This window comes from Oryx dammah, unplaced genomic scaffold (assembly GCF_014754425.2).
Source record: "Oryx dammah isolate SB20612 unplaced genomic scaffold, SCBI_Odam_1.1 HiC_scaffold_13, whole genome shotgun sequence".
Lineage (NCBI taxonomy): Eukaryota > Metazoa > Chordata > Mammalia > Artiodactyla > Bovidae > Oryx > Oryx dammah.
The window spans coordinates 19,442,182-19,580,888 of NW_024070197.1; the positions used below are offsets into that span (position 1 = coordinate 19,442,182).

General features: G+C 48.2%; 4 protein-coding genes and 1 long non-coding RNA gene across 12 annotated transcripts; 2 read left to right on the forward strand and 3 right to left on the reverse strand.

Moving 5' to 3' along the window:
- Positions 1-406: 406 nt before the first annotated feature.
- On the reverse strand, positions 407-20,711 carry HPN (hepsin). Of its 3 annotated transcripts, XM_040253014.1 has the most exons (13): positions 20,583-20,709; positions 19,949-20,018; positions 13,195-13,296; positions 13,071-13,112; positions 6,530-6,659; positions 6,338-6,460; positions 6,160-6,200; positions 5,607-5,772; positions 5,315-5,505; positions 1,607-1,702; positions 1,278-1,420; positions 931-1,095; positions 407-739 (listed from the first exon to the last, which is right to left on the reverse strand). In XM_040253014.1, exons 2-13 carry the CDS (start codon positions 19,962-19,964, stop codon positions 701-703), a joined length of 1,254 nt encoding a protein of 417 aa, XP_040108948.1. In that variant the 5' UTR covers positions 19,965-20,018; positions 20,583-20,709; the 3' UTR covers positions 407-700. The 3 variants fall into 3 exon arrangements, with proteins under 3 accessions (XP_040108948.1, XP_040108947.1, XP_040108949.1); XM_040253013.1 differs by having other exon boundaries at positions 407-1,095; positions 20,583-20,711; XM_040253015.1 differs by having other exon boundaries at positions 6,338-6,654.
- Positions 20,712-22,086: 1,375 nt separating this feature from the next.
- On the reverse strand, positions 22,087-32,282 carry SCN1B (sodium voltage-gated channel beta subunit 1). Of its 2 annotated transcripts, none has more exons than XM_040253064.1 (6): positions 31,916-32,282; positions 29,868-30,034; positions 28,945-29,185; positions 23,356-23,497; positions 22,829-22,900; positions 22,087-22,735 (listed from the first exon to the last, which is right to left on the reverse strand). In XM_040253064.1, the coding sequence occupies exons 1-5, from the start codon at positions 31,953-31,955 to the stop codon at positions 22,834-22,836; spliced, it is 657 nt and encodes a 218-aa protein (XP_040108998.1). In that variant the 5' UTR covers positions 31,956-32,282; the 3' UTR covers positions 22,087-22,735; positions 22,829-22,833. The 2 variants fall into 2 exon arrangements, with proteins under 2 accessions (XP_040108998.1, XP_040108997.1); XM_040253063.1 differs by lacking the exon at positions 31,916-32,282 and adding an exon at positions 31,030-31,573.
- A 3,374-nt stretch (positions 32,283-35,656) lies between these two features.
- On the reverse strand, positions 35,657-60,707 carry GRAMD1A (GRAM domain containing 1A). 5 transcript variants are annotated; one of them, XM_040252910.1, is made up of 21 exons: positions 60,542-60,707; positions 59,424-59,756; positions 50,251-50,461; positions 50,145-50,165; positions 49,581-49,665; positions 49,333-49,436; positions 49,156-49,251; positions 48,382-48,462; positions 44,952-45,064; positions 44,626-44,776; positions 43,903-44,101; positions 42,599-42,742; positions 40,968-41,086; positions 40,734-40,876; positions 40,054-40,157; positions 39,795-39,968; positions 39,607-39,694; positions 38,649-38,660; positions 38,220-38,327; positions 38,015-38,135; positions 35,657-36,107 (listed from the first exon to the last, which is right to left on the reverse strand). In XM_040252910.1, the coding sequence occupies exons 2-21, from the start codon at positions 59,705-59,707 to the stop codon at positions 36,015-36,017; spliced, it is 2,451 nt and encodes an 816-aa protein (XP_040108844.1). In that variant the 5' UTR covers positions 59,708-59,756; positions 60,542-60,707; the 3' UTR covers positions 35,657-36,014. The 5 variants fall into 5 exon arrangements, with proteins under 5 accessions (XP_040108844.1, XP_040108845.1, XP_040108846.1 ...); XM_040252911.1 differs by lacking the exon at positions 38,649-38,660 and having other exon boundaries at positions 59,424-59,736; positions 60,542-60,692; XM_040252912.1 differs by lacking the exons at positions 59,424-59,756; positions 60,542-60,707 and adding an exon at positions 55,615-55,901.
- Positions 60,708-97,766: 37,059 nt separating this feature from the next.
- On the forward strand, positions 97,767-114,100 carry ZNF792 (zinc finger protein 792). The gene is made up of 4 exons (XM_040252963.1): positions 97,767-98,110; positions 107,048-107,174; positions 107,899-108,021; positions 112,153-114,100. Exons 1-4 carry the CDS (start codon positions 98,078-98,080, stop codon positions 113,523-113,525), a joined length of 1,656 nt encoding a protein of 551 aa, XP_040108897.1. The 5' UTR covers positions 97,767-98,077; the 3' UTR covers positions 113,526-114,100.
- A 9,120-nt stretch (positions 114,101-123,220) lies between these two features.
- Positions 123,221-134,563, forward strand: LOC120872619. The gene is made up of 3 exons (XR_005723289.1): positions 123,221-123,930; positions 126,696-126,880; positions 130,613-134,563. It is a non-coding gene; the product is annotated as an uncharacterized LOC120872619 (long non-coding RNA).
- The last annotated feature ends 4,144 nt before the right edge of the window (positions 134,564-138,707 follow it).

Genomic DNA, 138,707 nt, shown 5'->3' on the forward strand with positions numbered 1-138,707 from the left:
GCTTGTTTGCTACAGCTGATGGGAAAGAAGCATTCTTTCTGTACTGAGGCTGTTAAGTGGTCCACAGCACATAAGCTTAAGAGTTTCGGTGGGTTGGGGGAGAACATCTCTCTCTCTAGTTGTAGAGGAGACTACTTGAAAATGAAGCTGACACAGAGAAAAGCAGATGTGAGAGAGGAAGCGAGGCACAGTCCTGAAAAATGTTTGAGCAGCTGGATCGAGAAGAGAAGCCAGAGACTCCAGTGCATTTTCAGTTAAGTGAACCAATTAAGATCTTTTCTGTTAAGCCAGTGGGAACTGGAGGATTACGCTCCCTGCCTTGATCTATGCCAGGCCCTAGTCGCTCTCTTCCGTGCGCCCAGAATGTCCTCATTTGCTGCTTACAGCTGCAAACTCAGAGACCACATTAATCAAAACCATCTTTATTATTTAAAGAGCATCCTGTCATCAGGAGCACAAGATGGGGGGAGTCCCAGATGGCAGAACAATATTTACATAGGGGGCAGGAGGGTGGTCCCAGGGCTGAGTGGGCCCGCCACTGTGGAGGACCTTGGAGGGAAGACTATCCTTGGACCTGTGGGCTGGGCCCAAGAAGAAAAATGTTCCATCCCTGGCCCAGGGTGAACCCCATCACGTGGGGCTGGGGCCCCTTAGATCAGCTCGGGCCCTGGAGGCGTGCACAGCGAGGAGAAGCCACAGGTCAGAGCTGGGTTACCATGCCGCTGGCTTCGGAGTGAGTCTGGGGAAAGACAACTAGGGGCTTCCCCCAACGTCCCACAAGTGCCCAACCCTCCCCAGGAGCCCCGTGAAAGCCATCCGTTCCCTAGGGTGACCCCAGCCCTACAGGTTTCCAGAAAAGCCTGCCTCCCTTTCCAGCTCATAGTCCCAAACCCTCCCCCCCTCTGGCTCCCATCTGGGCTCAAATTTCACCTTTATGGCCTGGAAGATCCACTCCCGGAAGTCACTGACTTTGGTGTAGACGCCTGGCTTCTGGGCCAGGGCACAGCCGGTGCCCCAGCTCACAATGCCACACAGCCGCCAACGTGGCGTCCGAGAGATGCTATCCTCACACACGAAGGGGCCACCACTGTCGCCCTGGTGGGGGTTGGAAGGCCTGGCTGGAGGCCAAGACGGCTGGCCGGGAGGCCCTCCTTGGAAGGCCAGGGGCTGTGGTCATAGAGCCCTCTGGCCCTGAGATAGGGAGCCCGACCGCCCAAGGCCCTATGTCTCCATCCCTGGGGAGGCCGGGGCCCCGGCTGCCTCACAGCATCTCTCACCTGGCAGGCATCAATGCCACCCTCAGGGTAGCCGGCACAGAACATCTTGGGCTTGATCTGGTTCCCGTAGAAGTCAGGGCCGTTGCAGACATCATTGCTGATTATGGGGACTCGGGCCTCCTGGAGCACCCCAGCCTGTTGGCCTGGGGGTGTGCGGGCAAGGCTGGCCGAAGCTGGGGGGCATGCACACCTCCTCCCCTCCCCTCCCACCTGGGCTGCTCAGTGTCCCTACACCCCCGGGTCCAAGAGGCACTGGCATCACCCAACTGCCCTTCCCCAGCCCAGCTCAGTCTTCCTAAGGCAGCTTCCCAGCAGAGGACAAGACTCACCGTAGTACTGTGTGTTGCCCCAGCCAGTCACCGTGCAGATCTTGCCATCCACCAGGGCCTGCCCGGCAGCCGGGAGACACACGGGCTGGATGTACTCTGTCCAAGAGACCACACCAGTCTGGGCCCCTGCCAGTCTGCCCCGCCCAGGACAAACCTCGCTCCAGCTGCCCCAGCCCACCCTTCCCTCTGTTCTTTCACAAACACCAGAACAGAAGTTGCCTCTTATAAACAACAAGGTCCCACTGTATAGTGCTGGGAACTATATTCAATACCCTGTGATAAAACATAATGGACAAGAATATGAAAAAGATATATATGTATGTGTGTGTGTAACTGAGTCACTTTACTGTATAGAGGAAATTAACACAACATTGTAAATCACTATACTCCAATATGGGGCTTCCCCAGTGGCTCAGCGGTAAAGAATCCACCTGTAATGCAGGAGACATGGGTTTGACCCCTAAGTTGGGGAGATCCCCTGGAGGAGGGCATGGCAACCCATTCCAGTATTCTTGTCTGGACAGAAAAGCCTGGCAGCTACAGTCCATGGGGTCGCAAAGAGTTGAACACGACTGAAGTGACTTAGCATAGCATAGCATCCTTCAGTACATTTTTAAAAATAAAAGAAGTTGCCTTCTGTTGAGAACTCACTATGTACTCGCATCTTTCTGGGTGAATTCCCTTAATATCCCATCAGTTCAGAGAGGTAGGGGCTATTATTACCCCCACTTAAAGAGGGGGAAATAAAACCATGTCACTTGTCCAAAGCCTTAGATTGAGTCAATGACAGAACCAAAATTTGAACCCAGGTTGGCCCAATTTCTAAGCCTGTGTTCTTAACCATGGCCCATGGGGCTGCCCCCTACCTAGAGAGTGACTTTGAAAATTTTTAATTTATTTTTTCAATTTTTTGGCCACCGTGGCATGTGGGATCTTCGTTTCCAGAACAGGGATCGAATCTGTGCCCCCCTGCATTGAAAGGGCCTCTCATTTAGCTACTGGACCACCAGGGAAGTCCCTTCTGTAAGAAATTTTACAAGGCACTATCTTGAGATATTGGACTTCCACCTGTCAAAAAATCATCATAATAAACACACCAGTCTATCCTGTCCACAGTAAGAATGGCATCCCTGAGACATGACATCCTTGTGCAGTGCACAGCCCATGCAACTGGTCTTGGTAGCCCTGTTAGCAAGCCTTGCTGGTGACTGCACCTGCCTGAGCTCAGAGCTCTCAGGTGAAAAATGGGAAGAATAATCATTCCCCCCCCTTCCCCGAGACATGTATCGTGAGAAATTGGTGAAGTGTTGAATAGCATGCCTGGCTAACGGGAAATGCTCATGTAACTAGCAATAGTCATAAACAACAACAGCAATGATTATTAGTGTTAACTGAATGCAGGCATTGCTCTAAGCTCTTTGACTCAGATTAACCCTTTACAGCATTTCAATAACCTTCAGGAGTCATTTAACAGATGAGGGAAACTGAGGTTTGGAGAGGTGAAGCCACATACCCAAGACCGCAGAGCTGCTGAGTATCTGACCCCAAAGCCCACACCACTCCCCTCAGTCCCATGTCCAAATACAGGCCGCTCACATGTATTGTTCCCTTAAATGGAGAACTAGTATCATGGACCATTCAAAAGAAAATAACCATTACAAATAAGAATAAGGCAGACTTCCCTGGTGACCAGTGGCTAAGACTCTGAGCTCCCAACACAGGGGACCCGGGGTTCAATCCCTGGTCAAGGAACTAGATCTCACAAGCTGCAACTAAAGATTCCCCATGCCACCACTAAGACCCAGTGCAGCCAAATAAATACACAATTTTTTAATTATAAAAAACAAAGACAATAATGAAAACTACAAAATAGTACTGACTTTCCTGGCAGCTCAGCCAGGGGCTTATAGGCACAGATTCCAGAGCCACACAAGTTGGGCTCCAACCGTTGCCATTTTCCAGTAGTGGGAACGTGGGGTATTATGTATCTTCTCTATGTTGGGGATTTTCCTCTTGTAAAAAAAAACAACAAAACACAGGATCATAAGAGAACCCACCCTCCCCAGGCTGCTGCAACAATGAAATCAGGGCATGCTGGGGACAAGCTGAGGCCGGTGGCTGCCCACAGGAGGCACGTGCAAGCGCTGGAGTTCATCCTATCATCACCATTATTGTATTCTTTCATTATTATTTTTTAAGATGTTTTAAAATCTTATTTATTTATTTAAGGCTGTGCTGACTCTTTGTTGCTGTGAGGGCTTTTCACTGTTTGTTGCGAACTGTAGTGGGGCTGGTTCTGGTGCATGGGCTTCTCATTGCAGTGACTTCTCTTGTTGCGGAATAGAGGCCTACAGCGATCAGGCTTCAGTAGTTGTGGTACCTGGGCTTAGTTGCTCTGAATCAGGGACTGAACCTACGTCTCCTTCATTGGCAGGCAGATACTTAACCAACGAACCATCAGGGAAGCCCAAGATTTTTTAATTTTTTTAATATGGACCATTTTTAAACTCTTTATTGAATTTGCTACAAAATTGCTTCTGTTTTATGTGTGTGTGTTTTGCGGCAGAGAGAGCATGTGGGTCTTAGCTCCCAACCAGGGATCAAACCTACACCTGCTGCATTGGAAGGTACAGTCCTAACCACTGGACTGCCAGGGAAGTCCCTCTTTATCATTATCATCATCATACTGGTGCCTGCTGAAGGTTCATCATCAGTGCTATGATAACTTTCTTATCGTCAACATTATTATTATTACTATTACTACCACTCGGTGGCCTTCTGATAGCTGAAGCCCACAGCCTGCTCTAAATTCAAAAGGCATGTGTAGACGAGGTATGAAAGACACACTGACACCCAGGTGAGTCTTTCTCATTGACAGCAAGGAAATGCTCTGGAGAACTACAAAGGGAATAAATAACTCCTGACTTTCTGATTCATTCATACACTTTTTTTTTTCATTTCTTTCTTTTATTTTGGTAATAGCTTTTTTGGAGATATAATTCCCGTACCACACAATTCACCCACTTAAAGTACACAAGTCAATGGGTTTTAGACAGGTTTTAGATTCAGGGACTAGCCTGCCTGGCAGTAGCAAGGTACCACCACCACCACAATCGATTTCAGAACATTTTCATCACCACCTTTACCTCTGACCTCCCAACATTTCTGTGCCACCCCCACGCCCGGGGAACCACTAATGTACTTTCTATCTCTGCAGGTTTACCTATTCTGGACATTTCGTAGAAATGGAATCATATAGAACGTGGCTGTTTGGGCCTGACTTCTTTCTGAGCACAATGCTGTCCAGGGTCATCCATTGTGTACCATGGATCACTTCATTCCTTTCTAACCTAATATGATTCCATTGTATGGATCAAGCACGCTCTTTGTTTATCCACATGTCAGATGGTAGACATCTGGTGGTTTCCATCTTTTGGCTACTGTAAATAACGCTGCTATGAACACCCGTGCTCTAGTCTTTGTGTAGCTATGTATCTTCTTTTCTTTTGGGGACGTACCTAGGAGTGGAGTTGGGGGGCCAAATGGTAATACTCACACATGGTTTTCCAAAGTGGCTGCATTAATTGCCCCTACCTAATGAATGCACAGTGAGTGCCCCTGGAGATCACTACCCTCATCACCATGAATTCCATGCCCCAGCCCCTCCTCTGTCCTCCTGGGCCCTGGAGTCCCCAGGCCCAGACGTACCTGTGAGGGGCAGGGTGCCGGAGAGGTGGACCAGGGCGATGTCGTTGCTATTCTCCTCGCTGTTGGGGTCTCGAAAGGGGAGATAGCCCCCATGGTAGATGACAGCCTGCACCCCCAGTTGCACGCCATGGGGTGAAGTCTGGGCCACAGCACCAGCAAACACTCGCCATCGTGACAGGACCCGGTTCCGCCTACCGGGGAAAGGAGGGGAGGGTGGCCACCTGTCTGGGCACAGCCTCCCCCAGCTCACCGCTGCCCAGCCTCTCCCGTCAGTGCCCTGGGGGACACGCACTCAGGGAAGCAGTGGGCAGCTGTCAGCACCCAGTCCCTGGAGAGCACGGACCCCCCGCAGAGATGCGCTCCATCATAGCGAAGACTGACTTGCCACGGCCACCTGCCCAGGCTGGTGTCCTGGCCGCCCACAATGCGGTCGACGGGCAGTTTCCGGTGGCCACAGTCTGTGGGGAGAGGGGCAGTCAGGGGCCGGCGGGAGGCCTGGACGCCGTGCCCTGGGGTCTGAGAGGTCATGCCCCTCTCTGGGGAGTGAGTGGTCACCATCTTAACCTCAGGGGTCTGAGGAACATCGCTCTGATCAAGGGGGAAGGGGTCTGTCTGAGGAGACACAGGAGACACAGCCCCATCTGTGGGGGTCTAGGGGGACATGGCCTTACTTTGGGGTCTGAGGGGACATGGACCCCCCACCCTGAAGGAGCCTGAGAGGACACAGCTCCATCCTTGGAGGATCTAAGAGGATAAGGCCTATCTGGGGGTATCTGATGGGCCATGGCCCTGCCATGCTAGGGGCAGGGAGTCTCAGAAGAGGGCTCTGAGTTTTGGGGTCTCACCTTGGCAGCTGGTAGCCAGGAAACGGCCTCTGGGACAGTCGCTGTGGGAGGGACCGGGATGACACAGAGACGAAAAAAGAGGCCAATTAGGACGGAGGGAAGGCACCCGGGGGAGCGTGGGTACCCAGGGGTGGTGGGGCCCGCGGCGTGCGCCCCACCTGCCCGCCGCCCTCCTCACCACACGGAGAGGACCTCGAGCAGCCTCCGGGCATGCGGCAGCCTCCCCTCGTCCACGCAGAAGAAGCCCGACGTGCCATTGGCGCCCGCCGTCCGCACGTCCAGCTCCGAGAAGTCCAACGCCCTGGGCAGGGCAGCGGTCAGAGCTGCGCCCCCCGCCCTCCCAGCCCCCCACGAGGCGCACCCCGGGTACCTGAGGAAGCCCATCTCCTCGCAGCTGAGCCCCGCCACCCTGGCGTTGGAGCGCGAGGAGCAAAGCAGGCGCCACGTGCCCTCCGTCTGGTCGAACACCGTGAGCCGAGCATCCGCCGGGCCGACCTGCACTGCAGGGCAACAGGAGGACCGCCTGGGTCGCCTTCCCGCCCGAGCCCTCCCGGCCTCTTCTCTGACTGTGTCAGTCTAGTCCTGAGTCCTGGCAGGCCCGATCGGAGCACTCTGGGCTCCGCACATCTGTGACTGCCTCTGGAAGGGCTCAGGACTCAAGCTGGACCAAAGATTGGGGGTCCTAAGACTCTGGCTGCATCGCCATGGGGAAAACGGGCAAGGTGGGGGAGGGGGCGATCCTCTTGCCACCGGGATTCCTAAACTGGTTGCCCAAGAGCTGGAAGCTAGATTTGTCAAGGTCCATCTTTGCCTGCTGGAGGGGGGATGGGGGGCAGCAGTGATAAACCAATGTAAAGGAAAGCCATGAGATTCTGATAACATTTTTATAGCTCCTTAATGGAATCACGCTTAAAGAACCTCCAGAATCGTTACTTGAGTTAATAATTTCCCTGTTTATTTAGCCAGTTTCTTGGTTTTCCCTTTTCTCTTTTACAGCTTGAAGATCGTTGACCAATATATCACATTGCCAAAATATCTAAATAGATTTCCTATAATCTTAAAAAAGAGTTATCTTTTTTCTGCAGGACTTGCCAGAGCCTTGAGTACATACTAAGTTGCAGGATAATTATTCAAGCAGAGGATGCAGTATTCATTCATTCATTCATTCAACAAGTGTTAACTAGACACATACTCCATGCCCGGTCCTATGTGGGGTGATGCTGGGGGACATAAAAATGACCAAGACATCTCTGGGCTGTACCCTCACCAAGCACAAAGTCCATCCATAGGGGAGACGGACAGCAATAATAAAAAAAAAAATCACCCAATCAAACACAGCTTCACCAACTGTGACAAGAGGCAGATACACAGCAAGGCTGCAGAGTGCTTATGGGGGATTCTTCCTGCCTGCTTAATGCACTGAAAAGTGATGCTCCCCTCAGCCCCTTCCAGCCTGCTCCTCACACATGGCCAGAGGACCCTTGCCACACCTAAGCCAGGTCACAGCCCTTAGGTGTGCTTTAGCAAACACTCAGTCTGTGCCAGGCTCTATTTCGAGCAATGAACAAATCAGACAAAACCCCCAGCTGTGGGGAGCTCAAAGGCCAATGGGTCAGTTGGATAACAAACAGGATAGAGAAGTAAAATAGATGCTGAGTCACAAAAAAAGGGGCTTTGGAGACAAGTCGAACTTGACAGAGAGGCAGGGGAGTGCTGACATGGGGAGAGACAGGAGGCTGTACTTTCCTCTAGGTGGGCAGGGAAGGCTGCACTGAGAAGGTGGTATGCAAGCAGAGATCTGAAGGAGGTGAGAAGACAGGTGAGGGAACAGAGAACTTGGCCAAGAGAATTGCAAGTGCAAAGATCCCAAGGTGGGGGCGGGGTTGTTGTAGGAACAACAAGGGGTCTGGGCAGAGTGAGCGAGGGGAGGGGGAGCCGGAGACAAGACTAGACTGACTTTGACTTTTACCAGGAGGGAGAAGGCAATGGCAACCTACTCCAGTACTCTTGCCTGGCAAATCCCATGGATGGAGGAGCCTGGTGGGCTGCAGTCCATGGGGTCGCTAGGAGTCGGACACGACTGAGTGACTTCACTTTCACTTTCATGCATTGGAGAAGGAAATGGCAACCCACTCCAGTGTTCTTGCCTGGAGAATCCCAGGGATGGGGGAGCCTGGTGGGCTGCCGTCTATGGGGTCACACAGAGTCCGACACGACTGAAGTAACTTAGCAGCAGCAGCAGCAGGAGTGACGGCTGAGCCAGGAGGTCCTTGATCTGACTCAGGGGTTCACAGGCACCCTCTGGCTGTGTGTAGGGAGCAGACTGTAGGGGGCAGGATGGGACCAGGGAGACCAAGAAGGAGGCTGTGTGATGGTTCAGGAGGGAGAGGATGGAGGCGGGGCCAGGGTGGGGGCAGTGGAGGATTCTGCATAAAATTTGTGGGTGGAGCCCACAGGGTCAGCTACGATTGGATGTGGGTGGAAGGAAAAGAGGGATCAAAGGCAATTCCAAGGTGTTTGGTCTGAGCCACTAGAAGGATGAGCTGCCATTGACTGAGATGGGCAAGGTGGGAAGGAGTAGGTTTGGGGAAAGATCAGTTGTGAACCCCTTTTCTCTGGAGCCTCCTGAATGGCTGGTGTTCTGAGAGCACATTCTGGGACAGTGAGTCTGGTCCAAACTCAACTTTGCATCCTTGGAGGAAGAACTTGATGAGGCCACACCCAAGCTGAGCAGTCTTCCCACAGCCCCACAGATCTGGACAAGGGGAGGCAGAACTTCCGGGGAGAACCCTGTCCTGCTGAGGACAGAGAAAGGCAAAGAGAAGATTTGCATTCAGGCCTGAGTGACTCCAAACCCCAAGCTTTTAATGTTGCCTGTGACTGCAGTCATGAAACTAAAATATACTTGCTCCTTGGAAGAAAAGCTATAAGAAACCTAGACAGCATATTAAAAAGCAGAGACATCATTTTGCCAACAAAGGTCCATATAGTCAAAGCTATGGTTTTTCCAGTAGTCATGTATGGATGTGAGAGTTGGACCATAAAGAAGGCCAAGTACCAAAGAACTGATGCTTTCAAACTGTGGTGCCAGAGAAGACTCTTGAGTGTCCCTTGGAGGTTAAAGAGATCAAACCAATCAATCCTAAAGGAAATCAACCCTGAAAAAATCAACCCTGAATATTCATTGGAAGGAAGGACTGATGCTAAAGCTCCAATACTTTGGCTGCCTGATGCAAAGAGCTGACTCATTGGAAAAGACCCTGATGCTAGGAAAGATTGAGGGCTGGAGGAGAAGGGGACGACAGAGGATGAGATAGTTGGATGGCATCACTGACTCAATGGACATGAGTTTGAGCAAAATCCAGGAGTTGGTGAAGGACAGGGAAGCCTGGCATGCTGCAGTCCATGGGATCACAAAGAGTGAGACACGACTGAGCAGCTGAACAGCCCGTCAAGCAACTTTCCTCCTAAGGGTTAAACAAAAAAGGCACAGTAATAACACTGGTGAAGGAGTGGGTGGGACAAACTGAGAGAGTAGCCCTGAAACATATACATTACTATATACAAAATCAATAGCTAGTGGGAAGTGACTGTGTAACAAGGAGCTCAACCTGGTGCTCTGTGATGACCTAGAGGTGTGGGATGGGGTAGGGAGTGGGAGGGAGATTCAAGAGGGAGAGGATATATAGCTGATTCATGTTCTTATACAGCAGAAACCAAGATAACATTGTAAAGCAATTATCCTCCAATTTAAAAATGAATTTTAAAAATAGTAACACTGACTACATTTCCTGGGGATGAGCTGACCCCATGCTATGTGTCATATCTGGGGGGTTCTATCCCACAATCATCCTGGGAGGGAGAGACCATCTCTATGCCCATCTTACAGATGAGAAAACTGAGCCTTAGAGAGGACATACTTGCCCCTGAGAATATAGCTAAGAACTGGCAAAGTCAGGATTTGAATCCAGACCTGCCTACCTGCATACTCCCTGCTCCTTCTGTGGCTCTCATACAGACCCTTATCAGCCCCTTTTCCCCAAATATACTCATGCAGGCCTGTACTGGAGAAGGCAATGGCACCCCACTCCAGTACTCTTGCCTGGAAAATCCCATGGGCAGAGAAGCCTAGTTAGGCTGCAGTCTATGGGGTCGCTAAGAGTCAGACACAACTGAGGGACTTCACTTTCCCTTTTCACTTTCATGCATTGGAGAAGGAAATGGTAACCCACTCCAGTGTTCTTGCCTGGAGAATCCCAGGGACGGGGGAGCCTGGTGGGTGCCGTCTATTGGGTCACACAGAGTCGGACACGACTGAAGTGACTTAGCAGCAGCAGCAGGCCTGTACTAGGAGCTTCCTGGTTAACTGGCCTTAATCATGGCTTCCTATTCTGGGATGGGGCCCAGAATATCTGGTACCTCCACTGGGTACCACCCCTTGAGTTCTCAGACCAAGATTTGGGGTTCGAAACACCAGCTGGGGATGGGAGTGAATTCTTATTTTTAAATGACTTCTCAATGCTCCAGAGATTGTGATTTCCAGACAGTGTGAGGTTTTAGGAAAGAAATTATCATTTTATGGATGTATTTGGAGGGAGGAGCGGAAGGAGGAGGAGGAGGGAGAGAGGAAGGAATATCAAATGCCCTCTCCAAGTATTTTTAAAGCTATATTCTGTGCCACTGTTTCTCACTTTTAAACTCTTTATTCTTGTTTGTGTTATTTTAAGCCATGCAGAAAGTACGTTCTGGGTCACCTGGTTTGGTTTGCTTATCAAATTGTCTGATATATTTAGAGGTGTGAAAAATCCCAGAAAAGTGAGGTGGGGATATCATTTCTGGGTTGTTTCTGTTTGTTCATTTTGTAATTTCCCAGCGTTTTTGAAAAACCCAAGTGTAATGGGAGGGCACAGTGCTGGCGATGGCCAGAGTCAGGTCTGAATTATGGCCTCATTACTTTCCAGCTAAAGCCCAGGACAAGTTAGTTCACCTCTGAGATTTGTCCTCATGCTTATTCATTAAACAAAGGTTTCCTAAGCACCTTCTATGCCCCAGACACTGTCTAGAGCGGTAAACAAAATGCCCCTGCCCTTCTGAAATTCACCAGGAGTAAATCATGAGTCATGTGAGGAGGGTCATAGAGGGGGTGGTGGGGGGCAGAGGGTATGGAGCCTGGGAGCAGAAAAGTCTAGCTTGGGAAAGTTAAAGCCTAAAGCCTGAGACACAGAAGTCCATGTTAACCAAGTTGGCTGAAAGTCAAGCATTGCACGGATCATCACCTCCACTAATTCTCACCAATTTCCGGATAAGGATGCTGAGAATCAGCGAGGGCAGGCCAGGTGGGAGCCTCAGCTCAGCCATGATGGTACAGGACCCAGAAACCTGCCTCTGGGTGTGAGCATAAAGAGGAGGTGAGCAAAGACTGTGGTGCTAGGAGGGTCCTTTGAGAGTGAGAGAGCAGCCTGTGGGCTGGGGCCTGAGGAGTGCTGGGAGCAAGCGTGAGGTGAGGGTGGGGTCCGAGGGGCCTTGGAGCCCACCAAGGTTGGGATTTTAGCCCAGCAGCAGTAGCGAGTAATAGAGGCGCATCTGGTAGGTGCGTGACCCCTCTGCCCTGCCATTTATTCAGTGTGCAAGTCAGTACAAGTCACGGGGCCTCAGTTTCCCGCATGTGCAAAATGGGAGTGATGATAAATGGCCCCAACTTCACCGGGGTCTTGTGCAAAGGCTGCAGCCAGGGCCTGGCATACATTAGCCATCAAGATGGCAACTCACTGGGCTGTTTCTTGAGAAACAATAGAGTATAGTAGGTCTACACAAGCTCTGGATCCCGGCTGTCTGAGTTCCGATCCCTGGGGCAAGTCACTTGGTCTCTCCACACCTCATTTCCCCATATTAAAATGGGCCGTGGGAAGGATTTAGTGAATTAATACTTGCAAAGCCCTGAGGCCTATGCCTGGCACAGGTAAATCCTCTGCAAGTGTCAACTGTGGTGGTTGACCTTGATGGCCTTCCTGTCCAGATGTTCATTTCTGCTCTGAATGTGAGCGGAGTCCTCTATGGAACTAGATGGGCCTCGCGGGAGTGAAAAATTCATCCCATCACCCAACTTCCCCTTTCTTCCTGCTGCCCTGGGCCACTGAATGGCAGCCTGGGGTTAACATTTAGAAAGATCCATTCACTCATTCATTCCACAATTAGTTTCTATATCTATTCGTTTTTCCACCTATGGAAAAACTCAAACGAACTTCTTGGCCACCCTGGTATTCCCGTGACCATTCCTGCCTCCACATCTCTTCCAATCAAGCCTAAGTGCTATTCCTGGCGCCATCACGTGCCCACGGTGTGTCCTCTCCAGTCCTCACTTTCTACATCTGTAAAATGGGAATAACAACAGTAGCTACCACCAAGAAGCGACAGAAAAAGGTTGGCTGAATTCATACAGCACTTCTACCTCTCAAACATGTATTGACCATGTTTCACAATAAGAAACTCATGTTTACTTTATGATGTAGCCCCGAACTTCCGTTTCCTGGGGTGAACTATGGCATTACTCCAAGCCTCAGTTTCCCCATCTGTAAAATGGAGGGAATAACAGTCCCACCTTCATAAAACCCAAAGGAAAGATTAACAGAACTTTTTCTTACGGAAAGAGATGCACTCTGATTTTTTTAATCAAATCTGTTTCATACTTTTTAAAATGTGGTTTTCAACTCACTGATTTCATGATGCACTTAATGGATAACATGTTTAGAGTCTGAAGAACATTGGATTAGACCAGCCACGCGGGTACATAAGCACCACCAGCATTCCTGCAGGCATTCGGGCATTCATTTAAAAAATCCTTTCACTGAGTTCCCACCAGGTGCGAGTTTCCTCCAGGGCTCCCTCAGAGGGTCTCAGCCCGCTCTACTCACCTGGATACAGCGGCTCCTGATCACTCCTGAGGAGAACAGTCACTGTGGAGAAGGCAGAAGTGAGGGCAGGCAGGCTGGGGGCGGGCAGGGGAGGGTAGAGGTGCAGGGGTCTGCCCACTCTCACCGATGGCCCAGGATGCTGCCCCGATGCCTGTCAGGAGCAGGACGGTCCCCACAGTGAGAGCGGCCAGCTTGGGTCCGGAGCAGCATGGCACAGTCCGGCCACCTGCAACAGACACCATGCTGGGGCCACTGCCAGGCCTGTCCTCATCGTGGCAAGAGGCCCGCTCTGCCCTGCCCCCCGGGGTTAACTTAGCACGTCTGAGCCTGCCCTGCCCTGGGTCCAGTTTCTTGGGGCGTGCAGTTGGCAGGCCTGTCCCTCCCCTGCGGGGAGGGTGCCCAGCCCCCCAGGGCTTCCAGCTGGGAAGGGGTGTGGCTGGGACAGTTGCCACCCTCCCTGCCCACACTCCTGGCACTGAAGGGACGTCTCCTTCCCAATGACGCTGCGCTCTGTATCTCCTTCTTGGACATCTCACTTCTGCTAACTTTCCCAGAGTTGCCTGGAGCCTCTTGGGGGCTGTGACCCCAGACCTTTGCCCTCTTGGCAGCTCTCTTCCCTCCTGTTTGGCATTTCCTCACTGCCTCATTTCTCTCTGCTGTTCCAGATCCTCTGTCCCTGGGAACCCCCCAAAACCAGACCTCTCCTGAAGGACCCAGCTCCAACATCAAATTGACCCCAGAGGCTGAGAACCTACATTTGGAAATTTGTCAGCCTCACTTAAAAATATTGGCCTTGGGAATTCCCTGGTGGTCCAGTGGTTAGGACTCCATGCTTTCACTGCTGAGGGCGCAGGGTTGATCCCTGGTCGGGGAACTAACATCCCGCAAACCGCGAGGCCCAGCCAAATTAAAAAATACATATATAGGCCTTTCCCACTGCTATATATGGGACCTTGGGCAGGTACTATCACCTTTTTAAGCCTCAACTTCCTCATCTATTTAATGGGCATCCACCTAGCACTCACCTCTAAAAATATTATTTGAAGGTTCTTTCAAATAATTAGGAGCCGTACTCTTGTCAGATGCCTTCTGTGCCAAGCACTGCTCTGAATGTGTTATTCCGTCCTTGTCTCAGTTATGATTCCTATTTTTCAGACAGGGGAAACCGAGGCTCACAGAAGTGGAGCCACCTGCCCAAGGTGACTCAGCCAGGAAGAGGTAGTACTGGTGTGGCACTGGGATCCAGGAGTATAACCACTAAGCCTTGCCACCCTCTCTGTGCTATAGTAGCTGGCGTAGAGCAGGTTCTCAATAAATGCCTTTTTTCTTTTTCATTTTTATTGGTCAATAAATGTTTTTAAATCATTATAGCTGTGTGGTCTTGGACAACTCCCTTCACCTCTCTGGGCCTCAGTTTTTTCATCAGTAAAATGGGGGTTTATTCACTCCTGGTCCTATGGAGCATCCACTGTGTACCTGGCACCATTCTAGGCTCTGGGGACACATCTCTAAACAAGACAGCTGAGATGCTCTCACAGAGCTCACATTCTCATGTGTGTAAAGCGAGGAGAAACCAAAACAAGCAAACAAGTATATGAACTTGATCATGTTCAGAACATGGCCAAGTTTATAAAGAAAATGGGGGAGGGTGGTGGGAGGGGGGTTCAGGGTTGGGAACTCACATACACCTGTGGTGGATTCATGTCAATGTATGGCAAAACCAATACAGTATTGTAAAGTAAAAAAAATAAAATTTAAATTAAAAAAATCAATTAAAAAATTTAAAAAAGAAAAAAAGAAAATGATACAGGTTGGGGGCAGCAGGTTCTTCTGTGGGGTATTCAAGAAGGGGCTTTTGAGCTGAGACCTGAGGGCTGAGGCCAGCCAAGCAAAGAGCTCTCATGAAAGGGCACAGTGGGCAGAGAAGAGCACAGGCCAGGGCCTTGAGGCCAGAACAAGCATGGTGGGTGAGAGGGCAAGAGAGGCCACTGATGTGGCCAGAATGGCATGAACTTGGGGAAGGCATTGGGGCCAAGGCTGGGGCCAGCTGGGGAGGCCTGGCAGTCTGAGGAGAAGAGGAATTTTATTCCCAGTGCAACAGGGACCCTGGGGCTGAAAAGCCAATCCTTTGGCTAGGGATGGGGGAACCAAAGAGAAAAGTCAGCTGAAAGCCTTTGCTGGGCCTGGCGTGCACCCGACTGCCCCTGGCATCTGCAGGACCTTCCAGTTCTGCCATTTGGGTCATGGCAGTATGGCTGATAGGCACAGGGCCAGGCCAGCACCCAGAAAGGAGTGGGGAGCGGTCCAGGACCTTCCTGCAATGGCTATTGTCTGAGTGTCTTAAAAATTTGAGAACCCAGTCATTCTTGTCCAGGCACGCCTCCCTCCAGAGGCCCCGGCGTGCCAGCCCAGCCCAGCTGCGGCTGGCTGACCCTTCCCTGTCTCCCTGAGGGGGCCTCTCAGGCCCCGTCTCCACCTTGCTGCTGCCGCAGCTTAGTCACTTCAGTTGTGTCTGACTCTGTGTGATCCTGTGAACTGTAGCCCTCCAGGCTCCTCTGTCCATGGGATTCTCCAGGCAAGAACACTGGAGTGGTTTGACATTCCTTTCTCCAGGGGATCTTCCCAACCCAGGGATTGAACCCAGGTCTCCTGCACTGCAGGCAGATTCTTAACCACTAAGCCACCAGGGAGGACCCCGTCCTCACCTTGGTCCCCAACCATATTCCTGGTTTCAGTGGGAGATCTTGACTCCCGAAGCCATCAGGCTGGTCCCGGGTCCTTTGTTTTCAGACATGCCTGCAGAGCTTTGGGCCACTCAGAGCCCAGGCTAGAGGCCCTGGCATGACTGCCGGGGCAGGAAGCACAGCTACCTTGTGTCGCTTAAGGTGAGAGGAGAAACTTGTTCCAGGCCCTGTGATTCAGGAGACTTCAGACAACCCCCAAACAGTGCCTCTGGTGGGACAGGAAGCATCCTCACCCAGGTTCTTCAGAGAGGCATCCTGGCTGCATATCTTTGCCAAGGCAGGAAGTGTCCTCACTGCACAAGAGGCAGCATGCTGGTGTGATTCCTCGGGGCAATAGAGCCTGGTAAGCCGGGACCCCCGAGCGTCCCCCTGAGGCTCCGCTCCCTGTTCCTTCAGGGGCGCTAGGCTGCCCTCGTCTCCTCACAAGGCAGTTCCACTGCCTCCACCATTTGGCTGCAAAACCCTCCCAAGTGATGTCCTTGGTTCAGTGATGTCTCTGAAACTCGACTCAAACAGCTCCATGTCTATCCTCATGTACCCAACTCCAACTTCCCGAACAAAATTCTCTCCCCGTCTGATTTCTGGGACACCACCCTTGTCTGATTTGCTTACTACTCCTCAATCTCCTGACCCTCCACATGCTCTCTGAAATCTGGGGTTCACAGGGCGGCCCCGGCCTTCTTCCCCTCATGCCTCCCCGCTCCACCCCCACAGACTGTGTTTTCTGTCCCCAGCTCTGGACTCTGCTTAGTCCTAGGTCGGGGGTCCTGCAGCCTCTTAGATGCCTCCCCCTGGAATCACCACACTCCATCACACCTCCCAGACTCCATACTGGCCTCCACGTCTCCTTAAGTCCCCAGGTCCCATCTCAGAGGTCCTCATCCGCAGGTCTGTCCCTGTGTGCAGGACACCTCCCTCTTCCCACGGCTCAGGCCTCCTGAGTGTCTCCTGCCCACTTTCTCCTTCCCTGCCCCCACCCCCTCCAACCCCTGGGCTCAGTCTCTCCTTCTGGTCCAGCCTCCACATGGAAACCTGGGGGGTCTTCCCAAACAGCAAGGCCAACCTGTCCCTAGAACCCTCCATGGCTCCCCAGTGCCTCTCAGGACAGAGTCTAAGACCCTCAGCCCAAGGTGCCAGGCCCTCTAGGATGTAAGCACAGCTATCAGAGATTTGGGGGTTGAACATGTTTTCCCCAATTCCCAGATAGCCATAAGGGTCCTTACCAGACAATTGATAGAGCTTCCAAAAAGCAACCAAAATGACAGGACTTATACAAGGTTAAAAAAAAAAAAAAAAAGAAGAAAGAAAGAAACAGCTCCATCTTGTGGAGAGAGCCGGCACTGCCCAGGCAGGGGCCGGCTTCATACGAGACTCCTAACAAAACTTGGTCCAGCCTGCGTGTCTCATCACCCGCCCAGCTCCATTTCCAACTTTACCTCCAGAAATCCCGAATCAGCTACATGCCACCATACACCTGGCAGACTGTCACCCCCAGCTGTTTGCCTTGCTCTTCTGTCTGCCTGGCACACCTACTTACTCCTGCCTCATTCTGAGTGTCAATTCAGATATCACCTCCTCTGATTCGGAGTACCCAGGGAGCACCAAGAACCTCACCTCGGGCGCACTTCACCAGCAGAATGGTAACACAAATGTTAGCATAACTGCAGCTCTCAGAAGACACACCGACCCTAGGCCTGTCCTAACCCCATCCTGGCAGTATGTGTGTCAGTGACAAGTTCTTCAGTCGTGGCCCTATGGACTTCAGTCCGCCAGGCTTCTCTGCCCATAGGATTCTCCAGGCAAGAATACTGGAGAGGGTTGCCATGCCCTTCTCCAGGGGATCTTCCCCACCCAGGGATCAAATCCGCGTCTCTAAGTCTCCTGCATTGGCAGGTGTTACCACTAGCGCCACCTAGGGAGCCCAACCCCATCTTGCAGTTTCCTGAAATCCTTCAGTTCAGTTCAGTCGCTCAGTCGTGTCCGACTCTTTGCGACCCCATGAATCGCAGCACGCCAGGCCTCCCTGTCTATCACCAACTCCCGGAGTTCACTCAGACTCATGTCCATCGAGTCAGTGACGCCATCCAGCCATCTCATCCTCTGTCATTATCACCACCTCGATGTACAGATGAGGAAAGGAAGCCCAGAGAGGTTCAGCCACCCACACCAGGTAACCCAGCAAGTAAGTCCAGGTTTGCCATGACGGTAGGACACCCCTCCAAGACTAGGACACACTCCACTTTGTTTCTCTGGTTCATTCATCCATAGGCCCCAGGCCTGGTGAGTCCCTTCAGTGGGCTCCAGGAAGGAAGGTTTCCAAAGGTGCAAGGCTCTGCCACCCACCTGCTCAACAAGGGTTCAGTGCTGTCTCCCAGGCCACTGGGAGCCTGGTGGCTCAGATGGTAAAGAATCTACCCGCAATGCGGGAAACCCAGGTTCAATCCCTGCATTGGGAAGATCCTCTGAAGAAGGGAATGGCTATCCACTCCAGTATTCTTCCCTGGAAAATTCCATGGACAGAGGAGCCTGGTGGGCTACAGTCCCTGGGATTGCAAAGAGTCAGACACAGCTAGCACTTCACAGCTGGATGGTTTGGGCTCTGATTTTCTAGCTATGCTGAGACGCAAGGAGGCCAGCGATCCATACCCATCATTTCAGCCAGCACACTCAGTGCTCCCTGCCTATCATGCATTTAAATCCTCACACCATCCTATAGGGTGGACATTAGTACTGCTTTTTTTTTTTTTAACAGAGGAAGAAATGAGGCCCAGAGAGGGTGAGCCGCTTGCCCAGGGCCTCACAGCTACAGAGTGATACTGCCTGGGACAGAGACCAACTAGCCTGGTTCCAGGAAGAAGAGAGAGAGTCAGCCCCAGCTGGGGAGGGCAGAAAGAAAGAGTCGCCCCTAACTGGTCTCCTCCAGCTGGCACTCAAGTGTGGAGGAGGTTAAGAGGGAGTCAGGGTGTCTGGAGCCCCTGCCAGGGGATTCCATAACCCCTCGAGTGTCCGTCAAACCGGAGGTGTGGTTTCTCCCCACCATCCCTAGGGTGGTTTCTCTGTTGTTTCTCCTCTCTTCATCCATCCAGACCGGGTCCAAAGTCCTCCCTCTGCTCTGCCCACAGAGTGAGGAGGTGGGAGGAACGTCTGGTATCGGTGGGGGTCTTGGGCCCCAGGTCTCTAAATCGGCCGACCTCTGCCATGACAGCTCTGGGGCACCCCACAGCTGGGGTACCCCACGTGTTTTATGCACTAAGCCCCACGCTGGTGCCTTGTGCGTGTTCTATGCTCCCAACAACCTCACGTAGGTTGGTAGGTAGTTGGCATTAGAACCCATGCTTGACCCAGGGGGAAATGAAGCCCAGAGGAAGGACGACACTTCGCCAGATTGCATAGTAAAAATCAGTGGCAGAGGAAGGTTCGAAGGCAGCCTGGTGGGGCTTCCCTGTTGGCTCAGTGGTAAAGAGTCTGCCTGTCAACTCAGGAGACTTGGATTCCATGTGAGGATCCCACATACCGTACAGCAACCAAGCCCGTGTACCAGAACTATGGAGCCTGTGCCCTAGAGCCCGGGAAGCGCAATTAATGAGCCCATGTGTCCCAACTACTGAAGCCTGAGCCCCCGAGAGCCCATGCTCTGCAACAAGAGAAGCCGCCGCAACGAGAAGCCCTCGCACCACAACTAGAGAAAAGCCTGCATGCAGCAACGAAGACCCAGCACAGTCAAAAATAAATAAATGAATAAATAAATAAAATTATATATATATTTTAAAGGCAGGCCTGTGCATTCCATTCCAGAGTCTATGTCCTGAACGGTGATAGCTAGTTTCCCAGCCTTGACCCCAAGTAAAGGACAGGTCCAGAGGTAGCTGAGAAATCACTGGAGGGGTGAGGGGAAACTGAGGCAGGGAGCCAGGAAGGTCATGGGGTGGCCGGGAGGCAAGTGGTGTTGCAGCCCCACAGAGAATTTGGTTAATAGTTAATTAGGTGGAGGAGGCTTCAGAAGGGGGTTGGGGTGGGCCCACGAGGGGGTGCCAGAGAGAGGGGGCTCCAAGGGAGCAGAGGGTTGGGAAGACAGCACAGAGGGAGGGGAGGGGCACCAGGCAGAGCTCAGGTCTCAGGGACAGGGGGACTCACCCTCCTTCTCCGCCATGTCACAGCCTCTAGTTAATAATTCCCCGGCTGACCTCCGGGGCCGGGGCGGGACCTGTGGAGAGATGAACGAGGGGGAGGCAGGGCCTGGGGGAGCCCAGCCCGGCCCGTGCCCCCAGTCCCAGGCGCCCATCCAGGGAGGCTGAGGGACTGGGCCCTGGCCAGAGCACGCCGTGATCACGGACACAGACTGGGCTGGGTTCAAGGATGGGGTCAGTGTGTGACCAACAGCTAGGGGGATGATGGGATTTATAGCGCCGGGGGACCCTGGGCCTGGGCCGGGGTGGAGAAGGGACTGGGGGGTCTGAATTCCCGGGTCTGAGGAAGGCGAGCTGGTGGCCTCAACTCTCAGGTCCTGGGGAAAGAGAGGTTTGGGGACCAGGACTGCTTCTTATGAGGGAGGGGCAGCACAGCGGCTGGACTCCTGGGTTGGAGGGAGGAGGAGACCGGGACCCGATCTTGGGAGTCTGATGAAGCGGGGGCTAGAACTCTGAGGTCCTTGGAGAGAAGTCCGACTGGCCCCTCTCGGAGCACCTCTAATGGGAAGTGGGCATTAGGGTGAGTAGGGGTGAGGGGACCCATGTCCTGGGGATGGGAACCTGAGGACCCTGGTCCTTACCCTGGGGTCCGGCAGGTGGGGGCGGAGCTGAGAGATGGTGCCGGTTTAGGGTCAGTCTCCAGGCCTGGGCAGGAGCATGGTGGCCCCGCAGCTGCAGTGGGCCCCGGAGGCAGAGGCAGCGGCAGCCAGCGCGAGGGGCCTGCTAGGCCTAGCTGCCTCACCTGAGGAGGAGGGGGCGGGGGAAGGGGCGGGGAGGGGCCGGGCCAAGGGATTGGCAGCGCTGGAGGCCACCTGGCTGGTGGGACAGGGTTTGCAAGGGGCTGGACCGGGGCGCCCAGCAACCTGCCTCCAGCCTGGACAGGCCCCAGGTGTGCCGGTGCAAGGGTATGTGGAGTTGGGACAGATCTGGCCTGAGGGCCCAGAGTCTGGGGAGACAGGCCAGGCTGGGGAATCTTCCAGGAAGGGCCCCCAGGAGGGAAGTATAAAGTGGAGAGGCACAGATGGAGGGTTGTCCCAGCTGTCCCAAGGCAGCCCTGCCCCTGTGTCTTCTCTGCCCCTGCGTCTCCTCTGCCCCCTGCCCAGACCCCTGCCCACAGCTGCCCCTGACATTTCCTGCACCCGTTGTCCAGCTCCTGAATAAGGCATTCCCAGCTCCAGACTGGGCCTCAGCCCAGCCTTGGCCCCGGACTCCTCCTGCACCTCAACTCCTGCCCCAGCTTCTGCCCCTTCCAGTGTCCCTGGTCCCGATTCCAGCCCCCACCTTTATTCACCCTCCCCCCAGCCCCCTCCCCCCAGCTGCTTTCCTACAAGTCACGGGGGCTGGTTTGCTTTGGCAGCCTCTCTGCCGCCTGCAGCGATGACCTCTGGAGCTGGGAAGTCCTAGACAAGGGGGATGGGGACTTGGCCCGGAAAAGGCAGCACAGAGTGCTGAGGCCCAGGCCAAGCGGCCGGAAGTGTCCACAGGCAGATACACACTGTCCTGCCAGCAGCCCAGGAATCATCAACGTCAGACCCCAGGGCCGGATAAACACCCAGACACATAGGGTCCACTACCTGTGGACAGCCACCACCCAGACTCAGTCAGGCCACAGCTGCTCACCCCAGACAGGCCGCCCCTATGCCATCAGACACAGCCATTGGCCCAATGCACCTGTGCACTCAAAGCCACAGCCTCACCTGGGAGACAGGCTGGTGCAGGGTCCCCAGTCCCTCCCCCTCCATTCATTGCCCTCTTTCTCCTTCCCTAATCACCTCCCACCTCCACTACCAGTCCGCTTCCACTGCTCCAGTCTGGCTCCCTTGAAACTCCTGGTCTCCGCTGAGCTAATGACTCCCTGAACCCCAACACTAATCAAGTATCAAGTGGCTGCACCCGCTGAGACTTCAGGCAGGTGCCAAGCCTGAGATGCAGCTCTCGTCTGTCATTCCTCATCCTTCCCCCACCGAACGTGTGCACAGAGGCCCTGTCACCAGGCCAGGAGGCGGGTCCCCGGAAACACCAGGGGACTCTCTCGGATTTGGAGGGGGTGTAGAAGGTGACTGCGCTCATGAGAGAGACGGTGAATCAAGTCCAAGAATCTTTATTTCATGAACAAAACTACTGTGTAAAGAGAGACGAGGCTGAATGGGCCCCTTTCTAAGTGGCCACAATCCAAGGCTGGTGAGAGAGGGTGGGTTGGGCTGGGGTGAGAGTGCGTCACAGGGAGAGGAGACCCCAGGTCCAGCCAGAGGAAGCAGGAGGGGAAATGGCACCAGGGGTCAGAGGGAAGTTGGGCGGTGGGGGTCCAGGAACCCCCTGCCCCGAACCGTTCCAGCCATCACAAGCCCCACTGGGCGGGGAGGGGGCAGGGAGGCGCTGGGCCCGTTAGTGCGTGTCCAAAGCGGCCAGTGTGTGCAAATCAGCAAGAAGGAGGGGTGCGGAGCCGCTGCCCCCACCTCACCGCCCCCCCCAAACAGGCAGCAGAAGCAAGGGTAGGGGGCAGCGGCAGTATTGCTTTAGCCATCATGCATGGCGCGGGTGGGTGATGGGGCAGGAGGAAGAAGGCTGGATTAGGGGTGTGAGCCGAGCCCCCTGCCCCCTCCCACCCTGGAGGCTCTGTTGGCAGGATTCTGAGGCTTGTGGAGGCCCAGGAATGGCCAACCCCCATCGGGGGCAGACCTCGCCCGGATGTTCCCCGTTAGGGCTGGCTCTTCCTTGAGGCGGAGCCAAGGGCCTGAAAGGGGAGAGACAGGGCATGACAAACCTAACAGCTAGCTGGCACCTCCCAGGCTCTCCAGCCCTCTGCCCGCCTGCCCGTCCACCTTACCGGGGCTATTCGGCCACCTGGACACCCGTACAGTTCTCTTTGCTTTCTGAGGTGATGGCCAAGTATTCCGAGCTGTGGGGGCAAAAGCCAGGTGTCCAGCGACCCCATCGTCAGTCTGGCCCATCCCCCCATGGAGACTGATGAGGGTTGAGGTCTTGGTCTAGACTCCTAGGTCGCCAAGGGGTTGGGGTCTGAGTCTGAGGGAGCAGTGAGTGGGGGGCTCAGACTCCTGGGTCCTGGCAGATAAAAAGGGCTAGGGCCTAGAGTCGTGTATCTCTAGGGCAGACGATGCCAGGCCCGAGCTCTGGATCCTGACAGAAGTGGGGGCTAAAAGAGTCTGAGCATGGAGGGGCGGGGACCCAATCGCAGCCTCACCCCATCTCTGGCACCAAACGGTCCCCTCTGGGGAGGACTGGCAGATGGTGCCTGGGTCACTTCCTCACCCACCTCCCCACTCAGCCCATGCTCCCCTCTGGGAAGCACGAGGCGTTCTGAGCTGTTTCTCCCCTCCTCAGGACCCCACTCACGCGTTCTCTTGTGCAGCAGCCTCCGTGGCAGCAGCGATCTTCTTGTAGCAGTAAACCATCTCTGCCACGAGCCAAATGGTCAACACCACGATGAGCACGTACATCATGATCTCAGACACGATGGACGCCATGTCTCTGTTGGCTGCAGGGGCCAGGCAGGGTCAGGGGGCAGCCTGAGTGTGTCCTGAGTTGGCTGTGCAAGCCTGGGCATGTGGCTTGACCTCCCTGGGCCTTGTCTGCAAATGAGGCCACGCTCTCCCCCTAGAGGCAGCATTGTTACTGTGGTTCTTAATAATTGGCCTTGGAAGAGCTTTCGGATCGCCCTGAACCTGTCTCCCTGTGTTACTCGAGGATGCCTCCACGTCATACAGGTGATTGTAAGTGCCCCAGAGCTGAAGCTCTGCAACGAGAAGGCTCAGGTTCAAATCCTGGCTCTGCCACTTGTCAGCTGTGTGACCTTGGGCAAGTGACTCAGCCTCTCTGTGTCTCAATTTCTCCACCTGTAAAAAGTTGATAATCACAGTATCTCCATGGGAGTGTTGTGAGAATTAAATAGGCTTTTAAAATCCTTATAATAGTGCTTCATAGAGAGCACTTGATACATATTTACTATTATTAATATCATCACTGTTATTATTGGGGCAAAACAGCACAGTAGTTAATAGCAGGGCTCTGGAGCCAGACTGTTAGGGTCCAAATCTTATCTCTGTCTCTGCTGTGTGACCACAGGCAAATGACTCCACCTCTCTGAGCCTCTATTCCCCTGCCATAAAATAAGGATGATAATACTCATGCCTTCTCACAGGGTTGCTGGGAAGAGGAAATGAGTTAACATCTGTAACCTGCATGGATGTGCCCACAGTCAGCACTCCCCAAGTGCTGGCTATTTGCTGACGTTTTCCGGAAACCCTCTCTCCTTTCCACAGCCCTGGCTCTTGTCAATGTCAGCTTCCTTTCATGGAGCCTAAATTTAAACTGTAAAAGGAGCACGTTCAGCCGGGGGACCAGAATGCAAACCCATGGTGGTGTCCTCGGCCGGATTTCGCAGGTGCCCACCTCATATCCCCAGCCCCTCCTCCTGGATGGCTGGGACCTCATTTTCCCTGCTGTTTCCACGTGGTCTTCCTCCCCTAGGTGTGTGCTCATTGCTTAGTCATGTCCGACTCTTGGCAACCTTATGAACTGTAGCTCGCCAGGCTCCTCCGTCCATGGGACTTTCCAGGCAAGAACACTGGAACGGCTTGCCATTTCCGCCTCCCCTGGGAGTGGACACTTTCTGCTGCCCCACCCGAGGCAGATGGTACCAAGACTTTCTGGGCCACAGGGAGAGGGGTGCAGGGTCCGATGCTTCTCCCCTGCTTCCCGGCAGGAGGAGCTGGGGACAGGACTCCACACCTCACCCGTTTGTTTGTTCGCTTGTTCTTTCACTCCAGAGATACCCTGAATGTGTCTCCTGCGGTGAAAGCATGCTCTCGCCCAGGCTCTGTCCTGAGTTCTTTATCTGAACATCTCCCTGACTCTAAAACAACCCTAAGGATACAGAGAGTCCAGGCTTCCCATGTCAGCTGACCTCCAGAAGCACAGAGTTGAATACATGTTGGATAAAGCTCAGTGGTAAAGAATCTGCCTCCCAGTGCAGGAAACACAAGGGATGTGGGTTCGATCCCTGGGTTGGGAAGATTCCCTGGAGTAGGAAATGGCAACCCATTCTAATATTCTTGTCTGGGAAATTTCATGGACAGAAGAGCCTGGTGGTTGGGCTACAGTCCATGGGGTCACAAAGAGTCAGACATGACTGAACACACACACAAGCAAGCATGGATAAAACTCAGTCATCAGAATTTTCACCCCTGCTCCTAGAACTCACCAACCAAATGGATTAAGTAAACTGGTATCCTGCTCTCCCAATCAGATTAGGACGGTGGCAGGCATGGCTCTCTAGGCCATCTGCAGGACAAGTTTACTGAGGATGTCCCTGGTGGCTCAGACGGTAAAGAATCTGCCTGCGATGCAGGAGACTTGGGCTCGATCCCTGGGACGGAAGACCCCCTGTGAATGGCTACCCACTCCAGTATTCTTGTCTGGAGAATTTCACAAACAAAGGAGCTTGGCAGGCTGCAGTCCAGGGTGTCGCAGTCAGACACGACTGAGCAACTTTCACTTCACTTCACTTCAGAGAGGAGAAAGTGCCAGGCAAGGATGCACAGCCAGGATAGCACTCAAAGCCAGGAATCAACTCCAAGTGGAACTGGCTGCAGGGTCCGAGCTCTTATCCACTCTTAAAAGCTCCCGCAGCCAAACAGAGACTTGGAAATGGCCGTGGTATGTCCAGGGCAGTCTCCATCAACCCACAGACATCTCAGGAGGCGGGGCTGTTGTCCCCTCCCCCCCACTTCACAGATGAGAAACTGAGACAGGGCAGTCACACCCAGGAGCAGAGGCAGTTTCTCTGAGAGGGCCTTTGGTTTCTTCAAAATCCCTGAATCTTCTGAGAGCTTCACCTGCGTGCCCCCAGGGGCAGATCTGAAGCCCCAGCCTGCACATCTACGGGCCGGATGTCTCTCCAGCCTCAGTCACCACTGCACCTCCCCACCTGCTCCCCTCTTACTGGGTGTGTCCAGACAGAATAAGCCTTCCTGTCCCCACATGCCAGCCCCACCCCTGGTGGGAGACACCCAGATGCTTCCTACCATCTTCTGCACCCCTCCCAGCTCAGTGAAGGCCTCATCTCCAGCACCCACTGCTCCCTCCTTTGGAAAGGACGAAGTTCATTACTGAGGGGTCATGACCAGGAGGCAATACCAACTGATAGGTAATGTTGAAATGGCAGTAAGACAGTGGCTCATGATAAAGAAGAGAGCAATGGCTACTGATGCTAACAATACAATAATACCATGGGGAACGAAACGCCACAGAGTGACACAGAATGTTAAAAATACGACAAAATGAGCAAGGATGCTGAATACATGCCGAATAAAAAGTTTTAAAAAACTATGACATGACTGATAATATTTTAGAACATATAGCATGGTGGCTAAGGATTAGAAAAATGATAATATGGTGGCTACTATGAAAAATACTCTGGGATGATGGATTATAATTTTAAAAAATATTGTTGTTATGTTTGGTGTTTGGTAATGTGAAAACACTATAGCACGCTACTGCTAAGTCGCTTCAGTCGTGTCCGACTCTGTGCGACCCCATAGACAGCAGCCCACCAGGCTCCCTCACCCCTGGGATTCTCCAGGCAAGAACACTGGAGTGGGTTGCCATTTCCTTCTCCAATGCATGAAAGTGAAAAGTGAAAGTGAAGTCGTTCAGTCGTGTCCGACTCTTATCGACCCCATGGACTGCAGCCCATCAGGCTCCTCTGTCCATGGGATTTTCTAGGCAAGAGTACTGGAGTGGGGTGCCATTGCCTTCTATAACATAACATACTATATCACAATGGGTAAGGTTAAAAAAGCAGTATATAACATGGTGCATTAAAAAACACTGGGGTATGGTGGATGGTGCAAAAAATACAGGCTCTGGGAAGATAACAGAAATAGTCCTATATTACATAAATATAAGTCCATGCGTGCTAAGTCACTTCAGTCGTGTCCAACTCTTTGTGCCCTATGGGCTGTAGTCCACCAGGCTCTCTGTCCATGGGATATCCCAGACAAGAATACTGGAGAGCGTTGTTATTCTCTTCTCCAGGGGATCTTCCCAACCCAGGGATGGAACCCGAGTCTCTTCTGTCTCCTGCATTGGCAAGCGGGTTCTTTACTACTAGCGCCACCTGCCAACTAAATATAAGTCCTGCATTACATAAATATAAGCCTCCCACATATACTGGGAAGCAGTATAATGTGGTAGATAATGTTAAAAAAAATAGAGGCTCTTCTGGGACCTGGGCGTGCCTGAGCCCAGGCTCCACCATGCAGGGGAAGACAGCATCATGAGCAAGGGCTGAGCCACAAGATGGAAAGAACTTGGGTGCCCAAAGGGCATCCAGGAAACTTCCTACCCCCTGACCCTTCACCTGAGCACAGATTTGGGAGATGGGACTGACCCAGACTTAATGTTAAGCCACAATATTTGGGGGTGTCTTTTTCACAACTCCTCCACCATCACCCAACTTACCAGGGCAGGGCTCCATCATTGACGTCTGTGGGTGGCCACCCACCCAGCATCGTGACCTACACCAAAGAGTCGCTCAGACATGTCTCCTGAATTGAATTCCGCTAGATCACTTTGCTAATGCACGTAAAAATGCTAATTACCAACAGGAACCCACAGGCTCTGGCTGACAGCAGAGTATAGTGAATCATGCCAAGAATGAAAACAACAATCATACAGGTTTGGCTGGGTTCAAATCCAGGTCACAGCTCTGTGACCTTGGCCTTGTAATCTTACCTCCCTGAGCCTCGGTTTCCCCATCTGCAAAATGGGGATAAGAAGAGCCTCTACACCAAAAAGTGGGTTGTTTTTTCATTGCTAAGTCATGTCCGACTCTTTGCGACCCTGCAGACTGTGGCCTGCCAGGCTCCTCTGTCCATGGGATTTCCCAGGCAAGAATACTACTGGAGTGGGTTACCATTTCCTTCTACAGGGGATCTTCCTGACCCAGGGATCGAACCTGCATCTCCTGCATGGCAGGTAGATTCTTTACTGTCTGAGCCACCAGATGGTGGGTGGGAGGATTCAGTGAGGGGCTCCATTCAGGACGATGAGGCCAGCCCCTGTCTTGGGGAAGGGGGGCAGCAATGCACATGGCCCATGATGGTGGCATGTACTGATGGCCCCTCGGGACTCACCTGCCATCCTCTTTGGAAGCCCAAGGTCTGGGATATCTCCCTGACTCTCTAGGCCAATGGCCCCTGGGGCCCTGGAAAATTCGAATTTACACCCAATCAGAAGATGGTTCAGGGAAGGAGTCCAAAGCAGTTGAAGCCGAAATGATGAAAAATGATTCAAAACACACCTTAGATCTTTGCTGCTCAGCATGGCCCCAGACCTGCAGCCTTGGCCTCATCTGAGACAGAATCCTGGGCCCAACACGGATCTGTTGAGTCAAGATCCAAACAGGACGACCGCATATGGTAGAATTTGAGGAGCCCCGCAACAGGTGACACCACTGATTTCCTGCCTCAGGTGACACAGGGGGGCAGGACTGAAGCTGTTGACAATCAGAAGCACCACGACCATGGCCCCCGTGTGCTGAGGCCCTGCTGTGACAGACACACCAGCCTCGGACACCCAGCATCTCACTCCATCCTCACCACCTCCCCCACGACATCAGAATGGCTCCAACGACACACCGAGAGAGAGACACCGTTATCACCTGTTTCCTACAGGACGATACTCAGGCTCAGAGACAGGGAGGCACAGCGCAGGAGGCAGAGCTCAGCTCTGCACTCAGCACTTCGTGGGACAGGCCCACCATGACCTCTCCGTGGCTGAAGGGAAGTGGGGGCTGGAGCTGGAGTCCAGGCGGGAGGTGTTGCCTCCACCCCCTGCTGCCCAGGCCCTGAGCCAGCCTGTCCATCCGCCCCCACTTCCACCATCTGTCCCTCCATCTGGCTGCCCAGGGGCCTGACTCACCTTTGTCCACCACCTCAAGGTGGATCTTTTTGACGACGCTGGTGTTGTGCTCGTAGTTTTCGAAGAAGAGCAGGCGGTACACGTGGCACTCGTAGTCGCCCGAGTGGTTGTAGGTGACATTGGTGATGAAGATGGACAAGTCCTGCAGGTCCTTGGTGCCCCGGCTGCCGTTCCACACCACGCGGCCCTCAAAGCGCTCATCCTCTTCCAGTTGCAGCACCTCGTTCTCATAGCGCAGGATCTGGGGGCAGTGGGCGCGGGGTCACCGCCAGCCACCCCCGCCCCACTGAGACCTCTATTCTGCCCCTCGCCCTGACACACAGACACAAAAGGACCCAGACTGTGCCCAAGCCCTGACACACACACGCTGCTGCACGTGTCCCTTGGCCATCCTCCAGAGCCCCCATTCAGCCTTTCTGGTCTTCATTTTCTACCATCTTGCCCGGCCCCCAGACACACTCCCCAGGCAGGGCAAGAGACAGCCCAATTCTGGCTGCTGTAGACTTCAATTCTCTGGCAGGCCCTCAAAAAGTTTATGGAACCCCCTCCTATGCAATTCAAAACACAGAGAGCGAAAAGGAGGTCAAAAAGTTCTGTTTCGTTCCACGGTAACAATCTGAGGCATTTTTTGCTGGTATAAAATAATTCTGATGACATATATTTTGTGACAACCGTGTGCCAGGTGCAGGAACTCAATTCTCACACCAGCCTCAGAGCTGGAGAGTACCCGCTCCCCCTTCTTTATAGAGGAGGCAATGAAGGTTCAGAGAGGTTCAACGGCTTGCCCAAGGTCACCAGCCGGTCCTGGTGGAGCTGGCAATGGCACCTGGGTGCAAACAAACTTGCAACCCCAACCGGAACCCTGCTCCCCGTCACTAGCTCCTGCACAGATGCCCACCCTCCTGTGCCGGGAGCCCACCCACCTTGACAAACTCCTCTGTGCCCTTCTGGCGGAAAGTCCACTCGGTGAAGGTCTCGGCGTTGGTCTCACTGCGGCGCTTGCAGGAGATGCATAGGATTTTGAAGGTCATCCCGTACACGGCCTCGGTCTCCGAGTCCACCTCCACGCAGCCCCCCCAGGCTGAGGACACTGCGGGGACAGTGGGCTCAGGTCGACACGGGGCACCCACCACCCTTGGCAATGCCAGGCTCACTGGCTGACAGCTCTGAGGCCCCTTGGAAGCCATCTGGTTCCCCTTGATTACAATCAGGAATAGCCAGAACCAGGCTCGGAGCTTGGCCCTGCCACCAGCTACGTGCCCTTGGTGAGTCCCTCATCCTCTCTGATTGCCCCTGTGAATAGTGAGGGAAACAATTGTCTTTCTTCTGGAGGTGGCTGGGCAGGTTCTTTAAGGCAGGTAAGGCTGCAGGGGACCTGATACATTGTGTGTGCGCTCAGTCGTGTCCGACTCTTTGCAACCCCATGGACTGTAGCCCACCAGGCTCCTCTGTCCATGGGATTCTCCAGGCATGGAGAATACTGGAGTGGGTAGCTATGCCCTTCTTCAGGGGCTCTTCCTGACCTAGGGATTGAACTCGGATCTCCTGCATTGCAGGCGGATTCTTTACTGTCTGAGCCACTAGGGAAGCCCAAGGTACACTGGATGGCCCCAGTCAACAGGGCTGTTACTGTGGTCAGTAACTTAGAGTCTGTGCTACCCAAGTACCCCTTTCTCAGGAGGCCACTTGTCCAAGGTACTGCAGTGTCTAGGTGGTGGGACCAGAATTCCAGTGGCGTTAGAAGTTCAAGGTGGCAGTGTTTGTTCTACCAGCACTGATTGCTCTCTGAGACCAACCAGCCCCAGACAAATGGGTTGGGAGAAGCCAAGGCCTCAGAGAAGGAGGTGGGCACTGGATCCAGGGCAGAAAAACACTTCAGCCCTGCTCCCCAGTCCCCTAAGTTCCCGACATGCACACCCTCCTATCTTCTCCTGCCCCAGTTCCCTCCGCTCCCAGGCTCCTCACTTCCTGAAACCAATCCCACCCCCATCATCTTCTCAAAACTCTCTGAGCTCTTTCCCGCCACGGGGCCTTGGCATCCCCAGCAGAATCCAGTCCCTTTGAGTCCCTCATCCTCATTCTTACCTGCCTCCTCCCTCCTGCTCACTAGCTTGTGCTGTCTTTCCAGCTCCGAGGCTTTTCCTTTGCACCCCCCCATCCTTTCCTCTATTAATCGGGCTTTTCTGCCCTCCTCCTCTGCTGTCTCTTTCCATCTCCCTGAGCGCCTCAGTCTTTGTCGCCCCCACTTTATCTCTCTCAGGGATCTCTCCGAAGGCCCCACTTTGTAGCTCTATCTCAGGCTCAGACACCCTCTCTTGGCCTCTCCATCTCGCCCTGCACCCTTCCCTGTCCTTTTAAAACTCCATCTCTCCCTGTGTCTACCTGTGTCTCTATCTCTTCCTGCCTCGCTCAAGTTTTTCTCTCTCCACCGCTCAGATCCCTAACTCTCTGGCATACTCTGCACCCCTCTCTCTGTCTTCCCCCTCACTTTCCAGCTCCCCAGTCTCCCAGCGGAGCACTCAGGAGTAGTTCTGTGTCTCTCGCCGCTGCTTCCCTTCCGTCTCGATCTCTCCTCGTGTCTCTCTCTCTCTCTCTCTCTCTCTCTCTCGGTCTCTCCGTCTTAATCTCCGGGCGCCGCCTCCCCCCCTCCCACCTCGCGAGGCTGTAGGTGTCACATTGCAGCCTGCGGGGCTCTCCGGGAGCAGCTGACTCCGCGTTTCCTCGCCCCCGGCTGGGCGCCCGCAGCCGCCGAGCCGTGCCAGCCCGGCCCTCGCCCGCTCGCGCCCACCCGCACCTCTGCGCCCTCCCGAGCCCCGCTCCCAGCGCGCACAACTTCTGAAGCGGACTTAGCCGGGCCGGGGGATGGGGTGGGGACGGCCCTCGCCCGCGGCCCAAAGTCCCGAGAGCGAATCCCGCCGCCCGGCCAGTGTGCCGGCTGTGCCCCCGCCGCGCGCGACCCCCGCGCACTCACCCAGTGCGGCGCCGACCACGAAGGCCAGCAGCGTCCCCATGGCTGCGCTGCGCCCCCCTCCCGGGCCGCCGGTATTAATAGCGGGGCGAGAGGCGGCGGGACCCGGCGGCGGTTAGAATGTCCCCGGGAGCGCGCGGGCGCAGCAGCTGCGGCTCTGGGACCGGCGAGGGGGGAGGGGGGGCGCGGCCCCCCCGCTCCGGTTACCGCCGGGGGCCCAGCCCCGGGGCCCGGCGTCCGGGCATCCCCGCCGCGCGGGCGGCGGCCGCTGCTCGGGCTGCTGCGTTGGCGCGCGCAGCCGGACACATCCGCCAGTTGCGCGGATCCCGGCCCCGCTCCGGCTCGGGCGCGCTAGGGCGCGGGCCGCGGTCTCCTGCGCACTGCAGCGGCGGCGGCGGCGGCCACGGCAGGGAGGAGGGAGAGGGAGGGGGCGGGATGAATCACCGCGGGGGGAGGGCGCGGCTGCCCAGCCTTTGCCGCAGCGGCCCGGGAGGCGCCCGCCGCACCGGCCTCTCCCGGTGGTGGCGCAGGGACCGCGGCTTCGGGCGTGGGGCGCGTGGTCTGGGCGTCGGACCCCTCCAGACTCCGGGGACCCCCAGATGCGGAGTCTGGGAAAGGTGACCCTCCAGAGTCACAAGAGGGCTTGGAGGGCGGTTTGAGGGCAGGGCTCCGGACTTTAAATTATGGAGGTCATCCCCCTGGAATCTCCAGGGGAACCTGGCAGGAACGTCCTGGTGACCTTCCCCTCGCACCCCGGGCACTCGGGCCTGGAGGTCACTGTGTTGGAACCCAAGTGGGCTTGGGGGGTGTCAGGCTAGGGCTACCCATAATACTCCAGACCCCTCCCAAGCAGGAGGGACACCCTGGATCCAAACCACAGAGGCTGCTCTGCTCTGGGTACCAGAGGTGACACGTTTCTAGAAGAGGACTCTTCAGTGACCATGCTACCCTCTGTCTCTAACGTCATCTTCTACTCCTCCCCTGCGCCCCCCACTCCCCGCCCCGCTGCCGTCGAGGCCCGTGCTCTTTCCAACACACCAAGCTCACTCCCAGCTCAGAGCCTTGGTCCTTCCTCACCTCTGCTTGGACCACTCTTACCCTAGGTGACCCCAGGGCTGCCTTCCTCTCCTCCTGCAGCTCTTGGTTGTAACATCAGCTTCATCAGGCCCTCTGTCCACTCAGGACAAACTGCCTCCATCGTCCCTTACTTGACCTCCTTTACCAGTTTTTTTTTTTTTTCTCACAGCAGTTGTCACTACCTGACATTATACTCTTCTTTATATGGTTCCTCCATTCACCTCTTGTCCTTCCAGCCCTGGAAAACCAGCTCCCCCAAGGTGAGAACACTGTCCTGGGCACCAATGCGTCTCCAGCACCTTCAGCTGTGCCTGGCAGCTTGAAGTGTTGTTAGTTGCTCAGTCGTGTCCGACTCTATATGACCCCATGGATTGTAGCCCGCCAGGCTCCTCTGTCCATGGGATTTCCCAGGCAAGAATACTGGAGTGGGTTGCCATTTCCTTCTCCAGGGGATCTTCCCAACCCAGGGGTCGAACCCGGGTCTCTTGCACTGCAGGAAGATTCTTTACCATTTGAGCCACCCAGGGAAGCCCTTTGTCACCTTGCAGGTGCTCAATAAATATTTGTCAAGTGAATAAATAAATACCAGTGATAGAGCCCTGCTATATGCTGGGTCCACTTCTACCTCTACAGGCATGTATATAGCAAGTTCTGTTATTAACCTGCATTTTACAAACTGGGAAACTGAGGCTGGGAGAGGGCCATTCCCTTGCCTAGGGTCACGCAGCCAGCCTCAGGTGGGTCTGGAATTCTGCCCGAATGGCAGGTAACTTGTCTGCTAAATGAAAAGGATGAGGACAGGGGCTCTTTCAGGACCACAGTGAGGAACTTTTGGCTGAGGGTTGCTTTTCAGGTCCTGACCTCCAGTTCTAGATAGGGTGAAGTTCCAGAATCTCCCCAGCCCAACTTTGCCAGGCAAGAGGAACCAAGGGTGGGGCTGGCCCCGGGGCAGAGGGAGAGGAAGCCAGGGACACCAGACACCTTTGTGGTCTAGGCCTTTGTGCCAGCACTTCCTGGGCTGTGAAATTCCCCTGCAAAAAATAACTCTCTTGCTGTTCCAGTCCCTCCTGTCAGAGGTGGCAGGCAGAGGCACAGTAAGGACAGGTCTTAGGCACCACACAGGGGCACCTGCAAACTGATGTTCGCTGAGCACCTACTATGGGCTTGGTGCCATTCTAAGCACTTTACTATTAACTCATTTAATTCTTCTCCAAGATGGGTGTTAACATTATTTCCATTTTACAGGTGTGGAAAACTGAGGCACAGGAAGGGTAATTTGCCTCAGGCGTAGCTAGAGGATAGGAGAGGCTGGCCCTGTCTTTTTACCACTTGTGGTCCATCCTGCCCCATCCAGCCCCTCCTTCAGTCCTCTGCCTCAAACCATCAATTAAGATTCTTACAGCCTGTGACCTGTCAGAGGTCTCTTTTTACCCTTCATCATTCACTCTGGAACCAGAACAGGATTTGAGTGAGACAGATCTGGGTTCTACCTGGACCAGAGGTTTTGCCTCTAGGCTCATTTCTGAATCAGTAAGATAGGGTCCAGCAGCCTCAACTTCTAGTGTGGGGGGCCTTTGTGTCTGAAGGTGGAGACACCAGGGGCTAGGCCTTGCCTCTCTGCTGAGTGGTGCCAGGCATGTAACTATTTGTCTCCATCTCATGGTGTAACTGAGAATTAAATGAACATTTGGGTTTGCTGGTGACTCAGACAGCAATGCACGAGACGGGGGTTTGATCCCTGGGTCAGGAAGAACCCCTGGAAAAGGAAACGGCAACCTACTCCAGTATTCTTGCCTGGGAAAGCCAATGGACAGAGGAGCCTGGTGGGCTACAGTCCCTGGGGTTGCAGAGTCAGACACAACTGAGCGACTAATACTGCAGACCTTGGCACAGAGTCTGGTACATACTTGGTCCTCACTGTATGACTTACTTTTTTCCTCCCCTGATTTTTTTTCTGCCATAATAGTAACCTTTATTGAATATTTACTCTGTGTGAGCCCTGTTTCAAGTAGCCACCTTTATTAATTCCTTGAATCCTTATAGAGTGGTTCTCAAAGTGAAGTCCCTGGACAATAGCGTGAGCATCACGTGGGAACTTGTTGGCAGTGCACTCAGCAGACTCATGGCAGGTGGGCTGAGTCTCAAACTGAGGGTGGGGCCCAGCTTTCTGCTTTTTAAGAGTCCTCCAGGAGATTCTGATGCAGCTAAAGTTCGAGAAAACTCACTTCTAAAAATTCTGAAAGATCGGTGCTATTCTTTGTTTTTCTTGACCACTCTGAGAGGCATACAGAATCTTTGTTCCCTGACCTGGGCTCAAACCTGCACCCTCTGCAGTGGAAGCATGGAGTCTTAGCCACTGGACCACCAGGTAAGTCCCTGATTGGTGCTATTCTTATGCTCATTGCACAGAAGAAACTGAAGCTCAGAGAGGTTGAACTGCTCCGGGTGACATGCCTGCTAAGTATCAGAGGTAGGATAGGGCCAGGCCACCAGTTTGTCCTTGGAGCCCCCACACTGGATCCTGATGGTGCAAAGCTGCTTAGGAATCCCAGGTCACGTTGGTATCTGTGGCCCCAGAAAATGGATCATATGCCCCTCCTACCGCAGTGGGATCAAAGTGTTACAGGAGGCTCTCACCACTCTCAGGGCCCTGCAAGGACAATCACAGCCATTTCCAACCTTTTATTGGGGCTCTATCACACCCCAAATAAATATAATACATTAAACCCAGAGCTGAGGGAATCGTGCACCCCAGGAGGCGCCCCCACAACCCCAGACGGGCACAATAAGTTAGTGGGGGGCCTGCCAAAGGCCGGGCCAGCTCCCTGGCAGGGCAGGCGACGGCAGCTGGACTCGCACACGCTGGTCTAAAGTGCATCTCGGTTCAGTGGTCCCCGTGTCCGTATGGCCCCTGGCCAGGCCACCGGGAGGGGTGGGCGGGAGGCTCCTGGTGCTCACACTGTGCCAGCAGTGGCCACTGAGCCTCTGTGTCTATCTGTCCATTTAGGAGGATGGCTGTGTGTCCTCAGGAGAAGCTGTCGTCAGGCTGTGGCTGGGAGTCGAAGGGAGGGTCTGAGACGGTGATGCCTTGATGTAGCTTCTCCAGTGAGAACTTCATCTGCGGGGAGAGGTGGGCAGGGTGGGGGGTGAGTGCTGGTAGGGGTGATACACCCCCACCACCTGCAGCTGAGGAACTGGCCAAGGTCAGCCTGTGCTGAGAGAGGAGCCTTTCCGCATCCAGTCTGACTTCTCACTGGCAGAGAACGAGATGGTTGGGTGGTATCACCGACTCAGTGGACCTGAGTTTGAGCAAACTCCGGGAGATAATGAAGGACAGGGAAGCCTGGCTTGCTGTAGTCCATGGGGTCGCAGAGAGTTGGGCATGACTGAACGACTGAACAACAGACAGCAACAAGGGCAGTACGTGGAAGGGGCCCAGATGGCCTGGGTTCAGGCCATTTTATGGGATAACCTTGGGCAAGCCCCTTAACCGTCCTGGGTCCCTCAGCTGAGACACTGGTCAGTAACATTCCTACATCATAGGATTACGTCACGGATCTCCCAGGTGTTCGCCTAGGACCTGGCACACACAGTGCTGGGTGCATCTTAGCTAGTCTTACTCCCCGCCATGCGACCTTGGGAATGTCTCTGCCTCAATGTTCCTGTCTGTTACATGGCAGGGGGTGGGAGGGGTGGAGTGGTAACAAGAGCATCCCCCTCGAAGGCTGGCCATGAGAAACAAATCAGTTGGTCATTTTAGCTCTTAAACCGGCTGGCTCAATCAATGTCTGCTGTTAGAGTTAATTTGTGTAGTCGATTCCATGCCCTTGGCAGAGGAATATAATCAGGACTGAACTCAGGATGGGAAGGCCCTGACCTCATATCTCTGAGCGATGGCACCCTAGCCTCGATGATCCCCCGTCCCTGTCCTACACAGCCCTTCTCCTTCCTCCTAGCATGATTTCAGGGTGCAATGAGGCCCCTAACGGTGAACCTCGGCATTACAGTTCAGAGTGACCAGAAAGGACTTTTAGCATCACCCAGCAATGTGGGCTATGATGCCCTTGGGCACCCAGTCAAGGCCAGATGACCCAGCGCCTGGCACCTGTGCTGACCCACCACCACATTTACTGAGCACCTGCTTGGCAGGATCCCACTAATAAGAGCAAACACAGATGGGGTGTTTACGTGAGCTGGGTGCTACTCACAGGATAACTCCTTTCTAGTTAATACTATTTTCTGGCCACACTCCACAGCATGTGGGGCCTTAGTTCTCTGACCAGGGATTGAACCCACAGCCCCTGCAGTGGAAGCTTGAAGTCTTAACCATTGGACCGCCAGGGAAGTCCTGGATGCTAATTCCTTCAATCCTCCTGGCAACCTTTGAAGTAACATGGATTATCACCCCATTCACAGAGGAGGAAGCCAAGGCCCCAGGTCAGAATTTGAACCTGGCTGTCTGAATAGACACTGCCAGCAAACTACAGTGGGTGTCTGGGGCAACCCCTCCTGGAAATGAAATCCCTAACTCTTGGAGAACCTCTTTCCCACCCTCACATGGCCCCTTAGTCACCTTGCAGGCAGGAAGGGGTTTAGGGACCAAGCCTCGTCTACCCCTGGCTTTTGTGACTGGTTGGGGTATGGGCATGTGACCCAGTAGCCAGTGAGAATGAGCTCCTTCCTTTGGCTGCTACCTTGGAGCTGCAGGTACCATCTTGGTCAACCTGGGATGCCCCTGAAACAAAGCCAGCCCTGGGGGTGGGCAGAGTCAACAGAAGGTAAGAGAGACTGATTCTTATTACTGTTGGGTGGCTGGATCCAGCCATGCCTGAAGTCAAGACATCCTGGACTTCTCCAGGATGAGAAGCAATAAATTCTATCTTCCATCTCATTGATTTCTCTAGCAACCCTGGGACGTGAGGACTATGAATGGCTTCCTCATTTAACACAGGAGGAAAGCGAGGCCCGGATGCATTATGCTGCATCTCAGGACATGACTGCAGGCCCCCACGGCCCACGCCGCACCTCGTCCAGGAGCTCCACGGAAGCCCGCAGGATCTGCCTCCACTTGTGCACCTCGACGCTGTGGAACTGCTTCTGCAGGGCCAGGATCTCCGCCCATTCCGTGGCCGTCTGGGGGAACTTACTGTAGGGAAGACAGGGCCCGAGTGGGGTCTTGGCCTCCCCCACACCTGCCCAAGCTCCCAACCCCCTGGGGCTACCCACTCACCCCTTGGCCAGGGCCAGACTGTGCCAGGACTCAAAAGTGTGAGCTGTCCTCTCCAGGGACCAGAGGCGGTAAAAGAGGAGGACGTTGAGGGCAATGAGGACGATGAGGCTGGGGAGACGAGGTCAGAGGTCAGGGGTCAGGATACCAATGCTCCCACAAGTGGGGGGGCACCCACTTGACCATACCTTGAAGGGGCACCATGACTAGCCCTCTTTCCAGAGGGGGAAACCAAGACTCAGACAGGGTGAGTGACATGCCTGGGGTCACACAAGCCAAAGCCAGGGTTCAAACCCAGCTGGCCTGATGCCCGAGACCTTAACTGCTGCTCCAGTCACCTTGCTGGGGCAGCCGGGGGCACGGAGTAAGGAGAAGGGGTTGCAGCTAGGGGGTGAGACACAGGGGAAGGGAGGGCAGGACGTAGGACCCTACCTCACACAGATCCTGAGAAGGCAGAGAGAGGGGGAGACAAAGAGATGAGAGCTGCCCAGCCTGTCCTGGCCACACCTTGACCCCCAACCCCAGAAGCCCCAAGCTGAGCACACCACACAGCCCCTCATGGACTGCTGTTACTGGCCAACCAAGGCCCAGAGGCTGAGCGTGAGGCCGATCTCTCACTGCCCATGGTCTGGCAGGAGCATGGATCTCATTTCCATCTCCTCAGAGCGGCCTGTTCCCAGCTCAGGCTCGTACATGTGGGAACCCCGTACCAGGCCAGGATACCCCCAGGCAAGGCCTGTGTGCAGGTGGGTCCCGCATCCCAGGCCTCTGTGAAGGTGGGTCCTCCAGCCTAAACCCACTGTGGGTGGGGGGTGATCTCAGCTCAGAGTCCTCTGCTTTCCCAGGATGCCTTCCCCAGTGGCCCACTGGCTGGCCTGGAGGAAGCCTTCCCCGGCCTCCCAAGGCTTCCTTGTGGGCCTCGCCCATTCCCTCCATCACAACCTCATTCCTCTGATCTGGTGCCAGACCTGTCTCGCCCCAGGACTACTGGTCACTACTGTGTCCCTCTTGTGACACAGCTCAGGGCTGAGCACAGAAAACCTGAAACCTCCATGCGTAAACCTCTCCTGGCTCACCTAACTCCACCTCTCCTGGGAGCCTGCTCCTCCAGCTCCCCGGGTGAGGCCACACCCCCTCTGACCACTACCCCAGAGCCCCAGGGTTTCCATCTCCCTGTGGGGACTGCCTCTCCATGACAAACTGAGTGATACAAGCTGAGGAGCCCTCCTGGGCGCATCCCAAACATCGCCTCCTTAACCCTTGCTGTGGGGTAAGCCCACGTTCCCACGTAAGCAGAGGCCCAGACAGGCCAAGCACTGGCCCAGGGATGCACAGCCAGGGTGCAGATCCAGGCCTGTCTGATCCCCCCAAGCCCGGCCCCCTTACTCACACAATGCTGATGAGAACCAGGGCACTGGGGGTGCCCACCCCGGGGCCCTGGTCCACAGATGGTTCCGAGAAGCGGGAGCTGAGGGAGCCTGTTGGGGAGGAACTCCGAGTCAGATGGACTCATCACTACTCACCCCAGCCAGGCCCCCAGCTCCTCCCCGGCCACCCGCCAGGCCTGACAGAACCCACCCGAGGTGTGCATGCCAGTCCGGGCACAGGGGTCAGGGTCTGGGTGTGGGGTCCCATCACCGTGAGCCCTCCAGCTCAGAGGCCGCTTCCGCCGGCGCAGGCCGGACAGCAAGCCCCGCGCATCCTTCCCGCTTTCCTCCAGGGACAGCTGCTCGGCCTTGGTGAGCTCTCGCTCTGTGGACACAGGAGAGGGCTCTGCACAGCCGCCCCGGGCCAGCCGTGACCCCGGCTGCAGCCCGCCCGGGCCCCTGCCCCCTACCCAGGTGGTGGAAGTAATCTTCGATGCCGCTCCACGAGTTCTTCTCAATGAGGGACTTCACGAGGCTCCAGGGCTGCTTCCGGTAGCGGATCTCGGAGGACACCCTGGGGAACAGGGCCGGGGAAGGCGGTCAGGGGCCGACTGCAGCCTACTGTCCCACTCCCCAGGGGCTGCATGCCCTCTTCTAATTCAGAGAGGGCCCCGTGTCACCCACACACAAAACAGACACCCCCCCCAGCAAAGGTTCCCTGTGATCCCCACACAACACCCCACTCAGCCCGCAGCCCCTTCTCTGTCCACACTGGCGACCGTGGCAGGTCTCCCACCTTCAGTGCTACCCCAGCACTGCCCACCCAGACTGCCATCCTAGCCCGCACCTCACCCTTGGACCCCTTCCACCCTGCAGCTGTGTCCATCCCTACGCGGGGTCTGAGAGACACCTCAGCATGTCCCAAGCTGAGCTCCCGGTCTTCCCACAAGCCCTCCCCGCCTTCCCCTCCTGGTCAGTGGCGACTCTGCCCTTCTGGTGGCTCAGGTCAACCACCTTGGGGTGTTCCTGACTTCTGCTCATCTGCCACGGTGGCACCCAGCATTCTGCGGCTGACTCGAGACAGGGAGAATGTGGCAGGGGGCCCTGGGACAACCCAGGTGTCAGGTGGCGGGGCCAGGGCGCGGCTCACCGGAGGCGGGCCTTGTTCCGGGCAAGGCCCAGGATGCAGTAGCGGTGGGCAGTGTAGAAGTAGTCTTGGTAAGGGATGCCCTGCGTCAGCACCTCGGAGTCCACCACACACCCTCCCGCCTGGGGGCCGCGCCGGAACAGCGTCTGCAGGGTCAAGGGCGGAGCCGGGAGTCAGCACCATCCTCCCTATCCCGACCCTCAGCCCCCCAGCTGCCGGCCACCCTGCCCGGCTCACCTGTGTCTCCACCACAGAGGCGCTCTTGGGCCCCAGCGGGTTGTTGATGGGAATGGTGTAGGTCAGCACTCGGCGCTGGTGGCACTTGCTGTCCCCGCTCCAGGGGCTCAAGGTCACGTCTGGCGGGTGAAGGGCAGAGTGAAGACACCATTCTCCAGTCCTCTGCCCTCAGGCAGTAGGAGACCCAGCCTTTTGGGGAAGGTTCCAGTTCTCTGGAGACTGGCTCCTAAACCCGCACCTCCTCCCTGCCCCCACCCTGGTGTCTGCCCCATCTTCCTTCTAGATGCTGATGACCCTGGGAGCCAGGGCCTCTCTCCTGCCCATACTTCTCAGCCCTCCTGGGCCACTGCATCCGCTCTGCAGCCCTAGTCTCCACGCGACCAGTCCTGGTTTCTCCCCTGAGCCTGAGACCTAGGGTCCTTCGACCTCTTGAAAACCTCCCCTGGAAGTCCTCAGGACCCCGCACAGCCACTGGCCTCCCCAACCCCTGAAACATGGCCCTCTTCACTGGGCCCCACTGTCCTTCAGGCTCCCTGCAGAGCCTTGGGCCTCATCCTGGACACTATCTATTCACTGACTGCCTGAGCACTGTCCTCGTTCATCCCATCCTTGCCATTCCAGGGCACCTCTCCAGCCTCCCCTTGAGGTTCTGGCCTCCAACTCCAGCTCTGGTCCAGGGGGAGCTTCTAACAGCCAAGACTGACCCTGTCCTTCCCTACAATACTTTATGACTTCCCAGTACTGCTGGACAGTCTGAGCTTCTCAGTCTGATGTGCCACTCTCTCCAGGATATAAGCATAGTTTGCGGGGATTCGAGAGCTCCCAACCTAAGGCAGTCGTACCCATTCTGCAGAGGATGTTGCATGATTGTTTTTCATCAATCAAGAAAAGACACAGGCCTCTCCCCTACCTGAACCTCTTTCGTAGCCTCCCGAGCTCCCTGCTGGTCTCCTGGTCAGCCCTTCTGCCTCCCCTGGTGCTGTGGCTTTCCCCCTCCACACCTGGCCTTGGGGGCCCAACTCCAAGGGCCTTCTCCCAGTGCCGGCCTCCAGCTCCAGGACCTTTGCAGGCACCCTGCTGGCCTCCCTGGACTTCCTCTCTCCCACCCCGTCCCATTTCCCTAGGAAAGTTCCTCCCTCAGGCCTCAGTTTCAATTCACATCCTCCCAGCATCCTTTCCTGATAACCCCTAGGTCACAGCCAGCCCTCTGATACACATGCTTATCTGTGTCAGTATCTCTTCACCGCTGTTCCCACTGGACTCGAGTTCATCTGTCCTGGGCTCTGCACTGGCCTGACAGAGCAGTCTTTAATTCATATTTATTAAATGGCTTCCTATCTGCTCCTATTCTAGGCGCTTCTCCAGTACTGACTCATTTAGTTTTCACGAGAACCTGACAAGGCAGATATGGCATCACACCTGCCCCACACGGAAGAAACTGAGGCACAGAGGAGGTCTGCCCCTGGCCCAAGGCCACTCAGCTGGTAGCAGGTGGAGCCCCTCTGGTCTCACAATCGCTGCTTTTCGCTCCCTGACCCACCGCACCCAATCTGCATGGCGGTTCCTGCTGGTCTCCTGGCCTGCTCCTCCCCGCACCTTCCCCTGGTGCCCCAGCCACCTCAGCCCCTGACCTGTGAACTTGCACTGCTGCAGGAAATCCTGCAGGAAGGGCGAGTCTGAGAAGAGCATCTGCTGGAGCCGCTCGGCACCCACATGGAAGACGGAGTTGATGAGGAGACGGCCGGAGAGGTCAGGCAGCAGGGCCGCCAGGTCGGCTGGGCGACAGAGAAGGGTAGTGCATGGGGCTGCCTGCGTTCCTCCAGGTCCCTTGTTGGGGGCACTCCTCCCCACTCCCAGGCCTTGTGGGGCAGCCCTGTCCTCCTGGACCAGAGTGGACACTGACATGGAGCAACTCCGCTCCCTCCACCACGGGATGGCTTTAGGGTGGACGTGTGCCCCAAGCCAGGCAATCAGAGCCATCACTGTGGGTTGAAGGTGGAGCACACACCTAGGCCCATATACTTGCCGTCCCAGTGACAATGGGAGTGGACCTGTCATAAGCCCACCCTGAAGCTCATAACCTTGAGCCTTTGGCCACGGTGATTGGTTCAGGGTGTGTGCGTGTGGGCATGCACAAGTGTGTGTGATCCAGGCCAAGCCATCAGCCACAGTTATGGGACTCAGGGGTAGGGGTGTGTGTGTGCGCATGCGTGTGTGTCCCAGGCCAGCCACAGTGATTGGTTCAGGGTGTGTGTATGTGTGCGTATACGTGTGTGACCCAGGCCAGGTCACTAGCCACAGTGGTGGGCTCAGGGGTAGGCCAGCTCTCCAATCAGAGCCAACCCTAGAGCCTGGGGCAGTCACTGGGAAAAGCAGGCTTTCTTTCCACTAGGCTTATTCGGCGTAGGGCTGGAGCCCTCTCTGCCCCCACAAGAGTAGAAGCTACCTGAGAATGAAGTTGGCATGCAGAAAATGGAAATGCTGCTGCCGCCGATGGAAATAAGCCAACACTTATGGACTGGCCCAAGCATTCTACATGTATTAAGCGATTTAATACATAATGGCTTATGTATAACGGTTGTCTCTTCGTGACAACCCTATGAAGTAGGCATTATTACTGCCAACTCATTTTTCAGATAAGGAAAATGAGGCTCAGAGGTTGAATAATTTGCCCACGTCACACAGCTGGGAAGTGGCATGGCCAGGACTTGAGCCCCAGCCATCTATGGGGCTCTATCTATGCCTCCTATCCACCTTGCTAAGCTGCCTTCAAAGCAGAGCGAAATACGGACAGATTTCCAACAAGAACACGTGAATGCCTTATCTGCCTGTGCTATGGATTTTTCAGTCCTGTGAGCCAGCAACTATGGTCAGCCTGTCTGAGTAAAGTCTGTTTTGTGTAGCCAAAGTGAACGAGTCGGGCCACCTGCCTCACCTTCCTCCCCCGTGGACGAGGAGGAGTTACTTGTGTCTGTCAATAGCTCCTCACTGGGCAGCAGATCCAAGGGGCCCAGGGAGGTGGGCCCGTCAGGTGGGGTGGGCTCTGCGCTCGGGGGTTCAGCCACCGGGGTCACTGTCTGGCTGGAGGAGGCGTCTGGCTGGCTGTCTGTCTGCTCCTCCTTGTCCTCCTCTGCCTGCAGAGAAAAGCTTAATCCAAGCTTGTCCCTTGGGTGCCCACATCCACCAGAAGGCTTCAAGACTGTAGGAAAACCAGTGCTGGGGAGGTTGTATGTACCGAGAGCTCATAGCTGAGTGGCGAGAGGCGCTGGGGCCACCCAGAGGAGGACTCCTCCCAGCTTCTCAGTCAGGCGTGTCCTGGATGCCTGGGCCATGAGCTTTCTTATGCCTGTCCTGTCCATGCCTCATCTGACTGCACCCACCTCATCCATCCATCCATCCATTTCTCTCTCGGCTCTTCTCTCTCTCCCCCTTTCCATCTATCTACCTGTTCCACCTCTGTCTGTCTCTCTCTTTCCCTACCTGTGTTTGTTTTCCACGCCCATCTTCCCAGCTCCATCCCATTCCTCCATCCATCCACTCACGCATCCCTCCAGCCACCTCTTCTCTGTCCATTCCCTGCTGATGCCCTCAATCTGGGAGTCTGTTCCTCTCTCCAGCCGCACCCAGACCCTCCTCTCTCCTCTATCCGCCTTCTCACCCCATGGTCTGCATCACTGCTGGCCCGGGACAGGTTGGGGGTGATGCGGCCACGGCGTGAAGCTGCGGGGCTTGGTTCCTGGCTGTGGTCAGCTGCCCCCGAGGGGGTGATGTCGCTCAGGGCGATTACATCACCCACATCCTTGGGGCTCCTGCAGAGAAAGAGAGGGAGTGAGACCACTGTGATCTTTGAGATCCCACACACCCTCCTGGTCTCCCAAACTTTTGTACACCCACCTCAGTCCACCTAGGATTTCAGGAGCTATGGACACAGTCCCTTGTGACTCCTCCCAACCCCCCGGAACCAGCCACCAACCATCGACTCACCCTAGGCCATTCAGCTGCAAGGGGCAGACATAGTCCTCGTCCTCGCTGGTGAGGCCCAGCTCTGAGCCGTAGCACTGATGCACCAGGTGCCAGAGCTCGCGGGGACTTAAAGTCTGGATGGACGGGACATTGGGTTGGCCTCTGCCTTACAGTCAAAGCCCTTCCCTCTCACCCACACCAGCCTCAGCCTCAGCAGTTCCCCCGGTGTCCAGAAGGGGGAGCATGACTTCCCATCGCAGACCTCTCTCAATCCACTGGGTAGGAGCCAGTGTACTGGGCAATTTTCCCTTAGGTCCTCACAATACTTTCACAGCTACAGGTTAAACTTCCCAGTTTTACAGAGGAGAATATGAGGCCCAGAGGGGAGAAGTTGTGCTTGAGGTCAACTCTGAAGTTTAAACCCAGCCAGACTCCAGAGCCGATGCTCCCACCTGCCATGCAGTCATGCCCCCAACTATCAATACTTCTCCCAGGCATCCTCAGGGGGTATCCATGGCTAGGGTGGCTAGATGAGACTGATGAGATAGTAATATTAGTAATAGTAGCAGCAGCAGCAACTGACATTCACTGAGTAGTTACCATGTACCAGGCATCCTTCTAACTCTTCATATGTGCCAACTCAGTAAGTCTCCAAAACAATTTTGTCAAGTAGGTGCTAATATTATCATCATTTTAAGATAATGACAATGAGGCACAAAGGTGCGTGTGTGTGTGCTCAGTCGTGTGACTCTTTGCCACCCCATAGATTGTAGCCCGCCAGGCTCCTCCGTCCACGGGATTCTCCAGGCAAGAAAACTGGAGTGGGCTGCCATTTCCGACTCCAGGGGATCCTCCTGACCCACAGAGTGAACCCACATCTCTTTCATCTCCTGCACTGGCGGGCAGGTTCTTTAGCACTGGCGCCACCTGGGAAGCCCCACAGAGGTGGAGTAACATCATTCAATTAGAAAGTGGAGGTACTGAGGTGATCTCAGAGTGTTGGTTCAGCCCTGGAGCTAACCACTGGACTGCACTGCCTCCCAAGAGCTGACGTGATGGAGCACTTATTCTGGGGCCAGCTCAGGTGCTACAAGGAAGGAATGGTCCCCATCTGATGGATGGGGTTCAGCAACTTGCACCCAGTGATAGGGCTGAACTCCATCCCCAGCAGTCTGGCTGCCCTCAGCCTCCCTGAAGAGTTTGAAGCTGCCCTGCCCCTCCCTCAGGCTCCTGCTCCAGGACTCTTGCCCCTGAGGATGGCCACAGCTGCAGCCCCCTGGGAGGACAGATGTGAGTAAGCCTGTTTGGGCCTTCTGAGGTGCTGCATGCCAGCAGTAGCAGACCCCAACATCTATCCACCCTCCCTTCCTGCCAGCAGGACCCTGATATGTCTGAGGTGAAAATCTTCCCCAGGCCCAGCGAATTAAAACTGGCTTATACCAATTCATTTTTCCATTTGCCATATAACCCATATAACTGCAACCACAGGTGATGATGTGACCAAGTTTTAGCCAAAGAAATGTAAGGAAAAGTCTGCTGAAAGGGGCTTTCCCTTCCTGATAAAGGAATGCCCACTTTCCATCCATCCCTTTCTTCCTTCACGTTTGGGATAGTTAAGTGAGGGCACAACATTTGGAGGTGTAGCAGCCACATTGCAACCATGAGGCAATAAGCATGTGGACAAAACATCAACAGCAGAAGGATGACGGTGTGAAATAATGGATAAGAGTTTGGGTCCTGAACGACGCAGGGAGCCCCCAATCCCTCCCCACTCCCGGGATTGCCTACCTCCATGCCTCTTGTTACATTGGCATCAGTGTGATTAAGTGGACTCTAGAACCTGACTACAGTCAGTGAGAACCCCACTCAGCCACAGAAAAGCACATTGTGACCATGGGCAAGGCTTTCCCTCTGTGCCTCCTTGGTGGAATAAAGATAACCATATTGCCTCGAAAGGTGGCTGTGATGATTAAGTAAGTTAATTCATGGAAAGCTCATAACAGTTCCTGGCACCCAGTAGCTCTGTTAAGTGTTAGCTATCATTATTACTACCTGAAGTACTTCAGCATCTGTTTGCTTAAACCATTGTCTGGTTGGGTTTTTAGCTGTTTGCTGCCAAATTCATGCTACATAAACTCATTCAACCATAATGGGCATTCCAGGACAGCCCACTCAGAACTGGCCCAAAATAGACTACCAGAATGTGATAAGTAAAGGTCTAAAATCCCTTACTCAAAATCTTTGGGGGTAAAACTTGATTCAAAATTAACAAACTTGGGGATATAAGAAACATTTTACAGTGCCTATACTGTAATACCCAAAATATCTGTATTATATTAGTATCCAGTAAGTGCAGAGTCTACCAGAGGTTCTCAAAGTGTGGTCCAATTTCTGGGTGTCCCCTAGACCCTTTTAGGGAATCCATGAGGGAAAAATTATTTCCATTAAGTATGATAAGTGTTAGTAGCATAAGATATTAGATATTACTTGCCTTTTCCACTTTTATTCTTTTATGACTATACAGTTGGGTTTTCCCAGAGACTGTGATATTATCATTGTTCTGGTGGCTAATCCAAGTGTATTTGTGTATCTTATGTTTAAAAAGCTCCCAGTTTCAATTTCTAATCCAGTATATACTGACAGATATATTGCACTTAAACCAAACCTCCTTGGAGTCTATATAAAGAGTGTAAAGGGTTCCTGAAACTCTGGTTTGAGAATCACTGGTATATTCTATACTGGATACTATAATTTTATGTTGAATCACAGTTATATTTAAGATTGACCCCAGTCATACACATGAATATTTTGTGGCCCATTAATTGAGACAAATACAGACCTGTGTTATATAAGAAGCACACAGGATGTTTTAAGTTTAAATTAATTCAAACTGAAATTAAATTAAAAATACAGTTCCTCAGTCACACTAGCCAAGAGTTCAACAGGCACGTGTTGTCAGTGGCTGCCACATCAGACAGCACAGCACCAAGTTCTGTTAGACGGTGCCGACAGGGATTGTAAATCTCCGTGTTAGCTCAAGTCAGGTTTTGTTGCCAAACATACCCCAAATCTCCCCATTTTCAGAGCTTTTTTTTTCTTTTTGGCCATGTAGCATATGGGATCTTAGTTCCCTGAGCAGGGATTGAACTCACGTTCCCTGCATTAGAAGCTCAGAGTCTTAACCACTGGACTGCCAGGGAAATCCCTTCAGAGCATTTCTGATTCGCTGGTGGTTACTAAGGGGCCGTGGGTATGCATTTCTTGTGGGCGGGCTATGGCACTGGAGCCCGCTGAGGCCCTCTGGGCCTATGGAGAAGCTGCAAGCACGTTGGACCTGCTGCCCATGAGGAAGAGCTGGAGGGGTCCCCCGAGTCCTAGCATCCCTGGCTCCATGGTCCCCCCTCCCCCGCCCGGCCTCTAGCCCCCTTGTCCAGGACTCGCCCAGGCCCACCTTTTCAAGCAGCGCGTTCTGCCAGAGGCGGAAGATGAGGAGGAAGCAGCGATCTCGGGCCCCAAAGGAGGTGAAGAAATGCTGCAGGAGGGAGAAGGGTATGAGTGGTGGGGGAGACACCAGACCAGAGGGAGGGGGAAGCTCCACCTGTGCACGCACTGTGTTCCGTTCTGTGGCCAGCCCAGCAATGGTCAACTCTGGAGTCCCAGTGATGAGGAGATGACTCTAGCCCTGCCCCGGGACTCACAGTCCAGGGCGGGAGACAGGGTCAGCTTAGAGTGGCTGGGCTGCTCAGGGGAAGCCCAGGGCACATATCCAGACTCCGATGCCCACTTAGAAGTGGCTAACAGATCCCATTTTAGCCAAGAAAACACAAAGACAGTCTGCTGTGAAGCTTTCCCTCCCTATTTCTTTCTCCTGGCTGGGCCACTGGTGTGAGGCAGCCATCTTGGGCCATGAGGCAACGATCATGATAGACAGAGCATCAGGGAAGGCTTCCTGGCAGAAAAGTCCTCTGAGCTGATAGAATTTGTCTATTAAGACTATCCCTGGGCAGCTGTGTGAGAGGAGACTGCAGGGCCTGAGTCAGGGGCAGGTGCAGGGCTCCAGGCTAGAGATGACGGGAGCCCAGGCAGGGGCTTGAGAGTAACGAGAATGGGTATTCCCTGCGAGGAGTTGGGTGCAGAGTGAAGAGGACTCTGGGTGGCGGGGAGGAGAGAGGAGTCAGTGAAGAATGGGGACCCGGGACCCCTGTTTGCCGCTCCTCTCGCTCACCTTCTCGTTCTCCGTGCAGATCTGGATGGCATTGGGGATAAGCTTGGCCGTCTTTTCCTTCTTCAGACACGTCACTTCCTTCAACTGGATGGAGATCTGAGAATGAAAGGTGGGTCAGAAGGGGCCAGGCCACTGCCCACCCTGGGGCCCCTCCTCGTCCCGGCTGGGTCGGCTCACGGTTGTCTCCCAGCGGAAGATGTTGCTGTAGAAGCAGATCCAGTTCTCGGAGAGATAGAGGCGGCCCTGGAGGAGGATCTCGCGCTGCAAGGCACAGGAGTAATCTGAGGCGGCCGAGAGGAGAGACAGGCAGACACCCGAGTCACAGGCCAGCCTGGCTGGGCTGGCGCATGTGGGGAGGGTCAGGAGGGCAGTGCTGGGGGCTCAGGGCCTGGCTGGGGGTGTGTGGGGGTAGGGCGACGACTCACCCACAATGAGGCGTTCTGCTTCAGGGAGTTTGCTGAACAGTTTCCGGAAGTCCTCGTTCCGTTGTTTGTACGTGGGGCTCAGCATCTGCGGGACGTTTGGGAGGTAAGAACTGGGACGGATTTTCACACCCCTAAAATTCTGCCCCCAAAGCTCCTAGCACCAGTCTCAGCCCGGGACAGCCTCCCTGAGGCTTCAGTGTCTAGCCCACTTCTGGCTCCCACTGCCCATAACACAAGAGTAACCATGATGAGAGCCATTTACTGATTGCTACAGAAGCCAGGCGCTGCTTCAGGTACCCACCAGCATCACTGACTCTCAGGGAGTGTTCCCGTCAGTCTAGTAAGGTGGGTACTGTTTCTCAAGGACAGAGCAGCCCAGAGAGGTTAAGCAACTCACTCAAGGTCACAGAGCATGTAAGTAGCAGCCCGGGATGAGACCACCACCCCCACGTCTCCTGACCCCAGCGCCCACTCTCTGACAGTGGCAGCCAGCGGCCCCTGGGCCCAGTACCTGTCCCCCTCCCTCTCATCCCTCTGGTAAGGGTCCCCTGCCCAGATACTTACACTGTACCAGCTCTGCATCTTCTGCAAGAGAAAGGAAAAGAGTCAGAAGGAGCCCCTGAATCCCGTCCCCCCACCCCGTCCCCACCCCACCTGAGCTGGCACCAACCTTGCTGTTGCGGATGAAGTTCCGGCTGCCCAGGCTCTGGGTGCTGGGTGTCCCGGGCACCCCACCCTTCTCTGAGGAGCTATCCGACCCCTTCTCCACCATGGTGCTCGGTTCCGGCTCAGGCGGGGGTCGGCTTGGGGGCAAGAGCTGCAGGCGCTTACGCAGGGATGGAGAGCTGCTTGGCGTGCTCCGGCCAGAGTGGGGGGTTGTGCTGGGGGAGAGGAAGAGGGTTCTTATGAAGGGAGGTAGGCTGGGGGATGGCGATGGGCCTGTGTGGGGGGTCCCCCTTCAGCCCACTGATTCTCACCCACCCACCCTGTTCCACCTCCTCGCAGAAGGATCCAGAGCAGGCCCCCCAGCTCCCTGTCTTTGGTGAGTTCATCTATAACCCAGGGGTAAGAAACACAAGTCATCTTCTTGTTTGGAGGGTTAAACAAGTCCATACGTGTAAAGGGCTTCTAACAGAGCCTGGCACAAAGTGAGCTCTCAGTCACGCCTGTTGTTTTTCAAACTAACTTATTCATTCATTCATATAATAAATATTTATTGAACAAATACTTTCCACTCAGTTACCTGAGCTAAAAACCTAAGCTGCTTCTTCTTTCCTACTTACTCTTCACTTTTAATCTGTTAGCAGGTTCCCCTGCTCCAGCTCTAAGATCTATTTCCATTGTTTTTATGTTGCCTACTTCCTCCTGCACCAGGACCCTGGCCCAGCCTCCAGGCTCTCCATCCTGGACATCTCAGCAGCCTCCTCCCCAGGCCGGTCAGGGCCCTCCTGTCTAAGCTCTCCCCACCGCTGCACTTCACTCCAGGGGAAGGCAAGGTCCTCACCCCATCCCCTGCTCAGGGCTCGCTTCTCTAAGACGCCTCTCCTCGCCTCTCCATGTAAAGCACATTCCTCCTCCCAAGCCTCTTCCCTCTCCACCATTCTCATCTTCTCCTGCACTTCTGTATTTTCTTGTTTCAAATCTTCCCACACCAGCAGGTGCACTTCACAGGGGTGCGGGGGTTTCGTCCCCAGGTGCACCCCTCTGCCTAGAAGGAGGCCTGGCATACAGGGGGTGCTCCGCAAGCTTCTGCCCTTGTGGACTGAATGAGTGATTCAGTCCATCTACCCCCACCTACCCCACCCCCAAACTTGGATTCCACCAAGTGTATGACTTGCCCAACCCTTGGCAGCCTGAGACCACTGCAGATCTCAGTTGGGCCACTGCATTGTGTGACCTTGGGCAAGTGTCTGAACCTTTCTGGGCCTCGGTTTCTTCTCGAGTATAATGGGACTACTAGCAACATCTACCTCACAGGGTTGTCTGGAGGAGGACATATATACATAAAGCCCACCACCTGGAAGGCACTTTTATTAAGAACTGTCAGACTGAAATGGAGCACACAGCCCTGCTGTCAACGCAGCCCATTTGCTGCCAAAGTGCCATGTGGACTCCAACAGGTACCACACAAACACCTCAGCCTAGCCCAACTGACCCCAGCTCCAGCCCCTCACTCTGAGTGCACACCGGGCCCCTGCCCTGCACCAGGCGCTGGGGACACGGAAGGGGGCAAGACAGATGCACCACCTGCCCACAGGGACCTGGCATTCTGACTAGGGAACAGGGATGATCAATAAGAGAACAGGTAAATGAGGATGATGACCTCAGACACTGGTCAGTGCTACCAAGCAGCGCTGCTCACGGGAAGTGCCTAGAAGTGGTTAGAAAGGCAGAGTCCGGGACCCACTGCAGACCTCCTGAATCAGGAAGTGGGGGTGGAGCCCAGGAGACTCTAATGCAAGTTTAAGTTGGAGGACCCCTGAGATAAAGGAGGACTAAGTTGGTGGGGGCAAGGCGGTGTTCAGGGCACACTTGAGCTGAGCCCCAAGGACAAGGATCTGGCAAAAGGCCGAAGAAAGCTGTTTTAGGGGCAGGAACAGTGAGTTCCAGAACAGGACTGGACTTGGCAAGGCTGAGGAGGAGTGAGGTGGCTAGGGGGTGCTGGGAAAGGAGGATGGGAGGCCCCAGGCCCACCCACAGGCCCTGTGGGCCCTGGGCAGGAGTCTGGGCTTCACCCTGAGAGCCCTTATGGGCTGGGGGAAGGGTTTGAAGGAGGGGTGATCACATTCCCCTCTTGCCTCATCTTCCTGCCTCTCCAGCCTGAAATGACCCCCTGGAGAGGAAAATGGCTATCCACTTCAGTATTCTTGCCTGGAGAATCCCACACACAGAGGAGCCTGGTGGGCTAGAGTTCATGGAGTCACAGGGAGTCAGACATGACTGAAGTGACTGAGCTCAAAACCTCCACCCCTCCTCGACTCCTGCAGCCGCAGGTCTGGGGAGGGTTCCTGCAGACAGGTCCAGCACGTGCAGCCAGGGCACGGCCTGCGCCCCTAGCCCCCAGATCTTGCTCTCAGCAGGACAAAGAGGAAGTGCTGACACCCCGCGGCTGCCCCACCAGGCAGGCTGCAGCAGTGGAGGAGAGGGGCCTCGCCATGGTGACAAGGCTGGAGGGACCTCGAAGAGAATGGGGTTCTATCACTGCAGACATCTCACCTCCAGCCTCCTGGGCCTAAACGAGCCAACAGCTCCCTCTGGGCAGAGTAAGGCAGAGGCATTTTGTGCATGAGTGTGCACAAAAGGGAACCTCCACGTGGGTCACATATAGCCAGGGTCCCAGGCAAACCGCAGTTCCCCAGTTGTAAGACGTCTCCCCGACCCCTCACCCCTACACACCCAGCAGTAATATCACAGGTATATTACAGTCACACCCGATGTCCCAGAAGTCATACACACACCCGCATGCGTGACAAAGACATAAAGCTGCAGAGGGTGACAGAAACAGAAAAGTCCCAGGTGCGTTCACACATACAGCTCCAGGGAAGTTCTGGAGGAGACCTGAAAGTAACATTTCCACAGTGACAGAGAGGGCCACACAGTGAAAGAACAGTCCCAGCTAACACGTGCACCCCCCAGGTAAATTAAGTCCAGGCTCAGCTCAGTTCTCATGGCACTCCCCACCAGGAGCGGAAGACAGAGCGAAGACCTGCTCTTACGTGGCACGAGATGGACGTGGCAAATGCTGTTGCCGAGGGACTGAGAGTCCTGCACACAAACAGCCGTGGAGGACTCAGGAACAACGCAGCCCCGGAACGCTGTGGACACACTTTGACAACACAGTGGCCAGGGATGGATTTGAAATCATGGGTGGGACATGTCTTATACACAGGAGAACTTTCATAATAATGTCAGCTATTATTGCTCCAGATTGTCACAGAGGGAGGGTCCCAGGCTCACTAAGAGCCACAAGGGGTCTCTCTCTCGGATTCTTCAAACACCTTTCACACACACAAAGCCCCAGAGGGCCCCAGCAGCTCACACGGAAGCCAGGGGTGTACAACAATGTCATAAAGGGACACACGCAGGAACTTTCACACTAAGATGGAATCAGACGTAGATTTAAAGTACAACCCCAGAGGCTTTCACTCATACTCACCAAGGCTGGGGCCAGACAATAACGTCACACATGGACACACTGGTGACTTACATTTGCACACTATGCTAATAGGTACAGAGGTAAATTACAAGCACACACAGAGGTGAAAGTTCACAGCAGCAAAGAGCCCCTGACACAGGCGCACACACGCTACAGTCACAACTGAACACACAGGCAACTTACAGTGACATCTGGAGCCACAGATGGAATAATAAATTCCAAGATAATAAATTCACACACACAGGCACATGGCCAAGGAGGACCAGAGCTGTTGCTGCACATTAGGAGGCTGAGACACACGTACACATACTCCAAAGTCACAACTAGACACGCGGCTGTCTGATGGAATGAGGTACAGTACACACACAACCACGTCTAGTCACAGCCACACACACAAAGCCCCAGACACACACTGCGATCCCAGTCAGACACACACAGGGAGCTTACAACACCACATGAAGCCACACACACACACACACACAGAGCCAGAGGGTAACAGCTGCCTGCACACCAGGAACACAGATAGGCATACACACGTCCAAGACACCTACAATGCATGATCTAGAATACTCTGGGCCCGGACAGGGACTAGGTCAATTCCGTGCTCAGGACCCCAGAGGATCTGAGGCACGCGGTCGGCCGGCCACGTAGAAGACCCCATCCGAGCCATCTCGAGACTTGAGACAGACTAGAACAGAGGGCTCAGACCTAGAGAGGCTGCTCCCGGGCCTGCCCCGGACTCACGGGCCTGGGAGCCCGGTCGGCGGGGGCTCGTCTCCGCCCAGCCTTGACCGCAGGCCTGAAGACCCGGGTCAGCCTCGCGCCCACTCCTCACCTCCCAAGCAGCTGCAAAGGAGGCCCGGGGCGCTCCCGGCAGGCCGCGCTCCTAGCGCGGTGAGCCCGGGACTCCCAGCCAAAGCTCCGCCAGGCTGGCGCATCGCGTCCAGGCAGTGCCGAGCAGACCCGGGGGGCGATCCCGCCGTCAGCGCTCCACCCCCGAGTGCACCCCTGGGCCCCCCAGGCCTCCCTCCCCTCCCCTCCGGCCGACCCCGGTGCACAAGTTCCTGGACCTTGGCTGCGATCGCGCCACGCCGGGCCGAGCCGGTGGAGCCCCCACCCCAGCGACCCCCCAGTACCTCCCCGCGCCCCCGCCTCCGCCGCGGTCCTCACTCGAACATGGATGCGGCGCGGCGGGCGCGCCCAGCCGCAGGGCAGGGCCGGGCCGGGCTGTGCGGGGCTGGGCGGCGTTGGGCGTCCCCGCCGGTTAGCCGCCTCTCCTTCTTTGGCTGCCGTGCCCCCCACCCCCGCCCCAACCCCGCCGCCCTCTGCCCGCACAAAAGGCCGGGGCCGCGGGACGCCGCCGCGGCGTCAGCTCCGCTTTCCTGCCTCCGCCCCGCGCGTCACGGCACCGCCCCCCGCCCGCGGGAGGGGGCTAGAAGGGAGGGATCGGCCCTGGCGGAGAAGAGTGGCCGGGAGGGATCGGCCCTGGCGGGGAGGGGCGGCTGGGCCTCGAGGCAGAGACTCAGATACCCGGAGGGAGAAAGGGACCGGAGGGGAGGCGGGAAAGCAGGAGGTGAGAACCAGAGGGAGACCCGGGGGCTGGGGGGGTTGCTGGTCAGAGGCGAGGGAGGGACAGCGGGGACCGAGCGAGACCCCAGGGAGGAATCCGATGCCGGAGGGAGAACTAGAGGTGGAGCGACGGGGCGCAGGAGCAGGAGGAGCGAGACAGGGGTCGAGAGGGGCCGGCGGGGTCGTCAGGGCCCGGAGAGAGCAAGAAGAGGGGCGAAGAGAAACAAAGAGACGGAGGATCGAAGGAGAGAGACAGAGAAATGGACCGGGGAGGGGGAAAGACCGAAACGGAAAAACACAGAGACAGACTCGATCAGAAACACAACTCCGCCGTGGTAGCCTGGGCACAGGCCGGACGCGCTCGTCTGGTACCCAGAGAGAGGTCCTCCGCTCCAGTGAGGCCTCGGGCCGGGCGCTCTAAGTACCCCTCTACTCCCCACTCGGGTCGGAAACTGAGAGAGGAGGCGGGGCTGGGGATGGGAGGGAGATTCGGGGAAACGGAGGTGTTGGGGCAGTGGGGACGCGGGGAACCGCAGCTGGCGGGAAGGAGGTGGGGCCCTAGGCCACTTCCCTCTCCGCATCTCTGAGCGGCGTCTCTGGGGACCCCTTTCAGTGCCAGCCCCAGTCAGCCATGACGTCGAGCAAATCACCCCAGTCCTGGGAACCCCACTAACTCTGTGATCAGAGTTTTCCCACAGGACAGGGTTGGGAGCGGGGGAGGCGGGAGTGCTCCCCTTTTATAGAAGGGGAAGCCCCGGCCTCAAAGATGGGAAGTGAGTCTCCAAGGTCACTGTTGGTGGACGCAATCCTCCACTGATGCCCTGCTGCTGCTGCTGCTAAGTCGTTTCAGTTGTGTCCGACTCTGTGCGACCCCATAGACAGCAGCCCACCAGGCTCCCGCGTCCATGGGATTCTCCAGGCAAGAATACTGGAGTGGGTTGCCATTTCCTTCTCCAATGCATGAAAGTGAAAAGTGAAAGTGAAGTCGCTCAGTCCTGTTCTGCTCTTAGCGACCCCATAGACTGCAGCCTACCAGGCTCCTCCGCCCATGGGATTTTCCAGGCAAGAGTACTGGAGTGGGGTGCCATTGCCTTCTGATGCCCTAACCCACCTTTATCTCTGCAGCACCTGCCCGGGTCTCTCGGTGTCCTGGACTCCTCCCCTGAGAACACAGATATCGGTGCAGAACCTCACAGCTCCTGGCCACAGGCCCCCCAGCTCAGACTTGCTTCCCACCCCTCTCCAGGACAGGCTGTTCCTGCCTCTTGAAAAAAACTCCATTCCCACAGCTCTTCCACACTTGCACCCTTTCCCTCCTAAAACACCCACTGACTTCTCCATTTTGGTGGGTGTGTGCTCAGTCACTCAGTCCTGTCCAATTCTTTGCAACCCTGTGGACTGTAGCGGACAGGCTCCTCTGTCCATGGGATTCTCCAGGCAAGAAACTGGAATGGATAGCCACTCCCTTCTCCAGGGATCTTCCCGACCCAGGGATCGAACCCACGCCCCTTGCATCTCCTGCACTGGCAGGTAGAGACTTTACCAATAGCTCCGCCTGGGATGCCCATTTTGGTGGGTGGAATGCCCCAAATTTCAGCCTTTCTTGACCCCTCTCTTTCCCTCTAGTCTCTCAGCAAACCCTGTAGGCTCCTCCTACAAAATCTATCCAGTTTAAACTCTTCTCCCTCACTGCTCCAACCCTGGCCCAGCCTCCATCCTCTCCCTCCTGGACCATCACACAGCCTCCTCCTTGGTCTCCCAGCTCCCTCCCAACCCTTACAGCCTGCTCCCCACACACAGCCTGAAGGAACCTGTCAGGTCGAAGCCCTCCAGCACAGAGCCTTCTGGCTGCACCTCAGTCCAGCTAAAAGCAAAGTTGCCAAAGACTCCACTCTTAACTTCTCTGGCTCCCTCTTGTTCACTGCCTCTAGCTTACTCAGCCTCCCTGCTGTTGCTCTGACTCCCCAGTTCCGGTTCCTGCCCCCAGGCCTTTGCACTCCCTTTCCCTCTGTAGGAAAGCTCAGTTCTTGGACAACTGCCTCTCAAGGTCAGATCTCTGGGTCAGATCCCAGTGAGGCCCTCCTCCCACCATCTCCCTCTGTCTCACTATTCTCTTTCTTTGTATTTCTCTTGGCCTGTTTCTTCTTTTGAAATACTTAAAATTTTTAATTTGGGAATGTTTATTTCAAACAGGAAAAATACAAGAGTTATCTTGGTCCCCACCAAGCATATACAATAGATGTGGACATTTTACCATTTTTGTACATTTTTCTGTCCTTTTTCTGCATCAAGATCCATCCACTAACAATATATCCTGTTGTTCAAAATCTTTTTAAAAGATACACAATTAGGCTCCTACTATCATTTTGCAAGTTGTTTTTCTCCCTCATCTTTATTTCTGAGATTTCTCCACATTAACACACAGAGCCCTACTTCATAAACTTTAACTCTTATCCAAATGTTCATTGTTGGAAAAAACCACAATGGACATTTCTGTTAAAGGCCAATGTAGTTCTTTCCTCCTACAGCCTTCAACCTCCTTGTTCCTGTCTCCTTGTGCCAGAGGTAGTGTTTCTTTGTAGAAGTTTTGTTTAAACTTTTTTTTTTGCCCATGAGCTGCAACAGGAAATACCTTTTATATTGGTCTCCAAGTACACAGTTAGAAATAGAATAGGCCCTCATATCTGTAGGTTCCACGTCCATGGATTCAACCAATCGAAGATCAAAACAATTTTTTTTTAAATTTTGGGAGGAATACACTTGAAACTAAGACGACATTGTAAATTAACTATACTTCAGTTTTTTAAAACTGGATAGATAATATTATATTAATTTCAGATGTATAGCATAATAATTTTTGTATAAAAATTTTCCAGAATATCAAAGTGATAAATTAGGAGTCTAAGATTTCCCTGGCGGTCCAGTTAGGACTCAGCACTTTCTGAGTCCTGCTTACTGCTGGTACTGGGTTCAGTCCTTGGCTGAGTAACTGAGATCTCGAAAGCCTTGTGGCTTAGCCAAAAAGAAAAAAGATAAACGGCAAGGATGTACTGGATAGCACAAGAAACTATATTCAACATCTTATGATAAATAACCTGTAGTAGAAAATAATCTGAAAAAGAATAGATACATATATGTATGTATAATTGAATCACTTTGTTGTACACCTGAAACTAACACAACATTATAAATCAACTGTGCTTCAATTAAAAAAAATTTTCAGAAAGCAAACTTGAGTTTGCTGCCTGGCAACTGTTTACATTGTATTTGGAACTTTCCTCGTGGCTCAGAGAGTAAAGAATCTGCCAACAAAGCAGGAGACGCAAGAGAAAGGTTCAATCCCTTTGTTGGGAAGACTCCCTTGGAGTAGGAAACAGCAGCCTACTCCAGAATTCTTGCCTGGAAAATTCTGTGGGCAGAGGAGCCTGGCAGGCTACAGGCCACACGGTCGCAAAGAGTTGGACACGACTGAAGCGACTAAGCACAGCACAGCACAGAAACCTGTAAGTAACCTAGAGGTGTTCTAAGCAGGAGAGTGTGAGTAGGTAATATGCAAATACTGCACCATCTTATGTAAGAGATTTGAGCATCTGCAGAGTTTATCCACAGGGGTCTTAGAATACTCCCATGGGTATGAAGGGTCTGCTACATAGGTAATGTCACAAAATTGGTAGGAAACCACACTTGTTCACTGCCTGCTACACTGTGTTATTTTCTTACTCTTTTTATTTTATTATTATTATTTTTTACACTGTGTTATGTTCAGTTCTCTCCTGATTCTATTTGGGGAAAAAAAAGTGTTCACTGCAGTATTCTACATTGGTTTCATGGCCCTTAAATGGGTCATGATCCAAAGTTTGAAAAACACCAGTTGGTGAGTATTTGCCTCTGGTCTTAGTAAGCAGTGCTCAGCTGAGCATAGCTGATGATCCCAACAGATATTCCAGTTTTTATCTGCATATATTTCACAACTTCCCGTCAGGCCCCTATGGGGCTAAAGCCACATTCTAACTGACCTTCAACCCCCCACCAGGACAGTGTCAGCCACAGGGAACCCACCTTTAAGCTTGAGTCCTGAGAGAGAGAACCCCTTTCCCATCCCGCCACCTAGGTCTGACCTGTCCTGGGGCGAACTCTCCGGGTCTGGTGTCCTCGGCAGCTGCAGGCTGGGAAGACTCCCTTGGGGGGCTGGAGTGCAAGGGGGTGACTCCTCATTGCTGGCTGGTGTTATCTGAATGGTGGGCACCTCCAGGAGCTTCCAGCGCTTAGGGGCTGGGCCCTGGACTCTGCCACCCTGTGCCTCCTGGCTCGGCTCCTCGGCTGGGGGCACCCATGAGTCCTGGGCACAGACATCCTGGGTCAGCAGGGGTGTACAAGGCAGCAGGGGCAGGAACTCAGCCATGCGGATAGCTCTGCCACCCAGCCGGGGGTCTTGGACCGTGGTGTGGCCTCTAGGGGAGAAAGAAGAGGTGAAGGGGAGAGTTCCCATGCAAACCCTGCCCCTCACCACCTCCTGCTGCCCAGTGGGAGGAGGGGTCAGCTGAGCTTCAGAGCACAGCATGGGGGTCAGAGAGATCTGGGTGGGATTCCCATCTCAGCCAACATCCTCCCTTGTGACCCTGGTTCCTCTTCTGGAAGCTGGACGGCCTGATGGCGACCTCCGAGGGTGGCCGGGCAGTGTCAGGGAGCTCTGACAAGTGGAGGGCTAGCCCAGGGTCTGGCACACGGCAAGTGGTCAGTGAACTCTGTTCGTGCCCCTGGACTGGGGTTTATTTTTTCTAGCGTGAATGCACTGCGGTCAAGCCCTGGGTTCTTTATACACCCGCCACACCAGCTCCCTTCCCGATACACAGGGCCAGGAAGGAGCCAGGTCTGAGAGGGCCCCAGAGGCCCAGGGGCCTGAGTAACGGCTGATTAAGGCCAGGATTTCCCTTCCCTCTTTGCTCAGCAATTGCCCCTCCCAAGACAAACAAAGGGAGGGAACGAGGCCAGTTCCTGCCGTTATGATTGTGATACTGGAGGCCGTATGGGTCTGGGGAGATGAGATTAGTGTCTGTCTGTCCTCACCGCAGGACACGGTGAGAGGTTCTTGGCACCCTGCTGCTGGTTGGGGGGAGGGACAGGGAAGGATGACCCATGGGACCCAGAGAGGGTTCCCCCTGGTTTGGGAAGAACCTGACCCTTACAGGCCAGGCTGGGACCCCAGAGTCCTTCCCAGACACCCCAGTGCCCCTACCTATGGCTTCGTCGTCCTTCAGTCCTCACAGCGTGTGCTCCGGCTCCTAGGGTTAGGGCAGGGGACCAGGCCCTATTCTCTCCCCCATGAGTCCTGGCTGGGCCAGGGAGTCACGACCTTGTCAGGCGGAATAGAGTGTCCGGCTGGAGTCAGGTTCCCCTCTGGCCAACTGTTCCCAGGAGAGAGGGCTGAGTGGGGGTGGGGGTGTTCCGACCTCAGAGGAGGCCCTTCCCTCTCGACTCTGCCCTGGGGCTCTGCGGCTCCATCTTTCCTGTTGGCCGCAGCCAGTCACAGTGTAGCTTCTGTCCCCATTTCTCCCCCAGCACTGCTCCTCCAAGCCCAGACGTCACCCGCAGGCAGCCAGGTCTGACACTCGTCCCTGTCCTCATCCTCCCGTCCTGCTCTTAGCGCCGGGAACCTTCGCGACTCCAATTCCTTCCTTCTGGTGGGTTCTCTTGGCACTCCAGGGCACCCCACTGACAGCTCCTTCTCACGCTGTGCACAGCTCTGTCACCTCCACCCGACTGGTAAAAGCTGGCATTCCCCACAGCTTAGCTCTTTTTCAATTTCGTTACATGATAATTGACACTTGCTAAAGGCTGTCTGGAGCCTAGTTGTGAGGTAGCAAGTTTAACAGAAAAACGAACCCCTCAGACCCAGTTTGAGAGCCAGCATGTCACTGTGAGTCCCACCCTGCCTCCCTTGCAGAAGTCTCCATCACCTCTCAGTTATCAGTTATCAGTCCCTCTTTTAATAGTTTATTTTTAAAATCAGATCGGCACGCATTCCTAACTATTATAATTTTAGCTTTATTCGATTTTGAGCTTTATAAAATGGAACATTCTTTGTTCAGTCACCAAATCGTGACTCTTCTCGAACCCACGGACTGCAGCATGCCAGGCTTCCCTGTCCCTCACTATCTCCTGGAGTTTGCTCAAGTTCAGGTCCATTGAATTGGTTGGTGATGCCATCCAACCATCTGCGTGTCATTTTCTATGACTAGCTTTTCTCCCTCAGCTTTATTTCTAAGATTCCTCCAGGGGAAGTAGGTAGTTATACTTTATCCATTTTTGCTGCTACACAAGGGTCCCTTGTGGAATTAACACCACAATATATTTATCCAGTTTTCCTGTCCATAAACCCTGGGTTGTTTCCAGCTCTCTGCTCTGAGGAGCAGCTGAGCTGCCCTGACTGTTCCTGGATCTGCTTCTTGGGTATCTTGTGGGTAACCAGCATCCCTCCGATTACCTGGCCATCTGTGCCTCACCTCTGTGGCTCTGCCTCTAAATGCCCAGGCTGGTTCTGTGGATCTGCCTAACTCTGAATCTATGAGGTATTCCCTTCATTGCTTCATCTTTAAAGTAAGTCTTGATATGTGGTGAAGCAAGTCTTTCTATCTGGTCCTTCTTCTACCAGCGTTGGCTTGTCAGATTCCAAGGGGGAAAAATCAGCAATGGGAGTTTAACTGTTATGCTCTAACCAACAACTGATATTTTTACAACACTGAGTTTTCCAAAATTTTCACACAGGGTTACACTGAATGTATTTAGGTATGTCTTAATGTCCCTCTCTGAGTGTTTAGGTTCTTTTTTTTAAGTTGTGGCAAAATGCACATAAAAGTTACTGTCAGTCTTTTTAAAGTGTACAGTTCAGTATCATTTTCATTCACATTGTTCTGCAAACACAACTACCATATGTTAAGGTACTTTTGAAACATAATGTTTCTTGGGACTTCCCTGCGGCCCAGTGGTTCAGACTTCATGCTTCCACTGTAGAGGGGTGAGTTCAATCCCTGATCGGGGAACTTAGATCTTGCATGCTATGCAGAGTGTCCAAAATAATAATAATGTTTCATGTAATGTTCTTTTAAATCTTTTCCTAGATTTTTTTTCTTTGGTATTTTATGTTTTTAAAAAGCTTTCTGTGACAGATATTACACACAAGAAATGGCATAAAATATAAATGACTTAATATATAATTATAAAGGAAACTCCCACGGACCCACCACCCAGGTCAAGAAAAACCATGTTACTCCCCCCGCCCAATCTCACCTCTGTCGTGTAAGGACTGCCGTGTGCCCAGATTTTGCATTTTCAGGAGCGAGGTGCTGGAGCCAAATCTCTCTCCCCTCCAAAGATAAATATGCCCTTATTTCTACATTAATTCCTTCCTTTTGTTTTTCTTTGCTGTTTTATTACCTGAGCACGTATTCTCCAAAACCCTCATTTAGTTTTGCCTGTTTTTGAATGTCATATAAATAGAATTGCATACTTCAAAGACTTTGGTGTTTGGCTTTTTCCTTTTAACATTTTGTTTGCAAATCATCTACTTCAGCGTGTATGGCTGAAATTTGTTCATTTTTACTATTGTTCAGTATTCCACTGATGAATAAATTGGAGATAAATACTACTATTTACTTATTGATTATGTTGATGGGTATTTGAGGGCTTCCCAGTGTGTGTGTGTATGTGTGTATGTGTGTGTGTGTGTGTGTGTGTGTGTGTGTGTGCGCGCGTGCACGCTAAGTCACTTCAGTCGTATCCAACTCCTTGTGAGCCTGTGGGCAAAGAGCTTAGCTAGCCAGTCTCCTCTGTCCATAGGATTCTCCAAGCAAGAATACTGTAGTGGGTTGCCATGCCCTCCTCCAGGGTATCTTTACGACCCAGGGATTGAAACTGTGTCTCTGGGCTTCCCAGTTTGGACTGTTAAAAATAGTGCTACTGGGACTTCCCTCATGGTCCAACAGCTCAGACTCCATGCTCCCCATGCAGGAGGTCTGGGGGTTCAATCCCTGGTCAGGGAACTAGATCCCACATGCCATAACTAAGTTCCCATGCTGCAACTAAGACCTGGTGCAGCCAAATAAATAAATATGTATTTTTAAATAGCACTGCTGTGAATACTCTTTTACATGTGTTTTTGTGTTCCTCTCTGTCACATAGCAAGTGCCTATCTATCCACCCATCCCCATCTGTCCATCTATCCATCCATGAGCACTTCATTGGTCCATTGTATATCCCTGTGCAAGAAACACACTATCTTAATTATATCTAATTATCATATATATAAACACATACACAAATACTAAATATATATATGCATATATATATATATACATATATATATATATATATATATATATATACACACACGTGTAGTTTTACAACTAGTCTTGATATCTGGGATGGTAAATCTTCCCACTTTGCTCTTCTCTAAGAGTCTCTTGGCTTTTCATGTTACAGGCTTTCCTCAAATGTGCATTATCTTTGTTTCATATTTAGAAGTGGGGATCAGCCTGTGGTTTAACAACTGAGGGGGCAGAGGATGACCAAAATAAGAAAAGGCTTTGCAGAAAAACATCAAGAATTCTATTTAGGACAACTTGTTGGTGACGCCTATGGAAGCTCCTAATGGGGAAGTCCAGTGGGCAGCTGACAAACAGCTTCGGGCTGGCCCGGGGAGTCCCCAGCATGTGATGTGATCACCCACCCCAAGCCACCTGGCATCAAAATGTCCCTCCCCTCCCCTGGTGCATCTGGTCCCGGAACTCAGCCTCTCTTCCTGCACAAGATCACTGTCTTCAGAAAACACTGAGCTTGACCCAGATTCCCTCTTTGGGGTTGAGTAATGTGGGGGACCTGGGCTTTATCTTTTCTGACCTCTGCTTTTGCAGACAGATCTCTGAGGGAAGTTCATGGCTGGTGTTAGGACTGTGGGGAGAAGGAAACTCATTAGCACCTAATGTCCTTGGAAACACAGGAAGGGCTGGTGTATGGAAGTGAAATCTCAAACAGAGCAGGGTCACCTAAGAACACCCCACATGAGGCTCCCACGTGAAAGTCCCTGTGTTTCCCCATTGGAAAAACACTGTGGGTTGAAAATCACTTGTTTCTTTTTTTAAAAAAAGTGGATTAAAAAAATATATTATTTTTGTGGCTGTGCTGGGTCTCTGTTGCAGTGTGCAGGCTTTCTCTAGTTGCAGTTCCTGGGTTTCTGTTGTTGCAGAGCCTGAGCTCTGGAGAATGCAGGCTTCAGTGAGCTGGCTTAGTTGCTCTGAGGCTTGTGTGTTTCTGACACATAATAAGCAATAAAGTGATATTTTTGTTCCCCAAACTCTTCAGGATTTCCTAACTCCAGTGAAACTTGACTTCTGGTTTCTTCTCTGAGTGTATCCACGTGGGTCTAATTAAGTTTTGACTTCTTACCAAATCTCACCCACTCCCTCTGTATATGCAGGGTATCTTCCCCCAAGTGTGTGAGATTTTAACAAATTCCTTCCCACACCCTCCACCCTGGAGAGTCCCAAATTATCTGGTCTTCTCCCCTTCAGTTCTTCATTTGCATATCGAGAGTTCTCCCTTTGGGCTAGACTGAGCTCCATTTCAACAAAACAGGTGCTAACAAAACAGGTGCTATCTGGCTGTCGGTGGGGCAGGCTGGACAGTCCCTCCCAGCCGCCCTCTGCCTGACTTCCCACACCGTGTCATTGGAGCATTCTCTCTCTTGCACTTCTGCTTTGTCTTGCCACCATCTTGGGTCGTGCTGGTGCTGCTGTTGTCAGAGCAAAGACGCCCACTCCAAGACCATGTCCTGCCCTTAAACTTGGGTTTATCTGGGAGGAAGCTTGGTGGACCTTGAGTTCCCAAGGAATCAGAACCTTGACAAGGACAAGCCAGGAAGGAAGAAGATGGGCTTTTTACGTTTTATCACCTAGAGCATCAAGGACTGGGCCTCCCAAGGGTTTCTTCCTTCTCCCAGCTTCCTGCCTAGCACCTATTTTTCTGTTCTGTCTTCTAATTATTTTTAGGATAGTTTCTTTTTATTTCTTTATTTTTGGAGTTCTTTTCTGTTTGCTTTTTTAAAAAAACCTTTTATTTTGTATTGGAGAATAGACAGTTAACAATGTTGTGATAGTTTCAGTGGACTGCAGATAGACTCAGCCATACATATACACGTATCCATCCTCCCCTTCTACCTTCTAATTTTATATACTTTATTCCCACCCTGAAAACTAGAAGGGGGACCCAAGACCTGGTGTAAGAAAAGATGCATACTAAGCCACTTCGGTTGTGTCCGACTCTTTGTAACCCTATGGACCATAGCCTGCCAGGCTCCTCTATGGAGTTCTCCAGGCAAGAATACTGGAGTGGGTTTCTGTGCCCTCCTCCAGGGGATCTTTCCAACCCAGGGATCGAACCCACATTTCTTACATCTCCTGCATTGACAGGTGAGTTCTTTACCTCTAGCGCCACCTGGGAAGCCTTATGGCCTGTTCTAAAAACCTAATTATATTTTTTTCTGACCATTTGGTTTCATTTCTGCAAGGACTTCTTAAGACTAAATATAACATTTTCTGTAGAAAATAGTTGTTTGGGACATAAAAAGCCAACTAATGATTTCCAAGGGAGAAAGAGGGGAGGGGAGGAGGAATAAATTAGGCATTTGTGATTAACAGATACTACCATGTACAAAATAGATAAACAACAAGGACATACTGTATAGCATGGGAATCGAGATTCAATATCTTGTGATAACCTCTAATGGAAAAGAATCTGAAAAAAAATACGTGTGAGTGAATCAGTTTGCTATACACCTGAAACATTGTAAATCAACTATACTTCAGTTTAATAAATAAATAAATAAAGCAAATAACTGTTAGAGGGAGGGCTTATATGGCCCAGTAGACGTTTGATTCTGTATTTCACCTAGATTGGGAAATCTTCAAGGAAACTTACAGATATCGAAGGCTTCATTTCAGCAGTGATGTCAGGGGAGGCTTTTGATAAACTGCAGTGATTTTATAGGCTATCTCTCTTCCTATGGACACACACACTGTTGGCTGTTCTCCTAGAAAATGAAAATTAAAAAAAATAAAAAAATAAAAAAAAAAAAAAAGAAAATTAAGCCACTGCCAGACATGGTCCCTGTGGTCAATGTGCTTACAGCCCTCATCTATGAAGTGTGAAAAGGGTTATGACCCACCTCCAAGGGTTTGGAGTGAACTAATGAGATAATACAAGCATAGTGCTTAGCCTGGGCTTAAGCCACAGTGTATACCAGTCATGATTTCAGCTGTTACTGTATGTTCACGGGTGGTGTTTGGATGAGCATATATGGTTCATGATTTCAACAACCACATTATCCAAGATGCTAGAACCCAGATGCTGGGGAAATAGAGCTAGAAGAAGTATAAGAATTCTAGAATGGGGACTTCCCTGGTGACCCAGTCAGTGGCTAAGACTCCACTCTTCAAATGCAGGGGGCATGGGTCCAATCCCTCATCAGGAAACTAAGATCCAGCCTAATAAATGAATAAATTTTATGGTGCAGCCTAATAAATAAACAAATACAGCACTTGCTGAGTGCTTATAGAAAGCAAAGAAAAAGAATCTTAGCATGCTTGTCCTGTCAAAAAAAAATGTTGGTTTTGTTGTGCTATGGGTGTTTCTTCACATCACACACTAGACAGATCTTAAAGTGAGAAGACGATGCATGCTTGCTCGCAAAGAGACCAAAGAAGGAGGAACTAGAGTGATTGCATTTTGCTCCACCATCAGGCTTGTGAGGAAGGGAGCCCTCCAAACAGGACAGGTTTAATATGGCTAACTGTTTTTTTGTTTGTTTGTTTACATATCAGGATGATGCATATTTTTTTGCTTTTTATTTTAAAACACTTAAAAAATTTTAAAAAGAAAACAGTTAAATTTTAGGCATGGCTAATTTTAATAGGAAAAAAACTGGCCTTGCCCCTGCAAAGGTGAGTAAGGGAAGGGCAGTGGTAGGGGAGTTGGCTGCCCAAGCAGGGGAAGCACGGCTGCTCAAGGGCCAGCCAGCCATCGCTAACGGGAACCACACACACACACACACACAGAGTGGGCTTGCAGATATGCCTATAAGCCTGCTGGGTCCACCTCAACTCTTGCGTATTGAACAAATACTACCTGTTCTCAGAAAAGGGGGAAAAACTTAGTCTGGCTTGAGAAAGTCTGCCCTCAAAACAACTTAAACTGTTCCACTTGAGTGTTGTGCACGTGACAAGCAAATGTACATGGGTATACATAAAGTTACATTTTCAGTGCCATCTGTCTAAGCTTCCTGGGTCTGCTATAACACAGTACCATGAACTTGGTGGCTTACAACAACAGAGACGTATTATCTTGGAGTTCATTTCTGGGGTGTGGAAGCCCTAAGTGTTGGCAAGGCCGAGCTCTCCCCAGAGGCTCCAGGGGAGAATCCCTCCTTGCCTTCTCCAGCTTTCAGGGGCTCCCCACAGTCCTTGGCTTGGAACTACATTAACACAGTCTTTGATGCCGTCTTCACATGTGTGTCCATTGTGAGGACATTTATTGGACTTAGGGCCCACCCATATGATCCGAGGGGCTTCCTAAGTAGCTCTAGTGGTAAAGAACCTGCCTGCCAATGCAAGAAACTTAAGAGACGTGGGTTCAATCCCTGGGTTGGAGGATTCCCCTGGAGGAGGGCATGGCAACCCACTCCAGTATTCTTGCCTGGAGAACACCATGGACAGAGGAGCCTGGTGGGCTATAGCCCACAGGGTTGAAAAGAGTAGGACACAACTTATGTAGGACACCACTTATGCACGCACGCACATATGATCCAAGATAATCTCATCTCGAGATCCTTAATTATATCTGCAAAGACTCTTTTTCCAAACAAGGTCACACTCACAGGGTCCGGGGGTTAGGCTGTGGATATATCTTTTGGGGAGACTGCCATTCAACCCACCATATCACCCAAGAGAAAAGACTGCAAATATCCACTAAAAGGCACGTATTGAGTTGGCCAAAAAGTTCATTCAGGTTTTCTCCTAAGATGTTACAGAATATCCGAACAAAGTTTTGACCAACCCAATACAAGAATGACGATGACATCATTTGACATTATTCATAGTAGCCCCAAACCTGAACCACCCAAATGTCCAACAACAATAGAATGATCAGATAAATTGTGATACAGTCCTGACATGGAATACTATACAAGAATGAAAATGAGCCAACTATAGGTACAAGCATCAGCATGGAGGCATTTCCATGGATATGATGTTCAATAAAATTTGCATCCTACTGTTGTGTGAAACTGTATAAATCTTAATTATGTTGAATTGGTCCACGGTGATTTTCAGGTCTGCTGTATCTTTCTACTTTTCTATATATTCATTCTATTAATTTTTGAGCATTTGATATTGAAACTCCAACTAAAAATCTTAATTATCTACTTAGAAAACTAATTGTAATATATGAAAATTGCTCAGTCATGTCCAACTCTTTGCAACCCCATGGACTATACAGTCCATGGAATTCTCCAGGCCAGAATACTGGAGTGGGTAGCCTTTCCCTTCTCCAGGGGATCTTCCCAACCCAGGGATCAAACCCAAGTCTCCCGCAGTGCAGGCAGATTCTTTATCAACTGAGCCACAAGGGAAGCCCAAGAATACTGGAGTGGGTAGCCTATCCCTCCTCCAGGGGATCTTCCCGACCCAGGAATCAAACCGGGGTCTCCTGAATTGTAGGCAAAGCTAATCCGTGGTGCTAGAGGTTGGAATAGTGCTGGCTTCTTTGGGGTAATGACTGGGAGGGCACAAGGGCACTTCTGAGGTCTTGGAAGTATTCTATATTCTCATATGCATGGTGATGGTATACATGTGAAAAATGACTGATACCATACATATAAGACCTATACACATGAGACACACAATGAGAAATAAGTTCTTTGTATTCAAGAAACATAGTGAAATCATTATCGTTATTGCTAACACACATTAAGAATTTACTCCATACCTGGTGAACCGTCTATCAAAAATGAGAAGTCATATAAATCAGTGGACATCGGGTAGGAGACAAATCAAACATTCCAGAATGACGAAACAAACCCTCCACTTGAGGGAGGAGAATGGAGAAGGAAAAACAAAGACAAAATCCCCAGAAACACTCCCAGTGAGGAAAGAGAGGTCAGAAGTTGGATACTGCCACATCCTGAAGCCAGCAATAATTTTTTTTTTTCAGTCACACAGAGAGGCATGCAGGATTTTAGTTCCCCCACCAGGGATTGAACCTGTGTCCCCTGCAGTGGAAGCATGGAGTCTTAACCACTGGACTGCCGTGGAAGTCCCTGGCTATTGCCACATCCTGGAAACAGCACTTAGAAAATCAGAGAAGTTAGGAAAGCAACATCTTTTTCTAATTCTGACTCATTCTACAAATTTCAGCATATTTGTTCAACCCCCTGTCACTCAGTTTTCCACTACTGTTAATCGACTCTAACTTAACACAGATGGGTACTGTGAAAATGAAAGAATGTACATAAAAGTGTACTGGACTGTAAAGTTCTATGTAAATAGGGAAGAAAAAATAGTTCAAGAAGTCTGTCCTAACACTGCCAAGTTCCTTTAACCTCTAGGCAGCTTCTTTCTTGAAGTTGGGCTCACCTGTTTCACCACCAGTGCAGAGATCTGCCCAGCTTACCTTAGCAATTGTGGAGGGTGCTTCACTGAGCAAACACTCCGCAGAAGGGAAATGACATACGTGCTGCTCTCAAGAAGTCCCTGGTGGAGACTAGGAGGCACCATCATCAATCAGGGAGCACCCTTCAGGAATATCATCACCAAGCATGGCGGGGGGGTGGGGGTAGGGGGGGTGGGCACGGGGTTAGAATTTCTGCCTGAGAAGCCGATGGTTTGACCTGGGTCTCTGAAGCACTTTGAAAACAAGGGCCTCGTCCTGGGAGATCCCCAAGGCTGGGTATGTCCTTCTCCAACATCTACACCCAGGTGAACTACGCTGCATGCCCAGCGTTCTTAAGAGTGTGGAATGCACTGCAGCAATTCTCAACCTTGGCTGTGCATCCTCAGGGAACTTCACCAGTCCAGACCCCAGGCCCGTTATAACCAGAATTCCTGGGGATGGGGGAGGGTGGTGGTACCTCTCTATCAAAGGGTTTTTAAAGCTTCTGGGGTGATTTCAACATGCAGCTGAGGTTGAGAAGCACTGAACTGGAGTGCCTCTCAAACTTCAATGTGAACACAATTTGCCTGACAGAATGCAGATTTTGATTTCAGTTCAGTTCAGTTCAGTCCAGTCGCTCAGTCGTGTCTGACTCTTTGCGACCCCATGAATCGCAGCACGCCAGGCCTCCCTGCCCATCACCAACTCCCGGAGTTCACTCAGACTCACGTCCATCGAGTCAGTGAGCCATCTCATCCTCTGTCGTCCCCTTGTCCTCCTGACCCCAATCCCTCCCAGCATCAGTCTTTTCCAATGAGTCAACTCTTCGCATGAGGTGGCCAAAGTACTGGAGCTTCAGCTTCAGCATCATTCGCTCCAAAGAAATCCCAGGGCTGATTTCCTTTAGAATGGACTGGTTGGATCTCCTTGCAGTCCAAGGGACTCTCAAGAGTCTTTTCCAACACCACAGTTCAAAGGCATCAATTCTTTGGCGCTCAGCCTTCTTCACAGTCCAACTCTCACAGCCACACATGACGACTGGAAAAACCATAGCCTTGACTAGACGGACCTTTGTTGGCAAAATAATGTCTCTGCTTTTAAATATGCTATCTAGGTTGGTCATAACTTTTCTTCCAAGGAGTAAGCGTCTTTTAATTTCATGGCTGCAATCACCATCTGCAGTGATTTTGATTTAGTGGGTCTGAATTTGGGGCCTGAGCTGCTGACTTTCTATCAAGTTCCCAGATGCTGCTGGAAACTATCAAGGCGGCAGAAAGGAGCCGGAACGCAGGCCCCCGCCTTCCTCCCTACCCCCTTCTATGCCCCAGGAACTGTGGTTCTTGCGCCATCTGGTGGTCAGAACTCCCTTAGCAGCACCTGGCAAGAGAAGATTTGGAAACCTGCCTGCTGCTGCTGCTGCTGCTAAGTCGCTTCAATCGTGTCCGATTCTATGCGACCCCACAGACGGCAGCCCAACAGGCTCCCCGGTCCCTGGGATTCTCCAGGCAAGAATACTGGAGTGGGTTGCCATTTCCTTCTCCAGTGCATGAAAGTGAAAAGTGAAAGTGAAGCCGCTCAGTCATGTCCGACTCTTCGCGACCCCATGGACTGCAGCCTACCAGGCTCCTCTGCCCATGGGATTTTCCAACCTAACAGATACAATTTCTGGAGTTCTGCAGATTCTTCCCTAGAGCCCAGCCACTGACATTTTCATTTCAGCCTTGTAATAACTTGAATACAAACCTGCCTAGACTACTCACCCTGGACTCTGGGCTTACAAAACTGAAGTAATAAATGGGTATTGTTTAAGCTGCTAAATTTGTGGTAATATGTTAGCCGCAATACAAAAGTAATACAGATAATTTTATAGGCTTTGCAATAACAGGCCAAATGAGAAACCCAAGCCTACAATTATGCACAATGCTTATTTTCTATTCCAGGCCAATGGATACGCTCTTTTTTTTTTTTTTTTAATTTTATTTATTTATTTGGCTGCTCTGGGTCTTAGTTGTAGCATGTGGGATCTAGCTCCCTGAGCAGGGATCGAACCTGGGCCCCCTGCACTGGGAGCTCAGAGTCTTAGCCCCTGGACCACCAGGGAAGTCCCAATATGCTCTTTTCTTTCTTTTTAAAATTTATTTTGTTTATTTGTGAAAGAGTCACAAAGAGTCACACATGACTTGGCGACTGAACAACAATTTATCCGGAGGCACAGGGTCATAGTTGCAACATATGGGATGTTTTACTTGGGACATACAGGATCTTTAGTTGTGGCATATGGGATCAGTTCCATGACCAGGAATTGAACCGAGGCCTCTGCACTGGGAGCTCAGAGTCTTAGCCACTGGACCATCAGGAAAGTTCCCAGATGGACTCGTTTTTAACCTCCAATACAATGGCAGAAGAGGCAGAAAGGATTGTACTTCTCATTTATCATGGTTATACCTGCTGTCTTCTTTCTCCATGACTGCACACTTCTTTCCACCTTATGATGTGTGTTGTCACTGACACTCATGAAACTCTAGGATGGGCCAGGGGGCTAGTTTGCTCTCTGTGGCAGATTGCATTTTTCCAAAGATGAATTCCATCCTAAGTGCACTTCTTATGATAAGATCTTGAGGCTCCTCCATCACGATATAGGATTTAAGCTCCCTCCCCTTGAAGCTAGCAGACTTGACTAGGGTGGGAGTGGTGCTAGGTGACTTTCAAGGCTAAGTCATAAAAGGTGATGTACCCGCCTGGCTTGTTCTCTGAGGGTGCTCATCTTTGGAGCCCAGGCACCATGCTGTGAAGAAGCCCAAGCAGCCACCTGGAAGGGCCCCCTCTAGGTGTCCTGGCCACTGCCCCAGCTGACAGCCAGCATCAGTTGCAGATATGTCAGTAAGAGAGCCTTCAGAAGACTCCAGCTCCCCCGTTTTTGTTTTTTTTTTTGGCCATGGCTTCCCAGGTGGTGCTAGTGGTAAAGAACCCGCCTACCAATGCAGGAGACTTAAGAGACTAGGGTTTGATCCCTGGGTCAGGAGGATCGCCTGGGGGAGGGCATGGCAACCCACTCCACTATTCTTGCCTGGAGAATCCCATGCGCAGAGGAGCCTGGCGGGCTACAGTCCATGGGGTTGCAAAGAGTCAGACAGGACTGAAGCGACTTGGCATGCACGCGTGGCAGTGAAAGCACAGGGTCCTATCTGCTGGATCGCCAGGACTCCCTTCAGCTCCGTATCTTCAAGTCACTCCAGACATGACCTGCTCCCACTGAGACCTGGGAGCGAAATTAATGTTGCTTTAAATCACTGAACTTGAGCTTATTGTTACTGGGCAATAGGTGACTGAAACGCCCTCAGACTCTCACTCGAGGGCAATATGCTGAATTTGACTGGATGTCAGGTTGGGGATGAGGACTCTTTGGCTTTGATTAACCATAGGTAAGTTACCTATTTTCCATTATTTTAATCATGTTTAATTTTTAAAATATTTTTGTTTATTTGGCTGCACTGGGTCTTTGTTGTGGTGCTCAGGCCTCTCTCGTTGCAGTGCCCAGGGGCTTCTGTCTGGTCCCAGTGTTCAGGCTTCTCTTGTTGCGGAACATGGGCTCCAGAGCATGTGGCCTTCCGTACTTGTGAGTCAACGGCTTAGCCGCCCGCAGCATGTTGGGATCTTAAGTTTCCCAACCAGGGGTAGAACCTGTGTCCCCTGCACTGGAAGGTGGAGTCTTAACCACTAGACTACCAGATAAGTCCCTGAAGTGAAAGTCGCTGAGTCGTGTCCAACTCTTTGCGACCCCATGGACCATACAGTCCATGGAATTCTCTAGGCCGGAATACTGGAGGGGGTTTCCATTCTCCAGAGGATCTTCCCAACTCAGGGTTCGAACCCAGGTCTCCTGCATTGCAGGTGGATTCTTTACCAGCTGAGCCACAAAGGAAGTCCAAGAATACTGGAGTGGGTAGGCTATCCTTTCTCCAGGGGATCTTCCCAACCCAGGAATTGAACTGGGGTCTCCTGCATTGCAGGTGGATTCTTTACCAACTAAGCTATCAGGGAAGCTGTCAGAGAAGTCCCTGTTAGTTACTATTTTTAAAAGGCAGTCTCATGATAAATTAAGTTCAGTGCTTATAAACTATTAGGAAATCAGCCCTAAATTTTTTCAGAGAAGTTGGCATTTTTTTTGACTTTTCCTCTCTGCTATTTAATTCATTTAAAATGCTGTGGCCTCGTGTCACTTTTCAGCACATGGAGGGACAAATGGTCCCTCCACAGACCATGGCCAGGGCCAGCATTAGCCCAGGTGTGGGCTCTCCTGGGGACTCACAGACCTGATCCTGAATCTGGAGCTGAGGGGAGTTGAGGAGGGGGGTGCTCTGATACCTCACCTCTTGGTCCCCACCCAGTGCCTACATCAGAGAGGAACCTGACACCTCCCTAGCCTCCCCCCAGCTCATCTTGTCTTAGCTTGGAATCAGGTCGGGTGCAAGCAAGAAGCCGTGCCAGGTTGGCCAGCCCCCACCCACCCCCAACCCCCGACCACACGCTGCGGTGACGGTTCTCAGTGCCCCAGGACTCAGCCAGCCTGGGGCATCTTTCCTGGCTGCGGTTTACAAATGATACTGCAATGATCTTTCAAAATGAAAAGTAGCAAATTAAAGTGATTTTATTGTTTCCTAAAAAAAAAAAAAAAAAAGCTGTGTTCTTAAATATTCCTCAATAGTCTAGACCCAGAGGGAAGCATAGTTTTATAGATATTTTTCTGCAAGTATTTCCCCACTTGTGGGAGGCAGACTTTCTTCAAGGGCCTCCAATGACCCCCACCTCCTGTTACTGGTGCATTTGTGAAATCTCCTTCTTTGAGTGCGGGCCTGATTTCATGACTTGCTTACCAAGAGAATATGGCGAAGCTGACGGAATGATTAGGTTACAAAGAACTGTGACTTCTTTCTTACTAGCAGACTGTCCAGTGGCCCCCTTGGCTTGCCTACACTGATGACGCATGCTGCTAGGGTGGGGAAGAGGAGGACCTGAGGGCAGCCTCTGGTCAACCGCCTGTGAGGAAAGACAGGAACTTGCAAGTGTCTCCTTCCCGGCTGAGCCATGAGGTGAGGCACCAGGTGGCTGGCACCTGGATTGCAGTCTCGAAAGGGTCCCTGAGGAGGAGCCCCAGCTAAGCCCTTGCCTGGAGGCCTGACCCACAGAAACTGGGAGATAATAGGTGTGTGTTGCTCTAAGCTGCTAAGTTGAGGGATAACTTGTTATGCAGCCACTGGTAACAAATAGCTGCTCACATGTCATTTCTTTATTGGGATCCCCAGTCACGTGCAAGCTGCACGTGTGCCTGTGCTGCCTTGCCTCCCCCCCCCCGCAACACACACACAACAGGGTTCTCAGCCCAGTGTGCCAGGCTGTGTTCAAGTGAAGGCAGTATTTCTGTCCCACACTGGCTTCTGGCTTCCTTCTTGGTACCGGAATCTGTGTTTGCTGAGCCTCAGTTCAGTTTAGTCCAATCACTCAGTGGCGTCCGACTCTTTGCGACCCCATGGACTGCAGCATGCCAGGCTTCCCTGTCCATCACCAACTGCTGGAGCTTGCTCAGACTCATGTCTGTCGAGTCGGTGATGCCATCCAATCATCTCATCGTCTTTCGTCCCCTTCTTCTCCTGCCTTGAATATTTCCCAGCATCAAGGTCTTTTCTAATGAGTCAGTTCTTTGCATCAGGTGGCCAAAGTATTGGAGTTTCAGCTTCAGCATCAGTCCTTCCAATGAACATTCAGGACTGATTTCCTTTAGGATTGACTGGTTTGATTTCTGGTTTGCTGAGCCTAACTTGGAGCAACTGACTGGGTGCACCACCCCTCCAAATCTCCTCCCCAGAGCCTGGGTCAGATTCTGTCTGAAACAGGTAAGGCCTCAGACACAGGCTCCACCCTGAATACTGCAAATTGAGTCTTCTCCCTCTGGACCAGGCAGAGCTCACGCTCTGCAAAGCCTGTGGTTTCCTCAGGATACGCTGACTCTTCCTGTGGCAGGAAGAACCACTTCCTCTGAGTCATGAACTTTCTCTCTTTGGAGTTCCTGCCTCTTCTTCTCTGGCAGTTCTGAACTGGGGTCCTCAGGCCAGATGTCACTTTTGTTTCTCAATGTTGCTATCCGAGGAGAGGTCTTACCCAGTACAATTGATGGAGGAATTGTTATAGGAGATAGATGAGCTCCAGGTTAGACATTTACAACTGGCCTCCTGTTTACATTTCATGGGGCACCAGGAAGTGGGCTTCGGGCTGGATACTTAACAATTGTTTGCATTTCTTGAGCCAAGAGATAGGTGGGCTCCAGTTAAGGCATTTACAATTAGCCTCCTGTTTGCCCTCTGAAATGGAAGTAACAACAGAAACAGGGTAAATAGCCAGTGTTTGTCTCTTGTAAACACCTTAAGGTAATAGTCATGGCAATAGACAAGATGAGAGTCATGGCAAGGACAAAGAGGGGCAAAACTCTGTTTGAGTAAAGGATTAAGGGATCTCTGCTCCCCCTTCTTTTGGGACAAGGGAGACACTACACACGCGCAGAAAGGCTCCTTGTGGGTCAAACATCAGGGAATAATTCCAGGCCATAATGAGTCTTGTTCCTCCCAGAAGCCTTCACTTCAAGATCCATCTTGACTGAGGGGTGTGTGCCCACTCCAGGGACACATCAGTTGTGGAAAATAATTGCCCTGAAGGAGGAAGCACTGTCCTATATAAATGACGTAACCACCTCTTTACGGAGCTCCACCTCATTAGGGGGGACTCCCACACTCTTTCTCTCTGGGTGTGTATCTCTGCCTTGCTTCTATGTTAGCTAAACAAACTGCTTCTCTATGTGCTCTCCTACTTGTTGTTTTGCTATATATCTAATAATAACCTTTGTATCTCCATTTACAGGGCGGCCCCGGTGGCTCAGCCATAAAGAATATGCCTGCAATACAAGAGTCACAGGAGACACTGATTTCTGGGTTAGGAAGATCCCCTGGAGGAGAGCACGGCCACCCACTCCAGTATTCTTGCCTGGAGAATCCCATGGACACAGGAGCCTGGTGGGCTACAGTCTATATTGTCACAAAGAGCTGGACACAACTGAAATGACTGGGCACACATGCACGCATCAGCATTTACCGTTTCTGCCTCCATTATAAATGTATTTTTCACTAGGGGCAAGGTCTAGGGCATAATAGCTTCTAGCCTCTAGCCCTTGCAGGTCTGGTGGCTAAGATTCCTGGTTCTCATCCAGGCTACCCAGGTTCGATTCCCAGGCAGGGAATTAAGATCTTGCTTCATGCCACTGATCCCTGTTGCCTCGCCAAGATCACAACTCTTTTATTTTTTTTAATTCACTTTTAATTTTATATTGGAGTATGTTGTTGCTGTTCAGTCACTAAGTCATGTCCGACTCTTTGGGACCCCAAGGACTGTAGCACACTAGGCTTCCCTGTCCTTCACTATCTCCTTGAGTTTGCTCAAACTCGTGTCCACTGAGTCAATGATGCCATCCAACCGTCTCACCCTCTCTTGCCCCCTTCTTCTGCTCTCAGTGTTTCCCAGCATCAGTGTCTCTTCCCATCAGGTGGCCAAAGTATTGGAGCTTCAGCATCAGTCCTTCCGATGAAAATCCAGGGTCGAGTTCCTTTAGGACTGACTAGTCCCTTGCTGTCCAAGGGACTCTCAAGAGTCTTCTCTATGCTACAGTTCAAAAGCATCAATTCTTCAGTGCTCAGCCTTCTTCATGGTCCAACTCTCACATCTGTACATGACTACTGGAAAAACCATAACTTTGACTATTGGATTATATTATAGATGATTTACAATGTTGTATTAGTTTCAGCTGCACAGCAAAGTGATTCAGATATGCATATAACCATTCTTTTTCAGATTCTTTCCCATATAGATTGTTATAGAATATTGAGTAGAGTTCTGAGCTATACAGTATGTTCTTGTTGATTATCTATTTTATATATAGTCATGTGTATATGTTAATCCCAATATCCTAATTTATCCCTCCTCTGACTGAAGACTTTTTTGGCCCTGCTCATGGCATGTGGGATCTTAGTTCCCCAATAAGGGATGGAATCCATGCCCTCTGCAGTGAAAGAGCATGGAGTCTTAATCTCTGGACGACCAGGGAATTCCCTGATTGAGGAATAGTTGATTGGAGCAGGCCAGAGGGTGGGAGGAGCAGAAGTGGATTTCTGTGCTGAGTTTTACTGGGAGAAGAACAACTTGCAGCAAAACATGAAACTGGGGGCAGTTGAGTATTTCTGCCTGATTGCCCTTTGCCCTCTCTCTGGTCCTACATCTATGTACTTATAGTGTGTGACAACACAAGTTGTTTTCCCTACCTTCATACCCCCGATCTTTCGTTTTGTCATCACACATCACATTTTCGATTTGGATTCTGTAAACCAGAATCAAGCACTGCAGACCCAGAAAAACAGATTTGCTTTGGTTCTCAATTACTAGAGGAAAGAATATTGTCCCAGGACTTTTGGGTTCACATGTGTGATGGTTTTAAGAACCAGACATAGAAAGTGTTTTCTGTATTCTGGAGCTAGGCATGCTTTAGTTACCAACTAGTTACCATCCCACATTACGAAAAAGGATTCAGCAAGACTAGGTAGGTAACCACACGGACACAGTATTGCAGACAGTTGCAGTCAGAGCTGGGGTGTCTTCCCTGCTAGAGGCTCTTACCTGAAGAGATAGGATGCCAGCAGCTTGCTCATCTTCTGAGAGGTTTCAGTGCTTGTTGCTCCACAGGGAAATACTCTGAGCTTCCCTGTGAGAAATAAGAGAAATGGGAGGCATGCAGTACATAGGTCTTTGAGATGCAATAAAGCACCACAGGCGATGGAAAATAACGGTTTCAGGGGAGGACATGTTGAAGGACCTGAGTGCTAATTTTTTTTCACCCATTCAACAAACATTTATTGAGTATTACTATGTTTCAGACACTGTCTGAGGCAGTGGAGCTGCAGAGGAGAAGACATACAGAGCCCTCATCACAAGTCAGGATCCGTTCCAGATGCCACAAAGACCTAACCATAAGGCACAGAAACCATAAAATACCATAAGTATGGAAGAGCATTTTTAAAATTTAATCTCAGCTTTGGGGTAGTCTTAGTATGATGTCATACAAATTTTAAATGTTCATGTTTTTAAAAAGAGTGAAATAATGCTATCTGAAGCAACATGGATGGGCCTAGAGATGATCACACTAAGTGAAGCAAGTCAGATAAGAAAGACAAATAATACCATATGATATCACTTAAATGTGGAATCTAAAATATTATACAAATGAATGTATCTATGAAACAGAAAGAGATTCACAGATAAAGAGATCAGATGTGTAGTTGCCCAGGGCGCAGGTTGCGGGGGCGATGGAGTGGGAGTTTGGGGTTAGCAGATGTGGGCAGATATATAGGATGGATAAACAACAAGGTCCTACTGTATAGCACAGGGAACTATATTCAATATCCTGTGATATATGATAATGGAAAAGAATAGAGATATAGACTCATCTGAATCACTTTCCAGTACGGTAGAAATTAGCACATTATAAATCAACTGTACGTCAATAAAATAAAAATTTTTAAAAAGTCTCCCAGTTCAAAGCTCCTAAGATTAAAAACCTAAGTGAAACACCTGGATGTTTTATTCACTCCAATAAGCTTTGGAGCCACCCAGATGGCCATTTGGTGTCTCCTCAATCCCTTGCCTGAAATTTAGTCTATGGCTTTGGCAAAATGAGAAAGAAAAACCAGATCAGTTCCTCAGCTAGCATCAGTGAGAAATTTTTACGCCTTTCCTGGAACAAATGGTATCCATTTGCCTCACCTGCCAAAAACAGGTGGTAAAGGTGGGCATGGAAGAGAGTCACATTGGGCAGGACTTCTTTCTCCATTGGCAATTTGATTTTATTAACCCCCTTTATCTTATGTTTATAAATATGTCTTTATCATTATTCACAGGTCTCTCATTGGATAAAAGCTTTCCCATGTAAAAGGACCACCATTACTTCTACTGATAAATTTTTGTTAGAATGATTTTTCCCCACCTGGGAATTTCTCCTGCCCTGTCTGTTGAGTGTGCAGGTAGACTGTTAAATCTAAAACTGAATACTTTAAGGAAAAGAATTTTTAATTGAAGAAAATAAAAAGCTGCAAAACTCTTAGAGGAACCTGCCTTCCATAGCCCAAGGTGTTTCCTGGCTTTGATAACTCTGATCCTCACCAACAAGGCCACATCAACCCTTGCTCTGAGATGATTACTGGAAGATCCATGAGCATTCTGTACACATACCACTTTGGTCAGTTCAGACTTTCCTAACTATTAAAATGAACTCATTAAGTTATCCACTTACTGAAACTTGTCACCAAATTAATGATGCTTTTCTACCTGTCCTCCCATCTAAACTAGCCCACACATAGAAAGATTTGATTCCCTGGAAATTGGCACTATCAAAGATTAACCATGAGGAACTTCCCTTGGTGGTCCGGTGGCTAAGGCTCTGTGCTCCGGATGGAGGGGACCTGGATTCAATCCCTAGTCAAGGAACTATTACTAGATCCCACATGCTGCAACTAAGACCCAGAAAAGCCAAATAAAAAAATACTTAAAAAAACAACAAAAACCCAAAGGTTATTCTTAAATGTCATTGAAAGGGTTCATATCTGCAAGTTTTAATTCCCCTACTCACAAACAACAGCGCTGTAAATCAGATCCTTTACCCCTACAGTTTTCTTGGAATATCCTCTGTCCACAATCACTCTTGTAAACTCCAAGAGAGCTCTGAATTATTTGTAATTAATAATAGGCTTTATGGAGAAGAAAATGGCAACCCACTCCAGTACTCTTGCCTGGAGAATCCCATGGAGGGAGGAGCCTGGTAGGCTACAGTCCATGGGGTCGCAAAGAGTTGGACAGGAATGAGCGACTTCACTTCACTTTACTTATGTTTTTTTTTAGAATAGTTTTAGATTTACAGGAAAAAATGAGCAGGTAGTACAGGAGATTTCTCTATACTTCTTCCCTGCACACATAACATCTTACATTATATGGTATGCTTGTTACAGTGAATGAGCCATTACCAACACACTATCACTAACTGAAGCCCAAGGTTTACTTAGATTTCCTGTTTCTAATCCAATGCACTTTTTGTGTATCAGACTCCTATCCAGAATACCATATTACATTTAGCTGCCATGTCCCCCTAGGCTCTTCTTAGCCATGACAATAGCTCACTTCTGTTGTTTCTGATGACCGTAACAGTTTTGAGTAGCACTGGTCAAGTGTAGTGTAGGGTGTGCCTCTGTGAGAATTTATCTTGTGATTTTCTCATGATTAGACTGAGTTGATGGGATTTGGGGAAGAAGAACATAGAGGTAAAGGGTCATTTTCCCCACATCATACCAAAGGTACTGTGGTATTATATAGTAAGAAATACATTTGGTCTTGTCTCTGGTTCCTGTGAAAAGCTTCCAAAGCCCTCGGAATTTCCTGAGTGATGGAATTATCTTTGTTATTCATCAGTTCAGTTCAGTCCAGTCGCTCAGTCATGTTTGACCCTTTGTGACCCTATGGACTGCAGCACGCCAGGCCTCTCTGTCCATCACCAACTCCTGGAGTTTACTCAAACTCATGTCCATTTAGTCGGTGATGCCATCCAACTATCTCATCCTCTGTTGTCCCCTTCTCCTTCCACCTTCAATCTTTCCCAGCATCAGGGTCTTTTCCAATGAGTCAGCCCTTAGCATCAGGTGGCCAAAGTATTGGAGTTTCAGCTTCAGCATCAGTCCTTCCAATGAATATTCAGGACTGATTTCCTTTAGGATGGACTGGTTGGATCTCCTTGCTGTCCAAGGGACTCTCAAGAGTCTTCTCCAACACCATAGTTCAAAAGCATCAATTCTTCGGCACTCAGCTTTCTTTATAGTACAACTCTCACATCCATACATGACTACTGGAAAAACCATATCCTTGACTAGACAGACCTTTGTTGGCAAAGCAATGTCTCTGCTTTTTAATATGCTGTCTAGGTTGGTCATAACTTTCCTTCCAAGGAGTAAGCATCTTTTAATTTCATGGCTGCAATCACCATCTGCAGTGATTTTGGAGCTAAGGAGACCCTTTTGAGCACCCCTGAGATTCTGCTAACAAGAAGACTTAAGGTAAGTTCCCTACAAAGGCTTAGGATGGTACTGATCACCAGAAAGATAAGTGGTTTAAGGCTGGAACTTTCAGCTCCATCCATCAACCTCTGGGAAGGAAAAATGAGGGGAAATCGTGGTGGCTTGGAGGGTACAGAATAAATTCTATAAAAACTCTTGAACAACAATATTTGATGAAATTCCAGGTTGGTGAACTCATCCACATGCCAGGAAGGTGTCACATTCCAATTTCACAGGAACAGAAGCTCCTGCACTTGGGACACTTCCAGACCTCACTCTGTGTATCTCTTCATCTGACTGTTCATCTGTAGCCTTTCTAATAGCCTTTGTAATAAACTGGGACACGTAAGTAAGTTTCCCAGGTGCCACTAGTGGTAAAGAACTCACCTGTTAATGCAGGACACATGAGAAATGTGGGTCCAATCCCTGGTTCAGGAAGATCCCCTGGAGGAGGGCATGGCAACCTACTCTAGTATTCTTGCCTGAAGAATCCCATGGACAGAGGAGACTGGCGGTCTACACTCCATGTGTCCAAAGAGTCAGACACAACTGAAGCAACTTGGGACACATCAGTAAATGTGTGAGTTCCATGAGCCATTCTAACAGACGCTCAAATCCAAGTAGGGAGTTGTAACTTCTGATTTATAGTCAGCTGGTTAGGAGCACAGGGGATAATTTGGACATGCAAATTGGTGTCTGAATTGGGGGCATTCTTGTGAGTCTGAACCCTTAACCTGTGGGATTTGATGCTATCTCCAGGTAGACAGTGTCAGAATTGAGCTAAATGTGTAGAGCACCCAATCAGAGTCTGTTGAGAACTGGGAAATGGCTTGGTGGTGCTGGAAAACACACATCAGAACTCAAAGTGCATGCTATCAACTATCCTGGCTTTGCCCAACCTCAGCAACTTGTAAGACTGATAATGAAATAAATCATGATAAACCTAAAAAATAAATTCATGAGTAAAGACTCAAATTTAAAAAGAAATCATGCAATATATGCCCTCAGACCACAACAGAATTTAACTAGAAGTCATCAACAGAATGTAACTAGAAGTCATCAACAGAATTTAACTAGAAGTCATCAACAGAATTTAACTAGAAGTCATCAACAGAAACATAGTTGGAAAATCCTGAAATAATTAGAGATTAAACAATGCAATTTTAAATAACATGCAGATAAGAAAGGATATCTCAAGAGAAACTAAAATATATTTTGAACTAAATGAAAACAGAAATACATCAAAATTTGTGGGATGCATTGAAGGCAGTGCTTAAAATTTTATAACATTTAATTTATACATTAGAAAAAAAAATACTTAAAAGTCAGTTTAGCTTTCACCCTAGGGGTAAAAAAACAAAAACAAATCAAAAGCAAAGTAAGCAGAAGAATGGGACCTTCCCGGTGGTCCAGTGGTTAAGAATCTGTCTACCAATGGAGGGGACACAGGTTTGATCCCTGGTTCAGGAAGATGCCACACACCATGTAGCAGCTCAACTTGTGTACCACAACGACGGAGCCCACGGGTCTGCATGCCTGGAGCCTGTGCTCCACAACAAGAGAAATCTGCACTCCACAATGAAGACCCAGTGAAGCCAAATAAACAAATAAAATAATTTTTTTTTTAATAGGAGGGAAGTTCAAGAGGGAGAGGATATGGGTATACCTATGGCTGATTAATGTTGTATGGCAGAGAGCAACACAACATTGTAAAGCGATTTTCCTCCAATTAAATATATTTTTTTAAAAAGAAATGACTGTGTCTAGCTTTAAAAAAAGGCAAAGTAAGCAGAAACAAAACAAAACAAAACAAAACACCAGAGCAGAAATCAGTGAAATTGAAAGCAAAATTAATAGATAAAATCAACAAAACTAAAAGCTGACTCTTTTGAAAAGATTGACAAAATTGATAGCCAGGCAAACTTTATTAGTCTGCTCATGTTGCCATACCAAAATAACACAGAGTGAGTGACTGTACCAAAATAACACAGAGTGAGTGACCTAAAGAACAGAAATTTATTTTCTCAGTTCAGAAGAGAGTTTATTTTCTCAGAACTAAGAGAAAGTTATTTTCTTTTAGTTTTGGAGGCTAAAAGTCCAAGATCAAGGTGCCGTCAGAGTTGGTTTCTGGTGAGACTTCCTTTCCTGACTTGTACATGGCTTCCTCCTTGCTGTTTCCTCACATGGTATTTATTCCATGTGCTTGTGGAAAGAAAGTTATCTCTGGTGTCTCTTTCTCTTCTAATAAGAACACTGATCCTATCAGGTTAGGCCTCCACCTATATGACCTCATTTAATCTTAATTATCTCCCTAACAGCCCTAGCTCTCAATACAGTCACTTTGGGGTCTAGAGCTTCAACCATAAATTTTGGGTGCAGGGGGACACCAATCTGCCATCAAAATAAACAAACTAAAAAAAAAAAAGACACAGATTACTAATTCAGAAATGAAGGAGAGACTATTCACTACGGATCCCATGGTCATTATAAGGATCATAAGGTAATATTATGAACAACTCTGTGCCCATGAAAATTTGATAACCTATATGAAATGGACCAGTTGCTTGAAAGACATAATCTTTTAAAACTTTCAAAACTCACACAATGGGCTGTGTAACTTAGATAACTCAATTAAATCTACATCTATTAAAGAAATTGAATCAATAATTAATAACCTTTCAGACTTCCATAGTAGCCCAGTGGTTAGGAACCTGCCTGCCAGTGCAAGAGACACAGGTTTGATCCCTGGTCTGGGAAGATTCCACATGCCTTGGAGCAACTAAGCCCATGCTCCACAACATGAGAAGCCATTGCAATGAGAAGCCCTTGCACTGCAATTAGAGAGTAGCACCCCTCCTCACTGCAACTAGAGAAAGCCTGAGCCACAACAAAGACCCAGCACAATCAAAAATATATAAACTAAATAAATTTTTTTAAAGTAATAATCTTTCAAATGAGACAACAACAAAAATAAAAAGCAAATCTAGATGCACTCACTGCTGAATTCTACCAAACATTTAAGGAAGAAATTATACAAGTTCTCTAAAATTTCTTCCATTAGATAGAGGTAGAGGGAATATCTCCTAACTCATCCTAAGGGTTAGCTTTACCTTAATGTCAAAACCAGACAAAGACATTACAAAACCAATTATAGACCAATACTATGAAAACAGATATAAAACTACTCAAAAAAATTATCAAATGGGATGCAACAATATATAAAAAGAATTATATGCATGGTCAAGTGGGTCATACACTGCTGGTTCACTACTGGAAAATTAATATAATCAATCTCATCAACAGGTTAAAGGAGAAAAATCACATGATCATATCAATAGATGTAAAAAATGCATTTGATAAAAATCTAACACCCATTCAGGATTTTATTTTAAAAATCTCAGCAATCTAGGAACAGAGAGGAATTTCCTCAATTTGATAAATAACATCTTAAACACTGTTTTATCTTAATGTTGAAACTTATAGCTAGGGCTTCCCTGGTGGTCCAGTGATTAAGAATCTGCCTTGCAATGCAGATGTCAGCAGATGTTGGTTCGATCCCTGGTCCAGGCAGATCCCACATGCTACAGGGCACCTAAGCCTGTGTGCCACAACTCCTGAAACCCACATGCCCTAGAGTCTGTGCTCTGCAACAAGAGAAGCCACTGCAATGAGGGCCTATGTACCACAATTAGAGAGTAGCCTTCACTCTCCAAAACTAGAGAAAGCCCTTGTGCAGCAATGAAGACCCAGCACAGCCAAAATAAATAAATGAAAAAAAAAATTTTTTTTAACTTAGCAAATAACACCCCTCCCAAACCCTATAGTTAACAACCTACTTAATGTTGAAAAAATAGATTCCTTCCCACTAAGACAGGAATAAGGCAAGGATGTCCTCTCACATCAATCCTAGCAAGGCACATGGTTAATACACAAAATATACAAAAATAAATTGCTTTCCTATAAACTTCATGGGGTCACAAAGAGTCAGACACGACTGAGCAACTGAACTGAACTGAAACTAGAAATGAACAATTGGAATTTTAAATGAAAATGAGTACCATTTATATTAGCACCAAGAAAAATGAAATAGATATCAATCTAGCAAAATATGTACAAGATTTACATGAGGAAAACTACAGAACTCTGATGAAAGAAATCAAAGAAGAAACAAACAAATGTAGAGCTACTCTATGTTCATGGATAGGAAGACTCAATTTTGTCAAGGTGTCAGTTCTTTCCAACTTGATATATAGATGTGAAATTGCACATCTCAGATTGGGACATTAACTTACTGTCTTTTAATTGATATCACACACCTGGTCTCAGGACTTAATGAAGCTCAGGTTCTGTATATCTCATCACAGAAAGAATTCAGTGAGAGACAAAGTGATAGGTAAGAAGTGGATTTATTTAGAGAGATACACATTCCAAAGACAGAATGCAGTCATCTCAAAAGGTGAGAATGGCTTTGGGAGGAACACAGTCCATAGACAGAGTGTGAGCCATCTCAGAAAGCAAGAGGCCCTCAAATGTGGGGTGATTACTTAGTGCATAAAGGCTGGGTAATTTCATAGGCTAATGAGAGGAAATGAGTCAACATGACCGACCAATGGACATGAGTTTGAGCAAGCTCCAGAAGTTGGTGATGAACAGTGAAGCCTGGTGTGCTGCAGTCCAAGGGGTCACAAAGAGTTGGACATGACAGAGCGACTGAATTGAATGAGTGAGAGGATTATTCCACCTCTCTGGAAATAATCCTTTCTGGGAGAAGGGGTAAAGATTTCCAGGATTCGGGCCACCACCCACTTTTTGATCTTTTACAGTCTTGGAACTGTCACAATGTTGTTGCTCAGTCGCTAAGTCATGTTTGACACTTTGTGACCCCACGGACTGCAGCATTCCAGGATTCCCTGTTCTTCACTATCTTCACAAGTTTGCTCAAACTCATGTCCATTGAGTTGGTGATGCCATCCAACCACCTCATCTTCTGTCATCCCCTTTTCCTCCTGCCCTCAATCTTTCCCAGCATCAGGGTCTTTTCTAATGAGTTGGCTCTTTGCATCAGGTGGCCAAAGTATTGGAGCTTCAGCTTCAGCATCAGTCCTTCCAATAAATATTCAGGGTTGACTTCCCTTAGGATTGACTGGTTTGATCTTGTTGTCCAAGGGACTCTCAGGAATCTTCTCCACACCACAATTCAAAAGTATCAGTTTTTCAGTGCTCAGCCTTCTTTATGGTCCAACTCTCACATCTGTACATGACTATTGGAAAAACAAACCTTCAACTCCATGGACCTTTGTTGGCAAAGTGATGTCTCTGTTTTTTAATACGCTGTCTAGGTTTGGCATAGCTTTTCTTCCAAGGAGCAAGCGTCTTTTTATTTCAAGGCTGCAGTCACCATTTGCAGTGATTTTGGAGCCCAAGAATATAAAATCTGTCACTGTTTCCACTTTTTCCCCATCTATTTGCTATGAAGTGATAGGACCAGATGCCATAATCTTAGTTTTTTGAATGTTGAGTTTTAAGCCAGCTTTTTCAATCTCCTCTTTTACCCTCATCAAGAGACTCTTTAGTTCCTCTTTATTTTCTGCCATAAGGGTGGTATCATCTGCATATCTGAGATTATTGATATTTCTCTTGGCAATCTTGATTCCAGGTTGGGATTCATCCAGCCTGGCATTTTGTATGATGTACTCTGAATATAAGTTAAATAAGTAGGGTGTGATAATATACAGCCTTGATGAACTCCTTTCTCAATATTGGCTCAGTCCATTGTTCCATGTCCAGTTCCAACTGTTGCTTCTTGACCTGCATGCCAGTTTCTCAGGAGACCGGTAAGATGATCTAGTATTCTCATTTCTTTAAAAATTTTCCAGTTTGTTGGGATCCACACAAAGGTTTTAGCATAGTCAATGAAGCAGAAGTAGATGTTTTCTGGCATTCTTTTGCTTTTTCCATGATCTAGTGGGTGTTGGCATTTTGATCTCTTGTTCCTCTGCCTTTTCTAAATCCAGCATGGACATCTGGAAGTTCTCGGTTCATGTACTGTTGAAGCCTAGTTTGAAAGATTTTTAGTATACCTTTGCTAACATGTGAAGTGAGTGCAATTATATGGTAGTTTGGACATTCTTTGGCATTGCCTTTCTATGGGATGGAAATGAAAACTGACTTTTCCAGTATTGTGTTTTTTTTAAATTTGCTGACTTAGTGAGTGTAGCACTTTGATAGCATCATCTTTTAGGATTTGAAACAGCTCAGCTGGAATTCTATCACCTCTATTAGCTTTGTCTGCAGTCATGCTTTCTAAGGCCCACTTGACTTCACACTCTAGGACATCTGGCTCTGTGTTGAGTGACCATACCATCATGGTTATCCAGGTAATTAAGATTTTTTTTTTTTATATTTCTTCTGTGTATTCTCGCTACCTCTTCTTAATCTCTTCTCAGTTGTGGATGTATCTGGTAGTGAAAGTAAAGTCCAATGCTGTAAAGAACAATATTGCATAGGAACATGGAATGTTAAGTCCAGGAATCAAGGTAAATTGAGCATGGTCAAGCAGGAGGTTGCAAGAGTGAACATTGGCATTTTAGGAATCAGTGAACTAAAATGGATGGAAATGGACGAATTTAATTCAGATGACCATATATCGACTACTCAGGGCAAGAATCCCTTAGAAGAAATGGAGTAGCCTTCATAATCAACAAGAGTCTAAAATGCAGTACCTGAGTGCAGTCTCAAAAATGACAGAATGATCTTGGTTCGTTTCCAAGGCAAACCATTCAACATCATAGTAATCCAAGTCTATGCCCCACCATTAATGCCAAAGAAGCTGAAGTTGAATGGTTCTATGAAGACCTACAACACCTTCTAGAATTAACACCAAAAAAAGATGTCCTTTTCATGATAGTGGATTGGAATGCAAACGTAGGAAGTCTAGAGACACCTGGAATAACAAGCAAGTTTCACTTTGGGGTACAAAATGAAGGAAGGCAAAGTCTAACAGAATTTTGCCAAGAGAACACACTGATCATAGCAAACACTCTCTTCTAATATCACAAGAGATGACTTTACACATGGACATCACCAGATGGTCAATACCAAAATCAGATTGATTATATTCTTTGCAGCCAAAGATGGAGAAACTCTAGATAGTCAGCAAAAACAAGACCTGGAGCTGACTGTGGCTCAGATTATCAGCTCCTTATTGCAAAATTCAGGCTTAAATTGAAGGATTTAAGGCCATTCATGTATGACCTAGATTGAGTCCCTTATGATTATATAATGGAGGTGACAGGCATATTCAAGGGATTAGATCTGGTAGATAAGAGTGCCTGAAGAAATATGGAGAGGTTCATAACATTGTACAGGACGTGGCGACCAAAACCATCCCCAAGAAAAAGAAATGGAACAAGGCAAAATGGTTGTTTGAGGGGACTTTACAAATAGCTGAGAAAAGAGAAAGGAAAGGCAATGCAGAAAGGGAAAGATATATCCAACTGAATGCAGAGTTCCAGAGAATGGCAAGCAGAGATAAGAAAGCCTTCCAAGCAGAGATAAGAAAGCCTTCTTTAGTGAACAATGCAAAGAAATACAGGAAAACAATAGAATGGGAAAGACTAGAAATCAAGGTATAGTTTGCTGACCAAGAACTTGCATTTTTAATGAATTCCTAGGTGATACTGACGTTACCATTTTGAGAAGCACTGAATCGAAGCAACTTTAAATATTAATGTTGTAGGAAGGGGGACCCCTTCCAGGGCCCGAAACTGGGCTCTTGTCTAACATTCGGAAATGAATTGTCCGAGGAGACACATGTGCTGACAAAGCAAGAGATTTTATTGAGACAGGGCACCCGGGTGGACAGCAGTAGAGTAAGGGAACCCAGGAGAACTGCTCAGCCGCATGGCTCGAAGTCTCGGGTTTTATGGTGATGGGATTATTTTCCGGGTGGTCTATGGCCAATCATTCTAATTCAGTCTTTCCTGGTGGTGCACGCATAGCTCAGCCAATATGGATGCTAGCGAGAGGGATTCTGGGAAGTGGATGGACTCGCGGTGTCTCCTTTAGACCTTTCCTGAACTCTTCCAGTTGGCAGTGGCTTATTAGTTCCGTATTCCTTATCAGGATCTCCTGTCATAAAACAACTCATGCAAATGGTTATTATGGTGCCTGGCCAGGGTGGGTGGTTTCAATCAGTGTGCTTCCCCTAACAACTCCCCTCTGAGAGACTTCATGCTCAAGATACTTCTTGGGAATTGGGGCAGAGGTCTTTTTCTTCTGTAACTTCTTCCTGCTGTGCATGGGCGTAGGCCTGCCTAGCAGAGCAGAAGTGTCTCTCTACCTGATCTAAGTCAAGGTTTTTTGGGTTTTTTTTTGCCCGAAACCAGGATTCACCCTTGTAATAACAGCAATTTAGTTTGAAACTGTTGGTCCCTCTCAGAGATGAAATAGACAGGGGCCAAACAGGATGGTCATCTCTGGTCCCCAGAAACAGAAGGCAACATTTGGGTTGAGGGTTGCAGGGTTTGTGACCCAAAGCCTCTTGATGAAAGTGAAAGAGGAGAGTGAAAAATTTGGCTTAAATCTCAACATTCAGAAAACGAAGATCATGGCGTCTGGTCCCATTACTTCATGGGAAATAGACGGGGAAACAGTGTCAGACTTTATTTTTTTGGGCTCCAAAATCACTGCAGATGGTGACTGCAGCCATGAAATTAAAAGACGCTTACTCCTTGGAAGAAAAGTTATGACCAACCTAGATAGCATATTTAAAAGCAGGGACATTACTTTGCCAACTAAGGTCCGTCTAGTCAAGGCTATGGTTTTTCCTATGGTCATGTATGGGTGTGAGAGTTGGACTGTGAAGAAGGCTGAGCGCTGAAGAATTGATGCGTTTGAACTGTGGTGTTGGAGAAGACTGTTGAGAGTCCCTTGGACAGCAAGGAGATCCAGCCGGTCCATTCTGAAGGCAATCAACCCTGGGATTTCTTTGGAGGGAATGATGCTGAAGCTGAAACTCCAGTGCTTTGGCCACCTCATGCAAAGAGTTGACTTATTGGAAAAGACTCTGATGCTGGGAGGGATTGGGGGCAGGAGGAGAAGGGGACGACCGAGGATGGGATGGCTGGATGGTATCACGGACTTGATGGACATGAGTCTGGGTGAACTCCGGGAGATGGTGATGGACAGGGAGGCCTGGCGTGCTGCGATTCATGGGGTCGCAAAGAGTCGGACACGACTGAGCGACTGAACTGAACTGAACTGATGATTGGTTGGTGGTGAGGCAACAGAGCTGTGCTTCAGGAATCTTGTGTTAGTCTGAAGTTATCATCCTCCACCTGGGTGGGGGCTCAAAGACATTGTTATTCATATTTCTTTGAGTAGGAACCAGGACTCTGTCTGGAGGCCGTACCAACCTTTGATTGTTTCTCCTGTTTCTGTATCCCCTCCCTTCCCTGATTAGCAGTTGTTTGAATCCACACTTTGGAACTCACGGAAGGTCAAGGAGGCTGAATGAAGCCTATATCCTACAGACAAGAAATGGAGAACACAGAACAGATCTCTACTCCAGAGCCCGATAGAGTTCTACTCAGTTTTAATTTAGGGAACTAGGCAACCATGACTGTGATAACTTCCTGTCAAAATGGAGCATAGGACTGCCTCAGCTTGGAGTATAGACACTGAATTGGAAGTATTTCTGAGTTCCAAGTTCTAGATCTGAGTCTTGTATGATTAAAATCTCAATCCCTTGGTCTGCCATTTTGGTGTAACAGATAAAACTAGAAGTAGTTGGAGGAGTGATAACTGGTAATTAGTAGACAAAATAAATCTCATTTCTTTTTAGAAGAATAGGCCTGAAACCCAGTCTGGACCTGGCACTTCAGGGAGACATGTAGCCAGGTAGCCAGTTGCCTAGTTTTATAAAAAGCAAGGTTACTAGCTTCCAGCAGACATTGTTTTGAGAATGGTGGCATCCAAGCCTGACACGACTCAGAAAACTCAAATGTTTAGCAATACAAGGTCTAATCTGAAAATACACCCATAGCATCACCTAGTTATTTCCCAGGATATCTGAACCATCGCTACTCTATTTTGACTTTTAATTGTAAACTTTTCCTTAATAGTCAAAGTAGATTTCACCATTAATGACGTCAGTGTTTCTCTAGATACGAGAAGATGCAAGAATTGGGACTCATAATAAAATCTTCTCCTGAAAAGATATAACTATCTGAAGGTCTGTTATGCCAGTTTTTCCCTGAGCACAGAGTGCCTTATTTCTGATTTTTCACCCTGAACTCCTTTCAGGGGTGTTGAAAGTCAGCAGTTGCAGTGGCCATGATTTAATCTTTGTAGATGTAGATGGCAAGTGTCAGTCTTCAGTTGGCAGAGCCCCTTTTTGCTCATAAACTTGACCATGATTTTGAGGGGAGGCATTTCATGACCATTTTATCCCATGGTGCTGAGAATGTCCATTCTCAGGTTTGACAAAGATTTTGTTGACAGGCCACTCAATGTGCTGTTACTGGACTAGGCCATAAAACAGTATCCATAAATTCTCTGGATCACCTGTCTTACTAGCCTCTTGGTCCAGGCAAATATTCCCTCTTGTTGCTTCTTCCCATATCTAGAGTTACACTGTTACCATCATTGGTCTCATATGGGACTATATATTATTCTATTAGAGGCCTCACACACACATTTGATGGTGTAAGAAACAGTAATTTTGTAAAACAGGTGAAATACAAATAACATAGCCAGCAGTATTAGTAAAGTCACAAGTAAGACTTAAGTTAGGAAATTATATATTGGCATCATCTATAATGCACATAGCCTCGTTTTCTCGTGTTACTAGACTGATTGTCCTTAGTAGGATTTAATTGTTTCCAACACAGAGGAGACTTTAAACCTAAATTACCATAGCCTGGTGTTATCCATATAAATCTGTCCCATAACTGTGGGAGATTTTTTTCCTCCTTTGGTGAAACTTTTCTTATTGCTCTGATTGAGCTTGAGTAATAGAAAAAAGCTCAAATTTATGGCCAGAGTCAGAGCAGGCATTATTAGTTGGCCCAGTGAGGGGGTCCCATCTAGTAATATCACAGTAACCTGAATATGACTATAATTTTTTTTTAAGTAAAATTTCTCAGGGCCAACCAGTTAGAGTCTTGTAGTAGAGAAATTTAACAAGGTAACTCAGAACTAGACACAGGTAATTGGCCAGAAACCCAACAATTGAATTGATTTCTAAAACTAGCATAGAATCAGGCCTATGATAGAAAAGCATTTGATTTATATGCAAAGGTCTAAGAAGTCAAGAAAACATAAATGATCATACGAATCAGGTCCAGCATCTTAGGCAAGCTGTCTACCTCTGATGTCATCGTCTTCTCATCCAGTGTAGGGGCCTTTGGAAGTGGGAACTAATCTAAGAGTTAATTTCCCTTCAGTTTCATTGTGCATGAGCTAGTTAAGAGTACCTGGTAAAAAAGTCCTTCCATCCAGGTTGGAGACAGCCCCTTAAATTATGTCTTTTTCCAGTCCTGGTTGCAGGTCATGAGGCATCTGCTCTTCATCCAAAGATAGATTACTGAGATAAGCTTCAGAAACAAACTTAGGGTGTTCTTTAAGAATTCAATTACATTTTACATTAATATCACATAACAGCAAAGAACTATCTAAGAGATGAGTCTTACTAGATGCAGACCTCCATTAACAAACTGGGATTTAACATTTTTTGAAATATCTTTTTCTCCCTAGAGTTACCCTCATTTTTATCAAATATAACCAAATTAAGGCGAGTTTGTTTGCAAAATAGGTCTGTTCTCACTAAGTTTGGTCTGTTGATTTATATAACCATAATTGATTACAGACTTTTTATTTTGCTGAAACATTTATAGCGTCTCAGACTGAACTTTTAAAAGAAAACAGGGCTGGGAAACTCACACCAAAGGCTTATCACAGATTTTGCCTAACAAATCTAGGTGAATTATTCCCTTTTTAAGGTCTCAAAAATTTCTTGAGATTTTTGAACCCGTGAGATAACCTTCCTAACTCATCTGATAAACTTACTGGAAACCTAAGAATTTCTAATTTTTAGAGGAGCCAGAGAGAAAATATAATTGTTTTGTTTATAACGTTTAATTTTACCAAGGTATTGTCATAATTAGTTTGAGAGGAAGGTTTTCCCTACTCCCTGAAAACATAAGATTCAAACCCGTAATTTTTCAGATAGAAACCATGAAAGTTATAAGCATATTCGCTGGTTCATTCAGTCCTTCTGTTATCTTTTGTGAAGTCATCAGGTTTTCCATTAGAATACCAGGACATATCAGAATGTTAAGAACTCCATATAATTTCTAGGATATCTGTATTAGTAATTTTACCATACATTATAACATGAGTGGATTTATTACTCATTTGATAGTCTTTTTCATGTAATTTAACCAACCAAATAAACACAGTTTAATATCTCTCTTTGGGATGTTTCAGGGGCCCTCTGAAGCACCCTAGTTAGCTAGAGGTCAAAGGAACTTCAAAAGAATTCGATTTATGAAGTTTTATCAAAAAGATCAATTAAAAGCGTTAAGAACATTTGGTCAGACTTAGTCAGTGTTGATGGGTGTATCATTTAGCTTGTGGATATGTCACAATGGGCGTAAATGCCAAGGCTCAAGGTCTAGTGAAAGTCAGCTCCGCTATCTTGGACCTAGTTGGCTCTAACCAGTTTTTTATGGCTGTGTCATTCCTAACAAAATCAATTTTATAATCCAATTTTAGAAAATCCTGATCATGCATAACGCTTTTTAGTATTTTTCATACTTTTTTTTTTTTTTTTTACTGAAAACACACTTCCTACTTTCCTTTAGCAACCAAGAACTACTTTTATATTAGCATTTTACAGGTTGCTGCTGCTACTGCTAAGTCGCTTCAGTCGTGTCTGACTTTGTGTGACCCCACAGATGGCAGCCCACCAGGCTCCACCATCCCTGGGATTCTTCAGGCAAGAACACTGGAGTGGGTTATTTTATAGATTGGGGAGCATAAATACCAGTGATAATTTCTAAAACCCTTGCTTTCTTAGAACATTTTAGGATGGCACCAAATATTATTCATTTATAGTCCCAAATCTCTTTAGTTTCTCTGTAAAAGGAAATTATTGTTTAATAGTAAATGTTTCAAAATCTTATTTTATTTGGAAATGACCTAACTATTCGATAGACTTCCAACACTTAGCACAACTCTTAGAAATTTAAGTTATGCCAATCTGGAGAGACTATTTTAGACAGATATTTCTAAAGAATAAATATTCTTAATAGAGTTTATATAAAAGCTCATATCTCATTTACATTTTTTAGAAGTTTCTTCACTCGAGGTAATTTCCTTGTTGACAAACTTGTAATAGATACAATATTTACCTTACATTAAACCTAGTACAATGAAAATATCTACTTAATGTTAATTACTCTAAGATATGTCTATATTAGATAGGTCAACAAACAAACATTAATATCAGGTATTTAATACTGAATATTTCCCAGTTCACATGAACCTGGAATTTATTGTTTAATTTAGAATTATTTGATTTGTAAGCGCTTACCTTTTCTTAAGCCAAATAAATAGAGCTCATTTACAAATTAACCTAAAAAATATTACCCAGAGACAAAGACATCCAAGACATATCTAGACAGACACAGTGCAAGATCTAGCTTCACTTTCTAAGTTTAGTCATGAATTACAATATAAAATTTACTAGTTTATAAAAAACAGTTGAAATAAATAAAAAATTTAAAGTCTTTTCCCCCTTTTCCTGTCTCAGGAGTTAGAGATGGTCTAGATAAGTGTTCCTGAGAGCACTGGTTTCAAGGCATAGGTAAAGAAAATCAAGTTCTAACAAAGCAGGTCTAAACCAAATGGTGGCCAGACAAAGCAAAATGGCCATCAAGAATCACAACACAGAACACAGAGTTAAAACATACACATATAAACCTGGCAGTCCTCATCAGACACTCCCTTAAATACAAGAATATAGTCTCTCAGAAAATCTCCTATAGAGACACAGAAATTCAGATCCAAGTACTAATATCAAAGATTTCAAAGGGAGGAAAGGAAGCCAGGTTGAAAAGGAGGAGGAGGCGGGAGAGGGCGAAAGGGGTGGCCTTACAGACGTCTCCTGTCCACCTACAGATACCCAGGCGTTATGGGACTTTATCCTGGGCCTCCAGAGAAGGGAGGACTGGAACTCGGCCCTACCAGAAATCTGACCAGACCAGAACCAGAATTTGAGTTCTCTGCCAAGAGGAGGTGATCAGTCTCCAATCCTCAGCTCAGGCCGAGGGCCCTTCGACCAGATTCCTGCATCCAGGACCAGGGGACTAGAAAAACAGGGAAGGATAGGAAGGGTTAAGGAGAGGAAAGAGAGAGGGAAGGGGAGAGAGGTCAATTAAGTCTCTTGTTCCTTACCCGGTCGGGGCACTCTGGCCAGTTGTCCACGTCAGGAGGAGACCAGGGACAAAAGTTGCGGCCGCTGGGTCTGGTCCATTGGCAGGCAAGCTGGCCGCTGAGTACCCCGAGTGGTCAGGATGTCAGTCTCAGTGAAGAAGAATCCCACCAGAGTCGCCATTTGTTGTAGGAAAGGGGACCCCTTCCAGGGCCCAAAACCCGGCTCTTGTCTAACATTCGGAAATGAATTGTCCGAGGAGACACATGTGCTGACAAAGCAAGAGATTTTATTGGGACAGGGCACCCGAGTGGACAGCAGTAGAGTAAGGGAACCCAGGAGAACTGCTCAGCCGCATGGCTCGAAGTCTCGGGTTTTATGGTGATGGGATTAGTTTCTGGGTGGTCTATGGCCAATCATTCTAATTCAGTCTTTCCTGGTGGTGCACGCATAGCTCAGCCAATATGGATGCTAGCGAGAGGGATTCTGGGAAGTGGATGGACTGGCGGTGTCTCCTTTAGACCTTTCCTGAACTCTTCCGGTTGGCGGTGGCTTATTAGTTCCGTATTCCTTATCAGGATCTCCTGGCATAAAACAACTCATGCAAATAGTTATTATGGTGCCTGGCCAGGGTGGGCGGTTTCAATCAATGTGCTTCCCCTAACAGTACACAAAGAACCTGTATATTAGATATTATCTTCATTATTTAAAATGAATCTAGGTCCCAGGGAGCCTGCGGGATCAAGAGACCAGCCTACACCCACACAGGCACGTGTGGGTCTCATATTACAGACTTCTGAAGGCAGGCAGCCCTTGGCCCCAGGCAGTCCCAGGAGGTCTGGAGACGGCCCCTTAAGGAGGAAAAGCTCCCGGTGCCTCCCGGCCAAAGTCAACGACTAGCCTAGCCGCAAGGTCCGCTCTCCTCCCCAGCCCGCCTTCCTCCCGCTCCTCCCTGCGACCCCTGATCCGCCCTGCCGGATGCAAGGCGGAAAACACTGTCCAGGAGGCTATACCGGTGCGTCACCGGCTGGCGCTGGGCCAATGACAGCCCGGGAGAGTGTCGTTTCTTCCGGTCGGGGAGGTGGGGGCCGGAATTTCCTGCCTTTCTGCCCAGCTAGTCATTTCACCGCGCTGGGTCGGTGCGCCCCCAGCCGTGGGTCTGTGGCTGGGGGTGGGGCTGGGCGGGTACCGCTTCCCAGGCGGTTTTCGGGAGCGGAAGTGGGAAGGACAGGGAGGCCAGGACCCTTCTCTGCGCCTTTTAACTGTCAGTGACCCCCTGGAACGCGGTGTCCGTCAGGGTCCTGCGCGCGGCACCCGGCCCCGGGCGTAATTGACCCCGAGGAGACTGAAGTCCCACCTCGCCCGGGGCCAGGGGCCGTGGCGCTACGCTGAGCCCGCGACACCCGCCTCGGTCACCCGCCTCTGAGGGCTCCTGCGTCCAGGGGCTGCAATGGCTGCGGCGGCGCTGATGGACACGGCGCAGGTTAGTGGATGGGCTTCAGGCCCGCAGCCGCTCAGCCCTTCATCCTCACGGTACTCTCAGTCGGGGGATCAAAGATGGGCATTGCTTTACGACTTGACGTCTTTTTCATCTTTCTGCTTTTGAGTCTGGGGTCCTGAGGGTTTGAGAGGGAGCGAGTGGTCACTTCCAGCTTCGGGTCCTGAATCCAGGGCAGGGATCATAGAGAGCGGGTCCCATTTCTGAATTCTAGTGGATGAGCTGGGAAACGGTTTCCTAGTCAATAGGAGCCAGCGGTGTGCAAGTACAGGATGGAGCTGGGAGTGTTCAGAGAGCAGGTGGGCTGAAGTCAGCCTGGAATGTCCGGCTGAGAAACCTGGCGTCTATTCTGAGAGTGTTGGGAGCCACAGAATCCACAGAGCAGAGGAGGAAGGTGATGTGACTTACACCCTAACAGGGTCACCTGAATGCCAAGTGGAAAACTGACTGTGAGCTGAGGGTGAAGGTGGGGAGAGCAATCAGTAGCTGCTGCAATACTGCTGGCCAGGTGAGGAGGGCAGGTGATTGCAGGTAGAAGAAGCGATTGGATTCTAGGTAGGTCTTCTAAGTGAGGCTGACCGGATTTTCTGAGGTGGAAACTGAGAAAGAAAAGCAGCGACTCGATGGATTTGGATTTTAGCAGCTGGAAGGATGGATGAACCATTAACTGAGAAGGGAACTTGTTTGTAGGAGGAATTTTCACTGGAAATAGCAGAAGTTACATTTGGGCCATGTTCTGATGTTCCAGGAACCCCTGAGTGGAGTTGAAGCTTGAGCAGCTAGACACACAGTTATGGTGTTTGGGGAGGCTTAGTTTAGGTTAAGAGACACTGAATATATAAAGGGACATTGGCAGACTATGCATAAAACAGAACTCTGACCCACAACCTGCAGCAACCCGGCCAGGAAACAAACCCCCTTATCATACAATAAACAACCCAGGAAGCCATTTTGCTGTAAGTTAGACTTGCAGGAATCCAGATTGCTATCTCCAGTGACAATCCAGGAAGTTAAACAATAATGTCTATAACAGTTGGCCTCAAATAACTAGGACTTAATAACTGACAACTGCTCTCGTTTTTTGTTCCAACTTAAGACCACCCAGAAATAGCCAAATATGCACCTCTAACTGATCACCTAGAATGCTCTGCTTCTAGTTAGTTTGCCTACAGCCTTCCCAGGCCAACAGGGCATACCTGAAGCCTTCCATTATTTTTTCCACTTATAAAGCTTTCCCATTCCTCTGCCTGCCTTTGAGTCTCTGCCAACATAGGTGGTTGGGAGATGGGGATTGATACATATGCACTATTGATACTATGTATAAAATTGATAATTAATGAGAATCTACTGTATAGCACTGGGAACTCTACTCAGTGCTCTGTAGTGACCTAAATGGAAAGGAAATCCAAATAAGAGGGGATATATGTATACATATAGCTGATTTACTTTGTTGTATGGTAGAAACTAAACATTATAAAGCAACTGTATGCCAATAAAATTATTTTTAATAAAAATATTTAAAAATAAAGGGAACACATATGAATTAAAAAAATCAAAACTTAAGTGGCTAACTCCCTTTCTGTAACAAACTCAGAACAAATAGCCTTTTGCTTTCCTTGTTTGGTTGGTCTTTATTTTCACAGTGAGAAACAACAGGGACTTCCCTGGCAGTTCAGTGGTTAGGATTCCAGGCTTTCACTGCAGGGGGCATGGATTTGATCCCTGGTCCGGGAACTAAGATCCCACAAGCTGCACTGAGTGGTTAGTTGCTCAGCCATGTCTGATTCTTTTGCGACCTCCATGAACCGTAGCCCGCCAGACTCCTCTGTCCAGGGGATTTTTTCCAGACAAGAATACTGGAGTGGGTTGCCATTTCCTCCTCCAGGGGCTCTTCCCAACCCAGAGATTGAACCCATGTCTCCTGTGTCTCCTGCATTGTAGGCTAATTCTTTACTGCTGAGCCACTGGCAAAACTCCTGTGAAAAAAAAAAAAGAAACATCCAAAATGTGCCGTCTGGTGTATGGACAAGGGTGTAACTGTGTGTCTGATTTAGGAGGGTGGCAGTGACCTTAGAGGGAAGGAGGAAGGAAAGTGGAGCCTGAGAACTGGGCATCTTGCTTCGGTACTTTGGCTGGCTTGTTTGGCATCACAGAGGGAGAGTTAGTGTTTGTGGTAGTAGCTGGGTGGGGAGAGGGGGTTTGTACGTAAGGAAAAGTGTATCTGGCAGCTGGCCAAATTTTCCTGGGAGCGAAGATATGAAAAGAGGTCTGAGGCTTGATGATGATGGAAGTAGTTTTTCAGTGAGGCCTGGGCTGGTGCTCATTTGGCCATCTGCATTCTCACCAGGCCTTTGTGGACCCTTGAGGGAGCCATGGGATTTTCAGTCTGGCTGGAGAACCAAGGGGCAAATGGGGCAAGCTGGGAGAGCTATTGGCAGGAGGACCAGAGAGGTTGGCTTTGAATAAGTGATTGGTGAAGGGACAGAATGTGCCATACAGAGAAGCAAGAGGGTCTGCTGTAGTCCTGGGTAGCTTGGATTGAAGCCAGGATCATGGCCAGGTCAGGAGGCCTTCACCTCAAGGGTGGATGTTGTCCTTGGCATTGGGAATCATAGAAGGTCTGGGGCAGGTTGGGATTGTGGTTGTATTTGCCTAGAATTCTCTGGATGCTGTCAGAGAGGGGGAAATTTCTCCCTCTACCTCTTGTTTGAGTTCTCGTGGCTGCACTAATAAAAATAATTAGCATAAGGCACATTAACAGGAGAAAAATACATTTTAATGTAAGTGAAGTCAGAAATGGGACCTAAAAAGTGGCCAACATCAGCATGTTTTACTTATTAGACAAACAATACCTTTGTGAGTAATCAACTGGACAAAGGAACTTAGATTTTGGGTGCCCAATTATGAAGAATCTCAACAAAGTTTGGGCTTCAGGTAGTAAATTAAAGAAGTAACAAGGTTTATTTATATAGGTTGCTTGGTCCAAATTCTCTCCCTTTGGCAATAAAGGAGTGCTTTACCTCTAGATACAAGGGGTGCACTTTTAAATAGTTTTCTTTCTTTCTTTTTTTTAATATCCTGGCCCAGTTTATTTTACGTATTTATTTTTTTAACTTTTTGGCCATGTGTGACATGTGGGATCTTAGTTCCCTGACCAGGGGTCAAACCTGCGCCCCCTGCAGTGGAAGTGCAGAGTCTTAACTGTTGGACCTCCAGGAAGCGCACTTTTTACGTAGAAATTTATTTTCTGTTTGCAGGGAGACAGAAATGTGGGTCACAGTGTCCCTCTTGTGTTGACTGTTTCTTCAGTAACTTTAATTCAAAATAATCAATAGGCCATTGAGGCACTGTTTGGGGAGGCTTATGCTAGACCCCTGGAGAAGGCAATGGCACCCCATTCCAGTACTCTTGCCTGGAAAATCCCATGGACAGAGGAGCCTGGGAGGCTGCAGTCCATGGGGTAGTAAAGAGTCGGACATGACTGAGCGACTTCACTTTCACTTTTCACTTCATGCATTGGAAAAGGAAATGGCAACCCACTCCAGTGTTCTTGCCTGGAGAATCCCAGGGACAGCGGAGTCTGGCGGGCTGCCGTCGATGGGGTCGCAGAAAGTCGGACACGACTGAAGTGACTTAACGGCTTAGCAGCAGCATGCTAGACCCCAGTAGTTCCCTCCTCTAGAACTTCCTCTGTGGAAAGAGAACAGGTAAGAGGAGTCCTCCAGCTTATTGAGGGCTTCCCATGTGGTGCTAATATTAAAGAATCCGCCTGCCAATTAGACATAAGAGAGGTGGGTTCAGTTGCTGGATGGGGAAGAGCCGCTGGAGTACAAAATGGCACTCCACACCAATATTCTTGCCTTGAGAATTCCATGGACAGAGGAGACTGGCAGCCCATGGGATCACAAAGAGCTGGACACAACTGAGCATCTGAGCGCTGGTTCATTGAAGCAGATTGTTAGTTCTGAGAAGAGGTCAGTTCAGGAAAACAATTATACCTCATTTCAGGAGGCAGTGATGCAGATGGGCTCCAGAAGCTAGGCTATGGTACAAGCGATCAGGTAGTTAATGAGACATTTCTAGGAAAACAAAAGAAAACAAAGGGTTAATGTTTGGAGTCAATTATAAACCAGTTTCTGACAGAAGGATGCAGTCAAGAGGATTTCTAGCTGTCAGGGTCGAAGCATCTTTTGCAGTTTGAAATGTCTCTGATGTCACCAGGTGTTCTAAGTGGCTCATACAGCAGCAAGCATGAGGATTGTTTAAATATGAGCTGTTGTGGCAGTTTCTCTGAAATTTCTATCAAGTCGTCTAGCTTCAATTTTCAAGGCATCAGGAAAAGGGCAATTTTAGTTCTCAATGATTCCAAGTCAAAAGGGTGGGAGAAAATTGGAAACATTAAACAGTTGTAGCCAGATATTGGATGGAATTAGAACACTTCAGGATCTAGTCCAGATTTCAGGTAAACAACAAAACCTCAATGAAACTAACAGTACTAAAATCATACATACAAGGGTTCAGTTTAGAACCAGGGCTTAATCCCTGGTCAGGGAACTAAGATCCTGTAAGCTATGGTGCAGCTAAAAAGAAAAACAATGAAATAAAGTCAAGTTCTTTCAAACTGTTTGGTCGTATCTGAGTCTGTGTGTATTTCTCAAATATGACTTTCCAGTCAAAGGCCTTGATAAGATAACCAATATTTCTAATTGTGTTCTATTTTAAGGAGAACAGAGTCTTATTGAACTTTTCCAAATGTAACTATATTGTTAAAAAAATAAGAATACTCATGAGAGTTTCTGAATTCTGGAGCAATCAGGTGGGGAGAAAAAAATGTTTCATTTTTGCTTACAAAGGTATGCTGTGCCATGTTTAGTCACTTAGTCATGTCCGACTCTTTGCGACCCGTGGACTGTAGCCAGCCAGGCTCCTCTTTCTATGGGTATTCTCCTGGCAAAAATACTGGAGTGGGTTGCCATTTCCTTCTCCAGGGGATCTTCCCAACCCAGGGAGGAACCCAGGTCTCCTGCATTGCAGGAGGATTCTTTACCATCTGAGCCACTAGGGAAGCCCAAGAATACTGGAGTGGGTAGCCTATCCCTTCTCCAGGGGAAATTTCTGACCCAGGAATAGAACCAGGATCTTTTGCACTGCAGGTGGATTCTTTACCAGCTGAGCTACCAAGAAGTCCAATTCACCAAACTGCTGTAAATCTTCTTAAAAGAATTCCTTGCATTTGGAAAACAAAAGATTAAAAAATCAATAATATTGTATTTTAAACAGTCATAAAAATTATAATCATATCCATCAGTTCATTCAATTCCACGTAATTAATTCTTGTTCTGCTTTGTGTCTAGTTCTTCCATTAGCTCTGTTGACTTTGCCTGATGATTAAGCATGAGGGTAACAATGATATTCCAAGGAGTTTGTGAGAATTTTGTTAAGGCTTGAATGATTTGCCCAGTGAGGTGGGTGCTTTGATCACTGGAGATTGTGTAATGTATACCCCAAAAAGAAAATACATTATAAAAAATTGTTTCTTTGCCCCTGTGATGTCATCAGTCTTGTAGCAAGGGAAGGCTTCAACCCATCTGGAACGCATACATGTAATAATAACATTCTGATAAACCGTACTTAGTGGCTGTTGGATGTCTAGCTGCAGGTGCTCAAAGAGTCCAGAGAGAAGAGGTCTGAGGCATCTGGGGCAAAAATAGTTTTTCCCAGGGTTATGGACCTGAAAGGTCAGACATCACTGATAGGCTGTTTTTTTGTTTTATAGAATTCTCCCTGCCATGTCTATTTAAGTGCACCTTAAATACATGATGGTGAGTGAAGGAGCGCAGGGGGAAAAATGAGATTTGCCAGGGAGCTGGGGAGAACTAAGTAGCCATCTTGGTTTTCCCATAGCCCTGACTGTTTGTTTAGTTTGCAACTCTTGCTTACCTATTTTAATTTCTCTTATTCAGTAGCATACTGTTGCCTTGGTACAAGGATATCAGGATGGCGAAAGTCTGGCAAGAAGGGATCAGGATTTTTGCAGAAGCAGAATGGATTTTGTTCACATGGGCCACAGTCTTTGTAAATTCTGTTGCTACTGCCTTCACCTGAAGGTCAGTTAGGGCATTTCTCTGATACTTGGGTTCAATTCCTTTAGTCTGAGCCTCCATCTTGATGACAGATAACATTTTATGCCAGGACATAATATGACTTCAGGAATTTCACCTAATTTCTGGAACACTTAGAACACATACCTATATAGACACAACATAAAGAAGATGATAACAGTTTCCACATAATTTAACATACCAAATATAGCTGATTAATATCTTTTTATAAGGAGAAAGAATAAATCTTTGAGGTATTTTCGAGGGCCCCCAAACTGTCTCATCTCTCAAAGTCCTAAATAAAAAAGGTTTCATTTACAATTTGATTTGAGGGAAGTTTGTCAAAAATATTTTTTAAAATTGGACTTTATCAAATAGATCTTCACAGCAATGCTTCGTTATCCATTCAGTGAAACTAACGATTAAAACCTTTGGCAAATATAGATGGTTATGTAGTTCTGAGCAAAATTTAGCTCTTTTAATAGCAGTAGGACTAGATTTACTCAATGAATCAAAGAACTGGTAAAGACAACAGAAAGTAAGTAATTATTTTGACAAGACAGAAGATCTTTGGTGTTTTCCTAAGTATATTATTTAAAGGTAAAGAAAAACCTTTCATCATCTCTTATTATCAAGAACAGACCAACAGGAAAACAAAAACTTTGTTCTTTTAATAGAAAACCAAATTCCAATTTTTACTGCTTTACTTTGATGTTAAAACTTACTTGCTTAACTAAATCCATTCTAATCTTATTCAGTCATGACCACATATAAAATTCCTTTCTAAAGACTCCTTTATGCACAATCCTACAGAATTTAATTTTAGTTTATCCCTTGTTTTCTTTCCCATTTAGAACAAACTAGCTTTAGGACAAAATTACTTTCATTTTCCTTAACAAAAACATCTCCACACCTTATTTTTTCTCTTCCCCAAACACATTCTATTTCTATTATTGTATCTGGCAGCTTTAACCACGTATTTAATTGGAATCCTCAATCCTTTGAAATCTTATTTTTTTAGTGAAAATAAAGAAGTAAACAGGTGTAAACTTTATTAACATCTTGTGGCTTGGCAAATTTATAAGTACATTGTATAATTTCTAGAAACATATGTTATTTCATAGTAGTCTTTCAATAAAGCGCAAGATATATTCACCAGAGCCAAACATAATTAATCTGTCTGTAATGAGAGGCCAAAAGTACATATAAACTTAGACATTAGCAATTAATGTTTCAGTACTTTATCTTACTTGGAAATGATCTAGGCATCCAACAAATTCCCATCATTTAATTTAACATAGCAAAACATAGGGTATAACTTACCAAATGGATTTATGGAGTTATTTAAGTGGACATACTGTAACACGATTGTTGTTTAAAAATCTACCTAAAAACTGATCACATTTACATCTATTTTATATATTTATTTTTATTTATTTTTCCTGCCAAGTTGCATGGTTTACAGGATCTTAGTTCCCTGATCAAGGATCGGCCTGGGCCATGGCAACAAATCCTAATGACGGAGCCGCCAGGGAATGCCCTAATTTATTTGCTTTTAACAATCATACTTAGATTACTCATAAAAATTTCATGAGACTTTAATCATTTTCCTAAGTTTGTTTGTTTCGTTGGTGACAAACTTTGCAACAGAGACAATGAGCGCATTTGACTAATAAACCCAGGTAGAAAAAAAGTTGTTTATCTACATTATATTTAATGTTGAATCTGAGATATTAATTTAACCAACAAGTTTAAAAGTAGCTCTTATTTACTAAAGATTATCCTAAATATATGAACTTGAAAGATATTTGTTTTTTTATTACATATTTGAGAATTTTTATATAAGTGCTTATTTTTATAAGCCAATTAAATAAAGGTCTTTTACAAATTAATTTTGGCAGTGCCATCAGAGGTGGCATACACATATGGACTTACAGACAGACACAACCAGAGAACTCGTAGCTCTCATTTTAAAACTTTAATCATGAATCAAGTACAACACAAAACTTATGCATGTGTGCTCAGCCTGTCAGTCACGTCTGACTCTTTGCAACTCCACGGACTGGGGCCTGCCAGGTTCCTCTGTCCATGGAATTTTCCAGGCAAGAATACTGAAAAGGGTTACCATTTCTTATTCCAGGGGATCTTCTTGATCCAGGGATCAAACCCAAGAGACTCTTGAGTCTCCTACATTGGCAGGTGAATTATTTACCACTGCACCACTGAGGAAGCATATAAAATTTGCTAGTTTATAAGTAACAGTTGGAATAGGTTAGATTATTTGCTCGGATTTTGTCCTTCGAGGAGAAGACAAATAAGGTATGTATTTGCCCTTGGCAAACAATTTTAAGGAGGCTGTGACTTAAGAGTTTCAACAAGAGAGGCTTTATAGCAGTTGGTGTTTTAAAAAGTCTCTCTCTCTCTTTTCAATTTCAAGTTATACTGATTGAGCTAATCCAGGCTCAGGCTCAGTGGGCTGTGTTTACATTCAAAAGACATGATAAGGTTTATAACTTGAAGAGACAGAAAAAGAAAATATGCTTTCTCCTAGGAGTTTTGGAGTATCTTTGTCTATTATCATATGCCTTAGGGTAATTATTAGGGGCCCTGCATTTCAGACCCAGAGCTCAACTGGTATCTCTCTGCCTACCTGCCTGTGGGCATTGCTGTGGGCTGACACAGCAGTCATAGTAGGTGTTGAACCGGGGTCTGAGAGCTCCTCTGTGTTGGGGAGCTGGGGAGGAGGGTGAACAGTGAACAGAGAGGGAGTCCTGAGGAAAAAAGCTGATCATAGAATGAACTGTCCTCATCATCATGGCAGGGCTGTGTGACCTTTGAGGACGTGACCATTTACTTCTCCCCAGAGGAGTGGGGACTCCTTGATGAGGCTCAGAGGCTCCTGTACTGTGATGTGATGCTGGAGAACTTTGCACTGATCGCCTCCCTTGGTAAGGCTTTTACACCCACCCAGGTGTCCTGAGCTCATCTCTGCCCATTCCCTTTTCCCAAGAGGTGGTTCTTTCCTTCCCACAGCTGGACTGTGGGTACTGCTTCCTCCTCTCCCCCTGCCTTTGTTTTTTTTGGGCTATGCTGGGTCTTCTTTGAAATGTGCAGGCTTCTCTAGTTGCAGTGAGTGGGTTTCTCTAGTTGTGGTGTGCAGCATGTGGGTTCTTAGTTCCCCGACCAAGAGTTGAACCCAAGTCCCCTGCATTGGGAAGTAGATTCTTAACCACTGGACCACCAGGGAAGTCTCCCCACCTCTTCAGGTATATGTGCTGTGGGTCCAGAGCTGAGCTGTGTGCAGGGTCCCATGCTCTCCCCAAGCAGCCTCAACACCTACTGTCTCGAAGCCTGGTGGGAAGGGTCCTAGAAGGAGGAGTCTTGCAGTCAGCCCAGCAGATCCCATCTGACTCAGCCACTGATCTCATGGGTGATTGTTCAGATCTCTGACAGTTCTGTTTGGCTCCTTTGCTCTAGCTAACGTTGCCTAAGGCCTGACTGCCAGGAATTCTAGGCACTGATGTGGTCACTGTTTGCCGTGACCACTGGGATGTTCTTGCCAGATCTCCCTTGTGTGTTCCTTTTGTAATTATGTTTCCTTTCCTGTGTTCTATTGTGGGATAATTCACCTGGGCAAGTGCTGGTCCCTTACCTGCCCCATCTTCCCCCTAGGACTTGCATCTTTCAGGTCTCACATAGTTGCCCAGCTGGAGATGGGGGCAGAGCCCTGGGTGCCTGACCGAGTGGACATGACTTCAGCCATGGCAAGAGGGGTGTATAGAGGGCCTGGCCCAGGTAAGTGTGGGTGGGGGAGCATGTGACATCACTACTGTCTTCAAATCATACCTGCTACTTTTCCTGTGTTCATCATTCTTTGGGTGCCAAGCCAATGGGCTTATATCTCTTCTACCTTGCCTTTCCTATTTTTGGTATGTTGACCACTGGTCATTTCTTCTCTGATTGGGGCCTCTGTCTGTGCCCCTCACTGTTTGCACAGCTCCCTCTGCAGCACTTTTCAGCATGGGTCTGCATTTCATGTGTCATGAGATGTGCACATTCCTCTGATAGTCCTTGAACACTAGTCAACCAGTTGCAATCAGGTTTTCCCAGAGCTGGACATACCCTTCTGCACAGCCCTCACAGGTTATCAGCAGCTGGAGCCCCCAAGAAAAGCCTTTGTTAAGAACAGAGCTGAAGACCTGCCTTTCCATCTGACACTGTGCCCATCTTTGTGTCCTGGCTCCTGGTATCAGTTCAGTTCAGTTCAGTTCAGTCACTCAGTTGTGTCTGACTCTTTGCGATCCCATGAATTGCAGCATGCCAGGCCTCCCTGTCCATCACCAAGTCCCGGAGTTCACTCAAACTCACGTCCATCAAGTCGGTGATGCCATCCAGCCATCTCATCCTCTGTCGTCCCCTTTCCCTCCTGCCCCCAATCCCTCCCAGCATCAGAGTCTTTTCCAATGAGTCAACTCTTCACATGAGGTGGCCAAAGTACTGGAGTTTCAGCTTCAGCATCATTCCTTCCAAAGAATACCCATGGCTGATCTCCTTCAGAAAGGACTGGTTGGATCTTCTTGTAGTCCAAGGGATTCTCAACAGTCTTCTCCAACACCACAATTCAAAAGCATCAATTCTTTGGTGTTCAGCTTTCTTCACAGTCCAACTCTCACATCCATACATGACCATTGGAAAAACCATAGCCTTGACTAAATGACCCTTTGTTGGCAAAGTAATGTCTCTGCTTTTGAATATGCTATCTAGGTTGGTCATAACTTTTCTTCCAAGGAGCAAGCATCTTTTAATTTCATGGCTGCAATCACCATCTGCAGTGATTTTGGAGCCCAAAAAAGTAAAGTCTGACACTGTTTCCACTGTTTCCCCACCTATTTCCCATGAAGTGATGGAACTAGTGCCATGATCTTTGTTTTCTGAATGTTGAGCTTTAAGCCAACTTTTTCACTCTCCTCTTTCGCTTTCATCAAGAGGCTTTTTAATTCCTCTTCACTTTCTGCCATAAGGGTGGTGTCATCTGCATATCTGAGGTTATTGATATTTCTCCCGGCAATCTTGATTCCAGCTTGTGCTTCTCCCAGTCCAGTGTTTCTCATGATGTACTCTGCATAGAAGTTAAATAGGCAGGGTGACAATATACAGCTTTGATGTACTCCTTTTCCTACTTGGAACCAGTCTCTTGTTCCATGTCCAGTTCTAACTGCTTCCTGACCTGCATATAGGTGTCTCAAGAGGCAGGTCAGGTGGTCTGGTATTCCCATCTCTCTCAGAATTTTCCACAGTTTATTGTGATCCACACAGTCAAAGGCTTTGGCATAGTCAATAAAGCAGAAATAGATGTTTTTCTGGAACTCTTGCTTTTTCCATGATCCAGCAGAGGTTGCCAATTTGATCTCTGGTTCCTCTGCCTTTTCTAAAACCAGCTTGAACATCTGGAAGTTCACAGTTCATGTATTGCTGAAGCCTGGCTTGGAGAATTTTGAGCATTACTTTACTAGCATGTGAGATGAGTGCAATTGTGCAGTAGTTTGAGCATTCTTTGGCATTGCCTTTCTTCAGGACTGGAATGAAAACTGCCCTTTTCCAGTCCTGTGGCCACTGCTGAGTTTTCCAAATTTGCTGGCATATTGAGTGCAGCACTTTCACAGCATCATCTTTCAGGATTTGAAATAGCTCAACTGGACTTCCATCACCTCCACTAGCTTTGTTTGTAGTGATGCTTTCTAAGGCCCACTTGATTTCACATTCCAGGATGTGTGGCTCTAGGTGAGTGATCATACCATCGTGATTATCTTGGTCGTGAAGACTTTTTTGTACAGTTCTGTGTATTCTTGCCATCTCCTCTTAATATCTTGTTCTTCTGTTAGGTCCATATCATTTCTGTCCTTTATCAAGCCCATCTTTGCATGAAATGTTCCCTTGGTATCTCGAATTTTCTTGAAGAGATCTCTAGTCTTTCCCATTCTGTTGTTTTCCTCTATTTCTTTGCATTGATCACTGAGGAAGGCTTTCTTATCTCTTCTTGCTATTCTTTGGAACTCTGCATTCAGATGCTTATATCTTTCCTTTTCTCCTTTGCTTTTTGCTTCTCTTCTTTTCACAGCTATTCATAAGGCCTCCCCAGACAGCCATTTTGCTTTTTTGCATTTCTTTTCCATGGGGATGGTCTTGATCCCTGTCTCCTGTACAATGTCACGAACCTCCATCCATAGTTCATCAGGCACTCTATCTATCAGATCTAGTCCCTTAAATCTATTTCTCACTTCCACTGTATAATCATAAGGGATTTGATTTAGGTCATACCTGAATGGTCTAGTAGTTTTCTCTACTTTCTACAATTCAAGTCTGAATTTGGCAATAAGGAGTTTATGATCTGAGCCACAGTCAGCTCTTGGTCTTGTTTTTGCTGACTGTATAGAGCTTCTCCATCTTTGGCTACAAAGAATATAATCAATCTGATTTCGGTGTTGACCATCTGGTGATGTCCATGTGTAGAGTCTTCTCTTGTGTTGTTGGAAGAGGGTGTTTGCTATGACCAACGCATTCTCTTGGCAAAACTCTATTAGCCTTTGCCCTGCATCATCCTGTATTCCAAGGCCAAATCTGCCAGTTACTCCAGTGTTTCTTGACTTCCTACTTTTGCATTCCAGTCCCCTATAATGAAAAGGACATCTTTTTTGGGTGTTAGTTCTAAAAGGTCTCATGAGTCTTCATAGAACCGTTCAACTTCAGCTTCTTCAGCCTTACTGGTTGGGGCATAGACTTGGATTACTGTGGCATTGATTGGTTTGCCTTGGAAATGAACAGAGATCATTCTGTCGTTTTTGAGATTGCATCCAAGTACTGCATTTCGGACTCTTTTGTTGACCATGATGGCTACTCCATTTCTTCTAAGGGATTCCTGCCCACAGTAGTAGATATAATGGTCATCTGAATTAAATTCACCCATTCCAGTCTGTTTGCTGATTCCTAGAATGTCAACGTTCACTCTTGCCATCTCCTATTTGACCACTTCCAATTTGCCTTGATTCATGGACCTGACATTCCAGGTTTGTATGCAATATTGCTCTTTATAGCATCAGACTTTGCTTCTATCACCAGTCACATCCACAACTGGGCATTGTTTTTGCTTTGGCTCCATCCCTTCATTCTTTCTGGAGTTATTTCTCCACTGATGTCCAGTATCATATTGGGCACCTAGTGACCTGGGAAGTTCCTCTTTCAGTATCCTATCATTTTGCCTTTTCATACTGTTCATGGGGTTCTCAAGGCAAGAATACTGAAGTGGTTTGCCATTCCCTTCTCCAGTGGACCACATTCTGTCAGACCTATCCACCATGACCTGCCCGTCTTGGGTGGCCCCACAGGGCATGGCTTTGTTTCATTGAGTTAGACAAGGCTGTGGTACTAGTGTGATTAGATTGACTAGTTTTCTGTAATTATGGTTTCAGTGTGTCTGCCCTCTGATGGCCTCTTGCAACACCTCTGGGCAACACCTGTTTTACTTGGGTTTCTCTTACCTTGGACATGGGGTATCTCTTCATGGCTGCTCCAGCAAAGTGCAGCCACTGCTCCTTACCTTGGATGAGAGGTATCTCCTCACCGCTGCCCGTCCTGACCTTGAATGTGGAGTAGCTCCTCTAGGCACTCCTGCACCCATGCAGCCACTGCTCCTTGGACGTGGGGTTGCTCCTCTCGGCTGCCGCCCCTGACCTCAGGCTTCTGGTATGGCCTCCCTTATTTCATGAGCTTACCAGGCAGAGTACTGCTGGGAAGACCATTCCTTATCTTGACCTTAGGCCTCTCATCTTGTCAACATTGACTCATTCCTGGGTCAGACTGCATTTGCGATTGGGTTGTTTCCTTCCATGAAAATTAACATGACTATCACCAGCATTTCTCTACTTTCAGATTTTTACTGTGGAACAGAGGGTGAGGAATCACCTGCTGAGCTCAGTGTTTCTGTAGAAGTGTCACAGAACATGAACTCCAAGGCAGTTCCATCCACCCCGAAGGGCTACCCCTGTAACCTGTGTGGCTTACACTTGAAAGACATTCTATATCTGGCTGAACATCAGGCAACACATTCCAAGAAGAAACCACACATGCATGAGGCACATAGGAAAGAGTTCAAGTTCAATGCCGACTTTCACCAGCCACAGATGCAGCAGAATGTGGACAAGTCTGTTGGAAGGAATGAAGGCAGGGCCTTGCTTGTGAAGAGCTTCAGATATGACACATCAAAGAAATCTTTCACATTCAGGGAGGATGGGAAGGCCTCTGTGGCCAGATGTGGTTTTCGGCAGCATCAGGTCACTACCAGTGTCGGGGAGCCAGAGCAGAGCTCTGAAAGTGTGGTGGATTTTACCACTGTGCAACTCCATAAGAAGTACAGTAAATTTGAGAATGCTCTCAATGACAAACTTTCGCTTGTTCAGCAGAGAACCCACACTGGAGAAAGGTCTTATGAGTGCAACAAATGTGGGATATTCTTCAGCTATCCTGCTGGCCTCTTTCAACACCAGAGAGATCATAATCGAGGAAAGCCTTATGAGTGTGGCGAATGTGGGAAATTCTTCAGCCAGCACTCCAGTCTCATCAAACATCAGAGAGTTCACACTGGTGAAAGTCCTCACGTGTGCAGCGAGTGTGGCAAATTCTTTAGTCGAAGTTCTAATCTTATTCAACATAAGAGGGTTCACACTGGAGAAAAGCCTTATGAATGCAGTGAGTGTGGGAAGTTCTTCAGGCAACGCTCAAACCTTATTCATCATAAGAGGGTTCATACTGGTAAAAGTGCTCATGAGTGCACTGAGTGTGGAAAATCCTTCAACTGCAACTCCAGCCTAATTAAACACTGGAGAGTTCACACTGGAGAAAAACCTTACAAGTGCAATGAATGTGGGAAATTCTTTAGCCGCTTTGATGGACTTGTTCAACATCAGATAGTTCATTCAGGTGAACGACCGTACAGATGCAACGTATGTGGGAAAGCCTTCCGCCGGAGCTCTGACCTCATGAATCATCAGCGAGTCCACACTGGTGAAAGGCCTTATGAGTGCAGTGAATGTGGGAAAACCTTCAGACGAAGTTCTAATCTGAGGCAGCATCGGAAAGTTCATAAACCAGATAAGCCATATCAATGCAATGAATGTGGAAAAGCCTTCAGCCAAAGGTCTACTCTCATCCAGCATCAGAAAATTCACGCTAGAGAAAAGAGTACAGAGGATGTTCTCCCTCCTTCTTCAGCACAACAGCACCTCCTAGAGATGAACTCTTTATGAAGGAGCTGTCAGCCAGAAGTTAAACCTTGTTCATCCAAATATCTATGCTGGAGAGATTCCCAATGGATGCTAAATAAATTGGAAGCTTTCTGGAGAAAGGCTACATTTTCTGATCCCAAGTTTTGTCAGAGTTTTTGTCACTGCTACTGTCTGTGGTAAAAGTCATCTCAGCTCTACCCACTGGCAGGTCTCCAGAGTGTGTGCCAGCCACTTCCTGTTCTCAGGGAAGACAGGCCTCTGTTTCCTCTTTCGAGAGGGAATTGTGAGTAGCCTGAGGCCATAGGAAGATGTTTTCCCTTCCGCTGTGACTGCTTTAGCTGTGATCATGACCCATCTTTGCCATGAAGACCTGATCTGGGTCCTACTGGCAGCTTACAGAGGTTTCCCTTTTCCAAAGACATTGTTGATCTTATGCTCATGATGGATTCATCCAGTTTCTACATTATCCATCCTTGACTTTACATTGCTCTGGTTTGGGTGATAAGGGCCTTATTGATAAAATCACCTTTAATCTCCTGTATTCTGATAACTGTGTGGAGTGGGTTGAGAACGGAATGAAGGTCTTCCAAACCGAACAAGTCTCCAAATTTATTGCCTCAGTGAAGAATGGGATGACAGAGAACAGTTCTCAGTCCAGAGTTGGCCTCATTTGTGTTGTTACCTGAGGTCTCCTAGGGAAGATTGTAGGGCTTGGTGGGCCTAATGTTGTGACCTGAAGGGCATGAATTTTTGTAGATCAGAGATTATCTTGAGGAAGGGGAGGTTGAGCAATCGCCAGTGCATCTGGAAACAGCCTGATTTAGGCCCCCTTTTCCCCGAGGATGCCTCCTATTCCTTAGCACTGTCTAGTAGACATTGTTTACCTGGCCTCTGCCAAGGAGTCATATGCCTTTGATGTCTAAAATCCAGTATAAGTCACCTACTGTAAGACTTACTGGGTCCAATTGGCAGATTAGAGGGAATGTATCTGTTATAAAAGTACATCCACAAATGTTCCCTTAAATGTAACTATGCAGGATTCAGGACTTGCAGAAATTCTCAGGACCTCCAGACCTCTGTCCTATGACTAAGGCCACTGGTAGAGGAAATCAGCTAAAGGTTTTGTGGATTATTGCAGGCTGTCTGCATTATTCATATCAAAACCAGTGTTGTGTTGGCAGAGAAATGGGGACGAAGAGAAGGTATATCTTGTAAGCCAGGGAGGAGGCATTTGCGACCTAGCCAACCATTTTTGGTGTCAACACATGAGGAGAGAGGGAGTAGAGTCAAATTTAAGAGTCAACTCTTAAATTTTCTAAAATAAGTGGGAGAGTGTCGGGAGCCGCATTAGGCATTATGACAAAGTGAAGGCATGGCCCTAAACCCCCTCCCTTTTTTCTCTAGGCACGGACCTGGAATGAAGGAGTTAGGCTTTGTGATTCTGACTTGTTTTTTCCTTTTCTACGCTGAGTTGACTAAAGAGAATATTAAGGTGTTTATTGTTTTTGAGAGGAGCATGAGAAGGCATAAAGCCTTCTGCAGCTGTGCTCAAAGAATAATTCTTAAAGTTAACCATTGACATTTGTTCAAGGACTTTTACAAGAGTGCTCCAGGGTGATCACAGAGGCCAGAGCTTGATACCATGGGAGGGATTGCTATCTGAAGCCCATTTGTGAGGAAAGTGTTTATGGCAAAGGAGTTTGCTGAATTTAGGGCTTAGGAATAATTAAAATAGTTAGAAGCTAAAGATTTAAGGGATGCTGTAATGTTAGCATATTTTACTATAGCTTATAGAAATTAGGGACTTTAGAGATATTTATAGCTAGAAGCCCTTTCTAAGAAATAGTGAAAAAAAAAAAAAAAAAAAAAAAAGAGAAAAAAAAAAAAAAGAAACAGTGAGCTTAGGATACTAGGGGCAAACAGGACTTGGAAAGATAAGAAATAAACCAAGGAATGTGGTATGCAGCCCAGACATTAGCATGAGTTACAGTGTATTCACAAGGACACATGAGAAAAAGTAGATAAGAGAATCGCTGAGGAAGGAACTCCTTTTGAGGGGCAACAATGATTTTTGGAGAAAAATAAATCTGGGTCTGAGAACTAAAAATATCAACACCCTGACCTAATGCTTTTGTAAAAGTATAAAAGAGAATCATAAGCTTGAAATAAACAGGCAGTCCAAGAAAACTGAGAGGCTGCCTCAGTTTCTCACCAACACCGCTCACCCCTTCAGGTTGAATTTCTGGCTGCTAGAGCTGGACTCCAGAGCTCGAAGAGGGACACTGAAAGGTAAGTAATTTGAGATTGTAACGCAGGGCAACTAGGATTGTACCTGTGGGTGGCTGGCACCCCTCTGCAATTTAGGCAGGGTGAGGAGGGTATAGAATGAATAAGAATATTCTCTAGGAGAATGGGTTTCTCTACATCTAAGAATAGACAAATGTTTATTGAAATATTACTTCACATGTTAGCCCATAGAGGCATTAAAGAAAGCACAGGAAGACTGTCTAAATTTCTACGTTTGTTTTATACTTTGCATGGGCCAGAAAGGGTTCCTGTATATGCTTTGCTCTTGGAATATGATTAGAAATGTCTTGGACCCCCGTCATGAGGCTGTTAGACAGCCTATGGGGGAGGCTATAGCGGTGGGTGGTGGGTCTCCACCTGTGCAGATCATATTTTCTGCCATTGATGAATAAAAGAAGGGAGACTGTGCTCTACCTCCTGAGGAAGGAGAGGGCTTACAGGACGCTGTGGCCGGGCGCCCTGGCGAGCCCTCTCCCACTCTACGCAAACCTTTAAAAACTCATCCACCACTTTCTAGGTTTAAGGCAATCGCGGTTTACGCCTCCCAGGCCCAGGAGTTCCCCACTTTGTCTCGAAAGCCTCCCAAAGCGTTGCCTAAGGCTGAGGAAGATAAAACATTTTTTGAACAAAGGAGCTTTAAAGCAGATGCGTGCACAATATGCAGAGCGTGCTCCTTGGAGAAAACCCCCTCAGGGGGGCCTCACCCAGGCTAGGAAAGAAGCAGACCAATAAGGGGACTTGTCAACAATATTAACCCCTTGTGCCCATTACTCCGATTCCAATACCTGAGGGCATTGTAGGACTTGTGCTGGGGTGTAGCTCGCTTTGTTTTCAAGGAATTTCGGTGGTGCCTGGTGTAGTAGATTCTGATTATATTGGGGAAAGTTTTGATCTCGCCGCCTACCAAAACTGTGCAAATTAATAAAGGTCAAAGAGTAACACAGCTTTTGCTTTTACCTTATTATCAGACAGGAAAAAACTTGACTTCTCAAGCTAGGGGCCCCAGAGGATTTGGATCTAATGATCCAGCCTTTTGGGTGCAGGAAATTACAGCTTCAAGGCCTTTGAAAGATCTTTTAATTCAAGGGAATAAAATGTCAGGGCTTTTAGATACTGGAGCAGACGTCTCTTGCATTGCTGGAAAAGATTGGCCCTCGTCCTGGCCGACACACTTGACCAGTGCTGGCCTGGTAGGAATAGGGTCAGTGCCCTCGGTTGCTAAGAGCTCACAAATTTTAACCTGGTCAGATGAGAAGGGGGCACAAGGCACCTTTTGTCTATGTGTGATTCCTTCACTACCTTTTTCTTTATGGGGGAGAGATATATTACCTCAGATGGTTACTAGTCAAATGCTGCAAATGAGGTATAATCCTGATAAGGGGCTTGGTGAAGATCAGCAGAAAATTGTTTCTCCATTAGAGACGATTTCTAGCAAAAATACAGAAGGTCTAGGATATTCAAATTTATCTTCGAGGCTGTTGCTCTTGCTGCCGACCCTATTACCTGGAAATCTGATGATCTGGTATGGGTGGAACAATGGCCCTTAACAGCTAAAAAGCTACAGACAGCTGAGGATTTAGTTGTGGAACAACTGGCAGCCGGCCATACAGAGCCTTCTAATAGCCCCTGGAATACTCCTATTTTTGTTAAGAAGAAATCAAGAAAATGGAGAATTGTTACAAGATTTGAGAGCTATAAACGTAACTATGGAAGACATGGATGCCCTCCAGCCAGGCCTCCCTTTCCCAGTGGCTATGCCTTTCAGTATAATGTGATAGTTATAGATCTACAGGATTGTTTCTTTACCATTCCCCTGGCTCATCAAGATTGTAAGTGGTTTGCTTTCAGTCTCCCTTCAGCTAATTTTAAACAGCCCTATAGAAGGTTTCAATGGGAAGTTTTGCCTCAGGGAATGAAAAATAGCCTCACCTTGTGTCAGAAATTTGTAGACCAAGCTGTGCAAAATGTTAGAAGAAAGTATAGGGATCTATATTTGATACATTATATGGATGGTATTTTGGCAGCTCATAAAGACAGAGCCTTGTAGCAACAAATCTTATCTAAATTGAGACCTTGGAAAACTGGAGTTTGAAGATAGCTCCAGATAGTTCAGTTCAGTCACTCAGTCGTGTCGGACTCTTTGCGACCCCATGAATCGCAGTACGCCAAGCCTCCTTGTCCATCACCAACTCCCAGAGTTCACTCAGACTCACGTCCATCGAGTCAGTGATGCCATCCAGCCATCTCATCCTCTGTCGTCCCCTTCTTCTGCCCCCAATCCCTCCCAGCATCAGAGTCTTTTCCAATGAGTCAACTCTTCACATGAGGTGGCCAAAGTACTGGAGTTTCAGCTTTAGCATCATTCCATCCAAAGAAATCCCAGGGCTGATCTCCCTCAGAATGGACTGGTTGGATCTCCTTGCAGTCCAAGGGACTCTCAAGAGTCTTCTCCAACACCACAGTTCAAAAGCATCAATTCTTCGGTGCTCAGCCTTCTTCACAGTCCAACTCTCACATCCATACATGACCACAGGAAAAACCATAGCCTTGACTAGACGGACCTTAGTTGGCAAAGTAATGTCTCTGCTTTTGAATATGCTATCTAGGTTGGTCATAGCTTTCCTTCCAAGGAGTAAACATCTTAATTTCTCCAGATAAGATACAAGTAAATCCTCCTTTTTCTTATTTAGGGAGGGTATTAAATACCCATACTGTGAGTCATACCCCTTTGCAGCTGCAGAGAGATCGTTTACTAACTTTAAATGATTTCCAAAAATTATTAGGAGGTATTGATTGGTACGCCCACATTCAAGACTGGCTACTGCAGATTTAAAGCCTTTGTTTAATTGCTTAAGGGGCATTTATAATCCCAGTTCTAAGAGAGAATTGACTAGTGAGGCAGAGTCGCTCTTGTTAAAGTGGATGAGGCTTTAAATGATCAGTTAATTAGGGTTAATATTACCAGAGGATGGGATTTAATTATTCTCACCACAGAACGTACACCCACAGGATGCTTGTGGCAAGAAGGCCCATTGGAATGGCTCCATCTACCAGTGACCCCCCCGAAAAATAGTTTTGTCTTATCCCAGCTTGGTGGCACAATTAATTATGAAAGGTAGAAAAAGAAGTTTAGAACTTTTTGGAAAAGAAGTATGGAACTTTTTGGAAAAGAAGTAGCAAATATAGTGATTGCATTCAATAAGGATCAACTGCAATTTCTTTTACAAAACAGTGATGATTGACAAGTTGCCCTGATAGATTTCAGGGGTCAAGTTTTATTTCATTTGCCCTCAAGCCCCCTTTTTACCTTTTTTGAAAACACGTCCAGTGATTTTTCTGAAGAAATTTTCTATTCAACCTTTGAAAGGGGCAATTTTAGTTTTCACAGATGGTTCCTCTAATGGTAAAGGAAACCATTAATAGAAAATCCCATGTTCAGGTAACTGAAGAGACATCTGCCCAGAGGGCTGAATTACAGTTATTTGGGCTTTTCAACATTTAAGAGACCACACCTTCAATCTTTTGACTGACTCCCGATACATTGTAGGGTTGTTTCCTCATATTGAGATTGCTAATATTCCGGAAAATAAAACTACCATCTTCTCCTTGTTATCTGATTTACAGAAAGAGATTAAACACAGAGTTAAGAAATATTTTGTGGACATATTAGAGCCCATTCCGGCTTGCCCAGCCCTTTGCATGAAGGAAATGCTTTGGCAGATGCATTAACTAAAGTAATTGCTTTAAACTTACATGAAAAGCTTGACAAGGTCAAAAATTCTCACAAAATTCACCATCAAAATGCAGCTGGGTTAAGGTATGAATTTCATATCCCTAGGGAAACAGCTGGACAAATAGTTAAGTTATGTCCAAATTGCCCACTATTTAATCCATCTCCACCATTAGGAGTAAATCCCCGAGGCCTTAAGCCTAATGCTCTCTGGCAAATGGACGTAACTCATATCCCGGCCTTTGGAAAACTGTCCTTTGTACATGTTACCGTGGATACATTTCTCATGTTGTTATAGCCTCTACTAGATCAAGTGAAGCAGCAAAAGATGTAATTCAACACTTGTTTCAGTGCTTTTCCCAAATAAGACTCCCTGAACAGATAAAAACAGATAATGCCCCAGCTTATACTTCTGCTTTTAAGAGATTTGTCAACAATTTTCCATAGTACATTCAACAGCAATACCTTATAATGCCCGAGGCCAAGCCATAGTGGAAAGGGCACACCAGACTTTAAAAAATCAGATAGCTAAATTAAAACAGGGAGAATTTAAGTATTCCTCTCCACATCATGTTTTACACCATGCTTTGTTTGTAATTAATCATTTAAACATGGACACACAGCGGCAGACTGCAATGATGAGACACTTGACTCCTGAAGGGGCTACGAATCGGCCCCTGGTTAAGTGGAAAGACCTCCTTACCGGAGAGTGGAAAGGGCCAGATGTGCTGTTAACTTGCGGGAGAGGGTATGCTTGTGTTTTTCCACAGAATTCCACTTCTCCTGTCTGGGTTCCTGACAGACTGATTCGACATGTCCAGTCCCATGAGATCTCCAAGATCACAAAGACCCCTGAGGTTACTGAGATCCCCGGAGTCCTGGAGTCTGGGACCGAGGGAAAATGGGGAGATCAAAAGCTCGTCGAGTCCGGATCTGAGGGAAAAAGGACTTTCCGAGCTGTGCACTTGCCCCCTCTGGACTCTGATGAACAAGGACTGCGGGCCTGGTAAAACATAAGCAGAACTTCTGGCTTTCCTCATTGAAAAGAATGCTTGTATGCCATAAGGTTATCTATTCCCATTGTTGCCAGCAGACATTTTCTGACTGAATGGGGGTGCCCCTATCTTTTGAATAAATGATGGGACTTATAGGTCCACATGGAATAATTCATTTCTCCCTATGCCTCTAGTGATCACTAGGAATGGGTCCCATGCAGCCCAAATGGAAAGCATTGGCTGCTATGGCACCTGTGATTTTACATAGACCTTTAAATGAACAAAGATATATTGTACGGGCCTGCATACATTCTCCCTGTGCCTATTTGTTGGCCGGAAATCAGAGTGATTTGGAAGTTTCTGAAGGAGAAACTGTTTACAATGTTATATGTGTGAATTGTTTTATATCAAATTGTGTTGATGGAAATGATTATAATAATTATAACGCTGTGATGATTGTAAAGCAACTACCATATTTGATGGTTCCTGTAAAATTAGAGGGACAATGGTTTAATGATTATGCACTGAAAATTTTATATGAATTTAATGGCTTAATTTCTCGGCCTAAGAGATTCATTGCACCTCTGGTTGTGGGAATAACTGCTTTGATTGCCATAATTGCTTCAGTTATGGTTTCTGCTGTTGCCCTGTCAAAAGAAGTGCATATGGCCTTGTTTGTTGATCAGCTGTCCAAAAATGTCTCCGTAGCTCTTACTCCACAGGAAATTATAGATAAGAAAATAGAAAATAAGGTCAGTGCTTTGGAAGGAGTTCTGCTTATGGGGCAAGAAATTACAAACTTAAAAATTAAATTATCTTTAAGGTGCCATGCTGAATTTAAATGGATGTGCATTACCCCTCTACAAGTGAATGAGTCCATGCATTCTTGGGAACGCATTAAGAATCATATTTTAGGCATCTAGAATCATTCAGATTTTAGTATTGATATTTCTATTACATCAGGATATTCAGAATATGAAGCAAGTGGAGTCTGACTTTTCTTCTCAGTTCAGTTCAGTTCAGTCGCTCAGTTGTGTCCGACTCTTTGCAACCCCATGAATAGCAGCACGCCAGGCCTCCCTGTGCATCACCATCTCCGGAGTTCACTCAAACTCACGTCCATCGAGTCAGTGATGCCATCCAGCCATCTCATCCTCTGTCGTCCCCTTCTCCTCCTGCCCCCAATCCCTCCCAGCATCAGAGTCTTTTCCAATGAGTCAACTCTTCACATGAGGTGGCCACAGTACTGGAGTTTCAGCTTCAGCATCATTCCTTCCAAAGAACACCCAGGGCTGATCTCCTTCAGAATGAACTGGTTGGATCTCCTTGCAGTCCAAGGGACTCTCAAGAGTCTTCTCCAACACCACGGTTCAAAAGCATCAATTCTTCGGCACTCAGCTTTCTTCACAGTCCACTCACAATCCTCCATACATGACCACTGGAAAAACCATAGCCTTGACTAGATGGATCTTTGTTGCCAAAGTAATGTCTCTGCTTTTGAATAGAAAAAAGCAGATTGGTTCTAGGTTGGTCATAACTTTTCTTCCAAGAAATAAGCGTTTTAATTTCATGGCTGCAATCACTATCTGCAGTGATTTTGGAGCCCCCCAAAATAAAGTCTGACACTGTTTCCACTGGTTACCCACCTATTTCCCATGAAGTGATGAGACCAGATGCCATGATCTTAGTTTTCTGAATGTTGAGCTTTAAGCCAACTTTTTCACTCTACTCTTTCACTTTCATCAAGAGGCTTTTTAGTTCCTCTTCACTTTCTGCCATAAGGGTGATGTCATCTGCATATCTGAGGTTATTGGTATTTCTACTGGCAATCTTGATTCCAGCTTGTACTTCTTCCAGTCCAGCGTTTCTCATGATGTACTCTGCATAGAAGTTAAATAAGCACAGTGACAATATACAGCTTTGACTTACTCCTTTTCCTATTTGGAACAAGTCTGTTGTTCCATGTCCAGTTCTAACTGTTGCTTCCTGGCCTACATATAGGTTTCTCAAGAGGCAGGTCAGGTGGTCTGGTATTCACATCTTTTTCAGAATTTTCCACAGTTTATTGTGATCCACACAGTCAAAGGCTTTGGCATTGTCCATAAGCAGAAATAGATGTTTTTCTGGAACTCTCTTGCTTTTTCAATGATCCAGCAGATGTTGGCAACTGATCTCTGGTTCCTCTGCCTTTTCTAAAACCAGCTTGAACATCTGGAAGTTCACAATTCACGTATTGCTGAAGCCTGGCTTGGAGAATTTTGAGCATTACTTTACTAGCATGTGAGATGAGTGCAATTGTGCAGTAGTTTGAGCATTCTTTGGCATTGCCTTTCTTCAGGACTGGAATGAAAACTGCCCTTTTCCAGTCCTGTGGCCACTGCTGAGTTTTCCAAATTTGCTGGCATATTGAGTGCAGCACTTTCACAGCATCATCTTTCAGGATTTGAAATAGCTCAACTGGACTTCCATCACCTCCACTAGCTTTGTTTGTAGTGATGCTTTCTAAGGCCCACTTGATTTCACATTCCAGGATGTGTGGCTCTAGGTGAGTGATCATACCATCGTGACTATCTTGGTCATGAAGATCTTTTTTGTACAGTTTTCCTGTGTATTCTTGCCATCTCCTCTTAATATCTTGTTCTTCTGTTAGGTCCATATCATTTCTGTCCTTTATCAAGCCCATCTTTGCATGAAATGTTCCCTTGGTATCTCTAATTTTCTTGAAGAGATCTCTAGGAATGGGAAAAACCAGCAACAGAGAAAGTGTATGTACAAGGGCGTGAGGATATGACAACAAAAGGCAAAGGGCGAGGTCCAACGGCACAACCCCGGCTGAACTGTCTGAGCTTTGGGCCTTTCCTGACCAGGTTACGGGCATTTGCTACCAAACGGGCCCCTTGAGGTGTGGAGACTGACGGGACAGGACAGCAGAAGCTCACTTGGCCACCAGCATCTGTAAGCCGCCAGCCTTTCCCCTTCGTCCCTGTCTCCAGAGGCAGAGGCTGGAGCCACTCTGATCCTCCCAGCACAGGGAGCCCCTGGTAGCAGGAGGGCAAGAGCCATTAAGCTTCTGGGGCAACTGGCATCCACTCAGGTAGCCCTGGAGGCTGCAGAGGGTGGGGGGCTGAGGTGGGGAGGAGAGACCAGAGCAGCAGGGGCGTAAGACCTCTCAGCGCCTTCCTTTCAGGCCGCTGCTATAAAAGACATATTTTTCCTTCCTCTCCTCCTCATACAGTAGTCCAGAGATCCTGACACTACCTCCTCTCTGGCCATATCCAGCTCCTCTCCATGCCCTGGTGCCCGGGAAAGGTATAAGCCAGCAGCAGTACCATCTGGGCACTGAATCTTTCTGATGTGAATCCTGGGACGCTGCTTTCCACAGCATCTTTTCCTGGTAACCATGTTCTCTTGTCCTTCCTTCAAATTTGGTAAAACAGCATATACGCCTTATACTTATTTTCTAGGTGGTATAGATGATAGCAGCAGCCCAGAATATGAACCCAGTCCATCTGATTCTAGAGCTCCTTAATTTAACCACCTGGGCTGTGGCACCTCATCATGCCAGCATCACTTACAATTAAACAAATTAGTCTTTATGGTACTTATTGCAAAATTCAGGCTTACATTGAGGACACTAGGGAAAACCACTAGGCCATTCAGGTATAACCTAAATCAAATCCCTTTATACAATGGAGGTGACAGATTCAAGGGATTAGATCTGGTAGACAGAGTGTCTGAAAAACTCCGGACAGAAGTTCATAACATTGTACAAGAGGCAGTGACCAAAATCATCCCAAAGAAAAAGAAATGCAGCAAGGCAAAATGGTTGTCTGAGGAGGCTTTACAGACAGCTGAGAAAACAAGAGAAGCAAAAGGCAAAGGAAAAGGGGGAAAATATACCCAACTAATGCAGAGTTCCAGAGAATAGCCAGGAAAGATAAGAAAGCCTTCTTAAGCAAACAATGCAAAGAAATAGAGGAAAACAGTAGAATGAGAACACTAGAGATCTCTTTAGGAAAATTGGTGATACCAAAGGAACATTTTATGCAAATATGGGCATGATAAAGGACAGAAACCACAAGGACCTAACAGAAGCAGAAGAGATTAAGAAGTGTCAAGAATATACAGAAGAACTATACAAAAAATATCTTCATGACCCAGATAACCATGATAGTATGATGTCTCAGCTAGAGCAAGACATCTTGGAATGTGAAGTCAAATGAGCCTTAAGCATTACTAACTACTAACAAAGCCAGTGGAGGTAATGGAATTCTAGCTGAGCTATTTCAAATCCTAAAAGATGATGCTGTGAAAGTGCTGCACTCAATATGCCAGCAAATTTGGAAAATTCAGCAGTGGTCTCAGTACTGGAAAAGGTCAGTTTTCATTCCAATTCCAAAGAAAGGCAATGCCAAAGAATGTTCAAACTGCTGCACATTTGCGCTCATTTTACATGATAGCAAGGTAATGCTCAAAATCCTTCAAGCTAGGCTTTAATGTATGTGAACCAAGAAGTTCCAAATGTCCAAGCTGGATTTAGAAAAGGCAAAGGAACCAGAGATCAAATTACCAACATCCAGTGGGTCATAGGAAAAGCAAGGGGATTTCAGGAAAACATCTATTCCTGCTTCATTGACTATGCTAAAACCTTTGATTGTGTGGATCACAACAAACTGGAAAATTCTTAGAGATGAGAATGCCAGACCACCTTACCTGTCTCCTGACAAACCTGTATGCAGGTCAAGAAGCAACAGTTAAAACCAGACATGGAACAATGGACTGGTTCAAAATTGGGAAAGGAGTACATCAAGGCTGTATGTTGTCACCCTGCTTATTTAACTTATATGCAGAGAACACCATGCAAAATGCTGGGCTGGATGAAGCTCAAGCTGGAATCAAGATTCCCAGGAGAAATATCGATAACCTCAGATATGCAGATGACACCACTCTAATGGAAGAAAGCAAAAAAGAACTAAAGAGCCTCTTGGTGAAGTTGAAGGAGTAGAGTGAAAAAGCTGGCTTAAAACTCAACATTCAAAAAACCAAGATCATGGCATCTGGTCTCATCACTTCATGGCAAATAGATGGGGAAAAAATAGAAACAGGAGAGACTTTATTTTGGGGGGCTCCAAAATCACTGCAGATGATGACTGCAGCCATGAAATTAAAAGATGCTCCTTCGAAGAAAAGCAATGACAAACCTAGATAGCATATTAAAAAGCAGAGACATCATTTTGCCAACAAACGTCTGTGTAGTCAAAGCTATGGTAGTCATGTACAGATGTGAGAGTTGTACCATAAAGAAGGTTTAGCACCGAAGAATTGATGCTTTTGAATTGTGGTGCTGGGAAAGATTTTTGAGAGTCCCTTGGACAGCCAGGAGATCAAACCAGTCAATCCTAAAGGAAATCAACCCTGAATATTCATTGGAAATACTGATGCTGAAGATGAATCTCCAATATTTTGGCCACCTGATGCGAAGAACGGACTCATTTGAGAAAACCCTGATGCTGGGAAAGATTGAAGGTGGGAGGAGAAGGGGATGACAGAGAACGAGATGGTTGGATGGCATCACTGACTCAATGGACATGAGTTTGAGTAAACTCCAGGAGTTGGTGATGGACAGGGAGGCCTGGCATGCTGCAGTCCATGTGGTTGCAAAGAGTTGGATGCGACTGAGCATGAACACGTGCAAACATATGATCTCATATATTCTTCTTTTAGGTTGTAATTAGCTGACCTTTACTACAAACATTGCTGAGAGAAAAGTTTTGCTGTTTTTCAGTTGCTAAATCAAATCTGACTCTTTGTGACCCCATGGACTGCAGCACACCACACTTCCCTGTCTTTCACTATCTCCCAGAGTTTGCTCAAATTTATGTCCATTGAGTCAAAGATTCTATCCAACCATCTCATCCTCTGTTGCCCCCTTCTCCTCCTGCCCTCAATCCTTTACAGCATTCGCCATTTCCTTCTCCAGGGGATCTTCTGGACCTAGGGATCGAACTTGCGTCTCCCACATTGCAGGCAGATTCTTTACCATCTGAGCCACGAGGAAATTCCAAGTTTGTTGAGAGTTCTGATTTCAAATGGGTGTCAGAGTTTGTCCAGTGCTTCTTCTGCATCTATGGATCTGATCATTTGATTTTTCTTTTTTAGCCTGTTGATGTGATGGATTGTATTACTTGATTTTCATCTTGCTGCTGGACTGGTTGTTGCCATCTCTCCTGTCACAACCTCTGCTGTGGCTGCTCTGCTGCCACCTTCTTTGCTCTGTCACCTGCTCCATGGTCCAGTCTACCCACTTTTGGGTGCACAGATGGATGGATCACTCAGATGTCCTGGTATGCTGGGCAGAAGCATTTTTTCCCCCCTCAGTTTTAGAGATCTGATGAGCTGTAAATCAAAGAGGAGAGAAAAAAAGAACAGCTCTCACTATCATGATGCTGATGTCACTCCTTTAAATGTTGAACCAGCCTTCAGTCACTGGGCTAAATCACACTTGGTCATGGTGTGTAATAGTTTATATGCATGTTAAGTCGCTTCAGTCGTGTCCAGCTGTTTGCGATGGCTTGGAGTGTAGCCCTCCAGGCTCCTCTGTCCATGGGACTCTCCAAGAAAGAGTACTGGAGTGGGTTGCCATGTGGTCCTCCAAGGGATTTTCCCGATCCAGGAATCGAACCTGCATCTCATGTCTTCTGCATTGTTAGGTGCTTCTGCACTAGCACCACCTGGGGGGTCCAGTACTTTACATACATTGTTGAATGTGGTTTGCTTATAGTTTGTTGAGGATTTTTAGGTCTATGTTCATCAGACATTGTTCTGAAATTTTCTTGTCATAGGTGTCTGATTTTGGTGTTAGGGATGCTGGCATCAGAGAGTGGGTTGAGGAAGTCTTTTCTCTGCTTCTGTCCTCTAAAATAGATTGTAGAGAACTGATATAATTTCTTCCTTAAATGTCTGGTAGAATTCCAAGTGAGCCCATTTGGGCTTCAGGCTCTGTGTTTTGGAAAGTAACTAACTACTGAATTCATTTCCTGAAGAGATTTAGGCTTATTCAAATGGTCTGTTTCTTCTTGTGTGAATTTTGGCAAACCGTATCTCTTGAATAATTGGTCCATTTCATCTAGCTTATCAAATTTGTGGGCATAGATTTGTTTATGGTATTCGTTTATTATGCTTTTAATGACCATGTAATCATAACAATGTTTCCTCTTTCATTTCTGGTATGTCTCTGGGGAGGCCTCCTTCTGAGTGGGTCCCCACAGAATTGTTAACTTTTCAGACTTGTCCACACTGAGCTTCCAGAAGCTTGTCAATGACAGTTCAGGTTTTCCTTCTCTGGCACTGGTTCCCACAGTGGTTTCTGCTCCCAAATCTTTGTTCTGGTAAGCTGTGACTCCTCGGATTCACCTGTCTCTCCAGTCGTAGGGGTAATGGTTTGCCCTGTGTGCTTACCTCTTTCCCAGATTGAAGAAGAGTTGTCGATTGTTCAGTCTGTTTAGCTCTTTCCTTGTTAGGACAGAGTGGCAACCCCCAAGCTCCTTAAATGTGGAACTTGAAGTCTCCTTGTCTTCTTCTTTTTTTTTAATATTCCATAGTCTGGCCATCCAGGTTATTTTATTTTATTTTGCTGCACCAAACGGTTGTAGGATCTTAGTTCCCCTACCATAGATCAAACCTGGGCCATCAGCAGTAAAAGTGCGGAATCCCAAACACCCAACCACGACAGAATTTCCTCGTCTTCATTTTTGGAAGGAGTTTCTGAAGAATTGCTTTTTAATTCTAAGTTTTATCTGCTCTTTATCTGTCCTTATCTGCTCCCACATCCCTAATAAGTCCTTCAGCTTTAACATATAGTCTTTGTCTTTCCTTCTGTATTGTAAATTCCTTTGGGGCAAGAGATGTCTTTAAACTCTGTATCATTTGGCCCTAGCAGAATGTTTAGTATAGAATCATCACTGGATAAATGTTTAACAAAACATATAACAGCTGAGGAAAATGTTGGTGTTTTCCTTTTTCTCCCAGCTTTAGATAGCTCTTATAATAGATAAATTGTCTTAGACAAGAAATATTTCAAGAAATAAGTCTAGTGGAGACAGCAGGATTATACAGTCAGCCAGATCTGGGTGTCATTGTTCAGCTGCTCAGTCGTGTCTGACTCTTTGTGACCCCATGGACTGCAGCATGTTAGGCTTCCTTGTAAAATTATTATTATTGGGATTTGCTATTTTAGGCCTTTAGAGTAATGCCAGAAGCCAATTATTTTTCCAAATTGGTCTTTTCCAGTTATTTCCTTGAAAGAAGGAACTTTTCTTGGAGCATGGAAACATTTCCAGTATAGTATGTGATATCCTAAACCTAAAACAGCAATGCTTACAGAGTGGCTGTGAGAGCCTAGATACCACATCCATCCTCTCTGGTAGAGTTATGAATGTGTGGGGATGAATTGCCTAAGTCTATATGAAAGAGAAAGACACAGTTGAGACATTTGATAATCTTTAAAAGGCCAGAATTGTTAAGTGTGTTTCCCTGAAATATGCTTCAGTGTGATTTCACACTTCAGTGAAATCAGAGGAATGGGAGAGGAGCACAGAGGAAAGAGGCAAGAGAGGCTCACCACTCTCTCTCTTCTCTGAGCTTCAGTTCCTCATGGGTTGCCATCTCTCACATTTAGAATATTTAGATTTCAGGGACTTCCCTGGTAGTCCAGTGGGTAAGACTTGGCACTACCAGTGTAGGGGATGCAGGTTGGATCCCTGGTCTGGGAACTAAGACTCAACACGCCATGCAGAGCGGCCAAACTTTTTAAATTTTTCAATAAAATATGGAGATTTCAGATTCAGCATGTGCAGTTGTAGAGTATGGCTACAGCACACCTTATTTTTAGTATATAGATATATTTATTTATGTATATTTCATATATAAACTTAATATTATAGTCTTGTTCTTATTAATCGAACCTTTGCTCATATATCTTTGCTCTTTTACCCAACTGTGGAGGAAAAATTCCCTTGCATGACTGGTGATGTGTTGAGCCTGATTTGACTTTTCAGACCTCTGTAGTTCAGCAAATAGGATGCAGCATAGCCACACCATATATTTATGTGTGTGTGTGTGTGTGTATAGGGGCTTCCCTGATAGCTCAGTTGGTAAAGAATCTGCCTGCAATGCAGGAGACCCTGGTTCGATTCCTGGGGTGGGAAGATTCAGTATTCTTGGGCTTCCCTTGTGGCTCAGCTGGTAAAGAATCCACCTGCAATGGGGGAAACCTGGGTTTAATCCCTGTGTGTTTATATAAAAGCAGACATATAAATATATATATATAGATATATACATATATATATATTTAATATATAATACATATTTTATACAACTGGTTTTATATAAACTTTAAAAAATATATATGACTGGCTTGATATATATATATATATATATATAGGCTTCCTTGGTGGTGGCTCAGTGGTAAAGAATCTACCTGCAATGCAGGACCACAGGAGACATGGATTTGATCCTTGGGTCAGGAAGATTATAATATATATATATGTATATGCATATATGTATGTGTATATATATATATATATACATACACACACATATATAGTCTAAGAAAGAAAAGGGCATATTGAGGCAAATGGGTAAGGCAAAGGTGGGGGCAGCTTTAAGCTGCAAGGGGATACTGTCCATCCAAGACCAGAGGAAAACTAGCCTTTAGCTTGAACTGGCCAGGCTAACAATTGAAACCAGGTCTTTGGAAGGAATGATGCTAAAGCTGAAACTCCAGTACTTTGGCCACCTCATGCGAAGACTTGACTCATTGGAGAAGACTCTAATGCTGGGAGGGATTGGGGGCAGGAGGAAAAGGGGACGACAGAGGATGAGATGGCTGGATGGCATCACTGACTCAATGGACGTGAGTCTGAGTGAACTCCGGGAGTTGGTGATGGACAGGGAGGCCTGGCGTGCTGCAATTCATGGGGTCGCAAAGAGTCAGACATGACTGAACGACTGAACTGAACTGAACTGAACTGATGAATGACATGGTTGATACTTACTGATCTTTCTTCTCTCTACAGTGGAACTTCTCAAGGCCAGTGTGTTGACTTCTGACCAGTCTCATCCGAAACCACACTCTTTTGCACATACATAAGCACTCTGAGGTATTGGGCCTCCAGCTTACTCTAGGAGGACAGAGGGCAGGTTAAGTTTGTTTGACATAACTAGAAGGGGCTGAGCCTCTTCCCAGAAGAGCAAAGTCCATTCATGGTAACTACCATCACCCACCATTTCTAGATAGCATTTGCTTCTGGTTGCTGAGACATTGTTTCTTTCAGCAGAAGAAAATGAGTGGGTTGGTGATCCAGTACTTCTATCTCCAAAGAAACATGGGTGGGTGATAAAAGTGCCCTGAGGTGAGATTGCTGCTTGCTGTGGCCATTTCAGAGCTACATTTGCTCTGAAACATACCAGCAAAGGTACTGATGTTTGTGTTTCCTTAGTGGTATTCATGCCTCCACATCAGAGGGAATGTTCTGGGTGGGGCCCAGGTATTCTAAATGAAGGTAAGAATAGAAGTAGCTTCCTAAAAGTGTATGGTGTTGTCCCATTAGACTGTGGTCTGACCACAAGCACCCAGCCAGTCTGAATGGTGGCGGGAACATAAATATCCAGAAGCACAGATATGGTGCTGCCTTCTCCCATCATATAGCTTGTGCTCTGAACTATGTGCCCCAAGTACTCTTGACAGTAGCTCTTCCAATCACAGATATGATGCTGGCCCATCAGACAGCAAAAGATGTGCTGGGTCCAGATGGGCACGAGGTGACTGGTGGAAGGCAGGAACAGCAGTGTCTTCTGGCATGTGTTTCTTCTCAGTGGTGCAGGCTTCTCCTGGAGTAACAGATTTGCTCTGACTGGGTGGGCCCAAGTATTCAGATCAGATGCAAAAAGAGAAGATGCTAAACACTGGGATGGTGTTGCCCCTTCCTGTTGCAAAACATGTGCTCTGTCCAGGTGGGAACCAGGAGTTCTCACTGTAGGTAGGGACATAAAGACCTCTAAGCATAGGTGAGGTGTTCACCCTTTCAATGGCTATAGACTATAGGCACAAAAAGAAGTGTCTCCAGCACAGTTATGGTTCTATATCCTTATCTGCAACAGATGTACCCTGGCTGGATGGGTCCCAGGCAATCTGAACACAAGAAAGGACAGAAGTGTCTTCTGGCACATGTTCCTTCTCAGTGATGCTACCTTATCCTGTGGTAGCAGGTGGCTGGGCTGACTCTAGGTGTTCTTATTATAGGCAGGAAAGAAAATGTCTCCCAAGACAGATTTGCTCTCAGTAGTACTGGCTTCTCCAATTGTAACAGGAGTGTAGTAAGCTGACAGGACCCTGGTGCTCAGGTCTAAGCCTTCTTCCCCCAAATTAGCTGTGGTTCTAGGTGTCCCACTTGGCCTTGCTCCAAAGCTGAGTGTTTCAGACATGGAACTGGGGCCTGGGACATACACAATGACCCCAAACCTGCCACTACCCACAGGTGCCGAAAATCCCTTAAATGCAAATGGGTCTCAAGGGATGTTGGCAAAAAGTGAGCCACAATCCTCAGTACTGTGTGTTCTGGTGGCAGCTCCAGAGCGAGAAAGGGTGAAATGAGGTGAAGTGCCACCAAAGGCTGGCTTGGTGCCCACAGGGATGCCAGAGTTGGAACACAGGATGTCAAACTCCCTAAAGCTGAGTTGTGCTACTTTGGGGTTCCAGGGATGCAGTAGACGCTAAGTGGGAGGATTAACTGGGGGCAGCCAGGTTTCCCAAAGAGACAGAGCTCTTAAAGCTGTCAAGAGGAGGCAAGAAGATAATAGACTGGGAATTGGTTATAGAATCCACATCAATTTCATCAGAGTCAAAGACAGGCTTGGATGCCATGTCTGAAGAGGTGCTGGTTATTGGATTGAGGTGACTGCAGAATCAGTGGTAGGTGAGCCAGAAAAGACAAGGGACACTGGGGAGAGTGGCCCCTTCTGCTGCCCGTATAGATCCCCAGCTAAATGATGGTTCCTGCCCCAAAGGGAAGGTTGAAAGTTCAGGTAGGGATGCAGAACATAAAAGTAGGTGGGCAAGTGGTGACTGGCCTTTGCAGGGCATATCTGCTCCATACTGGGATAGACCTGGTAAAATGCCAGGGAGCTCACACAGGATCCTGATGGGACCTGAAAATGAAAGCTTGGGAAGGCAGAGTGGTGTCCATGTCAGTTACACCAAAGTCCAAAGGCCCCCGAGAGGTCTAGGCTGCAGGAGGGCTGACGGAAAGAGGAAGTGATTGCAGAAGCAGTGATGGGCTGGCTGACAAAGTCTGGGACGCTCATGAAAGGGATTTGAAGAGAAGTCTGTAAAGAGGGAGGAGAATCCACCCACCTAGGTGAAGGTGATTCATTTCTACAGAGAGTAAGCTTTGAAGAGAGAAGGGAGGTGCCAGGAGGTATGGTGAGAGCAGAAGTTCCTGTGAAACTATGACTGAAGGACTGGATTGCTGACAGCATCTATTCATTCTCGTTAGCACATGGAACCCCAAATATGGGTTGGAATCTGAAGTGAGAAACAGCAGCAACAGCAAAAGAAGGAGAGTTTGAAATTGTGCATCTCATTTCATGACTGATATCTGGTGTGGGGGATAGGCGTGGGAGCAGACAGGTCAGTCAAATCAGTGGTTACTAATGGGGTAGTCTCTGGAATCTGCAAGGGGAGAGTGGCCAGTGGCAATGGAACGACAGTCCCTGGCAACTACCAGGGCAAAGGAACAGGCAGGTTGAGTGGCCCCGCTATCAGCGGTGGCCTCAGTTTTATCCTCTAACCTATGGTTTTGTTGGTGGTGCATTCTTCTCCAAGCTCAGGTCTTCAGCAATGACCAAACACTGGAAGGTAGGATGCAGGGCCTCTCGCTCGCCCCCACGACAGTGGTAGTAGCAGCAGCAGTGGCAGCAGTAGTGGCATTGCTGTGTTCTGTTTACAGAGCCCACAGCTGGCAGGTGTGGGTGGAGACCTTTTCCTTGACAACGTATGTGAAAGCCCTCCTCTCTGAGTCTACTTTCGCTTTGGTAAGGCTGAAGAACTGAGTCAGTGGTCTTCATCAAACTCTTTCTCAACCACTCCAACTGTAGGAAGCAGACAGTGGCTGGGCCAGACAGGCTGGCTGCACTTGCATCACACTTGCAAAGAGGCCAGACGCCTCCAGTAGGGCTGTGTGAGCTGCTGATGGTAGGGCCTTTGGGAAATGAGCTCATAAAGCCTCTGGTGATATCTTACCTAAGCTCTCTTCTTGAAATAGAGGTTTCCCTTCAGAGGCTCAGGACTGCTCCCAAATACGTGACAACTTGTCAGCAGGAGTCTAGGTCCTGGTGGTATAATTTCATTGCTGTATGGACCCCTTTTCTGAAAGTCCTGCATTTTGGAAACTTTGTGACTCCTTCCTCCTTAGATATCCCCTTCTTTCACATTCCCAGTGTCTTCAGCTCAGTCTTCTCTAAGTCAGGCTTTGGAGGTGATTGGATAGCCCAGAAGGAGTGTAAGTTTATGCCCCTGAGGGAGAATATTGACCATTTCTCAGTGGCTAGACTCTTTGAGATACAAGCGGACACCAGAGGCTTCTTCAGAGAGCCCTCTCCCACCAAATTCAGGACCGTCAGAGAGGAGCACTCAGGTTGTCTCATCTGATACTGCCTCTTAAGTAACATGGAGGGGCAGAGGCACTGGATCCACATAGAACTGCCTAAGAAAAGGGCCAGGAGAGAGACAGGGCAGTGGGATTCCCTCAGCCAGAAGGGAAACACAGGTGTAACCAGGGGTGGGGAAGGGGCTAGAGTGAAGCTTGCTGAGCAGGTTGCACACAAGGGGCAGTTCATGCACTATCTGATCCCGGGAGCATAGGGTTGTGACTTGGGAGAGTTCTCTTAGTGACCTGCTCCTCCAATGTAAAGCATGCACTGTTTGGCCTGATGCTTGAGACACAGCATTGGAACAGGTGAGAGAGAAAGAGCACCAGCTGGGCACACACCCAGCAAATGGCATAAGGAAAAAGTGCCAAAGGCAAAGGATGAGGCTCAGAGGCCAAACCCCAGCAGGACCTTCTAGTGCTTTCTGACTTTCTGCTGCTGGTTATGAGTGTTTGGTTTGACAAGATTGTTGAGTACTGTGACTTCCAAGAGCCTGCATACCTGTCATCCCTAGGTATGTGTCCCCGTGTCTGTGTGCACTTCAGTGCCTGACTCTAGGGCAGCAGAGGCCACCTGTGCCTGAAGGTCCACCAGCCCTTTCTCTGTCATCACTAGTGGGTAGAGTCTGCTCAAAGCCAGAGCAGGAGAGGAGCCTAGATCCTGCCAGCGTGGGGGCCTTGTTTGTGGGAGGCTGGGGCAGAGAGACCGAGGCTGGGGAGACGGGGGTGGGGGCAGGGTGGCAGGGCAGGATGCTCAGCCCTAGCCTGGTCTCATGTGGTTACTGTGTACCCAGACATTGTGGGGCAGCTACAGCCAGGCACATGCTGAGATGTGTGTGTGTTGGGGGTGGGGGGGCGGTGAATTTAACCCGGCCTCTTCCTTTTGGATGCCCCCAGTTAACTCCTGCAACCCTGCCTGCCCCCTCTGTGATGGTAGGTCCAGGCTCCGAATACTGCCTCCTCAAGAGGCCACTCCAGCTCCACTCCAGCTCCTGGAGTCAGGTGTGCCTTTCCTGTGGCCACCCTGGAGAGGCAAGAGTCATGAGCCTCACCAGCTGGACTATGAAGGTTTCTCACACAGAAATGTGGCTGTTGACAACACATTCTCTCCTGGCAGGCAGTTTCTCTCAGTTTTACAAATTTGGTAAAACAGCATTTAAGCCTTAGACTGTTTTGCAAGTCACATAGGTGGTTAGTAGCTCAGCCAGAATTTGAGCTCAGGCTGTTGGATTCCAGAGCTCACAAACTTAAGCACCAGCCTATGGTACCTCCTCTGCAGGTACGCATCATATATTTCCATTTTTGATACTTACTGTACAGTTACATCCCTGTAATGAACACTGTCACTGCCTATAACAAAGTCTTCTGGGGCTCACCTCGTATGTCAGCCATTGGCCACACTGAGCTCCAGTCTCTCAGATGTAGGACAGCTCCTGTCAGTTGGTAACACATCCACATGATGAAAGTTGTCTTTTATATGAGCCTGCCAGCAAACTCTACATCTGTGAGAGATCTCACATGTGCATGGACACCAGGCACACCAAGTGGGTGGTGGATCCACCCTGGCCACCTACAAGCCTTAATGCCCCAAGGGAACCAGTCACTCTTATAATTTATGATTCCATACGCTGGCTTTCAGGGTCTTAACTGAGATGAACAACTTAACTAACTGTTTTAGTCCACAAGAGTATGGTATAACTTTCCCTATACTTCAGTTTAGTTCAATTCAGTCGCTCAGTCATGTCCAACTCTTTGTGACCCCATGAATTGCAGCATGCCAGGCCTCCCTGTCCATCACCAACTCCCGGAGTTCACTCAAACTCACGTCCATTGAGTCAGTGATGCCATCGAGCCATCTCATCCTCTGTCATCCCCTTCTCCTCCTGCCTCCAATCCCTCCCAGCATGAGGGTCTTTTCCAATGAGTTAACTCTTTGCATGAGGTGGCCAAAGTGTTGGAGTTTCAGCTTCAGCATCATTCCTTCCAATGAACACCCAGGACTGATCTCCTTCAGAATGGACTGCTTGGATTTCCTTGCGGTCTAAGAGACGCTCGAGTCTTCTCCAACACCACAGTTCAAAAGCATCAATTCGTTGGTGCTCAGCTTTCTTCACAGTCCAACTCTCACATACATGCATGACCACTGGAAAAACCATAGCCTTGACTAGATGGACCTTTGTTGGCAAAGTAATGTCTCTGCTTTTGAATATGCTATCTAGGTTGGTCATAACTTTCCTTCCAAGGAGTATGTGTCTTTTAATTTCATGGCTGCAGTCACCATCTGCAGTGATTTTGGAGCCCCCCAAAATAAAGTCTGACACTGTTTCCACTGTTTCCCCATCTATTTGCCATGAAGTGATGGGACCAGAGGCCATGATCTTAGTTTTCTGAATGTTGAGATTTAAGCCAACTTTTTCACTCTCCTCTTTCACTTTCATCAAGAAGCTTTTTAGTTCCTACTTAGGTCTTTTAAAATACTTATTTTGCTGCACAGGGTCTTAGTTGCAGCATGTGGGACCTTAATTCCCCAACCAGGGATCAAAACCAGGCCCCCTGCATTGGGAGCATGGAATCTTAGCCACTTGACCACCAGGGAAGTCCCGCCCTATATTTAGGTCTTTTGAAAACATTTTTTCTCAGATATTTTGTAGCAGGGTTCCATAAATTACAGTTTGTGGGTCACATTTGATCCACAGCATGTTTTGTTGTCCCAAAGAGCTTAAAATGGTATTAACATTTAAAAAACATTGTGAAAACAAAGCAAAACAGAGGAATGTGCAACAGAGACCATACATAAACGGCAAAGCCTATAATAATTCATATTTGGTCCTTTAGAGCAAAAGATTGCCAATCCCTAATTTGTATTAATAGTTTTGGGTGCATAGGTCTTGTACAGTGTTTGCTAATCTGTACTTTAGTACTTCATGAGGTCTTAAAAATGCTGTTGTAAATGGTATCTTTTAAATTTTAGTTTTCAATTGTTTGCTGGTAGCATAGAGAATATAGAATTGGTTTATATATTGCCAGAGTCCAGCTCCAGCAGCCAGGGATTCAACCTGAAGGGGTGAGTGGTGTTGGCGAAAAACTGAGGCAGCCTCTCAGTTTTTTTTGGACTGCCTCTTTATTTCAAGCTTATGATTCTCTTTTATACTTTTACAAAAGCATTAGGTCAGAGGTTTGATATTTTTAGTTCCCATAGACCCAGATTTATTTTTCTCCAAAAATCATTGTTGCCCCTCAAAAGGAGTTCCTTCCTCAGCGATTTTCTTATCTACTTTTTCTCATATGTCCTTGTGAATACACTGTAACTCATGCTAATGTCTGGGCTGCACACCACATTCCTCAGTTTAATTCTTATCTTTCTAAGTCCTGTTTGCCCCTAGTATCCTAAGCTCACTATTTTTAAGAAAGGGCTTCTAGCTATAAATATCTCTAAAGTCTCTAGTCTCTATAAGCTATAGTAGAATATGCTAACATTACAACATCCCTTAAATCTTTAGCTTCTAACTATTTTAATTATTCCTAAGCCCTAAATTCAGCAAACTCCTTTGCCATAAACACTTTCCTCACAAATAGGCTTCAGATAGGAATCCCTCCAATGGTATCAAGCTCTGGCCTCTGTGCTCACCCTGGAGCACTCTTTTGTAAAAGTCCTTGAACAAATGTCAATGATTAACTTTATGAATTATTCTTTGAGCACAGCTGCAGAAGGCTTTATGCCTTCTCATGCTCCTCTCAAAAACAATAAGCACCTTAATATTCTCTTCAGTCAACTCAGGCGAGGAAAGGAAAAAACAAGTCAGAATCACAAAGCCTAACTCCTTTATTCCGGGTCCGTGCCTACGGAACAAAGGGAGGGGGTTTAGGGCCATGCCTCCATTTTGTCAGTAATGCCTAACGTGGCTCCTGACAATATATTGATTTTTGTATGCTGGAAACTTGTTAAAATCACTCTGTACTTCTGGTAGTATCTTTGTAGATTTATCATGATTTTCTACATACACATTCATGACTTCTGTGAATAAAGAGAGTTTTTAAAATCTTTTAAATCTGTATTTTATTACCTTTATGTTTTTTCCTGACACCTAGTAAAATATCAAATACTGATGGAGAACAATGGACATGGTTTCCAGGTCCCAGATCTTAAGGGACAAGTGTTCAATATGCTGTTAGCTGGGCTTTTTGTATATTTGCTTCATCACATAAAGGAAATTCCTCCAATGTATGTCTGGCTGAGAAATTTTTTTTGATAGGGGTTGGTGCTACTCTGCACACGCATTTGAAATAATCATATGGCTTCTTCCTCTTTATTCTCCTAATATGGTGAATTACATTGACTGGTTTTTTTTTTTTTTTTTTTTTTGACTGGTTTTTGAATGTTAAACCAGCCTTGATTCCTGAGACAAACCCCATTCAAAAGGCTGGTCATGCTAGATTACCCTCTTGTATTTGGTTGGATTTGATT

What these genes read in the sequence shown, in the direction of transcription:
- HPN (XM_040253013.1), bottom strand. An exon ending in CTCGAGGTCCTCTCCGTGTG is followed by an intron (nt 6,201 to 6,337) that starts GTGAGGAGGGCG and finishes TCCCTCCCACAG; the next exon opens with CGACTGTCCCAGAGGCCGTT. An exon ending in GTGGCATTGATGCCTGCCAG is followed by an intron (nt 1,096 to 1,277) that starts GTGAGAGATGCT and finishes AACCCCCACCAG; the next exon opens with GGCGACAGTGGTGGCCCCTT.
- SCN1B (XM_040253063.1), bottom strand. Translation starts at nt 31,102, where the DNA reads ATGGGGGGGTGCAAAGGAAAAGCCTCGGAGCTGGAAAGACAGCACAAG. An exon ending in GCACAGAGGAGTTTGTCAAG is followed by an intron (nt 29,186 to 29,867) that starts GTGGGTGGGCTC and finishes CACTGCCCCCAG; the next exon opens with ATCCTGCGCTATGAGAACGA. An exon ending in GCTGCTGCACAAGAGAACGC is followed by an intron (nt 22,901 to 23,355) that starts GTGAGTGGGGTC and finishes TTGCCCCCACAG; the next exon opens with CTCGGAATACTTGGCCATCA.
- GRAMD1A (XM_040252910.1), bottom strand. Translation starts at nt 59,707, where the DNA reads ATGGCTGAGTTCCTGCCCCTGCTGCCTTGTACACCCCTGCTGACCCAG. An exon ending in GACTGGCATGCACACCTCGG is followed by an intron (nt 39,695 to 39,794) that starts GTGGGTTCTGTC and finishes CCTCCCCAACAG; the next exon opens with GCTCCCTCAGCTCCCGCTTC. An exon ending in CCGTGGAGCTCCTGGACGAG is followed by an intron (nt 36,108 to 38,014) that starts GTGCGGCGTGGG and finishes CTCTCCCCGCAG; the next exon opens with ATGAAGTTCTCACTGGAGAA.
- ZNF792 (XM_040252963.1), top strand. Translation starts at nt 98,078, where the DNA reads ATGGCTGCGGCGGCGCTGATGGACACGGCGCAG. An exon ending in CGCTGATGGACACGGCGCAG is followed by an intron (nt 98,111 to 107,047) that starts GTTAGTGGATGG and finishes TCATCATGGCAG; the next exon opens with GGCTGTGTGACCTTTGAGGA. An exon ending in GTATAGAGGGCCTGGCCCAG is followed by an intron (nt 108,022 to 112,152) that starts GTAAGTGTGGGT and finishes CTCTACTTTCAG; the next exon opens with ATTTTTACTGTGGAACAGAG.